Below are 106,318 nucleotides of genomic sequence, written 5' to 3' on the forward strand. Positions count from 1 at the left end.
ATAATTGAGATTCTGGTTTGACTATTATCTTAAGTCATGTGACAAGGCTCGTTAAAGGGTTGACATTGACTTTTAGGATTGCTACTTCCAATAGGTAGCGTTGGAGTCTGATTCCTCTCTGGAGATGCAATTTTCATATTTAACTTCCCAGTTGAGCATTGCATGGCTTATAAGCCTCCTTACACTGGCACGCCAGGCATGGCACTCTGCACAAAGAGAAACGTTACCCCTTAGATCCCAGTCGGGAGCCTCTCATACTGCCAAATCAGATTTTATGCTTTGCACTGATGAGGAGCAACACCCCGAAACACGTGTCTGCAAATTGAGATTCTGGTTTGAATACGATCCTAAGTGATGTCACAAGGCTCGTTAAAGGGTCGATGTTGACTTTTAGAATTGCTGCTTCCTATAGGTGGCGCTAGAGTTAAATTCCTCTTCCTCTCTCTGTTTGCATCTTGTAATAAGATAACTTTTCTCTTTAAAAGTACAGAGTTCTCATTTATTGAACACATTACAGAGCTGCATAATAGCTGTGCAATGTAAGGTCAAATGCATGCTCCGAGGTGATCACTAATCAGTAAGTATAAAAAATACCACATCGAATTTTCAAGATGTCAAGAAAACAACACTGTCTTCTACCCGCAAAGCAGTGAATGGAGCACATTGCTCTTTTTGATGAGTCTCTAAAGTGCATTCTGTCCAGAGCAGAGAATTAGACCAGCAGGAAAAAACAAGAAGATTCAGAATGTCACAGTGCATAAAGGGTGCAGCAAAATGGTTGCCTTGGATAAATAGTAATGCAACAACCCAATGAAGAGATCATGATGCGGCAAATCTTCATATATCCGGCTCGCAGCAGCATGACGGCTAGTAGGAGCAGTAGTTGGGGAATAAAAAGGTTCATGGATGTCCCGCCCCTGAGACCAGTGTGTCCAGCCATACAAATCTCCCCGACAGGCGCTTCTCTCTTACTTAGAAGTTTGTTTCTTGAGTCAGAAGTTAGGTCTCCACACTCTGTAATTGTTTCATTTGGTCTACGGCATCAAGGCTTTTTGATTTCTTCTGACCATTGACTGGCAAGGTTTTCTTACAGGACCTGCAGATACAAGCAATAATCCTTATCATCGGTTTATTATAAATATCTCTAGTCAGCAATTACAAACAGTTCTCAAACATGTAAAACTTGTCCATTTATAATGACCACGGACAAGATAAAGATCCCCAATTCACATCAGGACTACAAGATCCCAGGTACTTTCAGCTGTGACACTTCTAATGTGGTGTACTTAATTATTTGTACTAAATGTCCAACTGGGGGTCTGTATGTGGGGGAGATAGGGCAGAAACTGAGAACACGGATGAATTCTCACCGCCATACAATAAGAGAAAAAAGAATGGATCTACCTGTGGCCAAACATTTTTGTCTCCCAAATCATAACATTATGGACATGAAATTACTTGTGTTAAAAGGTAGCTTCAGATCTCAGAGAGACAGAAGAGTCTGGGAATATAAACTGATGACGACCTTTAACAGCCTTAGTGGAGGAATGAATGTGTTGCATGGATTTATGTCTTTTTACATCAACTAAGGAACTTGCCCCTCAGACTATAAGGGGTCATCACAACAGAGACCCTAATCAGAGGGCAATAAAACATTCCTTATCTAAGAGCTGGCCCAATATTTATGGACATAATTGTTTATCACTCATGGTAATTCTGCTTCATGTCACCTGTCTTATCCATGGTTTACCCCCTTTTTTTTTTCTTCCTCTATGCTATGTTGTGCATAAATATGTCATTCTTCAGAGTTTGTTTTTAGTCTTTGCCTGATGAAGAGACCTGTGTAGTCTCGAAAAGTTTGCAATTTGTTACCATCTTTTCAGTTAGCCATTAAAAGGTATCAACCACTGAGGACTCTCAATTCTAAATATTTTTCTAAAAAGAAGTGTGGAATACTCAAGGGAACAGTAAGGATAAAATCCAAGCACAAACTGAACACGTTTGATCTGGTGGCAGGTTCTCTTTAAAGTGTTAAAGAAACAATTCTTGAGTTAATTAATCATACTTACTTTACTTCTTCAAATTTCTTGTCTCTGTAAAAATTACTCTTTTTGATGAAATACAGTAAGACCAAGTCACAGAAGAAAGCCCCCTAAATGACAATAAAGAGAAACACTATTATTCTACTTGTGAATGATATGAACAACTGTGGGGACAATTGTGTTACTCAGATGCCTGTATTTTATGCTGAAAATATTTTTTGCTGTTCATTCATAATTTAGTTTTTTATAGCCTCTGCGTGTCACAGTGGCCATTTCTAGGTGCACAATTAGTTATCTGAGAGTCTGTCAGTGAGCTCCTTCTAATGGGGGAGGTGTTTGTAACTATTATCTGATTTATAACTTCATGACCTTTCCTCAATGATAATATCTGACCGCCAGTTGTTAGATTTGTCGACCATTATCTTAAAGTGGCATTTGTAGGCTGGGTTCACATGTTGCAATTGCTGTGGATTTTTTTACGCCCCAAAAACCCCAAACATAGTTCTGTGTCGATTTTTCAAAAAATTGCGCGTGGCAGAGATGGTCTCAACCCGGACCGTACAAGTGCGTGCGCTGGATTTCAAAGACGTCGGCACTGACATCATCCGACTGGAGAGAATTATCACAGGGAATGGGCATGTTTTCAAAGATGACTCAGCAAGGATAGCAGGAGTGGACACAGTCAGGAGACGCCCCTGTGCAAGAACAATGTATGGGCCCTTTACAGTCCAATTACTCATTATAATACACACTCCCATGTGATTTGGAGCTGGTATTGGCCCTCTCATTCTTGGGCCCCTGTGCTACTGAACGGGTTGCACCAATGATACGTCCACCCCTGCAGGATATTATACCACCATAATGACTCCGTGTAATGATTTTATACACACCGAAGCCAGTTTATAACTAAAGCAAAACTACAAAACACATAGCTTAGCCCCAAACGCCATTGTAATTATCTTGTAACTGGCATCAGGAGCACGGGGTCAGGTGCATACGCCATTTTCTGAGGTCACGTTCCCTATAAATTTCTTCTCCCAGAAGGGGAATGATGCTTCTACAATCCAGTCCTCAAATGAACATCTCCTTATAATATAAACCACTAGGATTTATGATTATTTGAATCTCTCAATTGGAAAGTCAAAGATTATCTCTAAGATCTATGATACTGTCTTGGAAAGTTGTATAGTCAATAAAGTTTTTACAAGTAAAAAAATAAAAATCGACCTGTTCCTCAAGATAATTGGCAATTGGAGTATTTGGCACTGGCAGTGTAGGAGTGGTAGGGTTGGTGTTCTACTTCCTGCCATCTCAAGGGGAACTGAGAGCTAGTGCCAAGTTCAGCAAGTGTAAACCCCAGTTAGAGAAAGTGTGGAGAAGTGACAGCAGTGGTCATAGGACGTAGGCTGCTAAGGACAACGTGAGCCTGGAGATGGACATCAGAGACTTTGGGCACACTAAGTCTGCGGAGCTGCAGGGAAGATGGACTCAAGCTCTCAGAGGCGGGAGGTAATGGAATCCAGGTTTTCTGCTTTTGCTGGAGAAGAATTCCTAGTGCTGGAGGTGTTAGCCAGAGGGATGCCGTACCCATACCAAGAATTAGGGCTGAAGTTATGTCTGGTACCTGTGGGAAAGATGGAACCCATTGAGCCATATCCTATAAGCTGCTTTTTAACGATCATAAGCTGCCAAGTAAAAGTTTGACTGTTTTAACAAATTCAGTGTCCCCTGGATTGTTTGCTGTGAAGGTTCGGGAAGATGAAAGCCTGGAGCCAGTGGAGGCCTATAAGCCACAAGTAAGTGTGATGCCCCCCACACACAGCAGCACACTGGGACTGGGACACGATTTGCCCATAGGGTGTCAGAATGTGAAGAAGCAACAGCTCGTCCACAACTACCTCACTCAGGCACCTTACAGCAGCATGGATTGAAGAACCCTTCATGTCAGGTGTGAACAGTTCAGGCTGGTGGAGGTAGAGTACTGGTGCGGGAATGTTTTATTGGCACAACTGAGTCCTCTGATACCTATACCTGGACATATGGAGAACTAAGTTCATCTCTTCCTGTTGGATATTTATCCCATGGCAGAAGGACATTTTTAGCAGGACATCTCATTTTTTACTATTCTCCAGAAGCAGTATTGCTATTCATATTTCATATTTACATGCTTTAGCACTACAGAATGCAATTTTTTTTGTTTAATGTATACAGAGATGGCTTTCTCTAGTATGCACCTCTTCACACTAGCTTGGAAGTGCCAGTCAGTCTTTTGTCATTTGTATATTAGCTCTCTAATCAAGCACTGCGCCCTTCAGCATATATGGTGGATTTTAATTGCAACTGGGTCCTACCTACCCATAAAATCAGACTTTGAAGAGATGTATTCACATCTACCCAGGAATTCAGACTTCAGTCTTAGGGAGGTATTCACACTAGACACATAGGACCCAGCAGATTTGAAACTGCCTTGTTGTTGGCTGCTGGGCAAGCATAAACTGGCCAAATTATGTGCTAAGAGTCTCATTTTTTCCTAGTATCCAGAAGCAGTATTGATATTTGATATATTTCATATTGACATGAGTCAACTTTTTCTGTTTATTCAAGTCGTATAGTCATGTTTTGGTACCAGGAACATGACAGAATATTTTCCTTATGTTCCTGGTATTCACAGTCTACAGATATTATTCCTATATATAATCTGTGAGACCGAAGATAGAATAGACTGTTTGGACCATGTCAGAAACATCATCTAATTTCTTGTACAACACATAGTAGAATTCATGACAATTTTTATGGGGCTCACAGATGTTGCTTTCTGTGAGATGACACATTTCCCTGCCTGTTTTATCACAGGAGTGAGTGTTTTTGCCACGTCTCCAGTCATCTGAGTTCATCATAAATTAAGACAGTGACATAGGAGCTCTGGTGGCTACTTAGCTTGCATGTCACTGACTTGAATTATGATGAATTCAGAAGACTGGAGACATGGCAAAAACACCTGCACCTGTGATGAAGCAGGCAGAGAAATGTGTTGCCTCACATAAAGAAGCAACTGCAAGCCATTGCTGTGTCCTCTGAGTTTTCTCTTATGCTTACTTATGCTAAGGAGATGTCATATGTGCCGACCATGAACTGTAGAAACTCTGCATGGTTGTTTGTAAAATGTTGTGTCAAGTTAACAAAGTGTGAAGTTAATTAATGTGATCAATGCACAGGTTTAAGTGAATTTCTAGATATGAGAATTCTATAAAATCCTTGCTTACCACACCCATAAGTGCCAAGCCTGAACCAATATTGATAACTGTTGGTATAATATTAAACTTTCCAGCCTGGAAAAAAAAACACATTGATAATTATATATAAATTGAGAATTATAACTGGCAATTAAATGGGTTATCAAATGAAAGACAATAATCACTTATCCACAAATTGTTGAGTGTCTGGACACTGGAAACCAGATTGTTTCCTAAAACAGGTCTTCTTTAAACAGTTCCTAGTGATCAGTGAGCTGTCTGTGGGATTCAGCTTGGTTCTTCTCTAACTAAGGGAGGTTGGACACATTCTACTTTCATGGTTAAAGTAAGGACCAAGAAGTTGTATACTTATAAGGCTTTTGAGTTCGGGTCAGAATACCCATGGCCTGATCTGGATATTTCAGTCATAATCGGACTATGAAAGTAGAAAGTGTGAAACCGGCTTAATAGATGAGGGTCCAGAAAATGGTGACATCTTATATTATCACCATAAGGCTACGTACACACGTTCAGTATTTGGTCAGTATTATACATCAGTATTTGAAAGCCAAAATCAGGAGTGAGTGAAAAATACTGAAGTGGTGCATATGTTTCTATTATAATTTTCCCCTGATCGTTACACTCCTGGATTTGGCTTACAATTACTGAGGTCAGATACTGACCAAACAGTGAACATGTGAATGTGATCTCATAGGGTATTTCAAAATTGGTTCCTAAATCAGTCAATACTTTTAAAGAGGAACATTTACCACATTTTTCATGTTGAGGTGGACGCATAATGTAATATTGGAAGCAGAATGGAATAAAACTTTTTATTTTTTTTTTTTTATTTCGCTTCTCCGTTGCGGATATATTAGCAATGTGAGTATTGGCAAATAATGAATTAACTTTTAGTTAGTCCAAGTAAATATTATCGTACAGGTCCTTCTCAAAAAATTAGCATATAGTGTTAAATTTCATTATTTACCATAATGTAATGATTACAATTAAACTTTCATATATTATAGATTCATTATCCACCAACTGAAATTTGTCAGGTCTTTTATTGTTTTAATACTGATGATTTTGGCATACAACTCCTGATAACCCAAAAAACCTGTCTCAATAAATTAGCATATCAAGAAAAGGTTCTCTAAACGACCTATTACCCTAATCTTCTGAATCAACTAATTAACTCTAAACACATGCAAAAGATACCTGAGGCTTTTATAAACTCCCTGCCTGGTTCATTACTCAAAACCCCCATCATGGGTAAGACTAGCGACCTGACAGATGTCAAGAAGGCCATCATTGACACCCTCAAGCAAGAGGGTAAGACCCAGAAAGAAATTTCTCAACAAATAGGCTGTTCCCAGAGTGCTGTATCAAGGCACCTCAATGGTAAGTCTGTTGGAAGGAAACAATGTGGCAGAAAACGCTGTACAACGAGAAGAGGAGACCGGACCCTGAGGAAGATTGTGGAGAAGGACCGATTCCAGACCTTGGGGAACCTGAGGAAGCAGTGGACTGAGTCTGGTGTGGAAACATCCAGAGCCACCGTGCACAGGCGTGTGCAGGAAATGGGCTACAGGTGCCGCATTCCCCAGGTAAAACCACTTTTGAACCATAAACAGCGGCAGAGGCGCCTGACCTGGGCTACAGAGAAGCAGCACTGGACTGTTGCTAAGTGGTCCCAAGTACTTTTTTCTGATGAAAGCAAATTTTGCATGTCATTCGGAAATCAAGGTGCCAGAGTCTGGAGGAAGACTGGGGAGAAGGAAATGCCAAAATGCCTGAAGTCCAGTGTCAAGTACCCACAGTCAGTGATGGTGTGGGGTGCCATGTCAGCTGCTGGTGTTGGTCCACTGTGTTTCATCAAGGGCAGGGTCAATGCAGCTAGCTATCAGGAGATTTTGGAGCACTTCATGCTTCCATCGGCTGAAATGCTTTATGGAGATGAAGATTTCATTTTTCAGCACGACCTGGCACCTGCTCACAGTGCCAAAACCACTGGTAAATGGTTTACTGACCTTGGTATTACTGTGCTCAATTGGCCTGCCAACTCTCCTGACCTGAACCCCATAGAGAATCTGTGGGATATTGTGAAGAGAAAGTTGAGAGACGCAAGACCCAACACTCTGGATGAGCTTAAGGCCGCTATTGAAGCATCCTGGGCCTCCATAACATCTCAGCAGTGTCACAGGCTGATTGCCTCCATGCCACGCCGCATTGAAGCAGTCATTTCTGCCAAAGGATTCCCGACCAAGTATTGAGTGCATAACTGAACATTATTATTTGTTGGTTTTTTTGTTTGTTATTAAAAAACACTTTTATTTGATTGGATGGGTGAAATATGCTAATTTATTGAGACAGGTTTTTTGGGTTATCAGGAGTTGTATGCCAAAATCATCAGTATTAAAACAATAAAAGACCTGACAAATTTCAGTTGGTGGATAATGAATCTATAATATATGAAAGTTTAATTGTAATCATTACATTATGGTAAATAATGAAATTTAACACTATATGCTAATTTTTTGAGAAGGACCTGTATATTGTCTGATACAAGGATAGCCTATATCCCCTGATGACGCCAGTTCTCTGGTGAAACATGTCAGGGAGGCATAGGGCACTTTTAATTAGCATTGCTCAGTTGTGTATGGTTAGTCTGAAGGAAGTAAGGAGGCGGCCGCATTAAACAATTCCTATAAACCATCAATGAATGGGATAAGGCGATAAGTAGTACAACAATGATATTATGATTAGTCAGAGATAAGGATATAACTGATTTGTCCCTTATACACACTGACCTTTGTAAGGTTTTAATATCAATATTCCTTTTAAATAGTGAATTAAAAGTACATTTTTCTGGTTTTTAGATAGGGTTTTTGTTGCATTTTTATTTTCAGGGCTGTGGAGATTCGTACAGTAGACTGCAATGACCGAGTCCCGGCATTATGACATCGACATGAAGGTTTGACAAGATGCAGAAGAAATAGTCTTGAGATCAGATAAGACCTCAGTGGTGAGTTACTGGATGTAAACATTTATTCTGTATAGGAGTATGTTTGCACGGAACGATTGACAGCACTAGACGATCACCAATCGATAAACCATTACCGGTTGCAATCATTTACTGTGGTCTTGGCACTCGTTCGGTGTAATCAACATGGATGTGGTTATTTATTGTAGAGAAATCCAGACAGAAATACGAGACGTTTCGGTCAAACACATGACCTTCATCAGTCAACTGCATGGTGAAGAAACTGTATGCTACTAGCCACTAGCATTCTGTTTTTTCACCATGCAGCTGACTGATGAACGTCATGTTTTTGACTGAAACGTCTCGTATTTCTGTCTGGATTTTTCTACAATAAATAACCACATCCATGTTGATTACACCGAACGAGTGCCAAGTTTTTTTTTACATTGGAATTGACGGATTTGGATCCTACTTGTGCACCACCTGCTGCCAGAAGTGCCTTGCTCATTATTACATTTACTGTGCTCTGTCTGTTTAAACAGGTTATTAAAGGGGTGGTCTAAAACTAAATTTTATTTAATATCATAATCTAATCTTTTTTCTAATAAATTTTAATTAAAAAGTCCCTATCCTCTCGCTACACTAACTGCTTTATTTTTTTTACTACTTCCTCTTTGATGACGCTTCATTTGAGAATCCCAGTGCATGCTGGGATACTCAAACGACGTGTCAGTGACCGCCACAACCTCCTCCCCCTCTCTGAAAAGCAGCTTCATCTGTGACGTTCATTTCAGGGTCTGGGCTCGTCCCTGCTCTACTGAGCAGACATCAGTTGTCAATTCCAATGTATGCTCAGTAGATTCCTGTCACTGTGCACTATTCTATCCAGTGTACAGTGACAGTGTGCTCTCGCCAGCTCTGATCAGAAATGACGTCACTTGTGGGAGTAACACTGGTCTTTGTTCAATTGTTCTCTACTTACACTGTGCACTGACCGTGCGCTCTACTGCCGACTCGTCACTTCTGATTAGAGCTGGTGAGAGAGCGCATTGCCACCAGGCACTGAAAAGAACACTGCACAGTGACAGGAATCTACTGAGCATCCATCGGAATGGACAAACAACAAATGCTCAGTAGAGCAAGGCCTATCCCAGCCTCTGAAATGGAGGTCACAGAGCAAGCTTCCTTTGAGAGCGTGGGAAGAGGCTGTGGCAATGACAGTAGCCTCTGCACCTGATGATGACGCTTCGTTTCAGTATCCATAGCACCGTCTTATTATATAGCGTCCTCTTGTTATGTATCACGCCATCCCATATTATATAGCAACCTCTTGGTATGTATAGCGCAGTCCCATATTATATAGCTTCCTCTTATGTATAGTGCTGTCCCTTATTACATCACATCCTCTTATATGTAGTGACGTCCCGTATTATATAGCATCCTCTTGTTATGTATAGCACCATTTCGTATTATATAGTGTCCTCTTGTTATATATAGTGCTGTCTCTGATTATATAGCATCCTCTTGTTATGTATAGTGCAGTCTCGTATTATATAGCTTCCTCTTGTTATATATAGCGCTGTCTCATATTTTATAACGTCTTCTTGTTATATATAGCGCCGTCCCAGATTATATAGCGTCCTTTTGTTATGTATAGCGCCATCCTGTTTTTTTATTACATCCTTTTGTTATGTATATTGCTGTCCCTTATTATATCACATCCTCTTATTATGTATAGCGCCGTCCCTTATTGTATAGTGTCCTCTTATTATGTATAGCGCTGTCCCGGATTATATAGCGTCCTTTTTATATATATATATAGTTCTATGTTATTTATTACGTTGTACATAAAGTGAAAAAATTTGCCCTGCACGCATAGCACGCCGCTGTCTCTGGCGTCTTACATCTGCACATGTGCACAAGTGTGTTAATCACATGACCTATCACATGATTTCTCAAAGGGGATCATGTGACATGTCACGTGATATATCGGGCGCTGGGGGTTCCCACTTTCTAAACTGCATGGGGTCCTGGCTATTCTTAATCTGCCCCGGCCCCCACAGTAACACCATAGTCTACTTGATCACATGTATCCTTTTTTCCTAACAATGTTCAGTACTAATAACTAAACGATTTTTAATGAATATATTCTAATATATTAGAAATCACGTACCTTTCCATTGACCATGATATCGAAGCGAATTCCATAAGCTTTTATCAGTGTCCTATAATCAGTCCCATTAGCATCACGGTAATACTTGGCATACCTTCATTAAGAAAGACATGTGTGGACATAAATATGGTGTTACCAACACAAACATTTCATATATATTCTGAAAGATTAGCTGCACAGCAATAGGCAAAATTATTGTAGGTGTACAAAATAAAAAACTGACCAGCTGAATCCTTCTAACATCTATGTAGAAACAGGAGGTAAATTTTCCCTGTATTACTCATGAGTCACTGCAAAAGTCTATGGCAGGGGGATTGGCGGAACAGCTGGGTCAGGAGTTGAAGAGGGGAATGATTTATGCAGGGACAAGAGACTTCCTGTTTCTACCTAGAGCAGAGAAAAGAGAAAAATTATCTGGGTAGAAATGCAAAATGAGCAATTGTGAGTGCACAGTACTGTATATTATGATGACTACAATATATTAAAAGGATAAAAACTTTGTTCGGAGTGCTTCTTTAATACCACCTCTCTTTTCATCCATTAAAAATAAAGGAGGGAAAAAAATAAAATACCTAACTTACTTGATATCGCTTTGTTCATAAAAGTCAAATCTATTAAAAAATGGAATTAACCAGATTGGCAAGCACCATAATGAGAAAAAAAAATCAAAAATTGGTCACATTTCCTCCCTAATAAAAATGTAATACTAAACAATCAAAGGATCGTATGTAAACGAAACTGGTATAAATAGAAATGTCAGCTCACCACATAATAAAATAAGCCTTCACTCGGCATTATCACCAGAAAAATAAAAATATCACGGACCTCACAAAATGACAACATATAGAAAAACTTTTTCTTTTTTTTTTGCTATATTCTGAATTTTTCTCTTAATTTAAATAGAAAAAAAATTGCTGCTTTTTTAGTATCAACATAATAAGACTGACATGGTTAATCATTATTCCAGGTCATTTTAAATGCACAATGTCTGCCGTAAATACAAGGTTTGCATATTTTTTTCTCTTTCATCCCACTTGGAATTTTTTTCCTTTGTTAATAATATGGCAAAGTGAATGGTGTCATTCAAAACTAGTTCGTCCTGCAAAAAAACAAGCCCTCGAATGTCTATGTCAAGGAAAAAGTAAAAAGAAGGCACAAAAATGAAAAAGCCTGAATCTCATTCACATGCTGCACTTTTCTATGGTAGAGAATATATGCACAAAATCGCTTCGATTGCATTTTTTTCATTTGCAGAGCGTCGATTTCTATTGAGGAGATGCACCTCCTTTGGTGCAGTTTAGAAATTTCAATCCTAAAATCTGCACCATAGGAACCTAGCTTTAGGCAACATTGAGCAGGGAGCCTGGCTTCAGACCTTCCCCCATCCTATAGCCAGAGCAACGGACTTGGCCGACCATTCAGTTCTAGTTTAATGAGAAATGCATACCTGAAATTGTATCCTGAAGAAACAGATTTTTCAGTGAATTTATTGTCCAAGCGAGTAAATGAATACTGGGGATGGCACTCGGAAGCATCTCTGTCCAGGTTACAGTCCCATTCTATCTGAATGCCAATAACCCCTCCCTGAGAAGAGAAGCGCATTTAGTTATAAAGTTGTATCTTACATTTTCTTGCTATATGCAGGTGACGCGGTAAGGTCACCACCGTCTTTGTTTTCTTTTCCTATAACATTTTATATATGTCTTCTGACCACAATTAAACACGATATATTCAGCACTCATGCAGACCCTCTCATCCCTTGGCATCACAGACTTGGCCCTATCCTGGCTCTCATCATACCTAACAGACCGGACATTCAGCGTCTCCCACTCACACACCACCTCCTCACCTCGCCCCCCATCTGTCGGAGTCCCGCAAGGTTCAGTCCTAGGGCCCCTGCTCTTCTCCATTTACACCTTCGGCTTGGGACATCTCATAGAATCTCACTGCTTTCAGTATCACCTCTATGCTGATGACACACAGATCTACATCTCTAAACCAGATATCACCTCCCTACTAACCAGAACCCCTCAACGTTTGTCCACTATTTCATCCTTCTTCTCTGCTAGATTTCTAAAACTTAATATGGACAAAAAAGAATTCATCATCTTTCCCCCATCTCACTCGACTCCTCCCAATGGACCTATCCATTAAAGTAAATGGCTGTTCATCTGAGACATCAGTGGTCGGCAATTGCAAAGGGAGCTGCCAGCAGCGGATCTTGATTATTTTTGTTCACGTGTATTAAGCACAGCAGAACATTCCTCAGACAACCATTAATAATCTCATTAATGGCAGCCAAGATGTGGAAGTGCCGCATTGCCTCCAATTTTTTCATCATTTGCATATCCTTAAAGGGAACCTGTCATATAAAATACCACTATTAATCTGCAGATATGGGGTTAATCTGCAAGTTAATAGCATTCGGACACTATACAGAGAGCCTCACTGTCGGGAGGAAATTAACTTTATTCACCTCGGTTATGGCTCTCCAAACAAAAAGATTAATGTTTCATTATAATGGATTTAGTTGTTAATAAGGGATTTTTATCAACTGAATGTGTCTGCAATACAAGACACAGCCACCGAAAAGTGGCGCTGCTGGATCTCCAGTGAGACGCTTGTGATCCAGCAGCACCACACTTTTCGGTGGCTGTGTCTTGTATCGCAGGTGACTTTTAGGGTCCATTCCGAAAAACCCAAAATTGGGGAAAAAGAGTTCCTAGGAATATTTGTTTCCAGATTAAACAGGTCAGCAACCACCCAATGAATGAGCAAAACAGACGCTCCTTGGGAGAGATAATTATTAAGCAAGCTTGTTATAAACAGGACATGTGCTGTCGAGAGCAATCATTTCTATGTGCACAAAATAGTCGTATTTTGTGCGCATGGACAGGCGGTCAGCCTGCAAGTAGATGGGCAGTCATTAATGGCCATGGTCGGTGGGTCGCTCTTAAAGGGCCCTAACAGGAAAACTGCCAATACATTAAACATTAGCCCATACCACACGAAGAAATTTGCTTTTTCATCTAAATATGAAAAATATGATAAAACCAGGATCAGTTTTCAGACAAATGCAATTAGCAGCAGAAATTACAGCTATAAATACAATATACGGTACACATCCGCCATTTTCCATGACGACATTTACTCATGTAACTTACTTCCATTGCTATATCCTGAAAGTTATTTCCAGTCCAGGAGGCAATTTTGCCCAAGTAAAAGATTGGACAGTAGTGGTTTTCTTTATCATATCGACATGTCTTGAGAAATGAATCGTTGTCTGTGTTCAGAATGTTAGTTCTAGGAAAGAGAATGTCGACAATACATAAAAGTGGAAACATGTCTTAGGCTAGCTTCACAAAGTACGTTTTTAAGAGTTTTTGTGTCTAAAAGTGCATTTTATTAAGTCTTAAAAGTTTTATATTAATTTGTACTACTTTTTTATGCAAAGTTTGTCGAAACAACATTGATAATAATTCTGTCCATCGTTACTGTAGCTGCTGATTTTGAACATGTGTACAAGGGAATACGGGGCCAGGAACCATTTCTCTTTGTACTGTTTATGGGAGACATCATTGGAGCCAGTCTCCATCCACCAGCTCAGAGACAACTGAGCACTGAGACCGAGGCGGCACAGGAGAAACTGGTGCGGGAAACAAGTCATAGAAATTGTATTACTGCTCATGTACGCACAGATGACAGTATTAAAACTTCAATTATAGTAGCTGCAAATTAACAAGATGGTTTTATTCACTTATATGGACCCTGGTGCAAACAGCTTAAGCCAACGTTTCTGCCAAATAATAATCTTTATTTTTATATAGCGCTAACATATTCCGCAGCGCTTTACAATTTTGCACACATTATTATCACTGTCCCCAAAGGGGCTCACAATCTAGAATCCCTATCAGTATGTCTTTGGAATGTGGGAGGAAACCGGAGAACCCGAAGGAAACCCACGCAAACACGGAGAGAACATACAAACTCTTTGCAGATGTTGTCCTGGGTGGGATTAGAACCCAGGACCCCAGCGCTGCAAGGCTGCAGTGCTAACCACTGTGCCACCCTTTGTCAAGGTCCATCTGTAGACTAATAGGAAAGGGGAAAAGTGTGAATAAAAATGTTCTTTTATTGTGTCATCATCAATAAAATGTGATATATATATATATATATATAAGATCACAGCTATAAGAATTATAATCACAGCTGTGATCCAGTAAGTCCCCATAGGTGCCAGGAAGTTAAATAATGTCATAAGTGGGGTTCCTGACCAAAAGTCCCTTGTTAATATTGGTCAGGTTGTTTAATGGCCATGTTTCCAGTCTGTCTACGGCAGTGGCCACGCCGACATTGGATGATTAGCGTTTCACTGCAGGAGGGCTAAAATCATTGGCGCCATGTTATTATGTTTGATGTAAGCTGGTATCCTGGAGACATGCGTGTCAGGGACACATGTCCTGATATTATGCCAGGACTGATCTTGATAGGATCATCTAATTCACTTACAAAGGGGTTACGTTATCCACATGTCAAACATAATAACATGGCGCCAATGATATATCATATATCATTCATATCCCTTTAATTAAAATATATATATATATATATATATATCTAATATATAAAGCTGAATGTGTGTGTGTGTGTATGTATGTATGTATGTCCGGGATTGGCATCTGCACCGTCGCAGCTACAGCCACAAAATTTTGCACAGTCACACGTCTGTACCCCGAGAGCGTCATAGGCTATGTTGTGAGGCAAAATTTTAACCCCGCGCGTTCCAATTCACTAAACAATTTTGCCCCTATCTACATAATGGGGAAAAAGTGAAAGGAAAAGTGTTGGAGGCGTCGCAGCTACAGCAACAAAATTTTGCACAGTCACACATCTGGACCCTGAGGGCGTCATAGGCTATGTTTTGAGGTGAAATTTTAACCCTGCGCTTTCCAATTCACCAAACAATTTTGCCCCTATCTACATAATGGGGAAAAAGTGAAAGGAAAAGCGTTGGAGGCAAATTGACAGCTGCCAGATGTGAACAAGGGGGGCTTCAAGAGTGAAAGCGATGGCCCCAAAGAGTATATACCGTACAGTTGCTAAGGTGGGGCGTCGACATGGGATACTCACCACACGCGGGGATATGAACACACACACAAAAGGCGCCACAAACTACCACGTGCTTGAATACAGAAACCACACTCAGCACACATTTCACCACACCTACACCAACCTCGCCACATAAAAGTCGAAACACAAGTCGCCGCTCAAAACTCGCCACATGCAAAACTAGGCTCACGCAAAACTCGCCACACAAAAATCTGATTAATAAGCAGACAAACTACAAGAGCAACAAATGTACCATATAGGAAATACGGCACCTGTCAGTCACATGACCTGTCTATTATGTGTATGTGTGAGCTAAGATATACTGCCAAGGGGGAGGGCTTCCTGTTGGCTGGGGATTTATCAGGCTGCCAATTTAGCTTACAAATACTGAGGTAAAAATACTGACCAAATAATGTGTGAATGCGGTCTAATACAGGAGGAGATGACACAAAGATATATACTATATACAGGAGGAGATTACACACAGGTATATACTATATGCGGGAGCAGATGATACACGTATATACTATATACAGGAGGAGATGACACATGTATATACTATATACAGGAGGAGATGACATACAGGTATATAATATATACTGGAGGAGATGACACACACATATATACTATATACAGGGGAGATGACACATGTATATACTACATACAGGAGGAGATGACATACAGGTATATACTATATACAGGAGGACATGACACAGGTGTATACTATATACAGGAGGAGATGACAACCTGGTATATACTATATACAGGGGAGATGACATACAGGTACATACTATATACAGGGGCGATGACACACAGGTATATACTATATACAGTGGAGATGATACACAGGTATATACTATATACAGGAGGAGCTGACATACAGGTATATACTATATACTGGAGGAGATGACACACAGGTATATACTATATACAGGAGGAGATGACTTACAGGTACATACTATATACAGGAGGAGATGACACACATATATACTATATACAGGAGGAGATGACATACAGGTATACACTATATAAAAGAGGAGATGACATAGGTATATAGAGGAGATGACATACAGCAGGTATATACTATATACAGGGGAGATGACATACAGGTATATACTATATACAGGAGATGACATACATGTATATACTATATATAGGAGGAGATGACATACAGGTATATAATATAGGAGATGACACATGGGTATATACAATATACAGGAGGAGATGACATACAGCAGGTATATACTATTTACAGGGGAGATGACATACAGGTATATACTATATACAGGAGATGACATACAGGTGTATACTATAAATAAGGGAGATGACAAACATGTATATACTGAGGTGAAAATGAAAAGGTGTGAGTGCAAAATGAGAGGAGTGAGGGAAAATAGTGGAGTGATAGGAAAATGACAGATGTTAGGTCGAAATGACAAGTGTTAGGGGGTATGAGAGGAGTGACGGGGGAAAATGAGAGGTATGATGGGAAAATAAGAGACATGAGGTGCTATAACTAACCACAGATATTTTCTATGCCCAGGCAACGCCGGGCTCTTCAGCTAGTATATATATATATACAGTGCCTACAAGTAGTATTCAACCCCCTGCAGATTTAGCAGGTTTAATAAGATGCAAATAAGTTAGAGCCTTCAAACTTCAAACGAGCAGGATTTATTAACAGATGCATAAATCTTAAAAACCAAAAAGTTTTCTTGCTCAGTTAAATTTTTATAAATTTTAAACATAAAAGTGTGGGTCAATTATTATTCAACCCCTAGGTTTAATATTTTGTGGAATAACCTTTGTTTGCAATTACAGCTAATAATCATCTTTTATAACATCTGATCAGGCCGGCACAGGTCTCTGGAGTTATCTTGGCCCACTCCTCCATGCAGATCTTCTCCAAGTTATCTAGGTTCTTTGGGTGTCTCATGTGGACTTTAATCTTGAGCTCCTTCCACAAGTTTTCAATTGGGTTAAGGTCAGGAGACTGACTAGGCCACTGCAACACCTTGATTTTTTGCCTCTTGAACCAGGCCTTGGTTTTCTTGGCTGTGTGCTTTGGGTCGTTGTCTTGTTGGAAGATGAAATGACGACCCATCTTAAGATCCTTGATGGAGGAGCGGAGGTTCTTGGCCAAAATCTCCAGGTAGGCCATGCTATCCATCTTCCCATGGATGCGGACCAGATGGCCAGGCCCCTTGGCTGAGAAACAGCCCCACAGCATGATGCTGCCACCACCATGCTTGACTGTAGGGATGGCATTCTTGGGGTCATATGCAGTGCCATCCAGTCTCCAAACGTCACGTGTGTGGTTGGCACCAAAGATCTCGATCTTGGTCTCATCAGACCAGAGAACCTTGAACCAGTCAGTCTCAGAGTCCTCCAAGTGATCATGAGCAAACTGTAGACGAGCCTTGACATGACGCTTTGAAAGTAAAGGTACCTTACGGGCTCGTCTGGAACGGAGACCATTGCGGTGGAGTACGTTACTTATGGTATTGACTGAAACCAATGTCCCCACTGCCATGAGATCTTCCCGGAGCTCCTTCCTTGTTGTCCTTGGATTAGCCTTGACTCTTCAGACAAGCCTGGCCTCGGCACGGGAGGAAACTTTCAAAGGCTGTCCAGGCCGTGGAAGGCTAACAGTAGTTCCATAAGCCTTCCACTTCCGGATGATGCTCCCAACAGTGGAGACAGGTAGGCCCAACTCCTTGGAAAGGGTTTTGTACCCCTTGCCAGCCTTGTGACCCTCCACGATCTTGTCTCTGATGGCCTTGGAATGCTCCTTTGTCTTTCCCATGTTGACCATGTATGAGTGCTGTTCACAAGTTTGGGGAGGGTCTTAAATAGTCAGAAAAGGCTGGAAAAAGAGATAATTAATCCAAACATGTGAAGCTCATTGTTCTTTGTGCCTGAACTACTTCTTAATACTTTAGGGGAACCAAACAGAATTCTGGTGGGTTGAGGGGTTGAATAATAAATGACCCTCTGAAAAGACTTTTCACAATTTAAAAAAAAAATAAACAAAGAAATAACATTCTTTTTTGCTGCAGTGTCTACAGTCCAAATGTCACAATGCCAAGTTAATTCCAAATGTGTAAACCTGCTAAATCTGCAGGGGGTTGAATACTACTTGTAGGCACTGTATATATATATATATATATATATATATATCATATCCCATTATTTATTATTAGTGACCCTGCAAATATGGGCATTACACAGCCTGACCAATAATTGACAAGGGATTTTTGGTCAGGAACCCCACTTATAACATTTATTTTTTCACTTCCTGGCAGCTATGGAGACTTAGTGAATCACAGCTGTGATTATAATTCTTACTAGATGGTAGTCCGATTCTAACGCATCGGGTTTTCTAGAATATGTATGTAGTTTATTTATGAAGATTTTAGAATACCGTACATTGAATACACAGGATTTGCCGGACTGCGCCTGTCGCTGATTGTTTGCGGCCGGCCACGTAGTATACAGCACAGCCACGTAGTATATAACAGCCCACGTAGTAAATAGCGCAGCCACGTAGTATATAGTACAGCCACGTAGTATATAGCACAGCCCATGGAGTATATAGCACAGCCCATGGAGTATATAGCAGAGCCACGGAGTATATAGCACAGCCCACGGAGTATATAGCACAGCCACGTAGAATAGAGCACAGCCCACGGAGTGTATAATAGCCAACATAGCATATAACACAGCTCACGTAGTATATAAAAGCCACGCATGCAGTATATAACAGCCCACGTAGTGTATAGCACAGGCCACGTAGTGTATAGCACAGGCCACGTAGTGTATAGCACAGGCCACGTAGTATATAGCACAGCCCAAGTAGTACATTGCACAGCCCACGCACTATATTGCACAGCTCACGCAGTATATGGCACAGCCCGCGCAGTATATGGCACAGCCCGCGCAGTATATGGCACAGCCCGCGTAGTATATTGCCCCACGCGCGTAGTATATTGCACAGCCCTCATGGTATATTGCACAGCCTTCGTGGTATATTGCACAGCCCACGTGGTACATTGCACAGCCCATGTAGTATATTGCACAGCCCACGTAGTATATAGCAATGTGGGCATCATATCCCTGTTAAAAAAGAATTAAAATAAAAAATAGTTATGTACTCACCTTCCGTTGGCCCCCGGATCCAGGAAGCGTTTACCGATGCTCCTCTCGCGCTCCGGTCTCAAGAGTGCTTTGCGGTCTCGCGAGATGATGACGTAGTGGTGTCGTGAGACCGATACGTCATCATTTCGCGAGATCGCCATGCATGGAGCGGTCACCGGAGCGTCGCGAGGAGCGGGAAAGGCCTGTTCTGGATCCAAGGGGCCGACGGACGGTGAGTATATAACGATTTTTAATTTTTTTTATTATTTTTAACATTAGATCTTTTTACTATTGATGCTGCATAGGCAGCATCAATAGTAAAAAGTTGGTCACACAGGGTTAATAGCAGCGTTAACCGAGTGTGTTAGACCGCGGTCCGTTAGCGCTGCCATTAACCCTGTGTGAGCGCTGACTGGAGGGGAGTATGGAGCGGGCACTGACTGCGGAGAGGAAGGAGCGGCCATGTTGCCGCCGGACTGTGCCCGTTGCTGATTGGTCGTGGCAATGGTCATGGGCGTTTTGCCACGACCAATCAGCGACTTGGATTTCCATGACAGACAGAGGCCGCGACCAATGAATATTCGTGACAGATGGAAGTGACCCTTAGACAATTATATAGTAGATAGCTGTGATCTTGTATACATCACCATTGGATGTATGTGCACTATAATTTATATATCACATTTTATTGATGACACAATAAAAGTACATTTTTGTTCACACTTTTCCCTTCCCCATCAGTCTATTATCTTTCTGGCGGTGTACACCTATGTGAATGATGTCCAATGAGATATGACAATCTTAGCATACTTTACGGTATACCTGTATAACAAGGGGTTAGAGGATCCCGAGCTGTGCAGATCCCGTCGCACCATGACAAGATCCGCACAGCTCAGGATCCCCTAACCCCTTCTTACACAAAAATAACTTGAGAAAGGCCTTATTTGGCCAAAACGTTGGCTTAATCTGTTTGCACCAGGGTCGATTTAATTGAATAAAGCCACCTTGTACAATTACAACTACTAGAGTGCCAAAGTTTTTTCTACTTATTTGAAGATTACGTCTAAAGGTACCGTCACACTTAGCGACGCTGCAGCGATACCGACAACGATCCGGATCGCTGCAGCGTCGCTGTTTGGTCGCTGGAGAGCTGTCACACAGACAGCTCTCCAGCGACCAACGATCCCGAGGTCCCCAGTAACCAGGGTAAACATCGGGTAACTAAGCGCAGGGCCGCGCTTAGTAACCCGATGTTTACCCTGGTTACCATCCTAAAAAGTAAAAAAACACACGCTACATACTTACCTACCGCTGTCTGTCCTCGGCGCTCTGCTTCTCTGGTCTGGCTGTGAGCGCCGGGCAGCCAGAAAGCAGAGCGGTGACGTCACCGCTCTGCTTTCCGGCTGACCGACGCTCACAGCCAGAGCAGGAGGAGAGCAGAGCACAGCGCTGGAGGACAGACGGCTGTAGGTAAGTATGTAGTGTTTGTTTTTTTACTTTTAGGATGGTAACCAGGGTAAACATCGGGTTACTAAGCGCGGCCCTGCGCTTAGTTACCCGATGTTTACCCTGGTTACCAGCAAAGACATCGCTGAATCGGTGTCACACACGCCGATTCAGCGATGTCTACGGGGAGTCCAGCGACGAAATAAAGTTCTGGACTTTCTTCCCCGACCAGTGATCTCCCAGCAGGGGCCTGATCGCTGCTGCCTGTCACACTGGACGATATCGCTAGCGAGGACGCTGCAACGTCACGGATCGCTAGCGATATCGTCTAGTGTGACAGTACCCTTACTTCTGAGCACCTACTCGACAGTCACAGCACAAATACAAGAGAAACAGAAGTTAGTGTGCCAGACTAAATTGTTTGCATGGACAGAATGACAGGTTCAGTGCAGATAGGAACATGCAATCATTAAAAAAAAAAATGTACACCAGAACCTTACATATACTTCACAAAGCAAATATCACATTTTATTAGATGCAATACAAAATATTTTCATGTATTAAAAACATGTTAAAAAGTGGGAAACCACAGGATGGCGCCACAGTCCCTAAAGTAGTATGTAACAACAGGCGTTGCATGACAGTCTATGTTATCTTTCAATCCCATATGTGTACAAAGGGTCAACCTCCTGCTAATTACTATATCAGCATCATATAAAATAAAAGAACTAACATCATATAAAGAAGATCAGTGCCAGGGAGGACACGTAATGAATCGTAACTGAGAGATTCTCAAGCACATGTTACCTGCAATGGGACGAGGTGCTAGCAGCGCCATAACACCTTTGGGACTGTGGTGCAATCCTGCTCCATTTCCCACTTTTTAACATGTTTTAATACATTAAAATGTTTTTTTTTGTATTGCTCTATCTAATAGAATTTGACATTTGCTTCCTGATAAATACTGTTCTGTTGTACATTTTTTTTCTATATGATAACATAATATTATTATTATTATTATTACACAATATTCGACAATACAGCAGAGCGAACCTATTTCTTTTATGAACTTATTCTAAAAAGTCACCGAAAATTATTGGTGCGCTGTAGATAACATTTATGGACTGCTCAAAATTTGGTCCACAGATCAAGGCAGGTGAGGCAAGTCACTAGTTAGAATCATTGTTCTTTCCCCTGACTTTAAACTTAGGCCACGTTCAGTATTTGGTCAGTATTTTACATCAGTATTTATAAGCCAAAACCAGGAGTGGGTGATAAATACAGAAGTGGTGACGTGTTTCTCTTATACTTTTCCTCTAATTGTTCCACTCCTGGTTTTGGCTACAAATACTGATGTCAAATACTGACCAAATACTGAACGTGTGAACGTGGCCTTAGTGTAGCTTCTTGTCAAAGTATTGTTGGGTGTTTTTGGTAGTTTGTATACTCCCTGTATAAAAAATAAGATACAACTAAGGTGATAAAAATCGCATTCAAAGCATAATTGTTAATTTAATAATGATATATTAATGGAATATTATTAAACTTTCCATTATTTATCAGTATTAATGCATAATACAATGTAGCAAACATATCATTTACTGACACTTACTTTGAAAAATTGAACTTTGGAAAGCGTATGGAGTTTTTAATATAGACTGTGAAGTCCTCGGCTTTTCCTAATAGTGGTATTCTAAAAGAGATCATATAGTATTAGTTTATACTAATATAGGAAAATGAGCTATACTATTTGACCTATGGCGTCCCTTAGCATAAATGCTGCATGTCCAGTGGATCTTACTTTGGCTTTTGCCTCTTCTCTAGTGGACACCAAGCAAATATTTCACACGTTCCTGTTGTGTTTACAGCGCCTGTCTTCAAGCATCGTCCTGTCTTGACCCCTGAAAAGAGAATATTGAATATTAATCACATGATCTGAAACGTGCTGCCCATTGTTTGGTCAGCATAAATCAGATCACAGGTTCCCTTTAAATGCTACGATCACTCTGGTGTTGAAATGACTTATTTCAAAAGTATGGGCTGTCAGAATTGCTGCATCTAATATTTTTTTCTATAGAAAATTAAATAAAAACTAAAAGCATTTGTATTTCTGGGAGGATTTGCATGCCATTTACATTTATGAGATTATTTATGCATTTTACTCCAAAATAGTTTCCCTTTATGAGGGCACATTAACCCATTAACCATTTATGGCTGAAGTGTGAACGTTAACATCATAGATGTTTGTAAAAGTAAAGTTAAAAGTGGTGATAGCTCAAAGCTTGGCCAGACCCAACAATGAAATATGCCTTTTTAGATAAAAAGTTCCCAGAAAGCTGCAAATGAGAAAAAAAATCCACACAGGCCCCTTTTGTCAAAAGTGGTATATTTTGGCTAATATGTTAAAGCCCAGCTAATTTATTTGTCGTGTCATGTCTGTAACTAAATATGGCTGGCAAGTCATGGTCTTCTGTCTCACACCTTTGTTAACAATAATGTCCTCCCAAAAGGGCCAAAAAGGCATGAGCCTATAATAAAATAATGGGTATGCCTGCCTATCCATGGACATCTCAAAAGGGTTATCCACATTGTAGAAATTTGGTAAAAAAATCACTGGCAAAGTTATAAAATAATAAAATCATTACTATTTACCAACGCCATTACCTAGAGATCCGATGCTTACCCTTCTAGAGCACTCCTGGTCTTTGCTTACATATGGGCAGCACGTGACCATGAAAGCCAATCTGTTGTTGCAATGGTTACTGGCATCATCACTCCCTAATAGCAGAAGACAGTCTAGGTTTCCCTTCACCTGGGTCAAAAATTCAGTTTGGTGCCCCCTCCTATATACAGCTTGAGGGGTTCAAGCAGTCGTCATATTTGACCATTCATATGTGATTTGCATACTTACAGTCATGTGCAGACTGATTCTCACAATATTCAGCAATAAACTGCATCCACTGCTTCACTAACAGAAGAAGGAAGAGAAGCACATAAGCACAGGACTAAGTATGATAATTGCATATGAGTGGTCAAGTGATTACCGCTGGAACCAGCAAGCCGAGCTCACTCCTGACAGTGAATATATTAGTGGAATTCTGCGGTGCTGAATTTCATAATTATTGCTTCTAACATACAGTACAACCAAAAGTTTGGACACACCTCATTTAAAGATTTTTCTGTATTTTCATGGCTATGAAAATTGTAAATTCACACTGAAGGCATCAAAACTATGAATTAAGGCTAGTTTCACACTAGCGTTTTGAGGAGCTGCGGAGGGCTGCGGACTTCCTCTGTGAAGCCCCACCCTTGGTCGCACCTTTGCCGCTAGCTCCGCCTACTTCTGCATGCGGCCTGCGTACCTATCTTTAACATTAGGTACGCAGGTCGTGCGGCTGTATGCGGATGCTTCCGCATGTGTTGTTTTGACGATGCGGAGAAAAAAAGAAATTGCAACCAGCTGCGTCCTACGCTGGTCGCTGCATCGTCAAAACGCCGCATGCGGAAGAATCCGCATACAGCCGCACGACCTGCGTACCTAATGTTAAAGATAGGTACTCTGGCCGCATACAGGCTGCATGAAGAAGAAGGCAGAGCTAGTGGCGGAGGTGCGGCCGAGGGCGGGGCTTCACAGAGGAAGTCCACAGCTCCTCAAAACGCTAATGTGAAACCGGCCTAACACATGTGTTATATACTTACCAAAAAAGTGTGAAACAACTGAAAATATGTCTTATATTCTAGGTTCTTCAAAGTAGCCACCTTTTGCTTTGATGACTGCTTTGCACACTCTTGGCATTCTCTTGATGAGCTTCAAGAAGTAGTCACCGGAAATGGTTTTCACTTCACAGGTGTGCCCTGTCAGGTTTAATAAGTGGGATTTCTTGCCTTATAAATGGGGTTGAGACCATCAGTTGTGTTGTGCAGAAGTCTGGTGGATACACAGCTGATAGTCCTACTGAATAGACTGTTAGAATTTGTATTATAGCAAGAAAAAATCAGCTAAGTAAAGAAAAACGAGTGGCCATCATTACTTTAAGAAATGAAGGTCAGTCAGTCCAAAAAATTGTGAAAACTTTGAAAGTGTCCCCAAGTGCAGTTGCAAAAACCATCAAGCGCTACAAAGAAACTGGCTCACATGAGGACCGCCCCAGGAAAGGAAGACTAAGAGTCACCTCTGCTTCTGAGGATAAGTTTATCCGAGTCACCAGCCTCAGAAATCACAGGTTAACAGCAGCTCAGATTAGAGACCAGGTCAATGCCACACAGAGTTCTAGCAGCAGACAAATCTCTACAACAACTGTCAAGAGGAGACTTTGTGCAGCAGACCTTCATGGTAAAATAGCTGCTAGGAAACCACTGCTAAGGACAGGCAACAAGCAGAAGAGACTTGTTTGGGCTAAAGAACACAAGGAATGGACATTAGACCAGTGGAAATCTGTGCTTTGGTCTGATGAGTCCAAATTTGAGATCTTTGGTTCCAACCACCGTGTCTTTGTGTGACGCAGAAAAGGTGAACCGATGGACTCTACATGCCTAGTTTCCACCGTGAAGCATGGAGGAGGAGGTGTGATGGTGTGGGGGTGCTTTCCTGGTGACACTGTTGGGGATTTATTCAAAATTGAAGGCATACTGAACCAGCATGGCTTCCACAGCATCTTGCAGCGGCATGCTATTCCATCCGGTTTGTGTTTAGTTGGACCATCATTTATTTTTCAACTGGACAATGACCCCAAACACACCTCCAGGCTGTGTAAGAGCTATTTGACCAAGAAGGAGAGTGATGGGGTGCTGCACCAGGCCTGGCCTCCACAGTCACCAGACCTGAACCCAATCGAGATGGTTTGGGGTGAGCTGGACCGCAGAGTGAAGGCAAAAGGGCCAACAAGTGCTAAGCATCTCTGGGAACTCCTTCAAGATTGTTGGAAGACAATTCCCGGTGACTACCTCTTGAAGCTCATCAAGAGAATGCCAAGAGTGTGCAAAGCAGTCATCAAAGCAAAAGGTGGCTACTTTGAATAACCTAGAATATAAGACATATTTTCAGTTGTTTCACACTTTTTTGTTAAGTATATAATTCCACATGTGTTAATTCATAGTTTTGATGCCTTCAGTGTGAATTTACAATTTTCATAGTCATGAAAATACAGAAAAACTTTTAAATGAGAAGGTGTGTCCAAACTTTTGGTCTGTACTGTAAATACAGATGTAGTAATCCTTAGCTTGTCAGAATGCACAATACTTTATTAATATAGCCATGTATCATGTTACTTGACAAGTTATGGATTGTGTAAGATTGCACTTACTGAGTGTATTGGGGAACACTCGCTTGGCACGGGATTCAAGCACTTAGGCACGGTTTTTCTACTTAAACAGTCTACACGGTTTATTATGGCATCATAAACCTGATTATGCACAGTTCATCATATACACTTCATAGAACACAATAGGCACCAACCGGTGACATTAAGTTGCAGCTTTATCTTTAGACACTTCATATTCGGCTTTATCTCACGGACATTAAACATGCTGGACCTCTCACTTCATCCAGTTACTATGGGTGTCCGTATGCCAAACAGTTCATCAATGTCCCTAGTCATATAGCACACATGACATTGGGTTGTGGTCTCTAAACACGCTGATCCTTATCTGACCAGTTGCCGTGAGTGACCGCACAGCACCCCATACACCTTCTAGGAGCTCCTGCTCCATACGCTGACTCCTGTCAGTACTCTCTCTCTCAGGGAAGCTGCTGAACTGGAATCACTGTCCCGGGCAATGCCTTGCTCCCCAGGCCACCTGACAGTCCAGATCCTCAGATGGGCTGTAGCTTCCCCAAATGCAGTGCCATCACGGACTCTGCACACACATCCTCTCTGTGCGCTATTCACGATGTCCATCCCCATCTGGGACCATCCAACACACAGGCCCCCAGGTCCATAGACTCCCCCATGTGCTCTTCAGGGATCTAGTCCTACTCCTAGGGCCTCCCAACACAGAGGCCCTCCAGGACCTGGCACACAGACCACTCAGGTCCACCCATTTTTTCCCCATCTGACCCACATGGTCACATTATATACTTGCAGCCACTCTCATAGGTGGGAGGTGTGTGTGGCTATTTCAACCATTACAACTACAGATATGCCTCCATGCATATCCTGAGGAGCACATGCAGCGCCCCCTAGCTGTAACAGGGGTCACTGCATCACAATTGCTACATCTGTACAGGTTCAGAACCAATAACAATACATAAATACACTGCCAATACCACCATCAGTACAGGAGTACATCAACCGAGCTACCATCAGTACAGAGATACACCACCAGTACTACGAAAAGTAAAGGAATACATCAGTAGAACCACCATCAGTACAAAAATGCATCACCAGAACTACCAAGAATACAGAAATACAACATCACAATCACCATCAGTACATCAATACATCACCAGAACCACCAACAGTACCTAACTAAATCACCGGAACTATCATCAGTATAGAAATGCAACATCACAACCACCATAAGTACAGAAATACATTATGAGAACTACTATCAGCGCATGAATATATCACCAGAACCACAATCAGTATAGAAATACAGCTTGTCAACCACCATCGGTATAGGAATACATCACCAAAACCATCATCAGTATAGAAATACATCACAACCACCATTAGGACAGAAATACATTACTAGAATCAATATCAGTACATGAATGCATTAGCAGAACCACAATCAATATAGAAATACAGCATCACAACCACTATCAGTACAGAAATACATCAACATAACTATCATAAGTATAAAAATACATCACTAGAACCACCATCAGTATAGAAAGACATAATCAGAACCACCATTAGTGCATGCCAGTTGTATCACATGAACCTATGAACCCCCAATATGTCCTTGACAATGGAAAGTAGATGGTGGGAGTAGTTGCTACCAGCCATCATAAGACTGCAAAACGAAGAGTAACCACGATACTGGTAAGATCTAGTTAGTATCACAAATAAACATTTACATTCATGCATCTTATAGATGACATCTTCCCTGATTGAAGTTGTGCTCTTTTCTTGTCCATCTAGTGCAGAGGGCATGATGACTTTTCAAATCCATATCTTATCTCTGCAGACTTCGATCTTGTAACATGGTGCCCTTATAAATTACAATGTCATGATAACTCTCCTGAATAAAATTATCTGCCCCACCCTGTGCCCTTAGATCATTTCCCCTCTCTGTGTGTCCCTGGACAAAATATGACCCCCACACTGTCCCTCTTATGGTACATGGCCTCCACACAGTCTACTCCTTTCCATCCTGTGTCGCTCCTCATAATCCCCTCTATGCTTGCTGTCCTCTCCATCCTGTGCCCTTGTACTGACCTCTATGCATGTCCTTCTCTATACTGCCCCCACACTACCCAGTTTATATACTGTGCACATGCAAACTTTACTCCTCTATACTGTTTCTTCACATATTCCCCCGATACTGTCCCCTCTCAGGTCCACCTGCCCATACAGTCTTCCGCTACATTTCCCTACCTGCCCATCAGTATGGAGACAGTTTTCACACATTCCGCCTTGCCCACATTATCTCCATACCCATTCCCCCGGCTCTTACTGTCTACTCACACATTTCCTCCTGCCCATACTGTCTACTCACGTATTTCCAGCCTTTCCTGCCCATACTGTCCCCTAACACATTCCCACAGCACCCCTGCCTATACTGTCTTCTCACATATTAAACCATCCCCCTCCAATACTGTACATACTGCCTTCTCATTTATTCCACCCTCCCCATTCTGCTCATACTGTCTTCACACATTTTATACCATCTCCCCCTTTTACCCATACTGTCTTTTCACACATTCCTTTATGCCCATACTCACATATTCCACCATTTCCCCTCCTGTACATACTGTATTTTCACATATTCCACCCTTTCCCCTGCCCATACTGTTTTCTCACACATTCCACCCTGCCCACACCAGCTCCTCACAAATACTCTCCTGCCTATAATGTCCTCTAGCACATTCCTAGCCCCTCTGCCCATACTATCTTCTAACATATCACCATCCCCCTCTTGCCCATGCTGTCTTCTTACTTGTACCACCCTACCCTTCTCCTGCCCATTCTGTCTTCTCACATATTCTAACCTCCCCCTTCCTGCTCAAACTGTTCCTTGTCATAATCACCTTGCGGCCGGACATGTCTTCTGTGGCGCAGGAGTGACATCAGCACATGATCAGCTGCCCTGATCACGGTGCTGATGTTTCCCTGACCCAAGAGAGCTGGAAAACAGGGCTTTAATAGTACTTGTGCCCGGAAGACATAAATGCTGAGAGTCTGCTGTCGTTGGTGAATGGCGGAATCCGAATACGTGGGGTGGAAAAATGCAGGTGCCTGGGAGGCACCTTGTACCGATGCATCAGGTGGCACAATATAGTTCCCTACCAGCTGCGCCTGGCGACAGGAACAATGATGCCAGTAGTATGTCACATAACCCTAAGAGCCACAGACTGGCTGCAGTGCCCACATGTCAACAAAGACCAGGAGCATCAATGGAGGGTCAACACTGGATCTGTGGGGGAGAGAAAATTGGAGAAGTCATTTTTTGTTGTTTTACAGTATCAGCAGCCATTTTTTTAAACAAAATGTCTACAAGTTGTATAACCCTTTTAACTTCAAGAACCTAATAGTGTACATGCACACATCGTCTGTTTCATGTGGATATCGCCTGGGACCCGTCTGTAAAAGTGCTAAAAAGCATCAAAAAGAACGAACGAACACATGGCTCTGTATAAATGACTTGCTGAGCACATGTTCTGTCCTTCTGATCTTCTTCAAGCTTCCAAAAACAGTGAAGCAGTTAAAAAAAAAGTGACCGGTCCATTCTCCTGCCGACTTCTGTTTGGAAGCCCCTCAGTAGTTTATATACACAACTAAAAAAAAAGTATCTAGCAACAATACCGCCTAAAAAACTACCAAGTAGATGCCATCAAGGACGCTTCAAGAAAAACTGCCATCATTTTCCAAAAGCGTCTTCTGGGGTACACCGACATCTGTAAGGCGTCACGTGCACATACCATTAACATGGATTTTGATTTTTCTTTCCACGTTTGATGTAAAACAAATAATTATTTATTTGTAAGCTTAAATAAAACAAGTTGTAAAAATAATTTTAAAAAGTCAAAATGATGATTTTATGAATTTATACGTTGCTGCATTTGGTAAAAAAAAAAATATTCAACTCTTTCTCTTCCTCTCTGACGTGAGATGATTTTTTTAGACTAAATGGTTCCGCTGCGGAATCTCTGGATGGCCTTTCTTTATGCTGTACGCTATTTTGACAAATTCTCTGCTTTTCTGTTCAATTAATGAAGGCAATTTCCTCTACATATTTATGACTTTTCTTGTCTTAGTAAAGTATTTTGTGCAATGAACAAGAGATGCTGCCAGTACATTAGTAAATGTGGTCACGTTATACCATTGCCGGCAGTGACTGGTTCACCCTCAGGACAATCGCTGTTCTTTGCACACACTGCATCAGGAATCCCAAAGCTCTGAAGGGGAAAATATAGAAACAATATAGATTTTATTTCAAATTTTTGAGACTTTATTTTTCGTTATTAAAATAAACAATTTATTAGCATCAACCCTCCTAAGTTATCTATATGAGCATGTAGGAAGTCATAGGAAGCTGAGTAAAATGATACCTTGATATCTACGATCTGATGTCTTATTCCAGAGAAATCCACATTTTTCTTAATATGTAAATGAGCTGTTAAGATCTATGGGCCGGATATAGATCTCCCTGAAAATCTGCCTCCAGAGATTACTTTAAAAGAATATGACTTTCTTTTTTAAGTACCGTATATACTCGAGTATAAGCCGAGATTTTCAGCCCAAATTTTTGGGCTGAAAGTGCCCCTCTCGGCTTATACTCGAGTCACGGTCGGCGGTGGGGTCGGCGGGTGAGGGGGAAAGGGCGCTGAGGCATACTTACCTGCTCCCGGTGCTCCTTGCGCTCCCCCTGCCCGTCCCACGGTCTTCGGTGCTGCAGCTCTTCCCCTGTTCAGCGGTCACGTGGGACCGCTCATTAGAGAAATGAATATGGACTCCACTCCCATAGGGGTGGAGCCGCATATTCATTTCTCTAATGAGCGGTAACGGTGACCGCTGATAGAGGAAGAGGCTGCAGCACCCGGAGACCAGCTGACCGGGAGAAGGAGTGGGACGCCAGGAGCAGGTAAATATTACATATTCACCTGTCCATGTTCCACCCGCCGGGCGCCGCTCCATCTTCCCGTCCTCTGGCTCTGACTGTGCAGGTCAGAGGGCGCGATGACGCATATAGTGTGCACACCGCCCTCTGCCTGATCAGTCAGTGCGGAGAGACGCCGGGACGGGACGCTAAGGAGCTGCAAGCAAGAGAGGTGAGTATGGCATTTTTTTTTTTATTGCAGCACCCGCAGCATTATATATACCGGTAGCACAGTTTTATATGGAGCATCTATGGGGCAATAATGAACGGTGCAGAGCACTATATGGCACAGCTATGGGGCAATAATGAACGGTGCAGAGCACTATATGGCAGAGCTTTCTATGGCACATCTATGGGGCAATAATGAACGGTGCAGAGCACTATATGGCAGAGCTTTCTATGGCACATCTATGGGGCAATAATGAACGGTGCAGAGCACTATATGGCACAGTTTTATATGGCACATCTATGGGGCAATAATGAACAGTATGGAGCATTATATATGGCACAGCTTTATATGGAGCATCTATGGGGCAATAATGAACGGTGCAGAGCACAATATGGCACAGCTTTATATGGCACATCTATGGGGCAATAATGAACGGTGCAGAGCACTATATGGCACAGTTTCATATGGCACATCTATGGGGCAATAATGAACAGTATGGAGCATTATATATGGCACAGCTTTATATGGAGCATCTATAGGGCAATAATGAACGGGGCAGAGCACTATATGGCAGAGCTTTCTATGGCACATCTATGGGGCAATAATGAATGGTGCAGAGCACTATATGGCAGAGCTTTCTATGGCACATCTATGGGGCAATAATGAACGGTGCAGAGCACTATATGGCAGAGATTTCTATGGCACATCTATGGGGCAATAATGAACGGTGCAGAGCACTATATGGCACAGCTTTATATGGCACATCTATGGGGCAATAATGAACAGTATGGAGCATTATATATGGCACAGCTTTATATGGAGCATCTATGGGGCAATAATGAACAATATGGAGCATTATATGTGGCACAGCTTTATACAGAGCATCTATGGGGCAATAATGAACGGTATGCAGCATTATATGTGACACAGCTTTATATGGAGCATCTTATGGGGCAATAATGAACGGTATGGAGCATCTATTTTTATTTTTGAAATTCACCGGTAGCTGCTGCATTTCCTACCCTAGGCTTATACTCGAGTCAATATGTTTTCCCAGTTTTTTGTGGCAAAATTAGGGGGGTCGGCTTAAACTCGGGTCGGCTTATACTCGAGTATATACGGTATTTTGTTTTCCTTGATAACTTTGCTCATCCAGATATTTTAGACTGATTCATGAAATACGACTTTTACCAAATGTAGTATTTTTTATTTTTTTTTTGCAAATCTCACTCTATTCCCAGCCTGGAGTAAGGTTTCTGGTGAAATTATAAAGTTCATTGCATATTTAAGACAAATGTGCAACTTTTTAAAGGATTTGCAACTTTTGGCACTCAACACCTACCAAAAAACAGTGGCAAATGGCATGTCCACATGTTTGTCACGTTTTTCTCCCACAAGACCAAAAAAAAAAAAACTGACTTCAATAAATGACAAATGATGAATCAAGGCCATAGGGTTTTATAAGTCTTGAAAATACGTATTTTTGTACAGTTTAAGGTATAGTTTTGTGAATATGGATTTATTTCTTCTTCAATTTATTTAGTAGAATAAAATACATAGAAAAAAACAGTATCATGTTACGTTGGGTATGTTTTCCCATTAAAATCTGCTAGTCAAATATTATTTGAAGTGGCTTTTGATATGGATTCTGAATCTACTCCGAAATTCACATAAACAACCTCAGTGTGAACATTCCTTATAGTATATTACTAGAACTGTTTGGATTTTAGCCGTGCTCTCGATGTGATTATAGGCTTGAACATTCCTGAGTGGTGTTTGTCCCGATAGCTACAGTTTGTTTTTTCATTAGATGCTATTATAGGTAAATGTGATTGTGGGGCTTTCTATCATATAGTAGAATATTTCTATGTTCTAATTTCACTTAGTGTATAAACCACTGCTGTGTTATCCTTCTGGTAATGAGCAGTTACTGTAATTTTATCACGTTTTTTGCCTTGAATTGAATGATAGGACTTAGGGTATGTTTCCACGTTCAGGAAACGCTGCGTGTTTGACGCTGCATAGAGACGCAGCGTCAAACACGCAGTGTCCAGATGTTACAGCATAGTGGAGGGGATTTCATGAAATCCCATCTCCACTATGTGTGGTAATACGCATCCAGCGGCCCTGCGATTCTGGACATACGGCGCGTCCTTTTAGATCGCAGCATGTCCGTTTACCTTGCGGCGATGCTGCACCGCTGCAAGATATAACACAGGGCTCTATGTGCGGGGTGCGATGATTCCGGATGTGTGCAATGAACACATCCAGCATCATCGCATCTCCAGAGGGGGGCGGAGCTTTGGGCGGAGCGAGTTTGCCGCTCCATCAAAACCGCCGTCCTCTGAAAGCCGGAGGAGTGACTGCTCCAGTAAGGAGGGAAATAGGAGAGCAGAGCAGGCCAGACAGGTGCTGGTAGTGGGGGACTTAATTATTAGGGGAACAGATAGGGCAATCTGTCACAAAGACAGGGATCGTCGAACGGTGTGCTGCCTACCTGGCGCTCGAGTCCGACACATCGCTGATCGGGTGGACAGATTACTGGGAGGGGCTGGTGAGGACCCAGCGGTCATGGTGCACATTGGCACAAATGACAAAGTTAGAGGTAGGTGGAAGGTCCTTAAAGATGATTTCAGGGAATTAGGCTGCAAGCTGAAAGCAAGGACCTCCAACGTGGTATTTTCCGAAATACTGCCTGTACCACGTGCCACGCCAGAGAGGCAACAGGAGATTAGGGAGGTTAATAAGTGGCTCAAGAATTGGTGTAGGAAGGAGGGGTTTGGGTTCCTGTAGAACTGGGCCGACTCGACTTCTCAGTTGGCTACAGGTTCTACGCTAGGGACGGGCTACACATCAATGGGGAAGGTTCAGCTGTGCTGGGGGAGAAAATGGCTAGAAGTTTATTATTATTATTATTATTATTATTGATTGTTATAGCGCCATTTATTCCATGGCGCTTTACATATAAGGTTGGAGGAGTGTTTAAACTAGGGAATGGGGGGGGGTATTCATTTTATAGGAGGGGAAGATGGAGATGCAGGCAGAGACCTGGGCACAAATAAGGAAGCTGGGGGTGGCGGTGGCATGGGGGTGGGGTTAGAACAATTAATAATTTAAGAAAAAATAGAGGTAAAGAGAGATACACAAAGTGTATGTATACTAATGCCAGAAGCCTCGCCAACAAAATGGACGAATTAGAATTAATGTTGTTGGAGCATAAATATGACATGGTGGGGATATCTGAAACGTGGCTGGATGAGAGCCATGACTGGGCTGTTAACTTGCAGGGTTATAGTCTGTTCAGAAATGACCGTACAGATAAGCGAGGGGGTGGGGTGTGTCTATAAGTAAAATCATCCTTAAAACCCATCCTGCATGATAACATAGGTGAATCTAATAAAAATATGTAGTCCCTGTGGGTGGAGATAAGGGGAGGGGGGGAAAATTAGAAATTAGTGATAGGGGTTTGTTAAAAGTCTCCAAAATAGTGGAAGCAACAGAGAATATCCTCTTAAAGCAAATAGATGAAGCTGCGACTCAAGGAGAAGTCATTATTATGGGGGACTTCAACTACCCTAAAATAGATTGGGGAACAGAAACCTGCAGTTCCAGCAAAGGTAATTGGTTTTTGACAACTATGAGAGACAATTACCTTTCACAACTGGTTCAGGACCCAACAAGAAGGGGGGCACTGCTAGACCTAATATTAACCAACAGGCAGACCGCATATCAAATATAAGGGTTGAGGGTCACTTGGGGAATAGTGATCACAAAATAATAAGTTTTCATGTATCCTTCAATAAGATGTGTAGTAGAGGGGTTACAAGGACACTAAACTTCAGGAGGGCAAATTTCCAATGGATGAGAGATGATCTTGGTGCAATTAACTGGGACGATATCCTGAGACATAAAAGTACACAATAGGACCTGTGCACAGTATATACCGTATGGGAATAAACATACTAGAAATAGGAGGAAACCAATATGGCTAAATAGAGCTGTAAGGGGCGCAATAAGGGACAAAAAGAAAGCATTTAGAGAATTAAAGGAAGTAGGTAGTGATGAGGCATTAAATAAATACAGAAAAATAAATAAATTCTGTAAAAAGCAAATCAAGGCAGCAAAGATTGAGACAGAGAGACTCATTGCCAGAGAGAGAGTAAAAATAATCCCAAAATATTCTTTAACTACGTAAATAGTAAGAAACTAAAAAATGATAGTGTTGGCCCCCTTAAAAATAGTCTGGGTGAAGTGGTGGATGAGGATGAGGAAAAAGCCAATATGCTAAATGACTTTTTTTCATCAGTATTTACACAAGTAAATCCCATGGCAGACAATATGATCAGTGATAACAAAAATTCCCCATTAAATCTGACCTGCTTAACCCAGCAGGAAGTACAGCGGCGTCTAAAAATCACTAAAATTGACAAATCTCCAGGCCCGGATGGGATACACCCCCGAGTACTGCAGGAATTAAGTACAGTCATTGATAGACCATTATTTTTAATCTTTAAAGAATCCATAATAACAGGGTCTGTACCACAGGACTGGCGTATAGCAAATGTGGTGCCAATATTCAAAAAGGGGACAAAATCTGAACTCGGAAATTATAGGCCAGTAAGCTTAACCTCTACTGTGGGTAAAATCCTGGAGGGCATTCTAAGGGATGCTATACTGGAGTATCTGAAGTGGAATAACCTCATGACCCAATATCAGCATGGGTTTACTAGGGACCATTCCTGTCAGACAAATCTGATCAATTTCTATGAAGAGGTAAGTTTCGCACTGGACCAAGGGAACCAAATGGACGTACTGTATATGGACTTTTCAAAAGCTTTTGATACGGTGCCACACAAAAGGTTGATACATAAAATGAGAATAAAGGGGATAGGGGAAAATATGTGTAAGTGGGTTAAGAGCTGGCTCAGGGATAGGAAATAAAGGGTGGTTATTAATGGAGCACACTCGGACTGGGTAGCGGTTAGCAGTGGGGTACCACTGGGGTCAGTATTGGGCCATCTTCTTTTTTGCATATTTATTAATGACCTTGTAGGGGGCATACAGAGTGGAATTTCAGTATTTGCAGATGACACTAAACTCTGCAGGGTAATCAATACAGAGGAGGACAATTTTATATTACAGGATGATATGTAAACTAGAAGCTTGGGCTGACAAATGGCAAATGAGCTTCAATGGGGATAAATGTAAGGTCATGCACTTGGGTAGAAGTAATAAGATGTATAACTATGTACTTAATTCTAAAACTCTGCGCAAAACCGTCAATGAAAAGACCTGGGTGTATGGGTGGATGACAAACTCAAATTTAGTGGTCAGTGTCAGGCAGCTGCTACAAAGGCAAATAAGATAATGGGATGCATTAAAAGAGGCATAGATGCTCATGTGGAGAACATAATTTTACCTCTATACAAGTCACTAGTTCGACCACACTTAGAATACTGTGCACAGTTCTGGTCTCCGGTGTATAAGAAAGACATAGCTGAACTAGAGCGGGTGCAGAGAAGAGCGACCAAGGTTATTAGAGGACTGGGGGGGCTGCAATACCAAGATAGGTTATTACACTTGGGGTTATTTAGTTTGGAAAAACGAAGGCTAAGGGGTGATCTTATTTTAATGTATAAGTATATGAGGGGACAGTACAAAGGCCTTTCTGATGATCTTTTTAATCATAGACATGAGACAGGGACAAGGGGGCATCCTCTACGTCTGGAGGAAAGAAGGTTTAAGAATAATAACAGACGCGGGTTCTTTACTGTAAGAGCAGTGAGACTATGGAACTCTCTGCCGTATGAGTTGTAATGAGTGATTCATTACTTAAATTTAAGAGGGGACTGGATGCCTTTCTTGAAAAGTAGAATGTTACATGTTATATATATTAAATTCCTTGATAGGGCGGTGATCCAGGGAACTAGTCTGATTGCCGTATGTGGAGTCGGGAAGGAATTGTTTTCCCCAATGTGGAGCTTACTATTTGCCGCATGGGGTGTTTTTTTGCCTTCCTCTGGATCAACATGTTAGGGCATGTTAGGTTAGGCTATGGGTTGAACTAGATGAACTTAAAGTCTTCCTTCAACCTTAATAACTATGTTACTATGTTAATGTGATGTCTAATTGAGGAGAGATGCTTTATAAGGAAACCACATTTTTTGAACACAATACAGAACCACAGTCGTAAAATGCATGCAGTACTTTTTTCAATAGCATCACATAACCATACACATATTAACCGTGTATCTGCATGGTGTGCCCTGAGCCTTAAACATGTCTATTTGGCCTAGATATTTTTCTCTGACCCTATTCTGAGGAATTATTGAATTTCATGCCAGAGCCAATAAAGACCAAGAAACCTAATTGACCATGTCTGATCTGGCATGGACACTATTGAGTGGACCAAGGCTCAAATAAATCTGGCAGTGGGAAAGGCGTAACTGTGTATAATAGAGATTGAATACACAAGGGACCCTGACGTATGAGCAGAGACTACTCCAAAAAATTTTTTATTAAGAGATGGAAGAGAAATGAGGCCATTGGGAATGCTTTCTTTCTACTGTGGTGGGCAAACGTGTTGTTATCTCATAAAAAATGAGAATTGACCATTAACTGGATTCCATGATCTGTGTCTCAGAAGCGATAAGGCTGTCATGGGGATAACACGACAGAGTGGGACCGGAAGAGCATGGCGCCTGTTTTTACGAACTCCTTCACTGATTAGATCTGCTTCACTGTCCTATTAAACAGTGCAGGTTTTCCTTGCTCTAACATTGCAGTGTGTTATCAGTTCAGTTGCACTCCTGAAGATCTCCAATCTAAATGGTCTCAGCTGTTCTGTGTTGACCACTCCGTTTTGGTAAATATGCTCGCCACTGGCATTTGGGCAAGGCTGGCCTCAGCACCCTTTGCACCAGGGCAAGTGCTGGGGCCAAGAGCAGGCAGGGCGCTATGGGGCCCGATGCCTGTGCCAGTTCCGGCACCCATGAGTTGCCCCCCCGCTTACTCAGGGCCCCGGTACTTGCAATGCTTACCTCTCCCAGTTCCTCAGCTGCGGCTTCTTCCATGTCTTTTGACTGTAATGTTTAAGTTCAGAGGGCGCGATGACATAATTAGTGTGCGCCTTCTCCCTGAACAGTTACAGCGCAGAGAATCAGAAGATGCCGACACTAAGGAGTCCGGAGAAGAGCCATGGCCAACGAGGAGAGGTGAGTATTTCATTTTTTTAATGTTTAGAGCAATATATGAGGACCATCATAGGGGGCCCATTATTTACACTGAAGCATCATATATATGGAACATTATATGGGACCCATCATACACTGGAGCATCATATATGGGGCCCATCATACATTGGAGCATCATATATGGGGTCCATTATATATGGAGCATTATATGGGGCCCATCATACACTGGAACACCATATATGGGGCCCATTATATATGGAGCAACATATAGGGCCCATTATATATGGAGCATCTTATGGGGCCCATTATATATGGAGCAATATATGGGGCCCATTCTGTTTGGAGCAATATATGGGGCCCATCATATACTGCATGGAACATTATATGGGGCTCATTATACTGTATGGAGCATTATCTGGGGCTTATTATACTGTTTGGAGCATTACATCGGGTTCATTATACTATTTGGAGCAATATATGCGACTCATTCTTTATGGAGCAATATATGGAGCTCAGTATTCTTTATGGAATAGCAACATGCTATTCCATCCGGTTTGCGTTTAGTTGGACCATCATTTATTTTTCAACAGGACAATGACCCCAAACACACCTCCAGGCTGTGTAAGGGCTATTTGACCAAGAAGGAGAGTGATGGGGTGCTACGCCAGATGACCTGGCCTCCACAGTCACCAGACCTGAACCTAATCGAGATGGTTTGGGGTGAGCTGGACCGCAGAGTGAAGGCAAAAGGGCCAACAAGGGCTAAGCATCTCTGGGAACTCCTTCAAGATTGTTGGCAGACGATTTCCGGTGACTTCCTCTTGAAGCTCATTAAGAGAATGCCAAGAGTGTGCAAAGCAGTCATCAAAGCAAAAGGTGGCTACCTTGAAGAACCTAGAATATAAGACCTATTTTGTTTCACACATTTTTGTTAAGTATTTAATTCCACATGTGTTAATTCATAGTTTTGATGCCTTCAGTGTGAATTTACAATTTTCGTGGTCATGAAAATACAGAAAAATCCTTAAATGAGAAGGTGTGTCCAAACTTTTGGCCTGTACTGTAGATAGATAGATAGATAGCTAGATAGATAGATAGATAGATAGATATTCATATCAGGCAGCACTCCAAAAATGGACTTTATTAGTCTAGAAAATGTGACGATTTAACTAATTGAACATTATTGTAATTGAGCATAAATGATGCCATATCTTATGGCATAATAAAGTCTGTTGTATTTTTCACCTAATTTTTTTCCGGAGTGTGTATGTTATAGGTAGGATGAGAAAATACCAAACTTGCAAAGGAATGAGTAAAGAGGATGAAAGAGATGAAAATTACCCTGCAGAGTGGAGTTTTTACATTGATATGATTAAAATAATGAAGTGAATGACTCTGAGCTGCGAACCCAGACATATTGTACTGTGTGTACAAGAATGGCACGGTCTCTGAAAAAAAGAAATCATTTATTTTAATTTCAAAGTACTGATGGGCACCACGTCCTAATTGTACATGCTTATACACAAACGTTTGCATAATTTTTTTCCTTACCTCCCGGCATTTTTCTTGTCTTTGATTAGGGGTGACGATTAAATTTGTTACTACAAAAAACACATTTTCACCCTAAAAAAATGAAAAATAAAAAAATTCAATGTTTTGGGTTTTGCTAGTTGCATAATTTAATGAATATTAGTTACACCAACCTGAGGCGGTATAACATAATCCACCACGTCCCAAAGTCTTGGCCCGAGTTCAGTGGTGTTTGTGAAGGCAACTCCCTTTAGCTTTGTTATGACAGAGCTTTGTATGGACGTGTCTGTATCTTGATAACCTTTTTTAACCACAAACACCCACCTGTCCGACAAAAAATGGGAACATATATAAGTGATTGCTCGAGGTGCCTTCTGAGATAAATCTGTTCTGTTGCCCAGCTGGCCTAAAGAATTAAACACAATTCGGTAGCACTTTATTCAAATACTTGAACACACGGCTGAAAAGCTGCACAAAACTACTACTATGGAGAAATAAGTTAAATTTTTAGCACTTTTACAAAAATATGTAAGAGGAACACCTCAATTTTACTTGTAATTTTTAGTGCTGGTTTCCTTTTATGGGCAGAAGAACCCACTGGGTCACCTTACACTCCAGCATCAAGGTGACTCTATAAACTAAGAGCCTTCTAAATACAGTATATACAGTACTTGGAAATGCACACAGTGATGTCACTGCACAGTAATAATTCTTTCAGTGATGTCACCAAGCATATATATCTACTATATAATTGTCTAAGGGGCACTTCCGTGTGTCTGTCTTTCTGTCACGGAAATCCCGCGTCGCTGATTGGTCGCGGCCGCCAGCGACGGGCACAGTCCGGCCGAGAATTAGTCCCTCCCTACTTCCATCCAGTCAGTGCCCGGCGCCACTCCATACTCCCCTCCATTCAGCGCTGACTCAGGGTTAATGGCAGCGTTAACGGACTGCGTTATGCCACGGGTAAAGCACTCCGTTAACGCTGCTATTAACCCTGTGTGACCAACTTTTTACTATTGATGCTGCCTATGCAACATCAATAGTAAAAAGATCTAATGTTAAAAATAATAAAAAAACAAAATACCTGCTATTCTCACCTTCCGTCGTCCGCCGCTGCGCGCGCGGCTGCCGCCAGCTTCCGTTCCCAGCGATGCATTGCGAAATTACCCAGAAGACTTAGCGGTCGCATTGGGACAGCTTCGCTGGACACTGGCGGGTGAGTATATAACTATTTTTTATTTTAATTATTTTTTTTATCAGGGGTATGGTGCCCACACTGCTATATACTACGTGGGCTGTGTTATATACTGCGTGGCTGCTATATACTATGTGGCCAGTGTTATATACTGCATGGGCTGTGTTATATACTATGTGGCCTGTGTTATATACTGCGTGTGCTGTTATATACTGCGTGGCTGCTATATACTACGTGGGCAGTGTTATATACTATGTGGGCTGTGTTATATACTGCATGGGCTGTGTTATATACTGCGTGGCTGCTATATACTATGTGGCCAGTGTTATATACTGTGTGGGCTGTGTTATATACTATTATATACTATGTGGCCTGTGTTATATACTGCGTGAGCTGTGTTATATACTATGTGGTCTGTGTTATATACTGCGTGGGCTGTGTTATATACTGCGTGGCTGCTATATACTATGTGGCCTGTGTTATATATTACGTGGGCAGTGTTATATACTACATGGGCAGTGTTATATACTGTGTGGGCTGTGTTATATATTACGTAGGCTGTGTTATATACTACGTGGCTGTGTTATAGACTGCGCGTCTGCTATATATTACATGGCTCCTATATACTACGTGGTCTGTGCTATATACTATGTGGCTGCTATATACATACATACATACATATGCTAGAATACCCGATGCGTTAGAATCGGGCCACCATCTAGTTACACATAATGGTATAATAAAAATAGTGATACAGTGGGGCAAAAAAGTATTTAGTCAGTCAGCAATAGTGCAAGTTCCACCACTTAAAAAGATGAGAGGCGTCTGTAATTTACATCATAGGTAGACCTCAACTATGGGAGACAAACTGAGAAAAAAAAATCCAGAAAATCACATTGTCTGTTTTTTTAACATTTTATATGCATATTATGGTGGAAAATAAGTATTTGGTCAGAAACAAAATTTCATCTCAATACTTTGTAATATATCCTTTGTTGGCAATGACAGAGGTCAAACGTTTTCTGTAAGTCTTCACAAGGTTGCCACACACTGTTGTTGGTATGTTGGCCCATTCCTCCATGCAGATCTTCTCTAGAGCAGTGATGTTTTTGGCTTTTCGCTTGGCAACACGGACTTTCAACTCCCTCCAAAGGTTTTCTATAGGGTTGAGATCTGGAGACTGGCTAGGCCACTCCAGGACCTTGAAATGCTTCTTACGAAGCCACTCCTTCGTTGCCCTGGCGGTGTGCTTTGGATCATTGTCATGTTGAAAGACCCAGCCACGTTTCATCTTCAATGCCCTTGCTGATGGAAGGAGGTTTGCACTCAAAATCTCACGATACATGGCCCCATTCATTCTTTCATGTACCCGGATCAGTCGTCCTGGCCCCTTTGCAGAGAAACAGCCCCAAAGCATGATGTTTCCACCACCATGCTTTACAGTAGGTATGGTGTTTGATGGATGCAACTCAGTATTCTTTTTCCTCCAAACACGACAAGTTGTGTTTCTACCAAACAGTTCCAGTTTGGTTTCATCAGACCATAGGACATTCTCCCAAAACTCCTCTGGATCATCCAAATGCTCTCTAGCAAACTTCAGACGGGCCCGGACATGTACTGGCTTAAGCAGTGGGACACGTCTGGCACTGCAGGATCTGAGTCCATGGTGGTGTAGTGTGTTACTTATAGTAGGCCTTGTTACATTGGTCCCAGCTCTCTGCAGTTCATTCACTAGGTCCCCCCGCGTGGTTCTGGGATTTTTGCTCACCGTTCTTGTAATCATTCTGACCCCACGGGGTGGGATTTTGCGTGGAGCCCCAGATCGAGGGAGATTATCAGTGGTCTTGTATGTCTTCCATTTTCTAATTATTGCTCCCACTGTTGATTTCTTCACTCCAAGCTGGTTGGCTATTGCAGATTCAGTCTTCCCAGCCTGGTGCAGGGCTACAATTTTGTTTCTGGTGTCCTTTGACAGCTCTTTGGTCTTCACCATAGTGGAGTTTGGAGTCAGACTGTTTGAGGGTGTGCACAGGTGTCTTTTTATACTGATAACAAGTTTAAACAGGTGCCATTACTACAGGTAATGAGTGGAGGAAAGAGGAGACTCTTAAAGAAGAAGTTACAGGTCTGTGAGAGCCAGAAATCTTGATTGTTTGTTTCTGACCAAATACTTATTTTCCACCATAATATGCAAATAAAATGATAAAAAAACAGACAATGTGATTTTCTGGATTTTTTTTTCTCAGTTTGTCTCCCATAGTTGAGGTCTACCTATGATGTAAATTACAGACGCCTCTCATCTTTTTAAGTGGTGGAACTTGCACTATTGCTGACTAAATACTTTTTTGCCCCACTGTATATCACGACCATAGTGAATAAACAGGAATAAAGTAGTGATAATGCACTCAGTGATGTCACAACTGGGACATAAATACAGTGATGTTCTGCCAATGACTAAGGACTACAGTGATCTCATAGCAAAGAGAACACCATCATGATAGAAGGTTATTGCATTCGTTTTTACAGTGGTTCTCTAGAAGTGTTTGAACGTCTATGGAGAAAATCACATATTTCAGTGGATTTCTTACATTACAAGTTTTGCAAAAAGGTTCTCTTCCACCTTACCCATGCTCTAGACTGGGTCAGGGATCTAAAGACTAATATTTTCCATAAGTCTAACTTACCACACCTGTCTACTAGACGTTTGTCACTCTGCACAAGTTCTCTCTAGGAGAGGGCACTGTTTCCTGTGCTGGACATTGCCAGATATCATGGGAATTTCAATAAGCCAGACAATGGTCCATGAAAAAAAAGATATGCAAATTATCTCTTTTCTGGAAGAAATAAAGTTGTCTCTTCCATGCCACCTACTGGAGCTAGCTGCCTGTTAAGTAAATATCCAAACCTTTAAGAAACTTTTTTTTAATAGGAAACATTAGTGGGTATAAAATACTCTCTATGGCTCTCTAGTTGGTGGCCTGAACAAGAAGAACCGGTACTCCCCTAGACCTACAGTACACTCCTTATCTGTGCATTCACAATTATTGGCCTATGACCAGCTCACGCAACTTTAGGCTGGGGCTAGATGGAGGACTTTGGCCACAAGGTAAAAGATCACTTTGTGTATTTGTCACATCACAATGTAAGGCCAGTCAACGAGGTTGCAGTATGATCCCTCGGGTACTGCGACAGATAAGTCTCAAAAAGTGAAAACTAGTTAGATTCTTTGCAAATTGCTTGTTGCGATCTCAGGACTTTGTGAGTCACATATTCACCTGTATTATGCTGCAATGTGACAATGACAAAGTGATCTTTGGGCTCTCAACCTGTGTCATGGCCAAAGTCACCATGTAGAACCACTCTTATGTGTACCATCTTGTTTTATTTTTTTACTTATAGATGACTGGATCATTGTGTAAAACAGAAAAATATCAAGTTTGGGACAACACCTCACCACACTTAAACTGATATCTGGTAGTGTGGCTGCAAGTCAAGTAATCTAAAAAGAGAATGATTCCAATCTTCCATAAGGTCCAAAGGTGAAGAGAGCGACAACAATCCATGGCTTCATAAAGACCTATCTATTTTGTAAGGTCGAAACATTGCTTTCTCCCTGTATTATGTGATGTATTAAAAGAGAAGATACTTTTAGCTGCCGTGGATCCTATTGTCTCTCTCTTCACCGTTGTGTAAAACAATCACTTTTTTTTACTTGATGTGTCACGCTTATTTCCTTATCGATTGCAAGCTTCCAAGCCAGGTCCTTACTCACCTTGTTTTAATTGATAACAATTTCTTACTATCATTGGCTGAGTTCTTCTGTGCCTGTTTCCTCTGATTAATTGCAAAGTATTGAGGAATAAGTCAGCACTTGACAAAGTGGCACAACGACCACAGTCGCAGAGGTAGACGCAGCGACCGGGCCCAGAGGGTCACGTGACCATCAACTCCCCGCTTCTGAAGAGGACATCACGTGGCAGGGGAGTACAGGGAAGGTGAGTATTTATTTGTTTTAAATCAGTGGCCATACTACTGTGGATGAATATGGGCTCTGCATTATACTTTATGGATGACCATGGGCTGTGCATTATGACTTATGGATGAGTAAGGACTGTGCATTATACTACATACATGGAGGACTATAGACTGTGCAGCATATTATATGGATGACTATGAGATGCATTCTACTATATGGAGGACTATGGGGATGCGTTATATTATATGGAGGACTATGGGGAGTGCATTATTCTTCTGCTGTGGGGCCCCCTGACTTCTATGTATGCCCCTGGTGAGTATAATGATTTATTTTTTTCATACATGAAAGAACCACGGCAGAATGGGGGACATACAGTATGTACCAGGATGGGGGATATATACCAGGTTAGGGACTAGGATAAGGGACATATACCAGGATGGGGCCAGGATGAGGGACATATATACCAGGATGGAGGGTGCACATATCAATCAGACTCTACTTACGCCACTGATAATAATATTGCAGACAGTGATATCACCTGATGGTAAAAATGCAGATATTTACTTTATAGGACAGTAAATAATCTTTAATTAAGCCAACAACATGTCTATGGGTAGCTAATAACGTTGAAAAAGATTGACCTAAAAAGGATGAATACACCATTAATCTAGATAAATAAAATAAATTACAAATGAAATAATTATACAATATATAGTATATACTGTAAATGGTACTATATATAATCAGAATTAAAATTAACTGAAAAATCCAATTATATTACGAGTTACCCTCCTTCTGATTTCCCCATAGATGTGCTATTCATTTTTTTAAAGGACATGATGTACACATTATCCTATTGGTGCATTCAGACATTCTCTTTTTTTTCTAGATCAATGAAAAAAAATGTCTGAGTTTGGTTCGTTATGTCGACGAATCTCATACAGGCGTCTAAGTGGGTTCGTGTTATGAGCGGACACGACACAGAAGCTATCTGTTTTACATTTATGTGCCGTGATTTTTTTTAAAAAACACACAAATGTGTGAATTTGGACTGATTCATGGCTGTTTGTGGATGAATATTCCTACGAACTATGAGTAATATGTTACACTCACACTTGCCTAATATAACGCTTCCTTCTTTCTCTGATGAATACGCTAATTAACATTATTTTACCCATCCCGACTCCAAAACTGGCTCAACCTGCTCAACACAAGAACGTGTCAGGATCAGCTATACATGGAAGGAATTTGAGTGATTTACTGTGTGGTCGCTGAAAACATTAAAGGTGTTAAATCCTACAAGAGAATAATTCAGTGTATGCAAAGGTTGAAACATTTTATTGATTTATTTCACTTGCTTATTTAGCACCATTAATTTCGCAGCTCTTGACAGACATCGACATCTCTGCCCCCATTGCGGCTCACAATCCCTATCAGTATGTGTGTTTGGTGTGCGGGAAGAAACAGGAAAACCTGAAGGAAGCCCAGTCTGTGCCTGTCCTGTCAAATAATAGGATATCTATTTTAGAGGACGTTTTAGAGACAGTACAGCCTGGCCTTACACTATCAGTAACATGGTCACGTGAACCATTAGACCACTGTTAATAATCTGCATAAATCTGCTAAAAAAAGACATATCTATACAAACAACTGAACACATCCTATCAGTAACTTCTGCATAGATGTTATCTCAGCTGCAATGTTTCTGTGCATGTTTTCCAAAATGTAAACGCCAGAGCCAACCAATAGAGAAATTATCTATCATCTCTTTCAGTTAGCTCGTTACTCTATTTTAATTTCTCTTCTGCCATCTTCTTCCTCTTTTTGGAACCTTTTCATCTTTAGATGTTTAATTTCCCTTTTTTGTGCCAACATCTTGCTTTCCTAATTCTAAGTCCTTTTTTTTCTTCTCCTTTTCAGATTTCTTTTTCTCTCTTTTGAACAGTTTCCTGCTATGACGACTGCTTCCACTTTCTTAATTTTCTTCTTTGCTTGTTTATCCTTCTCTTTGGATTTTGTGGGGAAATACCCATTAATTACTGCTGGAGAAAATAATGAATCTTTGCACAACATAACCGCGGTCAACAATATCCAGATCTCTGCGATAGGAGTTGACCAATTGTACACGCAATGGTAGGGACAACCGTTGAAACAAAATGGGCTGGTAGTAACTGAGAAGATGATGGACCCATGTAATCCTAGGATTATTAGAATGCATAGAGATGAATGAAAGAGTTAGCAGACATCATCGTTATGGCATGACGCACACGTGATTGACTACAAATCAAAAGAGGATCTGGCAGTAGGTGTCAATTTGTAAAGCATCGGTGTGGCTGCCACGGATTGCGGAGTGGCCACTGGGCCAGTGTCATGTGAATCTATTCTCTCATTTTTAAGAATAATTGTTCTAAAAGACTTGGTTACTTATGTAAAAAAATCTGTCAGAATAATTTTTCTGATCAACCTAATAGTAATGCTGAATAGCCTAGGAGTCTACTATGAGGGGCTGCACACAAAGAACCAGAACTCTCATTACCATCTTCAAGAAAAATGGTGCTTGTGGTTTTTCTGCTATGCTTAGTTACAGATATTATGAGCAGTAGAGAACAAAAAATAAAAATAACATAATAGAGATAAGAAATCATATGGAACATTTTCCCTTTCTGTTTATCTGTTTATGTTTGGGTTAAATAAAAGTTACCAAAGCAGGGAAGAAAAAATAAAATTATCTGATCTACACTAATGAGCAAAAGGGTAACAATGTTTTGAACTCTTGACTTTCAGGCTCCATATCTCACCAACCACTTTTGCTTCGAATGTGAACCCACCATCATTTTATAGACAATCATCTTGGCTGTCTCATACATCAATTTGACTTACACCAATTTGGATATGAGTAATTATGCAGAATCTTGTCGTGTCACTGCATTTTTACCGTTTGCTCCTAAAAATCTAAATGTTAATTTTTATTATTTTGTTAGTATTTTGTAAATCCACCTTTGTCTTTCAACACTGCCTGAATCCTTCTGGGCATGCTCTTGATCAGATTCAAATATGTGTCTACCGAAATCTGAGCTCAGGTTTCTTGCACACTTTCCCAAAGTTGATGCCTACTGATCGTTGACCTGCTGGAACACTATGTCGTCCTTTTCATACCCATAGTTCTCGAGTGTGTGATATACAGTTAGGTCCATATATATTTGGACAGAGACAACATTTTTCTAATTTAGGTTATAGACATTACCACAATGAATTTTAAACAAAACAATTCAGATGCAGTTGAAGTTCAGACTTTCAGCTTTCATTTGAGGGTATCCACATTAAAATTGGATGAAGGGTTTAGGAGTTTCAGCTCCTTAACATGTGCCACCCTGTTTTTAAAGGGACCAAAAGTAATTGGACAGATTCAATAATTTTAAATAAAATGTTCATTTTTAGTACTTGGTTGAAAACCCTTTGTTGGTAATGACTGCCTGAAGTCTTGAACTCCTGGACATCACCAGACGCTGTGTTTCCTCCTTTTTGATGCTCTGCCAGGCCTTCACTGCGGTGGTTTTCAGTTGCTGTTTGTTTGTCGGCCTTTCTGTCTGAAGAGTAGTCTTTAACAAGTGAAATGCATGCTCAATTGGGTTGAGATCAGGTGACTTACTTGGCCATTCAAGAATATTCCACTTCTTTGCTTTAATAAACTCCTGGGTTGCTTTGGCTTTATGTTTTGGGTCATTGTCCATCTGTAGTATGAAACGACGACCAATCAGTTTGGCAGCATTTGGCTGGATCTGAGCACACAGTATGGCGGCTCTGAATACCTCAGAATTCATTCGGCTGCTTCTGTCCTGTGTCACATCATCAATAAACACTAGTGACCCAGTGCCACCGGCAGCCATGCATGCCCAAGCCATCACACTGCCTCCGCCGTGTTTTACAGATGATGTGGTATGCTTTGGATCATGAGCTGTACCACGCCTTCGCCATACTTTTCTCTTTCCATCATTCTGGTAGAGGTTGATCTTGGTTTCATCTGTCCAAAGAAAGTTCTTCCAGAACTGTGCTGGCTTTTTTAGATGTTTTTTAGCATAGTCCAGTCTAGCCTTTTTATTCTTGATGCTTATGAGTGGCTTGCACCGTGCAGTGAACCCTCTATTTACTTTCATGCAGTCTTCTCTTTATGGTAGATTTGGATATTGATACGCCGACCTCCTGGAGAGTGTTGTTCACTTGGTTGGCTGTTGTGAAGGGGTTTCTCTTCACCATGGAGATTATTCTGCGATCATCCACCACTGTTGTCTTCCGTGGGCGCCCAGGACTTTTTGCATTGATGAGTTCACCAGTGCTTTCTTTCTTTCTCAGGATGTACCAAATTGTAGATTTTGCCACTCCTAATATTGTAGCAATTTCTCGGGATGTTTTTTTTTTGTTTTCACAGCTTAAGGATGGCTTGTTTCACCTGCATGGAGAGCTCTTTTGACCGCATGTTTACTTCACAGCAAAATCTTCCAAATGCAAGCACCACACCTCAAATCAACTCCAGGCCTTTTATCTGTTTAATCGAGAATTACATAACGAAGGGATTGCCCACACCTTTCCATGAAACAGCTTTGGATTCAATTGTCCAATTAATTTTGGTCCCTTTAAAATCAGGGTGGCACATGTTAAGGAGCTGAAACTCCTAAGTCCTTCATCCAATTTTAATGTGTATACCCTCGAATGAAAGCTGAAAGTCTGAACTTCAACTGCATCTGAATTGTTTTGTTTAAAATTCATTGTGGTAATGTCTATAACCAAAATTAGAAAAATGTTGTCTCTGTCCAAATATATATGGACCTAACTGTAGCTTGTCTTGTAGGATACTTGCATATAGCTCAGCATAGATAACACCATCGATCTTGGTCAAGTATTCAATGCTTTTGGCTGTGAAACATCCCCATATCATCAGGCTTCCTCCACCGATCTTGAGAGTTCCTTCAATTTCTCAATCCGTTAGCCCCTTTTTCCCTTGTTTCTTCCAGACCGATTTGCACCAATCAAAGCTTAGTCTATTGACTTTCATTTCATTACTTCAAATCTATCTTCTACTATCCACTTTTTGTACTTTTTTGGAAACTCAAGCCGACGCTTGTTATAACGATATTGAAGTTCAGGTTTCTTCACATTTTTCGGGTCACCATTCCAAACTTGTGTATTGTGCTTCACATGGTGCTTGCATAGACCGCTGTGATCTCACTATTTCAAAGCATACAAGCCACCTCCACAACATTGTTTTATGCGTCAGAACTGATAAACCTTCTGCTGAGCCAACATTGTTACTCCAATATTTTGCCTAAACGTCCACTTATTTGCTTTTGAATAGATGGACGGACTTGATTTCGTATTCTTTCAACTGTCATGGCACTCACATGATGCAGTTTGGCAATTTTCTTGGATGAGAGACTGCTATCGATGAGCCGGATGATGCTGTTTCTGTTTTTTTGGTAAATCTTCATGGTTGCTCTTCGAAGAAGTGACCTTTCACTTGGGAATCAACTTATTCTGACACACTGAGCAATTACGGAATGTGAGAACAGGTTGTAATTTGTAGAATATAATAAGAAAAATATTTTTCCACCACCAGGAACCAAAGAGAAACAATGCATTGACATGACAAGAATCTCCACAACTAATCATATACTGAATAGCTGAAAGGCAAATTTATGTATGAGATAGCCAAGATGATTGTCTATAAAATGATGATGGGTTCACATTCCAAGCTGTAGTGGATGGTGAGATATGGAGCCTGAAAGTCAAAAGTTCAAAACATTGTTACTCTTTTGCTTGTCAGTATAGATGAATGACCACTGTAGGCAGTTACAAGAGGTCTACTAGTTTGTGACACATGTTTGGGGCAATAGAACGATACTTGTGCACAGAGCTCTACATAAATGAAACTTAAATGTAGGAGATCTGGGGTTAGCAAAATAAATTTACCCTGGGGACTAACACTGGAGAGGGAAAGGAATTCGGCACATCTGTCTGGTAAGGTCCATCTTTATTTTTAATCCATTAAAACACGAATGTCCATGGTAGCATTAAAAAAAAATGATGACATTCAGGCAGCCCTGTCTATGTACATCAGCGAATGTAATGTGTTTGAAAAGATAATCTACTTATTTATAGTAGGTTATCTATAAGCCGTACAAATACCCTATGTTATGCCTCTAACTATGCCATTGGACACCATCTGACCATGCAGCAATCTTATGTTACACACAAGAAAATCTCTGGCTTCAGTTAGGGCCCTGGGAGGTCTCCACTTTTTCTGGTAGCCTCCTGAAGGTTTCAGAAAAGTTGACAAGTTTGCTTTAAAATTTTAAGAATGTCAACAAGGGAGGAATCAGCAAACTATTTAAAAAGTATAGAGAATATTCTACCTTTAAGAACAGAAATAATTATGACATAACCGTAAGAGATAAGCCATATAAGTCGTATCCCTATTTTGGCTATTTCAGTCTCTGGCAGCATAATGGAGAACAATGCCATAATGTTCATAAGCTAGGTGCAATATTTTTACACAGAAATGTGAATACTTTATAATATGTAACTTGGTTAAAGCCCAAGGGTTGTCATAATTAAATATCATCTTGGCAGTCAAAAGAAATAAATTAAGAGTCTGCAATCTTCCCAAGACCATTCACTTAATCACTGCGGTTGGCTTTTTGGCCTGATACAAGCTTACTTGTAGGACATGCACAATGCTAAGAAATGGGAAATCTGGATCAATTTTCACCAGTGATAAATGTACAGACTGTATTTGCATAAAGCCACTGAGACCCTGTACAAACTTTACAAGCCACTTTGCATGTGAGTGGGAACATGGTATCAGGTTTATTGCTATTTTTGTTTTATTTCCCCAAGTGACGTCAAAGGAAAAATACTATAATTTTACTGTGCCAAAAAAAGTAAATAAAACTTTAAATTAATCACGTTAATAATAAAGCTTTATTTATTGGATATGTCAAAATCCAAATGTCAGTCCTTCCTACTTTCGGTCTGTAGGGTTCACATCCGCTGTTAATTCAGATAATCAATAGAAACACTTAAACATAAAACACATATGAAAATGGAACCAGCATTTGAGAATTCTCTGCTATTTCAAATCTATCTAACAGCCACCTTACAATATAGATATTATATGGTGGCTGTTAGACACATAGGGGATTGGAATGCTTTAGTACATATAGGACTAAAAGGTTTAATCATCCATAAAACATTGATTATGACCAGCTGAAGAGTTGGGAGAGATATCTGCTCACCATATCTCCAACCATAGGTGTGGATCACTTTGTAAAATGAGGCGTTTGTCTCACACAAATCAGTGTGTGTGGAGGTTGCAGACCTCCTGGATTGTGTGGCTTTGCTAAAAGACTCAAGAAGCTGGACTCTGTGCCAAGTGGGCAAACCAGCACTATTGCGTGGATTTTTTACTTTATGTTTCACGTTGTGCCATACAAAAGCTGTATCTTAGTTTCCTGTGATGTGGTTAATGAGGACTGTAATAAACGAGCAGGACTTTTTAATAAAAACAGTTCTTGTGATAACTCATATCACGACCAAGGGAGTAGCATTGTTACATTTGGTGTTAGAAGTGCGGGCAGTGTTCCCAGGGAACACATGTGACTGCAACAGAAGTACTGCATGTTGTGGGTCAGAGGTCAGCTTCCATGTGGAGCACAGGCCTGGAAAACTACGCGGTAACACAGATGCCCTGTCTGGACTTCCCTATTTAGTGACTGAAAGTGCCAAAACCCCCGGCTTTGGACAGAGGGAGGAGATATGTGAGAAGGCACTGGTAAAATAGTGAAGGCGAGATGTATGTCACTGAGGATGTTAGCCTCATCAATATGAACCTGGTAAAATGCTCCAGCACACTATGTGCTGAGAGGGGTTCATCAGCCATATTAAGGACTGGGTCTTGTGGACAGTGAAGAGTGGGTGGGAGGCTGTTCACCATATCTCCACCCCAGGATGTGGTCCAGATGGTAAATGTGGAGCCTTTAGACTCATTCAGAGTTCGGTGTGTCTGGAGATAAGATCTCCAGAGCTGTGCCCGTGTTAGGGAAAACAAACATGGTTGAATTCTCTTTGAGGGCGAAAACCCCACAGTCACACAGACTGTACTGTTTGCTATTTTGTGTTTCCCGTTATGCCAGAAGGGCTGCATTTGGTAATCTAATTTCACACTGGTTTATGCAGTATGTTTTTAATAAGTCAGTTCAAACTTTAAATGGAAAGTGTTCCTGTGACTACCTCTTTGAGCAATATATATATTGGAGGGGATTTCATATAATCAAATGTGGGAAACCTTTCCTTTAGCGAGCCTTTGTAAAAGGATTTTCTACTTCTTTTTAATTTCATCAAGATTTAGTAGGAAATATATGGTACTTACTAGAGATCAGCAAACCTGAACTGTAAGGGTGGGGATTTGTACAGGACGCCTAGTGTCTGGTGCTGAATTCTGAACACGGACTTCTCCCACAAGTCCATTTTAGTGTTGAGAGAGATTCTATGGCAGTACTCTGCTTCACTTGACAGCTTTCTAGCCCTTATTAGAACCATTTTGCAGTAACAAAGTTCAGGTCCCCATTGATTTCTATGGGGCTCGGGTTCAAGTTCGGGTAGAGTTCTGGTACCCAAACCGAACTTTGAACCAAGAACTAAAGTTCGAACATCCACGGGTCCACTCATCCCTTGTCCTTACGCTTAGTCAACTGAGCATTTATCCTATTTCAATAGATTGAATTCAAAATGAGTGAGTGGACTCTCGAAATGAGCAACTCCAAAGATAAGATCCTTGCCTCGAGGACTAAACATGACCCTGAGTTACATGGTTAAACATACATTTGAATGGTGAAATATGTGGAAATATGTAGAGATGCCTATATTGTCCCCCAAAATAGCAAATCACTGGGGGTTCAGCAAAGGTAACCATGAAGATCAGGTAAAGTACATCTATACAATAAATGGATTGTTTAAATGAGCCATTGCAATACATATTGTTATACACCTAATGCAGCCACTGTGGGACTGAGGGGAAAAGTCCATGCTGCCATTCCCAGAACATTTTCACAATTGGTTCCCTCTCCTTTGCTGTATATGCGTCCATGCTTCTCACCTGCAAAGAACATCAAGTATAACATTTACTATGAATTTCTTCCCTTACCTCAGCACTTTTTCTTACTTTCTGAATCATATTCTGGCTAATATTCAACAAGATCATGGTAAAATTCTATATTTCCTTCTGCAAGCAACCTCTTTTCATCAATATGACCTGTCCCTTAATAAAGAAGATTCTACTGCATTGATTACGCAGTACTAGTATGACAGGCTAGCTAATATGCAATGCAGGACACAGTTCCCGTTTACATTTTTTTTGGAAAGGTTTTTAATGACTAGTGATTGGCCAGGAATCTGGTTTATTTTTAGAATTCTCTAACAGCAGGTATAAATCACCTCACTAGATGCATTGTGGATTCCGAGTCTGTGGGAAATGAGACATTATCTCATAGACAATGCTTCACCATTTTATGAGCTCATAAGATTTAAAAAGCTATTCTTCCACTACTGGAAAATCCTTAATTAATAGCCTTTGGGTGCCGCATAACATAATGGAAACAAGGCTCAGTGCCTCAAATATGTACCCAAACATAGGAACTGGGTTGTAGATAAATTGCAGCAGGTGCTCTTACTGATGAGTCAAAATGTGAAATATTTGGTGCTGCAAAAGGCAGTTTGCTCGCCAAAGGACTGGAGAGTGGAACAACAAGGATCGTACTCAAAGAATGGTAATAAATGGTTGCACATCCAATTCGATATGTGTTTCAAGTGGGGTACCACAAGGCTCTGTCCTGGCCCCAGTGTTGTCCAACATTTTTATAAATTATCTAGATAAGGGAACTAAAGGTAAACTAATCAAATATGCAGGCAATGCAAAGCTAAGAGGGATAGCTAAAGGTACCGTTACACTAAACGACTTACCAACGATCACGACCAGCGATACGACCTGGCCGTGATCGTTGGTAAGTCGTTGTGTGGTCGCTGGGGAGCTGTCACACAGACAGCTCTCTCCAGCGACCAACGATCCGGGGAACGACTTCGGCATCGTTGAAACTGTCTTCAACGATGCCGAAGTCCACGGGTAACCAGGGTAAATATCGGGTTACTAAGTGCAGGGCCGTGCTTAGTAACCTGATATTTATCCTGGTTACCATTGTAAAAGTAAAAAAAAAAAACAGTACATACTCACATTCCGATGTCTGTCATGTCCCCCGCCGTCAGCTTCCCGCACTGACTGTGTCAGCACCGGCCGTAAAGCAGAGCACAGCGGTGACGTCACCGCTGTGCTCTGCTTTACAGCCGGCGCTGACAGTCAGTGCAGGAAAGCTGACGGCGGGGGACGTGACAGACATCGGAATGTGAGTATGTACTGTTTTTTTTTTTTCACTTTTACAATGGTAACCAGGGTAAATATCGGGTTACTAAGCGCGGCCCTGCGCTTAGTAACCCGATATTTGCCCTGGTTACAAGTGAACACATCGCTGGATCGGTGTCACACACGCCGATCCAGCGATGACAGCGAGTGATCAGCGACCAAAAAAAGGTCCTGATCATTTCCCAGCGACCAACGATCTCCCAGCAGGGGCCTGATCGTTGGTCGCTGTCACACATAACGAGATCGTTAGCGGGATCGTTGCTACGTCACAAAAAGCGTTACGTTGCAACGAGATCGTTAACGATCTCGTTATGTGTGAAGGTACCTTAAGAGGGATAGCTAACACTAGAGAACATGGACAAAACAGAATTCATCATCTTTCCCCCATCTCACTCTACCCCTCCACCAGACCTATCCATCAATGTCAATGGCTGCTCACTATCCCCAGTCCCACACGCCCGGTGCCTCGGGGTGATCCTCGACTCTGCCCTCTCTTTCAAGCCACATATCCAAGCCCTTGCCTCCTCCTGTCGTCTCAAACTCAAAAATATTTCCCGGATCCGTGCTTTCCTTGACCGCAACACTGCAAAAACGCTAGTGCATGCCCTTATCATCTCCCGCCTCGACTACTGCAACCTCCTACTCTCTGGACTCCCCTCTAGCACTCTGGCACCACTCCAATCCATCCTACACTCTGCTGCCCGACTAATCCACCTGTCCCCCCGCTATTCCCCAGCCTCTCCCCTGTGTCAAGCCCTTCACTGGCTTCCTATCGCCCAGAGACTCCAGTTCAAAACCCTCACACTGACATACAAAGCCATCCACAACCTGTCTCCTCCATACATCTGTGACATGGTCTCCCGGTACCTACCTACACGCGACCTCCGATCCTCCCAAGACCTCCTTCTCTACTCCCCTCTCATCTCTTCTTCCCATAACCGCATCCAAAACTTCTCCCGTGCTTCCCCCATACTCTGGAACTCTCTACCCCAACACATCAGACTTGCGCCTACCATAGAAACCTTCAAAAAGAACCTGAAGACTCATCTCTTCCGACAAGCCTACAGCCTGCAGTGATCCTCAACCTACTGAACAGCCGCACAGCCAGCTATTCCCTCTCCTAGTGTATCCTCACCCACCCCCTGCAGACTGTGAGCCCTCGCGGGCAGGGTCCTCCCTCCTTATGTACTCGTGTGCCTTGTTATCTGCTCATGTTTAATGTATTTGTCTATATTTGCCCCGTATTCACATGTAAAGCGCCATGGAATAAATGGCGCTATAAAAATGTATAAAAATAATAGAAGACAAACAGGATTCAGTAGGATTTAGATAAGCTTGAACAATGGACAGTGACTAATAGAATGGTATTTAACTGGGCGAAATGCAAGATTTTACATCTGGGCAAGAAAAACAAAAATTACATCTATAGAATGGGAGGAATAGAATTAAGCAACAGCATGTGTGAAAAAGACTTGGGTATACTAAAGGCCCCTTCACATTAAGTGACGCTGCAGCGATACCGACAACGATCCGGATCGCTGCAGCGTCGCTGTTTGGTCGCTGGAGAGCTGTCACACAGACCGCTCTCCAGCGACCAACGATGCCGGTAACCAGGGTAAACATCGGGTAACTAAGCGCAGGGCCGCGCTTAGTAACCCGATGTTTACCCTGGTTACCATCCTAAAAGTAAAAAAAACAAACAGTACATACTTACCTACCGCTGTCTGTCCTCCAGCGCTGTGCTCTGCACTCCTCCTGTACTGTCTGTGTGAGCACAGCGGCCGGAAAGCAGAGCGGTGACGTCACCGCTCTGTTTTCCGGCTGACCGACGCTCACAGCCAGTACAGGAGGAGTGCAGAGCACAGCGCTGGAGGACAGACAGCGTTAGGTAAGTATGTACTGTTTGTTTTTTTTACTTTTAGGATGGTAACCAGGGTAAACATCGGGTTACTAAGCGCGGCCCTGCGCTTAGTTACCCGATGTTTACCCTGGTTACCAGTGAAGACATCGCTGGATCGGTGTCACACACGCCGATCCAGCGATGTCCACGGGAGATCCAGCGACGAAATAAAGTTCTGGACTTTCTTCAGCGACCAACGATCTCCCAGCAGGGGCCTGATCGTTGGTCGCTGTCACACATAACGATTTTATTAACGATATCGTTGCTACGTCACAAAAAGCAACGATATCGTTAACAATATCGTTATGTGTGAAGGTACCTTAAGAGATCACAGACTGCACATGAGTCAACAGTGTGAGGCAGCAGCAAAAAAGGCAGTTCTAGGATGTATTAAGTGAAGCATAGAGTCTAAATCACATGAAGAAATTTTCCCTCTCCACTCCTCCTTAGTCAGGCCTCATAAGGAATACTGTGTCCAGTTCTGGGCACCACATTTTAAAAAAAGACATTGAAAAACTGGAGCAAGTTCAGAGAAAAGCTACGATGATGGTGAGTGGACTGCAAAGTATGCCCTACAAGGAACGGTTAAAGGATCTGGGAATGTTTACCTTGCAAAAAAAGAAGGTTAAGAGGATACTTAATAGCTGTCTACAAATATCTTAAGGGATGTCATAGTGTAGAGGGATCATCCTTATTCTCATTTGCCCATGGAAACAATGGAATTTTACTGAAAGGGAGAAGATACAGATTAGATATTAGAAAAAAACAACTTTTTGACAGTGCGGGTGATCAATGAGTGGAACAGGCTGCCATGAGAGGTGGTTAGTTCTTCTTCAATGGAAGTCTTCAAACAGAGGCTCGGCAGACATCTATCTGAGATGGTTTAGTGAATAATGAGCTACATTGAGCAGGGTGTTGGATATGACGACCCTGGAGGTCCCTTCCAACTCTATGATTCTATAAACAATAAGTGTCCACAGGCAACAGTGAAGCATGGTGGAACCACCTGTAAGTTTGGGGCGGCATTTCAGCAAATGTAGTTAGGAATTTGGACAAGAATAATGGTGTCCTAAATGCTGAAAAATAGAAGCAGATACTTTTTCATCATGCAATACCATCATGGACATGTCTGATTAGTTCCAAATTTAATACTACAGCTCTACAATGATTTCAAACATACAGCCACTGTTATTAAGAATATAAAAAAATTAGGATAGAAATGTTACTTCGCCCACTGCCCCAGACCAATGATCCGGTAACAGTATTGACATTTGACAAAGGTATATTCCAAACAGCGCACAGAAATGAGGGGGGGGGGGGGGAGAAAGGGAGTGGATAACAAAAAAAAGCGTTGAGCGCTGTTTGGAATATACCTTTGTCTTTTTTTCTACTTTATCTGACAGCAGGTAGTTACTGTCACCCAAACTTAGCAGCTAGAAACCCAGGAGTTCGTCAAAGCACCAGTGGGCTTTATATTTATTTTTAGTATTGACATTTTGCAGCAATGTTCTTGTGGATGTACCTTATGTTCAGGGGCCGGGCCAGGGTGGCACTTTCCCCAGGGCTGGTCTTTTAGTATGCATTTGAGGGCGCACTTCCAAGTTATTCACAATTATTGAACCACACACTGTGCGCATCTGTTAAGGAGAGAGAAATGACTACTCTCTCACTGCCCAATGAGGAGAACTGCCTTTGAGGAGATATGAGCAGGATAAGGAGCAATATACAGGTAGAAAATCGCTGTTGTGCCACTTTTGGACTGAAAGTGTGGACACAGCCAGCAGTGATGTTCTGTATCTTGAAGGGTGCATGTAATAGGTGTAGATGGGAGTGCACTGCACACAGGATAACTAATCAGCAGGACGCCAAAGGCTGCAAACAATACTGCTGCTGCATAAGTGTATCTAGGTTTTCAGGCACCAGGGGCAAGAATTCAGTTTGGTTTGAGTAGTCGTCGTGTGACTACTCATTCATATGGGATTTGCTTACTTACAGTCATGTGCCAATGAGCTGCTTTTCCTATTTATCTGAATGTTCACTGAAAAACTGGGAGAAGCAAAAAGAAAAGCAAGTGACCATAAGTATGAAAATTGCATATGAGTGAAGTGAGGATACTACACACTGTTAGGATTGGCATGCTACAGGGCTTAATTTTATAATTAAATGGCTTGTCCAGTTTTGTGATGAAAGTGTACTGTCACTTTCGGTGACTGCAGCCTTCTGAGTTCTCATAGTGCGTGCACTGCGCACTTTTAGGATTCTCCCATGATGGCAGCAAGAGTTGATGGTCATGTGAGTTCAAGTATGTGATTTGCAAACTTCAGGCCATATTCTGACTAGATGTGTCCAGCTTCGCTCAGTTCACACATCAAGTCAGCAGGTGACACCTCACTCTCACCGTGGGCACCAGAGAATCTTGACAGTGTGCTCTGTGAGAATTCAGAAGTCTGCTGTCACATACAGTAACTGCAGATTTTCATCACAAACTTGGACAACCCCTTTAATGCTCCTAACACAAATAAAAACATAAGCACCCTTAACTTGTCAGCTGACACAACACTTTACTAACATAAGCATGTAACACATAATTTTACAAGTTAGGGATTATTACATGTGTGCAGGATCAGAACCAACAGCAGCACAAGAATATATCGCCAGAACCACCATCAGTACAGAAATACATCAGTAGAACCCCCATCAGTACAGAAACACAGCATTACAACCTTCATCAGTGCAGAAATACATTACCAGAACCACCAGCAGTACAGAAACACATCACCAGAATCACCATCAGTATAGAAATACATCACCAGAACCACCAACAGTACATGAATACATCACTAGGACCACCATTAGTACATGAATACATCATCAGGACCACAATTAGTACATGTATTCAGTACCAGAATCACCATCAGTACAGACATACATCAACAGAACCATCATCATTAAATTAATAAATCACCCGAACCATGAATAGTACATGAATACATCACCAGAACCACCAACAGTTCAAGGTACATCAATTGTAATGTCAGGTCAGACTCATACACATTTGTGTCCCTTGAACCTACAAATCTCTGTATGTCCTTAACCCCTTAACGATTGCCGATATGCCTTTTAACGGCGGCAGTTAAGGTTACTTAAACCACAGCGCCGTTAATTAACGGCGCTGTGGAAAACGTGTATAGCGTCCCCCAGAGAACATGATTCGCGTCAGTTTTTACCGACCCCCGAGTTGCGAATGCCGGTAAATAACCGTTTACCGGCAGCCGCAAAAAAAACAAAACATGATTTCCCATTTAACCCTCCGTCACATACAATATTCGGACTAACGAGTTCACATACAATGTGCCTGTCAGGCGCCTGCTGGAAAAATACCTATAATATCTAATGTTTGCAATTTCAGTGCTCTAAAAGTGATCAGTGACCTTCATAGGGATGTAATAAAAGAGACTACACATAATCAGTTGCAAAAAAAAAAACATTTACTTAACATAACACTAATAACTATGAAATACAAACTTTTCAAAACTCCCGCCAAATAGTCCCCAGTTCGACTCTCTCAAAAAAATGTACAAAGAAAATTTTTGAACACAAACTTAATTTTAAGGTACCTTAAGTACTAATAAAATCATATTCAATCAGAAGTAGATGCTGAGGTTTCCCCAGAAAAGTCACACTTGCAGAGAAAATAGCAAGAATTACACACCATTTTTGCATGTGTCAGGCAAATTGCTTTATGACATTTGAGACATTCATAATTTGAAAGCCTTCTGGTTCCACTTTCCGTTTGGCAGGTGGTGCATCTTTTTTTTTTGTGAGGTGGTGCAGATGGTGACTTTTCACCATCATCTTCTGGGCGGAACCTTTTGAGCTGAACTTGAAGGTGAGAGGGGATACCGATTGTTTTCACGCTTCTCCTGCGTAGCTCTCCAAGTACTAGTTCATGGGCCAATTTTTTCAGATACAATCGTCTACGGAGTGGTTCAAGCTTGTTTTCAAGATAAATTACTTGTGAATTTATACCACCCAAATTCAACATAGCAAAAAATATGACCATTGGCCAGCGTTTGATGTTTCTGCTGATGTTGAAAGTGGAGCACATCTGATCTGCTGTATCCACACCCCCTTTGGTGGCATTGTAAAATGTAATTATCTCCGGGTTTTTTTCTGCCCCAGTCCCAGGATCGATGGCAGCATCATCATGAAGTGTTGATAGAAGAAGTACGATTTTTTTGGCATGTGGTACATAGGAAACTAAAGCCTTTCCATTATGGAATGCAAACATACTGCTGTATTGTTGTCTCTCTTTCACACTTACAAACTGTGGCGGCAATTCCCTTTTGTTTTTTCTTACAGTTCCCACATATGACAGCTTCTGAATTTTCAGATAATCAATCAGATCACAACTTGTAAACCAATTGTCAGCTGTAATATTGCGACCCGATCCAAATAAGGGTTCAGCCAGTCTTTTTACAACATCAATGGGTTTGTTGCTCACACAGTAAGGACCTTCTGGTTGTTTTCCTGCATAAACTTCCAGGTTGTAAGTGTAGGTCTTACTGGCATCAACAAGGGCATAAATTTTTATTCCATATTTGTTTGGCTTTGATGGAATATATTGACGAAAGGCACATCTACCACGAAAACCAGGGAGCATTTCGTCAATAGTGAGATTCTCTCCAGGGTAATAACTTTGTTTACAGTTTACAACAAATCTTTGAAATATATCACGAATTGGAGCAAGTCGGTCATGTGTTTTGCGTTCGGTTCGGGTAGTTCTGTCGTCAAACCGAAGGCAACGAATTAGAATCTTGAATCTGTTTATGGACATAACAAGGCTAAATTTTTCAACTCCATCCCCATCTTTACCCCAAAGTTCCTCCAAACTTTGTCTATTTGCCCTATAAGCTCCTGCAAGGTACAGTAATCCAAAAAAAGCACGCAGTTCTATTTCATCTGTGGGCTTGATGGTTCTGTTGCAGATATACTTGTCCTTTATAATGTCTATATATTGGTTGGTATATGTGACAATAGAGTCCAGAATGTCATCTGTAAATATACTGTTCCAGCATTCAACTGCAGTTTTTGCATTACGTGCAGTTCCTATTACTGCAGGAAGGTGAGTAATAATGTTTAAAGGTTCCCTACGTTTTTTCTGGAATGGCTTCTTGTTCCATTTAGTATTTTTATCTTTTCCAATATAATATGATCCAACTTCTTCATCCTCACCACTGTCACCATCTTGCTCTGTTTCAGAATCCAGGACACATTCTTCCACCTCATCATGAGAATCAATCTCACTTTCCTCTCCTAAATCCTCATTCAGTGTGAGGTCTCTATCATCTAACAGCATGTTTGTTACTTCCTCAACATCAAGTTGTTTGGATAAATTGTACATTTTCCTCTCCATTTCAGCAGATAATCTGAAGCAAGAGAAGGAATATGTTAGGGAACTACTGTATATGCCTGAGCAGCACACTTTCTTTTATAAAATCTCCCTTATTTCTATGAAATATCCTCACATTTTGTGCTATACATTCATAAAACAAGCTAAATAAACTATTGTGATGAATAAAAACATAAAATACCAACCTTACTGAATGTGACGTATTCACATACAATGAGCCTGAGAGATCTGTGCAGCTATATCCTCTCCCCTGAAGCTCTGAAATCCAACTGTGACATCAGGTTTCACAGACCTTCAAGAGACAGGAGACTACCTGGAGGGAGGGGGTTTCCTCACAATCTGGTGAGGAAGGAGAAATTAAAGTAAAAGAGAAGCGCCTGTCAGATCAGTTGTATGTGACGGAGGGTTAATTTCTCTGTCCTTCGATGTGATTGCACATCAGAGGACAGAGAAATGGGGTCCCCGATAGCCCCCCGATACTCACCCATCTTCCCCGATGCTCCTCGTGGCTCCCAATGGGCGCCGCCATCTTTTTCCGGGAAAAAAATGGCGGGTGCATGCGCAGTGTGCCCGCCGGCCGGCACCCGGCAGATCTTTGGGGTCTCGTCTGCCAGGGGTAGCCAAGACCCGAAAGAACATGATCGGGGTCGGTTTTTACCGACCCCTGTTTTGTGATCGCCGGTAAATAACAGTTTACCGGCGACCACAGAAAGAAAAGAAAAATGGCGTGTCATTCTCTGTTCTCTGATGTGATCGCACATCAGAGGATAGAGAAATAGGGAGATTTGGGGACCCTATCATACTTACCAGTGTCCCTGGGTCCTCCTCTGTCCCCTCCTGGCCACCAGCTTCTTCCTCTGGGAAGAAAATGGCGGGCGCATGCACAGTGCGCCCGCCGTGATGTGCCGGCCGACAGAGGAAGATTCTTCCTTATTTTTATTTTGGTCACTGTGAGATCCTATCACAGTGATCAAAATTAAAAAAATAGTAAATAACCCACCCTTTATCACCCCCTTAGTTAGGAAAAAATGATAAAATAAAGAAAAATGAATGTGTTTCTATTTTCCAATTAGGGTTAGGGTTAGGGCTCGGGTTAGGGCTTGGGTTAGGGCTCGGGTTAGGGCTAGGGTTAGGGCTATGGTTAGGGTTAGGGCTAGGGTTAGGATTGGGGCTAAAGTTAGGGTTAGGGTTGGGATTAGGGTTGGGATTAGGGTTTGGGTTAGGGTTGGTATTAGGGCTACGTTTGGGATTAGGGTTAGGTTTAGGATTAGGGTTAAGGTTAAAGGGCCACTGTCACCCCCCACCAGCCGTTATAAACTAAATGAGCCACCTTGTGCAGCAGTAATGCTGCATTCTAACAAGGTGGCTCTTTTAGTTTTTGTTTCTGTTATTCCCACAATAAATGTATTTATAATTCTGCTGAAATACCTATCTTTGTCCATGGAGGCGGGACTGAAGCCTCCTCTTAGAAGCGCCCAACTGCCGTCAGTCATCTCTTGTGTAGATTTTCGCCACCCCCTCAGCGCTGTTACTGTGTGAATTCCGGCACGTGCGCTCTGCTCTTCTGCCTTGCGCAGGCACATAGAGCATTTGCCGTCCTAGCGCTGGTGCCGGGTTCCGTTCTGCTCCTGTGCGGGCAGTGCGGCCACCCTGTTACTGAATCCCCGCCCCGCACTGTGTTATGCATTATGCACAGTGCGGGGCTGGGATTCCTGGGCATGCGCACTGCGCTTCTCAGACGCTCCCCAGGTCCCCCGCTGTCATGATTCCAATGGCAGGGAATCACAAAAGGACAAGCACCAACGAGCTCTAGGGTGATGGAACCTGAGCTGACCGCGACCCTAAACCTGAACACACAAATAACAATAGCCGGGGAACGTGCCTACGTTGATCCTAGACGTCTCGCACCAGCCTAAGATCTAACTTTCCCTATTAGAAGAAACACAGACCTCTCTTGCCTCCAGAGAAATTCCCCACAGAAATAGCAGCCCCCCACATATAATGACGGTGAAATGAGAGGAAGGCACATACACAGTATGAAAACAGATTCAGCAAAATGAGGCCCGCTAAAACTAGATAGCAGAGGATACAAAAGTAAACTGCGCGGTCAGCAAAAAACCCTTCAAAAAACCATCCTGTAATTACTTGAACTCATGTTCCAACTCATGGAACATGAGGAGCAATTACAGCCCACTAGAGCAACCAGCAGCAAAGAAACAATTATATGCAAGCTGGACAAGACAAAAAATAAAGCAAAACGTGGAACAAGAAAATCAAAAACTTAGCTTGTCCTGAAGATTACTGAAGCCAGAAGCTGAGGTAACAAAACACTCTGATAACCTTGATAGCCGGCGGGGAAATGACAAGAAAGCCCGGTTAAATAGGAAACTCCCAAATGCTAATAGAACAGGTGGACACCAGAGACAGCAGAACACAAATCACCCAGTACCATCAGTAACCACCAGAGGGAGCCCAAAAACAGAACTCACAACAGTACCCCCCCCTTGAGGAGGGGTCACCGAACCCTCACGAGAACCACCAGGGCGACCAGGATGAGCCCTATGAAAAGCGCGGACCAAATCATCAGCATGAACATCAGAGGCAACCACCCAAGAATTATCCTCCTGACCATAACCCTTCCACTTGACCAAATATTGGAGTTTCCGTCTGGAAACACGAGAATCCAAGATCTTCTCCACAACATACTCCAATTCTCCCTCCACCAGCACCGGAGCAGGAGGCTCAAGCGAAGGAACAACAGGTACCTCATACCTCCGCAACAACGACCGATGGAACACATTATGAATAGCAAACGATGCCGGGAGATCCAAACGAAACGACACAGGGTTAAGAATTTCCAAGATCCTATAAGGACCGATGAACCGAGGCTTGAACTTAGGAGAAGAGACCTTCATAGGAACAAAACGAGAAGACAACCACACCAAGTCCCCAACACGAAGTCGAGGACCCACGCGGCGACGGCGATTAGCAAACTGCTGAGCCTTCTCCTGGGACAACTTCAAATTGTCCACCACATGACTCCAAATCCGATGCAACCCATCCACCACCATGTCCACTCCAGGACAATCAGAAGGCTCCACCTGACCAGAGGAAAAACGAGGATGAAACCCTGAATTACAAAAGAAAGGAGAAACCAAGGTAGCAGAACTAGCCCGATTATTAAGGGCAAACTCGGCCAGCGGCAAAAAGGTAACCCAGTCATCCTGATCAGCAGAAACAAAACACCTCAAATAAGTTTCCAAGGTCTGATTAGTTCGCTCCGTCTGGCCATTCGTCTGAGGGTGGAATGCAGACGAAAAGGACAAATCAATGCCCATCTTAGCACAGAACGTCCGCCAAAATCTAGACACAAACTGGGATCCCCTGTCAGAAACGATGTTCTCCGGAATCCCATGCAAACGAACCACGTTCTGGAAAAACAGAGGGACCAACTCAGAGGAGGAAGGCAACTTAGGCAAGGGTACAAGATGAACCATTTTAGAAAAGCGGTCACACACAACCCAGATGACGGACATTTTTTGAGAGACAGGGAGATCCGAAATAAAGTCCATGGAAATGTGCGTCCAAGGCCTCTTCGGGATAGGCAAAGGTGACAACAATCCACTGGCTCGAGAACAGCAAGGCTTAGCCCGAGCACAAACCTCACAAGACTGCACAAAAGAACGCACATCCCTCGACAAGGAAGGCCACCAAAAAGACCTGGCCACCAAGTCTCTAGTACCAAATATTCCAGGATGACCTGCCAACGCAGAAGAATGGACCTCGGAGATGACTCTACTGGTCCAACTATCCGGAACAAACAGTCTCTCAGGCGGACAACGATCAGGTTTACCCGCCTGAAACTCCTGCAAAGCACATCGCAAGTCTGGGAAGACGGCCGACAAAATCACCCCATCCCTAAGGATACCAGTGGGCTCAGAATTTCCAGGGGAGTCAGGCACAAAACTCCTAGAAAGAGCATCCGCCTTCACATTCTTTGAACCTGGCAGGTATGAAACCACAAAATTGAAACGAGAGAAAAACAGTGACCAACGAGCCTGTCTAGGATTCAGACGCCTGGCAGACTCAAGGTAAATCAGATTTTTGTGATCAGTCAAGACCACCACACGATGTCTAGCACCCTCCAGCCAATGACGCCACTCCTCAAATGCCCACTTCATGGCCAAAAGTTCCCGATTACCCACATCATAATTCCGCTCAGCGGGCGAAAACTTCCTAGAAAAGAACGCACATGGCTTCATCACCGAGCAATCGGAGCCTCTCTGCGACAAAACCGCCCCCGCTCCAATCTCGGAAGCATCAACCTCAACCTGGAAAGGAAGCGAAACATCAGGCTGACGCAACACAGGAGCAGAAGAAAACCGGCGTTTAAGTTCCTGAAAGGCCTCCACAGCCGCAGGAGACCAATCAGCAACATCAGCACCCTTCTTAGTCAAATCCGTCAAAGGCTTAACAACACTAGAAAAATTAGTTATAAAACGACGATAGAAATTAGCAAAGCCCAAGAACTTCTGCAGACTCTTAAGAGATGCAAGCTGCGTCCAGTCACAAATAGCCCGAACCTTGACGGGATCCATCTCAATAGTAGAAGGGGAAAAAATATACCCCAAGAAAGAAATCTTCTGGACTCCAAAGAGACACTTTGAGCCCTTTACAAACAAGGAATTAGCCCGCAGGACCTGAAACACCTTCCTGACCTGCTGAACATGAGACTCCCAGTCATCAGAAAAAAAACAAAATATCATCCAAATACACAATCATAAATTTATCCAGATATTCACGGAAAATATCGTGCATAAAGGACTGGAAGACTGAAGGAGCATTAGAAAGTCCGAAAGGCATTACCAAATACTCAAAATGGCCCTCAGGCGTATTAAATGTGGTTTTCCACTCATCACCTTGCTTTATTCGTATAAGATTATACGCACCCCGAAGATCAATCTTAGTGAACCATTTAGCCCCCTTAATGCGAGCAAACAAATCAGTCAACAAAGGCAAAGGATACTGATATTTTACGGTAATCTTATTCAAAAGACGATAATCTATACAAGGCCTCAAGGACCCATCTTTTTTGGCCACGAAAAAAAAACCTGCTCCCAAAGGGGACGAAGATGGACGGATATGTCCCTTTTCCAAGGACTCCTTAACATAATCCCGCATAGCAGTATGCTCTGGCACTGACAGATTGAACAAACGACCTTTAGGAAATTTACTGCCAGGAATCAAATCTATAGCACAATCGCAATTCCTGTGAGGAGGAAGCGAACTGAGCTTAGGCTCCTCAAAAACATCCCGATAATCCGACAAAAATACAGGAACCTCAGAAGGAGTAGATGAAGCGATAAAAATCGGAGGTGCATCATCATGAACCCCCTGACATCCCCAGCTTAACACAGACATTGTTTTCCAGTCAAGGACTGGATTATGAGTTTGTAACCATGGCAGACCAAGTACTAGAACATCATGTAAATTATACAATACCAGGAAGCGAATCACCTCCTGATGAACGGGAGTCATACGCATGGTCACTTGTGTCCAGTACTGAGGTTTATTCATAGCCAAAGGTGTAGAGTCAATTCCCTTCAAAGGAATAGGGACTTCCAGAGGCTCAAGACTAAACCCACAACGCTTGGCAAATGACCAATCCATAAGACTCAGGGCAGCGCCTGAATCTACATAGGCATCGACGGAAATGGATGATAATGAGCAAATCAGAGTCACAGACAGAATGAACTTAGACTGTAACGTACTAATGGCAACAGACTTATCAACCTTTTTTGTGCGTTTAGAGCATGCTGATATAACATGAGCTGAATCACCACAATAAAAGCACAACCCATTTTTCCGCCTATAGTTTTGCCGTTCACTTCTAGACTGAACTCTATCACATTGCATTGTCTCAAGTGCCTGTTCAGAAGACACCGCCAAATGGTGCACAGGTTTGCGCTCCCGTAAACGCCGATCAATCTGAATAGCCATAGTCATAGACTCATTCAGACCCGTAGGCGCAGGGAACCCCACCATAACATCTTTAATGGCCTCAGAAAGGCCATCTCTGAACTTTGCAGCCAGGGCGCACTCATTCCACTGAGTAAGCACTGACCATTTCCGAAATTTTTGACAATATATTTCTGCTTCATCTTGCCCCTGAGAGAGAGCTAATAAAGCTTTTTCAGCCTGAATCTCCTGGTTAGGTTCCTCATAGAGCAAACCCAATGCCAGAAAAAACGCATCCACATTAACCAACGCAGGATCCCCTGGTGCCAATGCAAATGCCCAATTTTGAGGGTCACCCCGCAGGAAAGATATAATAATCTTAACCTGCTGAGCAGGGTCTCCAGAAGAGCGAGATTTCAAAGAAAGGAACAGCTTGCAATTGTTCCTAAAATTCAGAAAACTAGATCTATCTCCAGCAAAGAACTCTGGAATAGGAATTCTAGGTTCAGACATAGGAGCATGTACAACAAAATCTTGTATATTTTGAACCTTAGCAGCAAGATTATTCAAGCTGGAAGCTAAACTCTGGACGTCCATGATAAACAGCTAAGGTCAGAGCCATTCAAGGATTAAGAGGAGGAAAAAAAAAATCAGCCAGGCTGCAATTAAGGCTAGGCAGCAACCTCAGAGGAGAGAAAAAAAAAAAAAAACTTCCTCAGACTACTTTTCCTCCTACTTCAGCCCAAACATTTGGGCCGGCTATACTGTCATGATTCCAATGGCAGGGAATCACAAAAGGACAAGCACCAACGAGCTCTAGGGTGATGGAACCTGAGCTGACCGCGACCCTAAACCTGAACACACAAATAACAATAGCCGGGGAACGTGCCTACGTTGATCCTAGACGTCTCGCACCAGCCTAAGATCTAACTTCCACTATTAGAAGAAACACAGACCTCTCTTGCCTCCAGAGAAATTCCCCACAGAAATAGCAGCCCCCACATATAATGACGGTGAAATGAGAGGAAGGCACATACACAGTATGAAAACAGATTCAGCAAAATGAGGCCCGCTAAAACTAGATAGCAGAGGATACAAAAGTAAACTGCGCGGTCAGCAAAAAACCCTTCAAAAAACCATCCTGTAATTACTTGAACTCATGTTCCAACTCATGGAACATGAGGAGCAATTACAGCCCACTAGAGCAACCAGCAGCAAAGAAACAATTATATGCAAGCTGGACAAGACAAAAAATAAAGCAAAACGTGGAACAAGAAAATCAAAAACTTAGCTTGTCCTGAAGATTACTGAAGCCAGAAGCTGAGGTAACAAAACACTCTGATAACCTTGATAGCCGGCGGGGAAATGACAAGAAAGCCCGGTTAAATAGGAAACTCCCAAATGCTAATAGAACAGGTGGACACCAGAGACAGCAGAACACAAATCACCCAGTACCATCAGTAACCACCAGAGGGAGCCCAAAAACAGAACTCACAACACCCCGCCTTTCAGCGTTGCCGGAATATACAGGTATCCTTGCCGGCGTTTGGAACAGCCGCACAGAACAACGCTGGAAAGCGGGGGACCTGTGGAGCGTCTGACAAGCACAGTGCGCATGCCCAGGAATCCCAGCCCCTCACTGTGCATACTGCATAACACAGTGCGGGACGGGGATTCAGTAACAGGCTGGCCGCACTGACCGCACAGGCGCAGAAAGGAACCCGGCACCAGCGCTCGGACGGATAATGCTCTATGCGCCTGCGCAAGGCAGAAGAGCAGAGCGCAGGCGCCGGATTTCACACAATAATAGCGCTGAGGGGGCAGCGAAAATCAACCCAACAGATGACTGACGGCAGTTGGGCGCTTCAAAGAGGAGGCTTCAGTCCCGCCTCCAGGTACAAAGATAGATATTTCAGCAGAATTATAAATACATTTATTGGGGCAATAACAGAAACAAAAACTAAAAGAGCCACCTTGTTAGAATGCAGCATTACTGCTGCACAAGGTGGCTCTTTTAGTTTATAACGGTTGGAGGGGGGTGACAGTGGCCCTTTAAGGTTGGGGTTCGGTTTGAGGTTAGGGTTGAGATTATGATTAGGGGTGTGTTGGGCTTAGGGATTTGATTAGGGTTAGGGTTGGGATTAGGGTTAGGGGTGTTTTGGCATTAGGGTTGTGATTAGGGTTATGGTTAGGGTTGGGATTAGGGTTAGGAGTGTTTTGGGGTTAGGGTTTTGATTAGGATAATGGATTGGGTTGGGATTAGCGTTAGGGGTGTGTTGGGGTTACGGTTGGAGTTAGAATTGGGGGTTTCCACTGTTTAGGTACATCGGGGGTCTCCAAACGCGACAGCCAATTTTTCGTTCAAAAATTCAATTGGTGCTCCCTCCCTTCTGAGCTCTGCCATGCGCCCAAACAGTGGTTTAACTCCACATATGGGGTATTAGCGGACAACAACTTTTGGGGTCCAGTTTCTCCTGTTACCCTTGCAAAAATAAAAAAAATTGGGGGCTAAAAAATAATTTTTGTGGGGATAAAATGATTATTTTCATGGCTCTGCGTCAAACTTCTGTGAAGCACTTGGGCGTTCAAAATGCTCACCACATATCTAGATAAGTTCCTTGGGAGTCTAGTTTCCAAAATAGGGTAACTTGTGGGGGGTTTCTACTGTTTAGGTACATCAGGGGCTCTGAAAATGCAACATGACACCCGCAGACCATTCCATCAAAGTCTGCATTTTAAAACGTCACTACTTCTCTTCCGAGCCCTGATGTGTGCCCAAACAGTGGTCCCCCCACATATGGGGTATCAGCGTACTCAGAACAAATTGGACAACAAATTTTGGGGTCCAATTTCTCCTGTTACCCTTGGGAAAATAAAAAATTGGGGGCTAAAAAATTCATTTCTGTGGAAAAAAAAATAAATATATATATATATATATTTTCACAACTTTGCATTATAAACTTCTGTGAAGCACTTGGGCATTCAAAGTGCTCACCACACATCTACATAAGTTCCTTCAGGGGTCTAGTTTCCAAATGGGGTCACTTGTGGGGGGTTTCTACTGTTTAGGTACATCAGGGGCTCTGTGAACGCAGTATAACGCCAGCAGACCATTCTATCAAAGTCTGCATTCCAAAACGGCGCGCCTTCCCTTCCGAGCTCTGCCATGCACCCAAACAGTGGTTCCCCCCACATATGGGGCATCAGCGTACTCAGCATAAATTGCACAATCAATTCTTGTGAAAGAAAAAATCTGGGGGTGAAAAGATAATTTTTGTGGAAAAAATATGATTTTTTTTTATTTTCGTGGCTCTACATTATAAACTTATGTGAAGCAGTTGGGGGTTCATAGTACTCACCACACATCCAGATAAGCTCTTTGGGGGTCTAGTTTCCAAAATGGGGTCACTTGGGGGTTTCTACTGTTTAGGCACATCAGGGGCTCTGCAAACGTAACATGACGCCCGCTGACCATTCCATCAAAGTCTGCATTTCAAAGCATCACTACTTCCCTTCTGAGCCCCGATGTGTGCCCAAACAGTGGTCCCCCCACATATGGGGTATCAGCGTACTCAGGACAAACTGGACTAGAATGTTTGGGGTCCAATTTCTCCTGTTACCCTTGAGAAAATAAAAAATTGCGAGCTAAAAAATCATTTTTCAGGAAAAAAAAGGATTTTTTATTTTCACGGCTCTACGTTATAAATTTATGTGAAGCACTTGGGGGTTCAAAGTGCTCACCACACATCTAGATAAGTTCCTTAATGGGTTTAGTTTCCAAAATGGGGTCATTTGTGGGGGGTTTCCACTGTTTAGGCACATCAGGGGCTCTCCAAACGTGACATGGCGTCCGATCTCAATTCCAGCCAATTCTGCATTGAAAAAGTCAAACGGAACTCCTTCTCTTCCAAGCTCTGCCATGCGCCCAAACTGTTTTTTACCCCCACATATGGGGTATTGGCGTACTCAGGACAAATTGCACAACAACTTTTGACATCTAATTTCTCCTGTTACCCTTGTGAAAATAAAAATTTGGGGGTGAAAAGATCATTTTTGTAGAAAAAATGCGTTTTTTTTATTTTCACGGCTCTACGTTATAAACTTCTGTGAAACACCTGGGGGTTTAAAGTGCTCACCACACCTCTAGACAAGTTCCTTAAAGGGTCTAGTTTCCAAAATGGTGTCACTTGTGTTTTTTTTTACTGTTTAGGCAAATCAGGGGCTCTCCAAACACGACATGGCGTCCGATCTCAATTCCAGCCAATTCTGCATTGATAAAGTCAAACGGTGCTCTTTCTCTTCCAAGCTCTGCCGTGCGCCCAAACAGCGGTTTACCCCCACATATGGGGTATTGACGTACTCAGGACAAATTGCTCAACAACCAGCCTAAGACTAATGGGGGAATCAATTTCCCAGATGTTAAATTATATAATCTGGCAGCCAATATGCGGATCCTTAGGGACTGGCTGAACGGTACATCCACGTATTCATCCACTACCGTAGAATCATCTCTGATAGGTAATGGGTCCCTGGTAAGCTTATTACATTCCCCTTATCCCTCATTATCATCAGACCACGAAAATAACCCCTTATTCATGTCAATGTGGAGGACGTGGGTGGTGGTGCGTAGGAGGCTACACTTGTCCAGTGGTGTTTCGCTTGCACAATCATTTTCCAATAATCCTAGTTTTCAGGATGGAAAGGCACACCCCATCTTCTCTAGATGGCAGAGAGGGGGTTTACAGTCCATTAGGGACATAGTTGACACACAGACAAGAACCGTCATTTCATTTGCTCAGGCATGCACTTTGTTCGACTATATACGCGCACACCCTTTTCACTACATGCAGCTGCAAAGCTACGCACATAGTGTCATACATGCTTTCAACGACAATGACTGGCAGGACGAGTTACTGAGCAAGTTAAATACATGCACTCAGAACAAGGGTCTGGTCTCGGGGTACTATACATTCCTTCGTCCTCTGATGCAGTATGATGCCGTAGGGGTGGGAATTACAGAATGGCAGGTGGATGATGTCTCCTTTACACCATCTTTTATCTTGCGGGCATTACAGAAAGCACTCAAATATATACCTTCTGTCTCTTATTGGGAAATGGCGTTACAGATCCTGCACAAAACCTATGTTTCACCAAAACGTAGTTATCTGATGGGGAATCTGGCGAGCCCGGCCTGTTCTAGATGTGGGGAATTTGAAGCGGACCACTATCACTGCTTTTGGGCTTGTCCACAAATTCAATTGTTCTGGCAGCGTATACATACCTTCGTGTTGACGCACACCTCATATAACATCACACTTACTTCAGCCTGGGCTCTCTTTGGTCATATTACAGATAGTGATGTCCATATACCATATCATGGTAAAAAATTCCTTTTTATTATCTCAGCTGCAGCTCGTAAAACAGTTCTGCAAAACTGGTTGGCGCCTAAAGTGCCCACATTGCGACTTTTCCTAGAGAAACTTGCTTTTTTGTTTAGAATAGACTGGATAGAGGCTTCCCTCCAGAAAGAGAGAAGGACTCAGACATTCTTTGACACATGGGAACCATTTATAGCGATTCTTCCGGCTCACACTAAGCAAGGAATCAGAGATTGTTTTAAGATGACTACTTGGTTCTTGGAACAAACAATAGCAGGTCGTCCGCCTCTGTGAGGATGATTCGCGGATTGAGACATATAAACCTGAGGATGTAGGAGTGGAAGCCGTGTGCTCTTCCCCCTTCCCCCTTCCTTCATTTCCCTCATGTGTTCTTCTCCCCCTCCCCCCCCCCTTTTTTTTTTTATTTCTTTGTTATGTTTAGGCAAATTATTTTATTTACTTACTGATTGATACAAGAATGTGCAAATTGTATTCCCCTTTTTTTTTTTTTTTTTTTTTTTTTGTGTGTGTTTTATCTAAATTTTATATCTGTATTGTCAAAAAAGTTTAATAAAAGCATTATTGGAAAAAAAATTGCTCAACAACTTTTGGGGTCTAATTTTTCCTGTTATCCTTGTGAAAATAAGAATTTGTGGGTGAAAAGATCATTTTTGTGTAAAAAATGCATGACATAAAAAATGGTGTTCAAGAGACCAAGCTATGATGCTTTAGATCATTCACAGTTTTTGTAAACATGACATATGTTTGAATTTGTCACATTTGTTATAAGGGCAGTGTGCAATTTTATAGCATGATTTTATTACGGTATCTATACAATAAGCTTGATTTTGTTACTGAATCTATGCAATAAGATTGGTTTTGTTACTGAATCGATGCTTGGTTCTGGAACTGAGACAATTTGTGAGTGGGAAGGAGTGGTGGAGTGGAGATGATGTTCTATTTTTTGACACTCCAAGTGGTAAAATGTATTTTATGCTATTGCAGGTTATCTGAAATTAAAACCCTCTGGGGCTGCAGTTTAGTCTAGACAGGGTTAACTGTAACTTCCAGCCAAGATTAGGGACGGCTAGTGCCAAGTTCAGGAACTGTCAAATGCAGTCACAGGCAATAGGCTGCTAGGGACAACGTGAGTTTGTTACTCAGGGCAGTGGATTGCCAATTAAGCCTTCCGTGCTAATCCATCTGTCGGCCAGGGAACCTCGAGATAGACATCTGGACCCTTGGGCACGCTAAGCCTGCAGAGTTGCAGTGAAATATGAACTCAAACTCTCAGAGGTGGGAAGGGATGGAATCTGGGTGCACTGCTTGTGGTGGAGAAGTATTCCTAGTGCTAGAAGAGTTAGCAAAAGGAATGCTCTACCCATACCAAAAACTAGGGCTGAAATTAAGTCCGGTACCTGTGGGAAAGACTGTAACCCATCAAGCCCTATTCTATATGCCTGATTGTAATGGTGATGACTGTAAGCTGCCAAGTAAAAGTTTAACTATTTTAATGAATTCAATGTCCTCTGGATTGTGTGTTGCAAAGCTTCTGGACGATGAAAGCCTGGAGCCAGTGGAGGCCTATGGGCCACAAGCAACTGTGATGCACCCCACACACAGCAGCACATCGAGACTAGGATATATTTTGTCTGTAGGGTGCCAAGGCGAGCAGAAGCAGCGGCTCACCCACAACTACCTCTCCCAGGCACCTTACATGTATCCACAAGCCAATGGTAAGATGGCCTTTCTTCTGATGGCACTCTGACCATTTATATCTGACATGCTTCTCCTGGGCTTGCAACTTGTCACCTGTTCAAACTTCATTTTGTTAGGAAGATCAGGTAATTTTTTTTTCTGCTGTTATTCAGTAAGCTTGGTTTTGGTAATGTATATAAGCAGTAAGCTTGGTTCCGATACTGTGTGTAGAAAGAAAGCTTATTTATGTTCCCATATCTATGTATTAAGTTTGGTTCTGTGTTATGATAAGGTAATTCAGTACCACAATGGACATAGAAGCCAGAGCACATACAGTGACCTGACAATAACCCAAAAACATAGAACGAGCTCTGAGACGTGGAAACTCTGCTGACCGCAATCCCTAATCCTCTCCAACCACACTAGAGGCAGCCGTGGATTGCTCCTAACGCTCCTTATGCAACTCGGCACAGCCTGAGAAACTAGCTAGCCTGAAGATAGAAAATAAGCCTACCTTGCCTCAGAGAAATACCCCAAAGGAAAAGGCAGCCCCCACATATAATGACTGTGAGTTAAGATGAAAAGACAAACGTAGAGATGAAATAGATTTAGCAAAGTGAGGCCCGACTTTCTGAACAGAGCGAGGATAGGAAAGGTAACTTTGCGGTCAACACAAAACCCTACAAACAACCACGCAAAGGGGGCAAAAAGACCCTCCGTACCGAACTAACGGCACGGAGGTACACCCTCTGCGTCCCAGAGCTTCCAGCAAGCAAGGAAAAACAAATAAGCAAGCTGGACAGAAAAAAACAGAAAACAAAATAACAAAAGCGGAACTTAGCTATGCAGAGCAGCAGGCCACAGGAACGATCCAGGAGGAAGCAAGTCCTATACTAGAACATTGACTGGAGGCCAGGATCAGAGCACCAGGTGGAGTTAAATAGAGCAGCACCTAACGACTTCCCCACATCACCTGAGGAAGGAAACTCAGAAGCCGCAGTACCACTCTCCTCCACCAACGGAAGCTCATAGAGAGAATCAGCCGAAGTACCACTTATGACCACAGGAGGGAGCTCTGCCACAGAATTCACAACAGTTCTGGTAGAGTATGTATACAGTAATCTTGGTTCTGGTACTGTATGTATACAGTAAATTTAGTTCTGGTACTGTATCTGTGCAGAAAATGTGGTTATGATACTGTATCTATGTGTATCTATGCAGTAAGTTTGGTTCTGGTACTGTATCCATTAAGTAATTGTGGTTCTGGTACTGTATCCATGAAGTAAATGCAGTTCTGTTAATGAATCTATGCAGTAAGCTTGGTTTTGGTACTGTATCTACATGGCAAACTGGTTTGATTCCCATATCTATGTAAAAAGTTTGGTTCTGGTGCTTTATGTATGCAATAAGCTTGGTTATCTGTTATGATACGGTGCTCTAGGAGCAACATGGAACGAGCTCTGAAGGAAGTGGTAACTGTACTGACCGCAGTCCCTAAGCTCAACACAACACTAGAAGTAGCCGTGGAATGCTCCTAACTCTCCCTAGGCATCTCGTCACAGCCTAAGAGCTAACTACCCCTAGAGAAAGAAGCAGGAAAGCTATCTTGCCTCAGAGAAAATCCCCAAAGGATAGATTAGCCCCCCTCCACAAATAATGACTGTGAGTGGAGAGGGAAAAGACATACACAGAATGAAACCAGGATGAGCACAGGAGGCCAGTCTAGCTAAATAGATAGGACAGGATGGAATACTGTGCGGTCAGTATAAAACACTACAAAAATCCACGCAGAGTTTACAAAAAATCTCCACACCTGACTAAAGGTGTGGAGGGCAAATCTGCCTCCCAGAGCTTCCAGCAATACAGAATAAATTCACACTGATAAGCTAGACAAACATGGAAGGCACAGAATGGATAAGTCCACAAACAATGGACAGAAAAGAGCAAGCAAAAACTTAGCTTAGCTGAACTGGTCAGGGAACTCCAAAGAGATGTGAATCCAACCAGGAACCATTTACAAGTGGCACTGGCTGAAGAAAGAGCCAGGCCTAAATAGCCGAGCAGAAGAGACGATAAGTGGAAGCAGCTGATTTCACAACAGTTATCGTACTGTATCTATCTAGTTAATTTGGTTCTGGTATTGTTTGTGCAGCAAACTTGATTCTTTACAATATTTTAAGTGTATAATTAAGTGTCTGATATATAGAAACCGATCTATTAAATCCTCTCTATGGTGAATTTGGAAAAGCTGACTATTACTAGATTTTTTACTAAGAATGTTGATGTGCAATAACAAATTATATTGTGGTACCGTGTTAGCCAGAAAAATCGATGTGAATACTTTTCTGTCCAATGATGAAAAAAATATTCTCAGAGTGATACCTTTATTGGCTAACCAGAAAATAATGTTTGCAAGCTTTCAGAGCACAAAGGCTCCTTCTTCAGGCAGGATTACTTTTTGTAATCCAGCCTGAAGAAGGAGCCTCTGTGCTCTGAAAGCTTGCAAACATTTTCTGGTTAGCCAATAAAGGTATCACTCTGAGAATACTTTTGTCATCATTATTAAGAATGTTGAAACAGACAATTACTTAGAATACAAGGTTTTTATGCCTTCTTGACAGGATTGAAGTACGCTACACCACTTTTGGCAGATGCAGATTAACAAAAACAATAACAATCTCTGTTCCTGTCATTAGTAGCCTAATCACGTATTCCGGATTACAAAGTTCAATGCCAAAATCTTTGCTTAATTGTGGCTGGATTTAAAACCCTGCTATCTCCGCTGCCATTACAAGGAAGGAGGTGGTAACCAGTTTATAGATGAGTTGCTACTCATGAGCCAGTACTTTGTGCATGCAACCCAGTCTAACATTTTCCAGCCAGCCCCTGTGTCACGCTCACACCCTGACTGGTGGGCATGAGCTCGGGGGGTTTGTGGCCCCTCTGTGCCACAAACCATACTACCCTGGAAGGGGCGTGACTATGACAGCTGTCTTGGTCTTCACTGGAGCCTCTGATGGTGAAGTCAAGCTTGTGCGGCAGGCAGCTGCCAGGTGCTACTCCAGGGTGGTATCTGGCTGTGGCTGCTGATCCCACTTGGGAAACAGGAACACCAGGATTGGTGCGGGCATCAGGCAGGGCTAGCAGATGAGCACGGATGAAACTCAAATGAGTAGGCTGGCAGTCTGAGACACAAAGCTGGCAGAGACACAGGACTGACAGGAACGACAGAGACACAGTGCCGGCAGGTACGGCAGAGACACAGGGCTGGCAGGTACGGCAGAGATACGGGGCTGGTTGGTGTGGTGTATGAAGGAACAGGTAGGAACCTGTTCACACTGGAGGTGCAGGTATGGATATTTAGTATGAAGGAACAGGTAGGGACCTTATCACACAGGAGGTGCAGGTAAGGAAACAAGCAGAAAGGAATGAAGTATGAAGGAACAGGATGGGACCTGTTCACACAGGAGATGCAAGTCTGGATATGAAGTATGAAGGAAAGGAGTATGAAGGAACAGGTTGGGACCTGTTCACACAGGAAGAGAAGTGCAAGGCTGCAGATAGGAGCAGAAGAGCAACAAGAGATAGCACAGCAACAAAAGCTAAGCAGAGCAGAACCACAAGGATTGTGGAGAGGAGCTGCAGCAAGAGATTACTGCAGCAGCAGAAGCTAAGCAGAGCGGAACCAGAAGGAATGCGGAGAGGAGCTGCAGCAAGAGATTACTGCAGCAGCAGAGCAGAGTAGAACGGAGCAGAACTGCAGGAGTGCGGAGCAGAGGCAAAGCTGAAAGAGAGCGGAGCCCAGGCAAAGTCAAATGGGTTCAGAGCAGGTAGAGCCGCAAGAGTGCGGAGCATAAGCGGACTGAGAACACAAGGAAAGACACAGCAGGAAAGGAAGCCACAGACAAGGAGACAGAGATAGGACTAAGTTCAGACAAGATAGTGGAACAAGACAAGGTATAAGAACAAAGACACAGGGACCAGGATATTTTGCCACCTGGAGGGCAGACAAACCTAAACAAGGCAAAGCAAGGACACTGACACAGAGACCAGGATATACAGCCTCCTGGAGGGCTGACCAACAAGAACAAGGCAAAGCTAAGAGTAGAGCCTCCAGAGATGGAGGAACACAGAGCAAGGCCTGGCAACCCAGAAGCTAAACACAAACTGAGCTAACACATTGCACAGGCCCAGTGCACTGGGTGGAGCTGCACTAAATACCGGAGGCCTTTTGGTAATTGGTCAGGAACAGATTAGACTGGTGCACCTGATTCCTATAAGAACCAGAGAGTTCAGGTGCCGCCCCCCTATGCACACAGCCAGGAAGCATGCAGAGAGCAGAGGCACAGAATATGGAGCTGGCAAGAAACAGAAACCACATCATGACCTGGAGCAGTGGGTAAGATAGTGTGATAGATGAGAGGCCATACCATGAAGCCAGCAGAGGTGTTACACCCTGCTTACTGTATATTATACAAGTGTGCTCAAAAGTTTACATACCGTGGCAGAATGTTTGCTTTCTTGGCCTTTTTTCAGAGAATATGAATGATAACACCAAAACTTTTTCTACACTCATGGTTAGTGGCTGGGTGAAGCCATTGATTGTCAAACTACTGTGTTTTCTCTTTTTAAATCATAATGACAACCCAAAACATCCAAATGACCCTGATCAAAAGTTCACATACCCTATGTCTGAATACCGTGTATTGCCCCCTCTAACATCAATGACAGCTTGAAGTCTTATGAGGTAGTTGTGGATGAGGTTCTTTATTTTCTCAGATGGTAAAGCTGCCCACTCTTCTAGGCAAAAATCCTGTAAATACCTAGGCTGTCTAGCATGAACTGTAGGCTTTAGATCTCCCCAGAGTGGCTCAATGATGTTGAGGTCAGGAGACTGAGATGGCCTCTCCAGAACCTTCACTTTGTTCTGCTGTAACCAATGACAGGTCAACATGGCTTTGTGTGCAAATTTGCCTCCAGTATTTGCTGATAACGTGCTGCATTCATCTTTCCTTCAACTTTGACCAAGTTTCCTGTGCATTTGTAGCACACACATCCCCAAAACATCAGCGATCCACCTCTGTGCTTTACAGTAGAAATGGTGTTCCTTTCATCATATGCAAATTGCCTCTTCTGAGAAAAAGAGGACTTAAACTCTATAGCGCCACCTGTTGGAAGTAGCGATCCTACAAGTCACAATCAACCCTTTTACGAGTCCTGCAATTTGACTTAGGATAAAAGCCAAATCAGTATCTCAATGAAGTATCCTTTCATCATAGGATTTGTTGACCTGTCTCCAAATATAACGTTTATGGTTGTGGCCAAAAAGTTCAATTTTGGTCTCTTCACTCCAAACTACCTTGTTCCAGAAGTTTTGAGGCTTGTCTCTGTGCTGTTTTGCGTATTGTAGGTGAGATACTTTGCGGAACATGCGCAGTAATGGCTTTCTTCTGGCAACTCGACCATGCAGCACATTTTTGAAGTGCCTCCTTATTATGCATCTTGAAACAGCCATACTGCTAGTTTTCAGAGAGTCCTGTATTTCAGCTGATGTTATTTGTGGATTTTTCTTTGCATCCCGAAGAATTTTCCTGGCAATTGTGTATGACATTTTTGTTGGTCTACCTGACTGCTGCTGACTAGCATTATCAATTCCTTGGATATCTTTTTGTATCCCTTTCCTGTTTTATACAGTTCAACTACCTTTTCCCGTAGATCCGTTGACAATTCTTTTGATTCCCCATGACTCACAATCCAGAAACGTCAGTGGCTGGATGAAAGATGCAAGAGTCTTTCTGGATCCCAGAAACTCACTCAGCTTTTATGCACACACACTGATTACAAGCAAATAGGGCACAAGGTCAGGATGTTACCTTTAATAGCCATTCAAACCCATTTGTGTCAATGTCTGTGCATCTTATCAGGCCAAAATCACCAGGGTATGTGAATTTTTGATCAGTGTCATTTGGATGTTTTGGGTTGTCATTATGATTTTGTAACACCCCAGGTAACCAGTTGTTACAGTGACATTGCCTTCCTTTCGGGGAGGGTGACATCATGTTTGGAGGCAAGGAGGATTCTCTTTACCAGATAAGCACCTGCATGCAACGCATTCCGAATCCAGCCCAGAAGCAGGAGCTCTGAACCAGGATTCAGGGGAGCTTCCCCAGCTTTAAGTGTTCTGGTCTGGAGGAGGAGTCAGTTTTAGTCTGGAGCAGACAGTGAGGAGAGAGGAAGGAGAGCAGATAGCGGAACTGGCAGCCAGGATTGAGCTGCAGCTACTGAAGAGAGGAAGAACCCGAGGGGTTGAATACAGTGGAGCTACTGAGGAAAGGAGCACAGTGGAAAAGAAAAGGGGCTCAGAGGGGAACTGTGACCGGGCACCCTCAGAGCCAAAGCACAGGAACCAGGCACCGGGAGCCCGAGGCTGTGTTGTACTCCAGGACACATAGCAGAACCGGAGGGCATAGGAGTATATGTTATTTGCCCACACCAAGTCTGAGGTGCAGCAATAATCTAAGCGCCTGGGTCGTGATAGAGACCCTATAAAATGTTAAAACGGCTCACACTGCCCACCGTGCAGGCACCTGTCCGAGGACAGGAGAGAAAGGGGTATCTTGCCAGCAAGCTTCAAGCAGCAGGGACCTCACAAACTAGCGCAAGAAGGAAAGGCTTATAAACCTCACCAGGGAGAGGGATCCACTATTGCCTCCAGTCTGGCCGGACCATTCCACCACCTGTGCCTGGTACCCTGAACTGTGGATTGCTACCACCAGTAAACCAGGTAAAGACTTTACAACTCTGTGTCCTCTACTTATTTGCCAGCATACACCATCCTTGCCATACACCTTGGGAGCCCTGGGGACCCCCGCTTCACCTGTGGGAAGCGTCACCATCTTGCTGCAACAATATCACCCCAGAAGACCCCTTTAAGCAACATCGGTCCCCTCTGACCGAAAACCACAGGTGGCATCACGAACATAGACTCTATTGAACCCTTAAAAGACCTTAACCTTTTAATTTGGCGCCCAGGGCCACGGACCGGGTCGCAGCCACCGTGACATCCCCATCGCCCAGGGCCACGGACCCGGTACCGATTATCCCCATCGCCCCTGTGGGGACTCAATTTGAAAAGAGAAAACACAGTAGTTTGACAATAAATGGCTCCACCCAACCAATAACTATGAGTGGAGAAAAAGTTTTGGTGTTATCATTCTGTTGGGGTATGTAAACTTTTGAGCAGAACTGTAGCTGCAAGTTATCATTGACCTGGAGGAAATCTGGGTATGTGCATGGAAGCTGGAGGGGATTTAACTTAACAGGGTTGCTTGGGGAACATTAACATTTTTTATCGCTTTTTACTCAGATGTTTTAAGGCAGGATGAACAAAAAAAATAGCAATTTGGGCAAAGTTTTTGTATTTTTTATGGCTATCATTGTGCAGGTTAACCAACTAATGTGGTTACAGACCACTGGTAGTTATAATTATGTCTCCCTTCTTCACTTGATACTATTGGTTTAACATAGTGAACTGACTTTTGAGGGTAGGTTCATATGAGTGTATAACAAAATCGTTCAGCATTTCATCTAGAAAACTCAGTCAATTTTTTTTCTCACATGTCGTCCATGTGCAGTCTGTTTTTTTTTTTTTACAGCAGCAGCTGCAGGGCTGCCACTAGGAATTTTCGGGGCCCCCCTTGAGACTCTGCCCAGGCTCCACCCCTTGAACTGTCCACAGCCCCACCGCTCTCTCTTGGCTAAACTCCACTTCTCACCAATCACACTTTAAGGCCGGGTTCACACTTGCGAGTTCAATGCGGGAAACCTGCGTGAGTCTCTCGCATCAAGTCGTGGCACTGCCACCGGCACTCGGGACCGGAGCGCACAGCTGCATAGAAATACATGCAGCTGCAAACTCCGGTCCAGAGTGCCGGCGGCAGTACCGGGACTTGATGCGAGTTTCTCGCATTGAATTCGCAAGTGTGACCCCAGGCTAACAGTTCCCATCACCAGATCACACATATAGCCAGCAGCTTTTGCTTTGGCCAAAAGATTTTTTTAGCCTCCACCACGACAAGGTAGACTCTTTTGGCCCAGCTCTACTCTACTCTAACTTATTATTCATTTGTTATAATAACCAATACAATTTAGGTATATTTTTATTTATTTTTCAATTTTTAAATGGCCAATGATATCACATACAAGGGACAAATACCACCTCACCATGTCCAGACCACATATTACCACCACATAGTGACCTATAATACCACATACAAGGAACAAATACCACCACACCATGTCCAGACCATATGTCTCCATCCTTGCCCCCTGTGTCTCCATCCTTGCCCCCTGTTTCCATCCTTGCCCCCTGTGTCTCCATTCTTGCCCCGTGTCTCCTTTCTTGCCCTGTGATCCTGCCTCATCTGTTTCCATTCTTGCCCCTGTGTCTCCATTCTTGCACCCTGTGTCTCCATTTTTGCCCCCTGTGTCTCCATTCTTGCCCCGTGTCTCCTTCCTGCCCCATGATCCTGCCCCATCTGTCTCCATTCTTACCCCCATGTCTCCATTCTTGCCCCCTGTTTCTACATTCTTGCCCCTGTGTCTCCATTCTTGCCCCGTGTCTCCATTCTTGCCCCGTGTCTCCATTCTTGCCCCCGTGTCCCCATTCTTGCCCCGTGTCTCTATTTTCCCTCGTGTCTCCATTCTTGCCCACTGTGTCTCCATTGTTCCCCCTGTGTCTCCCATCCTGCATTGTACTGCTTTCAAACAAAAAAAAACGTTCTCCTTACCTTGCTGCTCTCCTGCGGTGAAGTTCCGTCCTCGCCGTTCCAGTGCGCACTCGCCGGTGAATGACAATGACGTCATACGCCGGCAACGTGAGCGCTGACGTCAGCTGCCAGCCTCCGATTGACTGGCAGATTTAAACTATTGCCGTGCGGGCCGGTCTATAGAGTTTAACTGAACCGATGCGGGCCCCTCTCTGGTCATCGGGCCTCATACGCCAGTCAGGGCAGTAATGCCCTGATGGCCGCCCCGGAACAGCTATCAATCATTTACAGAATAATTTACAGTTTCCTATGCTACAGAATTGCAACGTATCCATAAAAATCAGATGTTAGACTGTGGCTTCTGTTTTTTTATTGGCGCGCCCATAGATTTGAATAGGCAAGTCTCATCCAAAGAAGCGAGTGCATGCTGCGATTTATTTTCACAATCCCATTCGGTCGGTGCAAAAATAAACAAACAAACGCTAATCTGCACTGCCTCGTTGAAAAACATTGGTCCAAGTGTGATCCGTTTTTTTCACAGACAGCACTTGGACCAAAAATAAAGTCATGTGAACGAGCCCTGGCAGTATTGTTGGTGGAGTCTTTCAGAATTGGCGACCTTATTTTCAATTTTGCTAACACTGATAACAGTTGGATCCAAAACAATGATGAACAAAGCTTGTTGTTGTTAGGTGCCAGAAAAATCACTGACATGTGAATGAAGCCTAAGCCTTAGGAACACTGTAGGCACTCGTACACATTGTTTAGGAACACCCTTTTACATGCTACAATCCACAAGTGCCATTCGTGTGCCATCAGTGATTTTCATGGACCTACTGTCTTGTATTGGCCCTTTTCATCTGTGATGTTGATAAAAAATTGCACGTCTCCATGATTTTTGCACAGATTTACATTCTGCAAACAAAACACAGACATGTCAATAGCCCCATAGATTATAATGGATAAATGTTCTATCCGTGAAAGTCTATGGGAAATGGATCATGGCCATTCATTATGTCATCTATTTAACAGATAAAAGTTTTGTTTCCATTCTGTTTTCATATATTTCCTATTTTATTTTTCAACCGGATCCACTACAACCACTACTTAACATTAGCTTGTTAGGTCTATACTGGTGCTGCTTGATATATACATTCATTGCCATTGAGCAGAGATATTTAAAATGTTGAGATTTTGATGGACAAAGTAAATTAGGTTTGTTCATATAAAAGTGGAAAATCTATTAAATAAAGCAATAACTCTCTTCATCTGCAAAATGTGAACATACGTTAGTGATCACCACATCTCGGATGAATTATTGGAGTGGTAGTTGACTTTCAGGTTGGCAGTTCTTCTCTTAAAGGTACCGTCACACATAGCGACGCTGCAGCGATACCAACAACGATCCGGATCGCTGCAGCGTCGCTGTTTGGTCGCTGGACAGCTGTCACACAGACAGCTCTCCAGCGACCAACGATCCCGAGGTCCCCGGTAACCAGGGTAAACATCGGGTAACTAAGCGCAGGGCCGCGCTTAGTAACCCGATGTTTACCCTGGTTACCATCCTAAAAAGTAAAAAAACAAACGCTACATACTTACCTACCGCTGTCTGTCCTCGGCGCTCTGCTTCTCTGGTCTGGCTGTGAGCACCGGGCAGCCAGAAAGCAGAGCGGTGACGTCACCGCTCTGCTTTCCGGCTGACCGACGCTCACAGCCAGTACAGGAGGAGTGCAGAGCACAGCGCTGGAGGACAGACAGCTGTAGGTAAGTATGTACTGTTTGTTTTTTTACTTTTAGGATGGTAACCAGGGTAAACATCGGGTTACTAAGCGCGGCCCTGCGCTTAGTTACCCGATGTTTACCCTGGTTACCAGCAAAGACATCGCTGAATTGGTGTCACACACGCCGATTCAGCGATGTCTGTGGGGAGTCCAGCGACGAAATAAAGTTCTGGACTTTCTTCCCCGACCAGCGACAGCACAGCAGGGGCCTGATCGCTGCTGCCTGTCACACTGGACGATATCGCTAGCGAGGACGCTGCAACGTCACGGATCGCTAGCGATATCGTCTAGTGTGACAGTACCTTAAGGTTCTCCCAAACCACTAGTTAAAGAGTGTCACAAATCAAAAAGCCACTCATAGTGAGTCATGACAATTAATCTGTTACAGGACTCCAGCTAATCCCATAAATGACTTAACCTAACTGTGAAGCCAACGCCTTAGTGAATTAATCATTACTGTCCTGGACTTGACTATTGCCTCTGCGGAAGCATTGCAAGCGATATCTGTCTTTGGCAATCTTACCTGTAGTATTATTATACCCTTGTTCTGTCCTTTAACCACCCTGATCTATCTTTGGCACAATGAAATAATATACTGTACACTGCCAGCAACTGCATCAAAAAGTTACATGGAAGAGAATGTAATTGCACACAGTGTATTGGCATAAAATAAGTAAAAGTTGTAGTACACAAACGGCAGAAATGGCAGAACCATATAGCAAAGCCGCGGAGACACCATCACGTGTTTCTCAACGCAAGCAATAAATAGCCAGGTTTTTAACCAGGAAGGAACAACCACGGGAAGGGCAGCATCCAAAAAGGAAAACCACCTATGCCAAAACATGGTATCAACCCACAGACAGCTGTTTCGGGGTGTGAAGAAACCAGATTGTATCTAAATTTCCCAGACAACCATGTTTTTGCAAAAACCAAAAGAACTGGCTTTTTATCTGTGTATTGGCTTATGAATTTAAGTGTTTATGTCTGGTGGGTCAAGAAGACAGACTTGCCAACTGATATACTATCTAACATACTGTGTAAAGGTACCTTCACACTGAGCAACTTTCCAACGAGAACGACAACGATCCGTGATGTTGCAGCGTCCTGGATAGCGATCTCGTTGTGTTTGACACGCAGCAGCGATCAGGATCCCGCTGTGACATCGCTGGTCGTAGCTAGAAGTCTGAAACTTTATTTGGTCGTCAGGTCGGCGTGATTCGTCATGTTTGACAGCAAAAGCAATGATGCCTGCAATGGTTTTTCATGGAGCTAACAACCAGCGAGAACAATAAGTACGTCACTGGATCGCTCCTGCATCATTCAGCTGTTGCCGGTGTTTGACGTCTCCTAGCGACCTAAACAGCGACGCTGCAGCGATCGGCTCGTTGTCTATATCGCTGCAGCGTCGCTTAGGCTACGTTCACATTAGCGTCGCGTCGCCGTTGCGTCGGCGACGCAGCGGCGACGCACGGAAAAACGCGCGCAAAAACGCGCGCGTTTTGCGACGCGTGCGTCGTTTTTGACGAAAATCGGACGCACAGAAAATGCTACATGTAGCGTTTTCTTGCGTCCGACGCTAGCGTCGGAAACGACGCACGTGGCGAAAAACGCCACCAAAACAACGCACGCGTCCCCTATGTTAAACATAGGGGCGCGTCGCCGCTGCGTCGCCGACGCAACAGCGACGCACATTAGCGTAACGCTAATGTGAACGTAGCCTTAATGTGACGGTACCTTAAGTCTGTAATAGTGACTGTACATAGGGTGTGTTAAGCTTTGTTTATTGATGTGTGCTTATATGCTAATAGTGCTACTTAATCCCATCACCATTGTTTACCTTATCTTGAGGTTGGACTGAAAGACCCTGGGTAATTCTAAAAATAGCTTACATGCCTTGGGTATAAAAAGACTCAGAGATCACATCCTGGGAGACTGAAGTAAAGGTACCGTCACACTGAACGATATCGCTAGCGATCCGTGACATTGCAGCGTCCTGGATAGCGATATCGTTGAGTTTGACAGGCAGCAGCGATCTGGATCCTGCTGTGACATTGTTGGTCGAAGCAGAAAGTCCAGAACTTTATTTCATCGCTGGACTCCCGCAGACATCGCTGAATCGGCGTGTGTGACGCCGATTCAGCGATGTCTTCACTGGTAACCAGGGTAAACATCGGGTTACTAAGCGCAGGGCCGCGCTTCGTAACCCGATGTCTACCCTGGTTACCAGCGTAAACGTAAAAAAAACCAAACACTACATACTTACATTCCGGTGTCTGTCCCCCGGCGCTGTGCTTCTCTGCACTTTGAGCGCCGGCCGGAAAGCAGAGCACAGCGGTGACGTCACCGCTGTGCTTTCCGGCTGGCGCTCAGTCAGTGCAGAGAAGCACAGTGCCGGGGGACAGACACCGGAATGTAAGTATATAGTGTTTGTTTTTTTTTACGTTTACGCTGGTAACCAGGGTAAACATCGGGTTACCAAGCGCGGCCCTGCGCTTAGTAACCCAATGTTTATCCTGGTTACCCGGGGACTTCGGGATCATTGGTCGCTGGAGAGCTGTCTGTGTGACAGCTCTCCAGCGACCACACAGCGACGCTGCAGCGATCGGGATCGTTGTCTAGATTGCTGCAGCGTTGCTAAATGTGATGGTACCTTTACACAGAGCTACCAGCCATACATTCTGCAAAACACCCAACAGACAAGAGAAAGGACTGCAGCCAATTCATCATGGCACCATCACGAGGGACACTGATCTATGATTTTATAGGAAACAACCTAGGGGTTTTCGGCTCTGGTTGGAAGGACACCGATCTGATCCATTGACCATCTCTGAACCAGATCCAGAACACTGCCCCATCCCTTATGGGAAATATGCAAATGCATGTAGAAAAGCTGTGGAGACACCATCACGTGTTTCTCAATGCAAGCAATAAATAGCCAGGTCTTTCACAGGGAAGGAACAAGGACGGGAAGGGCAGCATCCCAAAAGGGAAAACCACCTATGCCAAAACATGGTATCCTGTTATGATGCGGTGGTCTAGGAGCAACATGGAACGAGCTCTGAGGGAAGTGGTAACTGTACTGACCGCAGTCCCTAAGCTCAACACAACACTAGAAGTAGCCGTGGAATGCTCCTAACTCTCCCTAGGCATCTCGTCACAGCCTAAGAGCTAACTACCCCTAAAGACAGAAGCAGGAAAACTATCTTGCCTCAGAGAAAATCCCCAAAGGATAGATTAGCCCCCCACAAATAATGACTGTGAGTGGAGAGGAAAAAGACATACACAGAATGAAACCAGGATGAGCACAGGAGGCCAGTCTAGCTTGATAGATAGGACAGGATGGAATACTGTGCGGTCAGTATAAAACACTACAAAAATCCACGCAGAGTTTACAAAAAAAATCTCCACACCTGACTAAAGGTGTGGAGGGTAAGGCCATGTTAATAATACACGTTCCTGATTTCCCTGCTGTTTTTTCTGCAATAAAAACCGCAGCTCTTGGCAGAAAATGCAGGTGCGTTTTTTGGTGCTTTTTGGTGTGTTTTTTGATGCGATTTTTTGATGCATTTTTTGATGCGGTTTTTAGTGCAGTTTTTTATGCAGTTTTCTCTGCAGAGTCTGTCTGTTTTCTAGGAAGTTTTTTTAGGGTTAAAATGGCTGAAAATACTCTAACCCTACCCCTAACCCTAACCCTACCCCTACCCCTAACCCTACCCCTAACCCTAACCCTACCCCTAACCCTACCCCTAACCCTAACCCTACCCCTAACCCTAACCCTAGATCTAACTGTAGTGGGGGAAAAAAAATAAAATAAAAATTCTTTATTTTATTATTGTTACTACCTATGGGGGTGATAAAGGGGGGAGGCATTTACCTTTTTTTTATTTTGATCACTGAGAGGTTATCACAGTGATCAAAATGTGCCTGGAACGAATCTGCCGGCCAGCAGATTCGGCGGGCGCACTGCGCATGCGCCCGCCATTTTGGAAGATGGCGGCGCCCAGGGAGAAGACGGCCGGACAGACATCGGGAGGCCCGGTAAGTATAAGGGGGGGAGATTAGGGCACGGGGGGGCATCGGAGCATGGGGGGTGGCATCGGAGCATGGGGGGGTGGGATTGGGGCACGGGGGGACAGCCACACTCCGCCCACGCACTTCCTGCTGCAGCGGTTCTGCACCACAAACCGCAGAAAACCCGCAGATATTTTTTTCGTCTGTGGGTTTTACTGCGGGTTTGACCTCACAATGGAGGTCAATGGGTGCACAACCGCTGCAGTTCCGCAAAAAGAAGTGACATGGTACTTCTTTTTTACCGCAGCTATTCAGCGCGGCTTTTTTCGGGATTTTCCGCAATGTGGGCACAGCAGTTCCTGTTTTCCATAGGGTACATTGTAATGTAAAAAAAGAAAGAAATGTCCAGCTTCACCGAGTCCGTAAAAAAACGATTTCTTTATTAACAAACTTTAAACATGGAGGATACAGACTTCAGCACAACCATATGGGTAAGAATCTCAACGCGTTTCTGGAGACTAGGCTCCCTTAATCATGTTCCTTCTTACATTGTAATGTACCCTGCATGGAAAACAGCTGCGGACCCGCAGCAGCAAAATCGCGGCGGTTCCGCATTAAAAAAAGGATTGTGTGAACATGGCCTTAATCTGCTTCCCAGAGCTTCCAGCAAGACAGAATTAATTCATACTGATAACGCTGGACAAACATAGAAAGCACTGAACGGATAAGTCCACAATCTGTGAACAGAAAAGCGCAAGCAAAAACTTAGCTTTGCTGAACTGGTCAGGATAACAGGGAAATCCAAAGAGATGTGAATCCAACCAGGAACCATTTACAAGTGGCACTGGCTGAAGGAACAGCCAGGCCTAAATAGCCGAGCAGAAGAGACGATAAGTGGAGGCAGCTGATGACAGCTAACTCCGAGGGGCAGCCATACCACTTGAAACCACAAGAGGGAGCCCAAGAGCAGAACTCACAAAAGTGCCACTTACAACCACCGGAGGGAGCCCAAGAGCGGAATTCACAACAGTATCCATCCACAGACAGCGGTTTCGGGGTATTTGTCCCTCATCAGTGTGGAGTAGGAAACTGGCTATTAGGAGCAGTGCCTAGTAAAATGACTATAAACATAAGGATGAATGACCTCGGGGAGATCAAAACATCCAACACCGCGGAGACACCATCACTAGGCTTGAGTGAAACGGATCGGACAAATTCAAAAATCGCCGACTTTGCATTGGGCATAGTCGGCCGATTTCACTTGACTCGACTTTTGAGATAGTCGGGTTTCGCGAAACCCGACTCGACCCTAAAAAAGTAAAAGTCGCTCAACCCTAACCATCACGTGTTTCTCAATGCAGTGATCCAGAACACTGCTCCCATCCCTTATAGGTGTTTTTCCTTTTTGGATGCTGCCCTTCCCGTGGTTGTTCCTTCCCGGTGAAAGACCTGACTATTTATTGCTTGCATTGAGAAACACGTGATGGTGTCTCCGCGGCTTTTCTACATGCATTTGCATATTTCCCATAAGGGATGGGGGCAGTGTTCTGGATCACTGCGTTGAGAAACACATGATGGTGTCTCCGCGGTGATGGATGTTTTGATCTCCCCGAGGTCATTCATCCTTATGTTTATAGAAACGGCAGAACGGCAGAAGATAGAACAATGAGGTCACTAAAATCTTTCACTGGTAATATTTGTACAAAGTGGTAACATTTCCTTTTAAAGGGAATCTGTCAGTAAGTCAACACCCTCCATTCCCCAAACCTCATATATGGACAGTCAGGTCTTTGAAAGTTAAAACTATTTACATAATATATATTTTATCTGTTGTTGCATTACTGAGAAATTAACATTTTCATTATTATGCAAATTAGACATTAAGACTCTGCTTCCTGAGGCTGTTTCACCACCAAGTACACGCCTCTTTGGAATAATTGACAACTTACTGTCTGTGTAATATCAGGTTTTAGTAAAGGAAATCAGAGAGTGAGATATAAATCAGGCTAAAGAGTCCAGGGCTGGGTAGGAAACAACCTAGTCCGGGGCTGGGTAGGGAAACAACCTAAGGGAGGCATAGGCTTGGGAAGTGCTCTGACAAGCACTTCCCAAGCACTTAAAGCCTCATTTGCATATCTATTAAAATGATGAGTTCTCAGAAAGGCAGCAACAGATAAAAGATATAAAGGTGTTGATGTATTTAGGTTTAAAAGAACTGAATGCCAATATATGCAGCTTGAGGGAGGTTCATCCTGCTGACAGGTTTCATTTAAAAAAAATCACCATCATTACATACCCATTACCTAGATTGGGGCTGAGTCCTTTTGTCTGCCCTTATTTACACACTGAGGTCAACACCATTTAATGAATTAGGCATATCTCTTAACTGGCTTGCATGTTAGCTGGAAATGTGCTCCAATCGGAGCCTAGACTCCATTTCTGGATTAAAGTGACATCACTTTTATTAAATCGATCTGCGGACATAGCCATGCCCCATCTTGCCCCTGCTCCACCCATGCTTTGCCAATAATGGTGTAGCTGGCTGAGACTGGCGTGTAAATGCCAAAAGTGTAAATATTTGTGCTCAACCTCCAAGGTGCACAAAAATATTATGACTTATTAAGGTGATTTCCCCCAAGTGTATTTAGTCTCTGCCCACACGGACTGACTGACAGCTGCAGCTTGTAATGAGCAGTGTGAGATCTCATGAGGAAGGAGGGACTCTGAGGAGCTGGGGCATAGACTGAACATAAACTTTGAATGAAAAATGATCTTAAAACTATTCTGCCCATCAGTAATGATTGATAGCTGCCATGAAAAAAATGCAGATATACCACAGCCATAAGACACTGCTGAGAGAGGCCAACTATGTTCCACTGTAATCTTTATTACCTACTCTAAGTGCTTGTGCAGGTGGCCGTAGCTTCTCTCATGTGAAAGAATCATGACGATTATGCAAATGACACTCTGAACAAAATAGCAAAAAAAAACACAATTTCCACAATTGTTTTGGGGGTTTTGTTTTTACTGCATTCATTCTGCAGTAAAATCATCTGGAAACATGATCCCCCAGATCAGTACGATACCAAATTTGCATTTTTTAAATTTAAGTGGTGAAAAAAAAAATCAGATATTTGTAATAAAAAAAAAAATTAGTTTAAGTCCAAGACCCATATCATTTTTCCTTCAATAAAACTGTATATGGGCTTGTTATTCGAGTTTCGACGTTATGTTTTTATTCATTCCATTTTTGGGGTAGATACGATGCTTTGATCGCTCCTTATTGCATTTTTTTGAGGAGTTGCAGCAATCAAAAAACCCACAGTTATGGCATTTTGATTTTTTTTCTCTTTACAGTTTTTAAGTTTATGTATCGCAGAGATACTGGAAATAAGGTCCTATTACTGTCCTATTACTGTGTTATGTAACACACAGTGGGTACGGAAATACACTGCTAAAAAAAACAATAAGGGTATGTTCACACGTTCAGGATTTCCATCCTTTTTTTTTCCTGACTGTTTTTTAAAAAACTGCAGCTCTTGGCAGAAAACGCAGGTCCTTTTTTTGGTCCTTTTTTGGTCCGTTTTTGATGCGTTTTTTGATGCGTTTTTTTAATGCAGTTTTCTAGCCAGAGTCTGTGTGTTTTCTAGGAATTTTTTTAGGGTTAAAATGGCTGAAAATACCCTAACCCTACCCCTAACCCTAACCCTACCCCTAACCCTACCCCTAACCCTAACCCTACCCCTAACCCTACCCCTAACCCTACCCCTAACCCTAACCCTACCCCTAACCCTAACCCTACCCCTAACCCTAACCCTACCCCTAACCCTACCCCTAACCCTACCCCTACCCCTATTCTAACCTTAGTGAAAAAAAAAAAAAAAAAAATTCTTTATTTTTTTTATTGTCCCTACCTATGGGGGTGACAAAGGGGGGGGTGTCATTTACTATTTTTTTTATTTTGATCACTGAGATAGGTTATATCTCAGTGATCAAAATGCACTTTGGAACGAATCTGCCGGCCGGCAGATTCGGCGGGCGCACTGCGCATGCGCCCGCCATTTTGCAAGATGGCGGCGCCCAGGGAGAAGACGGCCGGACGGACACCGGGACGCCGGGTGAGTATAAGGGGGGGAGATTAGGGCACGGGGGGGGCATCAGAGCACTGGGGGGGGGCATCGGAGCACTGGGGGGGCATCGGAGCACGGGGGGGCGGGATCGGAACACGGGGGGGGCAGCCACACTCCGCCCACGCACTTCCGCCCGCTCCCCGCACTTCCTGCTGCAGCGGTTCTGCACATCAAATCGCAGTAAAACCCGCAGATATATTTTTGATCTGCGGGTTTTACTGCGGTTTGGACCTCACAATGGAGGTCTATGGGTGCAGAACCGCTGCGGCTCCGGAAAAAGAATTGACATGCTCCTTCTTTTTTCCGGGAGCTATTCAGCGCGTCTTTTTTTTTACAATTTCCGGACCATGTGCACAGTGTGTCCTGTTTTCCATAGGGTACAGTGTACTGTACCCTGCATGGAAAACAGCTGCGGAACCGCAGCGGCAAAACCGCCGCGGTTCCGCGGTAAAAAACGCACTGTGTGAACATGGCCTAAAGGGAACACTTAAACAACAGAATATAACTTCAAGTAAATAAAACTTCTGTGAAATCAAACTGTCCACTTAGGAAGCAACACTGTTTGACAATCAATTTCACATGCTGTTGTGCAAATGGAATAGACAACAGATGGAAATTATTGGCAATTATCAAGACAGCCTCAATAAAGGAGTGGTTCTGCAGGTGGGGACCACAGACCACATCTCATAACCAATGCTTTCTGGCTGATGTTTTGGTCACTTTTGAATCTTGGTTGTGCTTTCACACTCGTGGTAGCATGAGACTGACTCTACAACCCACATACAGTGGGGCAAAAAAGTATTTAGTCAGTCAGCAATAGTGCAAGTTCCACCACTTAAAAAGATGAGAGGCGTCTGTAATTTACATCATAGGTAGACCTCAACTATGGGAGACAAACTGAGAAAAAAAAATCCAGAAAATCACATTGTCTGTTTTTTTAACATTTTATTTGCATATTATGGTGGAAAATAAGTATTTGGTCAGAAACAAAATTTCATCTCAATACTTTGTAATATATCCTTTGTTGGCAATGACAGAGGTCAAACGTTTTCTGTAAGTCTTCACAAGGTTGCCACACACTGTTGTTGGTATGTTGGCCCATTCCTCCATGCAGATCTCCTCTAGAGCAGTGATGTTTTTGGCTTTTCGCTTGGCAACACGGACTTTCAACTCCCTCCAAAGGTTTTCTATAGGGTTGAGATCTGGAGACTGGCTAGGCCACTCCAGGACCTTGAAATGCTTCTTACGAAGCCACTCCTTCGTTGCCCTGGCGGTGTGCTTTGGATCATTGTCATGTTAAAAGACCCAGCCATGTTTCATCTTCAATGCCCTTGCTGATGGAAGGAGGTTTGCACTCAAAATCTCACGATACATGGCCCCATTCATTCTTTCATGTACCCGGATCAGTCGTCCTGGCCCCTTTGCAGAGAAACAGCCCCAAAGCATGATGTTTCCACCATCATGCTTTACAGTAGGTATGGTGTTTGATGGATGCAACTCAGTATTCTTTTTCCTCCAAACACGACAAGTTGTGTTTCTACCAAACAGTTCCAGTTTGGTTTCATCAGGCCATAGGACATTCTCCCAAAACTCCTCTGGATCATCCAAATGCTCTCTAGCAAACTTCAGACGGGCCCGGACATGTACTGGCTTAAGCAGTGGGACACGTCTGGCACTGTAGGATTTTGTGTGGAGCCCCAGATCGAGGGAGATTATCAGTGGTCTTGTATGTCTTCCATTTTCTAATTATTGCTCCCACTGTTGATTTCTTCACTCCAAGCTGGTTGGCCATTGCAGATTCAGTCTTCCCAGCCTGGTGCAGGGCTACAATTTTGTTTCTGGTGTCCTTTGACAGCTCTTTGGTCTTCACCATAGTGGAGTTTGGAGTCAGACTGTTTGAGGGTGTGCACAGGTGTCTTTTTATACTGATAACAAGTTTAAACAAGGTGCCATTACTACAGGTAATGAGTGGAGGAAAGAGGAGACTCTTAAATAAGAAGTTACAGGTCTGTGAGAGCCAGAAATCTTGATTGTTTGTTTCTGACCAAATACTTATTTTCCACCATAATATGTAAAAAAAATGATAAAAAAACAGACAATGTGATTTTCTGGATTTTTTTTTCTCAGTTTATCTCCCATAGTTGAGGTCTACCTATGATGTAAATTACAGACGCCTCTCATCTTTTTAAGTGGTGGAACTTGCACTATTGCTGACTGACTAAATACTTTTTTGCCCCACTGTAAGTGGCTCAGGTAGTGCAGCTCATCCAGGATGGCACATCAATGCGAGCTGTGGCAAGAAGATTTGCTGTGTCTGTCAGCGTAGTGTCTAGAGGCTGGAGGCGATACCAGGAGACAGGCCAGTGCACCAGGAGACATGGAGGGGGCCGTAGGAGGACAACAACCCAGCAGCAGGGCCGCTACCTCCACCTTCGTGTAAGGAGGAACAGGAGGAGCACTGCCAGAGCCCTGCAAAATGACCTAAAGCAGGCCACAAATGTGCATGCGTCAGCATAAACGGTTAAAAACTGACTCCATGAGGATGGCCTGAGTTTCTCACGTCCACAAATGGGGGTTATGCTCACAGCCCAACACCGTGCAGGATGCTTTGCATTTGCCACAGAACACCAGGATTGGCAAATTCGCCACTGGTGCCCTGTGCTCTTCACAAATGAAAGCAGGTTCACTCTGAGCACATGTGACAGACGTGACAGAGTCTGGAGATGCCGTGGAGAGCGATCTGCTGCCTGCAACATCCTTCAGCATGACCGGTTTGGCAGTGGGTCAGTAATGGTGTGGGCTGGCATTTCTTTGGAGGACCACACAGCCCTCCATGTGTTCGCCAGAGGTAGCCTGACTGCCTCTAGGTACCGAGATGAGATCCTCAGACCCCTTGTGAGACCATATGCTTGTGCGGATGGCCCTTGGTTCCTCCTAATGCAGGACAATACCAGATCTCATTTGACTGGAGTGTGTCAACAGTTCCTGCAAGATGAAGGCATTGAAGCTATGGACTGGCCAGCCCGTTCCCCAGACCTTAATCCGATCTCGAACATCTGGGACATCATGTCTCGCTCCATCCACCAACGTCATGTTGCACCACAGACTGTCCAGGAGTTGGTGGATGCTTTAGTCCAGGTCTGGGAGGAGATCCCTCAGGAGACTATCCACTGCCTCATCAGGAGCATGCCCAGGCATTGTACAGTAGGGACGTCATACAGGCTCGTGGAGGCCACACACAATGCTGAGCATCTTTTCCTTGCCATGAGGCATTTCCCCTGAAGTTGGGTCGGCGTGTAATTTGATTTTTCACTTTGATTTTGAGTATCATTGCAAATCCAGACCTTCATGGGATATTCATTTTGATTTACATTGATAATTGATATGTTTTATTGTTCTGAACACATTCCACTATGAAATGAATAAAAATTTGCAACTGGAATAATTCATTCAGAGATCTCTAGGATTTGGTATTTTAGTGTTCCTATTATTTTTTTGAGCAGTGTATAAGAAAAAAGTTCATCATCTCACCCTTGAAGTGTCCACAGCAGGTGCAGTTATCCACGAAGGTGCATGGTATAGCGTTCAAGCTCGCATGCAAAGTTATTCCATAATGATCCAGCACATCTTCTTGATAATAAAAAACTTTTACTTTATTCAAATCTTCTTAAAAACATTGTTGGAGATCAAGACAGATTGGGATAACTAGTCCCGCATGAGAATAAAACTTTATGCATTTTGACCCATGTGTGGGTCTTAATCATATTGAGTAAAAAAACAAAACTCCTGACTTGATATCCTGCTCAGGAGAGGAAATGTCTTGATCTCTAACAATGTTTTTAAGAGGTTTTGAATAAAGTAAAAGTTTTTTTTATTATAAAGAAGATGTGCTTGGATCATTATGGATTAACTTTGCAAGTGGGTACGGAAAGTATTCAGACCCCTTTTTAGATTTTTCGCTCTTTGTTTCATTGCAGCCATTTGGTAAATTCAAAAAAGTTCATTTTTTCTCATTACTGTACACTCTGCAACCCCATCTTGACTGAAAAAAATGAAATGTACCGTATTTTTTGGACTATAAGATGCACCGGACCATAAGACACACCCCAAATTTTCAGAAGAAAAATAGGGAAAAAAATGTATGTGTCAAATGAGGGTTCATCTCACAGTCCAAATTATTCAGCTTACCTGGGGGGTAGGGTGTGATATGGAGCGCTGGTGGAGCGGGTTCACAGGAGGTGTTCGGTGGTCTGGCTCATCCCAGGCTGGTGCAGCAGATTCGGTGGTGCGGGGGCTCTGCCATTTTGTGAAAGCCCCAACACATCCATCCCAGGCTGATGCGTGGCATCAGATTTCCACAAATGTCGGCAGAGCCCCCACACCACCGATCATCTGCGAAACTGCCGCACATCAGCCTGGGATGTGTCTCCTGGTAAGTGCATTCAGCCTATAAGACGCACCCCCATTTTCCCCCAAAAAAATTTTGGGAAAAAAGTGCATCTTATAGTCTGAAAAATATGGTTTATTAAAAAAGAAAAACTGAAATATCACATGGTCATAAGGATTCAGACCCTTTGGTCAGTATTGAGGAGAAGCACCTTTTGAGCTAGTACAGCCATGAGTCTTCTTGGGAATGATGCAAAAAGTTTTTCACACCCGGATTTGGGGATCATCTGCCATTCTTCCTTGCAGATCCTCCCCAGTTCAGTCAGGTTGGATGGTGAACGTTGGTGGACAGCCATTTTCAGGTCTCTCCAGAGATGCTCAATTGGGTTTAGATCAGGACTCTGGCTGCGCCAGTCAAGAATGGTCACAGAGTTGTTCTGAAGCCACTCCTTTGTTATTTTAGCTGTGTGCGTAGGGTTATTGTCTTGTTGGAAGGTGAACCTTTGGCCAAGTCTGAGGTCCAGAGTGCTCTGGAAGAGGTTTTCATCCAGGATATCTCTGTACTTGGCCGCATTCATGTTTCCTTCAATGACAACCAGTCGTCCTGTCCTTGTAGCTGAAAAACACCCCATAGCAGGATGCTGCCACCACCTTGTTTCACTGTTGTGATTGTATTGGGCAAGTGATGAGCAGTGCCTGGTTTACTCCACCAAAAAGGTCTATTTTCATCTCATCAGACCAGAAAATCTTATTTCTCATAGTCTGGGAGTCCTTCATGTGTTTTTTTAGCAAACTCTATGCGGGCTTTCATATGTCTTGCACTGAAGAGAGGCTTCCGTCGGGCTGTGAGGAAGAGCCAGGGCCGTAATCGTGGCTGAGATTAGCAGATCTTGCATGCTCTGGTCTTCCGTCACATGCAGATAACGTCCCATGGTCAATGTACTTGCCTCTTTATTGTTTGCACCTTCTGGGCCTTCTCTCCGTTACCTGAGGTCCCCTCTGGTTGTTTGTGTACAAACAGAGACACAGTCCAGTTGCAACGTGAAGCATAAAACGTTACTTTTTTCTTTGCACAGCACATCCTTAACAGACATAGCATTTGCATAGGGTTCCTTACAGCTCACATTTTCCTTTTCCCTGCACTCATTTCTTGGCCCTTCAGTATGTGCCCGGGTCATACCACCTCTTGCGGTAATGAGGCATCCTCCCTGTACAGATTCTCTGCACTTAGGGGTTCCCTCATCCATTTCGACCAGATCTGAGGGCATCAGCCTATGCGATGATCTGCCACATATTGAGAGACCTGCATCCCCATACTGATGTGGGCCCGCTGCTACTGCTGCTTCAACACTGCTGTAGCCTGTGCTGGTTCAGCTGCACTTCTGTCCACCGAGCCCTGGATGGATGAGTCCTTCCTTTAAACGTTACGAGGCTCCTGGATGGCTCGAGGCCAAAGCCCACCCGAGCTGTCTGGGCTCCCTAGCTCCTCTGCTCTAGCTAGCGAACTGTTTTTGCCTTATCCCCCAGCTAACCCCTCCTACAGTTAACTAGTTACACCACTTATTATAATACGGTGTCATGGGCCCCATCTAGTGGGTTGAACAGGGTACTACTCTTTCCCTGTGCTCATCATTATGTGTCAGCAAAACATAGATATATATATATATATATATATATATATATATATATATATATATATATATATATATATATATATATATATATATATATATATACAGTTTTACATAAAGGTAACATCTACATGGAGGGAGGGAGTAGAGTATCACACAGTCCCGGTATACCCCTTACAGGGCCACTCTACCATAAAGGCCCGACTGTTGGAGGGCTGCAGTGATAGTTGACTTTGTGGAACTTTCTCCCATCTCCCTACTGCATCTCTGGAGCTCAGCCACAGTGGTCTTGGGGTTTTTCTTTACCTCTCTCACCAAGGCTCTTCTCCCACGATTGCTCAGTTTGGCTGGATGGCCAGGTCTAAGAAGACTTCTGATGGTCCCAAACTTCTTCCATTTAAGGATTATGGAGGCCACTGTGCTCTTAGGAACCTTGAGAACTGCAAAAATTCTGTTGTAACCTTGGCCAGATCTGTGCCTTGCCACAATTCTGTCTCTGAGCTCCTTGGCCAGTTCCTTTGACCTCATGATTTTCATTTGGTCTGACATGCACTGTGAGCTGTGAGGTCTTATATAGACAGGTGTGCGCCTTTCCAAATCAAGTCCTATCAGTTTAATTAAACACAGCTGGACTCCAATCAAGGATTGGACTCCAATCAAGGATTAGAGCCATCTCATGGAGAAACACAAAGAAATGGACAGCATGTGACTTAAATATGAGTGTCTGAGCAAAGGGTCTAAATACTTATGACCATCTAATATTTCAGTTTTTCTTTTTTATTAAATTTGCAAAAATTTCTACATTTCTGTTTTTTTCAGTCCAGATGGGGTGCAGAGTTTACATTAGTGTGAAAAAAATGAACTTTTTTGAATTTACCGAATGGCTGCAATGAAACAAAGAGTGAACAATTTAAAGGGGTCTGAATACTTTCCGTACCCAATGTAATAAAAATAATAATAATAATATCAGGAAAGTTTTACTTTTGAAATGAAGTGAATAGGAAAAAACACTTCAAAATGCCACAAAACCTGGGGAGAAAATGGGTCACGGATAACGTTATTGTGACCAACTTTCAGTTAGAACACCAGAACTAGCCTATCAGGAGTAGCATCCATATTTGGCTCAAATAACCCCTCCATCCATGTCAATCTGAACTACAATTTTTACTACTCAAATGCATTTAAAAAGAGAATAAAGGAAAGAACAAAGAAAAATGTTGCAAATAGGAAATAAGGTTCAACGTATTACAAAATGCAGAAAATGGACTAATCATTGTATGAAAAAAGGACAATTACCATGATCGCAGCCAGTGGTGATTATGGGCAGGCATTATATTGTATGGAGGACCATGGGGGGTGCTTTATATAGTGTGGAGGACCATGTGGGCGCATTATATAATATGGAAGACTATGGGGGTGCATTATATTGAGGACCATAGGGAGCACATTATAATATATGGAGGATTATGGGGGGCGCATTATATTGTATTGAGGACCATGGGGGTGCATTATATTGTATGGCGGACCATGGGGGTGCATTATATTGCATGGAATACCATGGGGGTGCATTATATTGTATGGAGAACCATGGGGGTACATTATATTGTATGGAGGACCGTAAGGGGTGCATTATATTGTATGGAGGACCATGTCGGGTGCGCATTATACTACATGATGGATTACGCTGGCTGTACATTATACTATATGGAGGACTATATGGGCCATTATACTATATAAAAAGGCTATGTGGGGCCATTATAAGATTTAGAGGGCTATGAGGGGGACCATTACATGGTATGCAAGCAATTATACAAGGTTTGCATGGGGTCCAGCATACTGTGTGGAGGTCATTACACTGTATGGAGGCACATTATAGAGTGTGTAGAGGTGTTGGGCAATTATAATGTGTGTAGGCCCATTATACTGCATGGAGGGCTTTGTGAGGGTCACAGTTGGGGGATAATACTGTGCTGTGTCGCCATACTTTGCCTTGGGAGCTGAGGTGGGGTACAGTAGTGTCATTATACTGTGCATGTGGACGACTTCACCATGGGGCTATCATACTGTATTTGGGGGGCATTGTTGTTTGCATCATACTTTATTAGGACAGCGAAAGAGGAATCTCGGACTTCAGCAGGAGGAAAATTACAATTTGAGGGTATGTGCACATGTCCGGATTTTTAGCGTTTTTTTGCGGAATTTCGCCATAAAAACGCTATAAATCCGCTAAAAAAAGCTAACATTATGCATCCTATCATTTAGAATGCATTCCGCATTTTTTGTGCATATGTTAGCGTTTTTTTTCCGCAAAAAAAACGCATCCCGCAAAAAATCCGGACATGCTCTATCTTTTTCCGGATTTTCTGCGGATTTCCTATCAAAAAGGACATTCCGGGAAAATTAAAAAAAAAAAAACGCAAAAAATCCGCACAAAAAACGCGCAAATTCCACGAGAAATCCGCGCAAAAAAAGCACGTGGATTTCTGGCAGAATTCTCAGGATTTTGCCAGGAAAAAATCCTGACGTGTGCACATACCCTCAAGGCTGGAAAGTTGTGAGATATGTCCTTCTGTGACCCCGATAATCATGGGGGTTCCGCAGTTAGAACTTCTGCTATGGGGCCCCATGCTTTCTATATACTCTTCTGATCGCAGCCTAAGGTTTTTCTACAATTTTCTTTCAGCAAACCTCACCCATCAGGTAAGATCATTACCTCAAGAAGTTAATTTACCTTCTCCCAATTCTGATTCATGTTTGACAGGTTTCAAACAACAAGAGGGTGGGGATGAGTGTAACCTCGTCACTTATAACAATACCCGTCAGTTCTCCTGACATGTCTATTTAGTAAAACCAGAGTAAAACAATTCTAAAGCACCTTTCCCAAAACCTTCATTAGGTCTTTCCTCTGTTATTCTTCTTGGAAATGTATGAATAATTTAACAACTTGCCATTGACGATCGGATGATCCCCTTATCGCTAAGTGATTGGATGGTGTCTAATTGTGTGGGGATATAGCCCACTGACAAGAAGAATGCTTATACCCATTTTCCAATACATTGGTACAGTACGCGGAGGAATAACAGAGGAACACACCATGCTCCAGAATAATTTTCTCATGCGTAATGCAAGTATTTTTTAGAACAGACACGTCAGCGAAGCAAATTAATTCGGGACAGATTAATCATAAAATGACCTACCCTTAAATCAGATATATTTGTTACATGTTAATTTTTCTTATATCACTACAGTATATATGAACACAAATAATGACTCTTGCAGTTTTCACATTGACTGCTATTCTAGCCTCAAACCTTCTGTCCTTTCAGTGAATTCGCATGAATATGAGCAGCAATAGACTCCCACCCTGCTTTTTGTTTTGAAGCATCTAGTGAGCATGTGCATGGAAATTGAGCAGGGAGGCTGAGGAGGTGAGCTGTAACATCATTGTGAATGGTGGATCCTGTGTTATCAGCTGTCTATGATGGTATTTCCTGCTGTTGTAATCCTACCTCTGAGGATAATGAAACTTCTGAAAAGTCTTCTTTAAAGTACGGGAAGTATAAGTCAAAAATGACTTCATTGGTCAGTATGAAAATTGCAAGATTTCGGAAAAAAATTTTTTAAACAGAGTGAAATAAAAAAAACCATTTCCAAATATTTTAACAAATACATTTAACGCAAAAACCTGATAGGTCGTTTTTTGATATTACATTCTTCTAAGGACTCGTGCTGACACCTATACAACCAGGACGAGTGCTATTCCTTCATTTTTACTGATAACCCTCGTTATTCTATGAGCTTTACATTCCTGCTAGTAGTAGGCAATCCCTTTAAGGGTATTTTAATGTATACCGATAAAGATTTATATTTTAATAGAAGGGTATTTTTACCCTTGGTTTGAGAAAAAAATTGCAGCCGGAACAATTTGCTTCCAAGAATCGAATTGTACTCACTCATTCAACTCTACGGAAAAAATTGGACCATGGATTTTCACAGGCTGACATTATAGAAAAGGTGGAGAAAATTTTTTTTCACTCTATCTCCGAGAAAATCCGATCACACTCTGATTAAACTCTGATCAATACGTGATTAGCATAATCAGATCGATATTCTCGGAGGTGGAGAAAATGGTCGCCTGCACCTGCCCTATTACTAATTTGACCCAAACTTTGCCGTAAAAATGAGCATGCAGGAAATGTGTAACGAATTAGTACTTAGTATAATGAATATATTATAATATTGGCACAGCACAATCGTTGCAGCCGAGATTAGTAATTGCTAAAAGTGAGAAGACGTCCTAAAATGACTTACTAAATTATTGCTAAATTAAACCACAAGTGCAGTTGATGTCTAATGTATCTTCTGGTGTATTTCATTCCCTCTGTGCCCCGAAATCCACACTGATACTTATGAAGACAAAGGGAAATGCATCGAAACATAAAGTACAGAAAATTTCCAGAAAATAACTTTACATATAAAATTAATCCGTTGCAGATAATGATCTGGAAGTATGATGGGGACGTTCGCTATAGTTTAGAGACGGAGACAAGAAGCAAAATTATGTTTGTATCGTATCATATAAATTGTTTGATTACGTATACAGTACAGATGACGAGGAGCTTATACATTATGTTACAGATGTAGCAAGGGAGAATGAAAAGAATGACAAGGAGAAATCCTTATAAAACGTCCACCAATGGGTTACTTAATTTTTGGGGATGGCATTGTGTGACTTTAGTTGGTAAGGCAGTCCCATGTAAAACTACTGAAAATACATTGCAATATGACAATACCTTGTGCCAAATGACAAACTCTGCACTGCTCCAGTACAGTCAGCATATACCCAGCACGTTGGCAGTGTGTATCAGCACAGGCATGCAGTATATTAATATACAGTAATAAGATAAAGAGTTCTTACCCCACTAAATACGCCAGAATAACGAGCTGAACAATACGGAATAAGATCCCCACCTTTTTGTTCTTGGCAATGACATATTTTTCAGTCTTATAGTCAAAGAATGACATGAACAAGCCTTTCCATTCGACCTGCCCCATTCTGTCTGCTCACATTGCAGCAGTGAATGAGGCAGAGAGAGGAAGGGAATGCAGCTCTGATTCCGGCACAAGTGCTGAAACATGAGAAAGAGACAGCTGGACCCTGAGCCGCTGCTGTCTGCATGTGCGCCTAGTAGGGCGGCCATCACAGTAGGTGCCAGGGTGAGGGAGATCCCAGGGTCACTGTCAGTACACCCTCTAACTACTGTAATAAATTATTCACGCCATCTTTAATTGATGAGGTTTTGGATCTACACCAATCTGAATTCTCACTTTTTTTTGTTAGGCAACTTTC

The 106,318-nt window shown here is 42.8% G+C and overlaps 1 protein-coding gene across 4 annotated transcripts; it reads right to left on the reverse strand.

Moving 5' to 3' along the window:
* Positions 1-480: 480 nt before the first annotated feature.
* On the reverse strand, positions 481-106,099 carry P2RX5 (purinergic receptor P2X 5). Of its 4 annotated transcripts, none has more exons than XM_069761091.1 (12): positions 105,887-106,093; positions 40,452-40,602; positions 40,300-40,371; positions 30,610-30,685; positions 22,925-23,024; positions 22,736-22,816; positions 13,596-13,734; positions 11,879-12,015; positions 10,432-10,525; positions 5,306-5,371; positions 2,070-2,152; positions 481-1,096 (listed from the first exon to the last, which is right to left on the reverse strand). In XM_069761091.1, the coding sequence occupies exons 1-12, from the start codon at positions 106,021-106,023 to the stop codon at positions 1,000-1,002; spliced, it is 1,233 nt and encodes a 410-aa protein (XP_069617192.1). In that variant the 5' UTR covers positions 106,024-106,093; the 3' UTR covers positions 481-999. The 4 variants fall into 4 exon arrangements, with proteins under 4 accessions (XP_069617192.1, XP_069617194.1, XP_069617191.1 ...); XM_069761093.1 differs by having other exon boundaries at positions 105,940-106,045; XM_069761090.1 differs by lacking the exons at positions 481-1,096; positions 2,070-2,152 and adding an exon at positions 3,273-3,666 and having other exon boundaries at positions 105,887-106,099.
* Positions 106,100-106,318: the final 219 nt, after the last annotated feature.

Source organism: Ranitomeya imitator, chromosome 3 (genome assembly GCF_032444005.1).
Source record: "Ranitomeya imitator isolate aRanImi1 chromosome 3, aRanImi1.pri, whole genome shotgun sequence".
NCBI classification, from domain to species: domain Eukaryota; kingdom Metazoa; phylum Chordata; class Amphibia; order Anura; family Dendrobatidae; genus Ranitomeya; species Ranitomeya imitator.

Bases quoted from the DNA above. Each gene is read 5' to 3' on its own strand.
- P2RX5 (XM_069761090.1), bottom strand. From the start codon at position 106,023: ATGGGGCAGGTCGAATGGAAAGGCTTGTTCATGTCATTCTTTGACTAT. The intron at 23,025-30,609 runs GTATAACGTGAC...TTCTCTTTTCAG, and splicing joins ACCAGTCACTGCCGGCAATG to GGGTCAAGACAGGACGATGC. The intron at 10,526-11,878 runs GTATGCATTTCT...TTCTTAATGAAG, and splicing joins TCTTCAGGATACAATTTCAG to GTATGCCAAGTATTACCGTG.